Genomic DNA, 144,179 nt, shown 5'->3' with positions numbered 1-144,179 from the left:
CCCACTACCCTCTGCGTAAAAAACTTGCCTCGTACATCTACCCTAAACCTTGCCCCTCTCACCTTAAACCTATGCCCCCTAGTAATTGACCCCTCTACCCTGGGGAAAAGCCTCTGACTATCCACTCTGTCTATGCCCCTCATAATCTTGTACGCCTCTATCAGGTCTCCCCTCAACCTCCTTCGTTCCAGTGAGAACAAACCGAGTTTATTCAGCCGCTCCTCATAGCTTATGCCCTCCATACCAGGCAACATTCTGGTAAATCTCTTCTGCACCCTCTCTAAAGCCTCCACATCCTTCTGGTAGTGTGGCGACCAGAATTGAACACTATACTCCAAGTGTGGCCTAACTAAGGTTCTATACAGCTGCAACATGACTTGCCAATTCTTATACACAATGCCCCGGCCAATGAAGGCCAGCATGCCGTATGCCTTCTTGACTACCTTCTCCACCTGTGTTGCCCCTTTCAATGACCTGTGGACCTGTACTCCTAGATCTCTTTGACTTTCAATACTCTTGAGGGTTCTACCATTCACTGTATATTCCCTACATGCATTAGACCTTCCAAAATGCATTACCTCACATTTGTCCGGATTAAACTCCATCTGCCATCTCTCCGCCCAAGTCTCCAGACAATCTAAATCCTGCTGTATCCTCAGACAGTCCTCATCGCTATCCGCAATTTCACCAACCTTTGTGTCGTCTGCAAACTTACTAATCAGACCAGTTACATTTTCCTCCAAATCATTTATATATACTACGAACAACAAAGGTCCCAGCACTGATCCCTGCGGAACACCACCAGTCACAGCCCTCCAATCAGAAAAGCACCCTTCCATTGCTACTCTCTGCCTTCGATGACCTAGCCAGTTCCATATCCACCTTGCCAGTTCACCCCTGATCCCGTGTGACTTCACCTTTTGTACTAGTCTACCATGAGGGACCTTGTCAAAGGCCTTACTGAAGTCCATATAGACAACATCTACTGCCCTACCTGCATCAATCATCTTAGTGACCTCCTCGAAAAACTCTATCAAGTTAGTGAGACACGACCTCCCCTTCACAAAACCGTGCTGCCTCTCACTAATACGTCCATTTGCTTCCAAATGGGAGTAGATCCTGTCTCTAAGAATTCTCTCCAGTAGAAGATGAGGAGGCAAGAAGAACAAAAGGGAAGATTTTTGATAGGGTGGAAGGAAGGAGAGATGAACTAAAAGTACAGAGTTTAGAAGAATGCGAGGTGTCTTTACTGAAACATATAAGATTCTCAGGGAGCTTGACAGGGTAGATGCTGAGAGGATGTTTCCTCTTGTGGGCAAGTCGAGGACCAGAGGGCATAATCTCAGAGTAAGGAGTCATCCATTTAAAACAGAGATGAGGAGGAATTTCTTCTCTCAGAGTGTAGTCAATCTATGGAATTCCTTATCGCTGAGAGCGGTCGAGACTGGGTCATTAACTAGTTTAAAGCTGAGATAGACAGATTTTTAATCAGCAAGGGAATCACGGGTTATGGGGATGAGGTAGGAAAGTGGAGTTGGGGATTATCGGATCATATGTGATATCATTGAATGGCGGAGCAGACTCGATGGGACAAGTGGCCTATTTCTGCTCCTACGCCTTATGGTCTAATGATCTTATATCTCAGAATGCATTGTGTTGAAAGGCTAGAATGGAGATCGATCCTTCTCTTTAGCTTTCACATAATTGCAACTATTTCCCAGAAACCCTGTTTAATGGATTTGAATCAGGGTTTATTGCCACGTATACTGAGGTACAGTGAAAAGTATTTTTCCGCGTACAGTCCAGACAGATCGTTCTGTACATGAAGAACATAGAACATACGATAGATACACAATAAAAATACATGGACATAGCCATCGGGTGAAGCATACGGAGTGTAGTACTACTCAGTAGAGAAGATGCGTGGAGAGATCAATTCAGTCCATAAGAGGGTCATTCAGGAGTCTGGTAACAGAGGGGAAGAAGCTGTTTTTAAATTTGTTGTCGCGTGTCCTCAGACTTTTGTATCTCCTGCCCAATGGAAGAGGTTGGAAGAGAGAGCATTTAATGCCAGTACACCTGATCAAAATGGGATTGATGAGTGGTGTGACAGAAGGTTAATAGTGAACACAGATGGGATGCAAGAAAGAAAATGAAAGTAAGGAGCAGATACAATTGGCAACAAATGAAGAGGAATCTCAGTAGAATGCAGAGCTCCGAAGTACACAACTCTTCCTTGAGGCTGTTTCCTGCCTGGTTGATGGCCTGAAAAACGAAATCCTTTTATTCAGAACCCCCATCTCACTGAGAGGATTTCAGACCAATCCACACCAACACCGAATACAGTATGCTAAATTGAAGGAAGTACAAGCTGTTTTACTTGGAAGAAATGCACGGGGCTCCCAAACATCTGTTTCGCTCCACAGATGCTGCCTGACCTCCTGGGTGTTTGCAGCATCTTTTATTTTTGTTGCTTTTATTTCAGATCTCCAGAGTCCATGGTATTTTCTTTTTTTAATTAGACATAAAATCTGGCAGGGGCTCTCCCAACCAGCCAAGGTGGGATTGCCCCCGTTTGTTTTGGCCTGTCGTCAGGGTTACCCCTGGCCTCAACAAAACCCCAGGCCATGAATTGGGGAATGCTTATTTTAGTGACTCATTAATTTTGCCTTGTTTCATTATCAATTATTTCATAACGGGGCTGGTTTAGCACAGGGCTAAAGAGCTGGCTTTAAAAGCAGACCAAGGCAGGCCAGCAGCACGGTTCAATTCCCGTACCAGCCTCCCCGAACAGGCGCCGGAATGTGGCGACTAGGGGCTTTTCACAGTAACTTCATTTGAAGCCTACTTGTGACAATAAGCGATTTTCATTTCATAAGATGGTGACTTTTGATTCTAGGAAACGTTACTTTTGGTTTAAAAATGTCAATGGCTGGATTAATATAAATAGTAGAGATCTTCTGCAATCTGCATGGGCTAATTGTCTGCTTATTCTGAATTGATTAAAAGAGTCAACTTTAATAGAATTAATAGGATAGATTCGCTCATTAATTGTACTTGATTAATGGGGAGCAGCTGGCAAAACTAATGAGAGGTTTGGCTACGAGACACACCTCAAATTTCTATCCATTTAATGCCTCATCTACTTTGTGACGGCAAAATTAAACCCCAGATTTGATCGTTTTCAAAAATTTGGTCATTTGGTCAAGCTGGTCCACAATTTCTTACACATCCTTAATTGCCCTTGAGGGGGCACAGTTAAGAGACAACCACATTGCTGTGGATCTGGAATCACATGTAGGCCAGACCAGGTGAGGACGGCAGATTTCCTTCCCTAAAGGAGATTAGTGAACCAGATGGATTTTTACAACAATCAACAATGGTTTCATGGTCATCATTTGACTTTTAATTCCAGATTTTTGTTGAATTCACATTTCACCATCTGCAGGGGTGGGATTTGAACCCGGGTCCCCAGAGCATTACTCTGGGGGCTGTATTCTTCGGCCCCCTCCCACCGCAAGATCATCACGGGCGGGACACAGACCATAGGCATCGGGCGGGAATGTCCTGTCGCCGGGCGGGCGTGGGTGTAGAATCCTGCCCTGGGTCTCTGGTTTACTAGTCCGGTGGCGATACCACAATGCCACCACCTCCCTCCTGCCTCTGTGTTGGACCTGTCAAAATTGCAAGATGTATTTGTGACCCAATATTTTTTGCAAAGGCTGAAGCATTGCAAACATCAGCAGCCTTGACACAGGCTTTTAATCACACCTGTGGGGAGTTACTTTTGCTTTGGACTGCAATGAATTGCTGCACAGGCATATTTACAACACCCAGTTGGTAGATTAAGACTCCACAATCAGAATGACCAAGTCACCCATTTTAGTGGCAATGGGCAAGTAAGAGATTTTGACCAGGGGATTTCCCTAAACTTTGATTAGCGCTGTGGGGCCTTTAACGAATCACCAAGCCAAACAGCCAACATCTCGCCTCAGGAACGGAATTTGCAACAAAATCTAATGGCACCACACTGAAGTATCAGAATATACTGTCCAATCAAGCTCCTTGTATGAGGCTTGAACAGGTAACTTTGGGCCCAACGGCACGAGTGTTACCATGTGAGCGACCCTACAGTAATCAAAGCCTCAATGATCGCATTAGCACTGATGACAACACCATAATAATAAAACAGCAGTTGAGGTAATTCCTCTGAATTTCTATCAATTTCTCAATTCCCTATTCTCATTTCTAAAACAACTGGTGCTGTCGAGACTGGATTCTGTGCTGATGCAAACCAAAGTAATTACAATAATGCGGAGCTGGGCCGAAGCAACGCCTTTCTAAGAGTTGTTGCTGGCACTTCTGACAATAGAACATTTCTTGAAGGTTTGGGAGATAGATCAGAAAGAGGTACGATCATTTTTAAAAAAATGTATTTTTAGTGAAGTTTTCAAGCTTTTACAATTATCACATCAAAACAAAAGAGAAAGCGAGAAAAGCCATAGTTATTAGTGCAAAAACAGGTGCGGCACATAACAGAAGTCTTTGCAAACATAGGAATGAATAAGACCAGATGAGTCAGGGACAATGTCCCCAGAGTGTTCTTCCCACGAACACAACATTTGTTTGCACCAAGCAGGATGCAGTTAAGAACACAGAGTTACATCACACCCATAGCTTCAAAGAAAGAATAATCGAGGGATAAAAACCCTGACAACTCCGGAGCTGAGGCAGAATTACAATGACCCCCCCACAATGCATTCAAACTCTCTGCCAGGCCCAGGACAGAGCAGACAACCATCACACAATGACAAGGCAAGAAGGAGTGGCTGGGGTATCACAAGTCCAAGGATATTTCAGTCCTCAGACCTCAAACCTTAAATTCGGGATCGCCCAGAGAAAATTAAGAAAGGAGCAAAGAGTAAGAAACAAGCATACAAGACCCAAGCTACCTAACTCCACCCACCGGGTCTCAGCTCCAAGGGAGGAACCGGCTGCTGGATCATCAAACAATGACTCGCCCCCTCCAGGGACACCAGAATAGCTATGAGACTCGAGGTCAAGAAAGATATCATCAAGTCCCAGCGGGAAAAGGGGTACTCCGCCTCTGAGAGGAGGGGGCTGTCAGGGCATCCACCTGAAATGGGGATACCCTTGGGAGGAAGGGCAAGCCCCCCCTTCCCCACCCCCCGGACCAGGGTACCCACAACCAGATCTACTTTCGAAAAACGGGTATGGCTACCACAAGACCACTTAGCAAAAAAGCCCGGTCATTTGACCATGGCACCAAGACATCACCATAAGTAGCTCAGGAGAAAAGCAAGAACAAGAATAAAGTGAGGGACTCAGTGGAAGTGTCATCTCCAGACTCTCTCAGAAGGAAGAAAGAGAAAGAGAAAGAGCAAGAGCTATCAGAACTAATCGCTGGGATGATAGAACCGCCCAGGCTACCCTCCAAGACATTCAGAAATGGAGGAAAGCCAGCCAACTGAATCATGGGGGGACCTCACTCATACCCCAGGGGAAAAATAGGGCAGCACTGTGGTTATCACTGCTATCTCACAGCGCCAGGGACCTAGGTTCAATTCTGACCTTGGATGATACTGTGGAGTTTGCACGTTCTCCCCATGTCTGCGTGGTTTCCTCTGGGTGCTCCTGTTTCCTCCCAAAGTCCAAAATCTGCAGGTTAGGTGGATTGGCCATGCTAAATTGCCCTTAATGTCCAAAAGTTTAGATGGAGCTATTGGGTTACAGGGATAGGGCGGGGGAGTTGGCCTAGGTAGGGAGCTCTTTCAGTGGGTCAGTGCAGACTCAATGGGCCAAATGGCCTCTTTCTGCACTGTAGTGATCCTATGATTCTTAGCTCCAACATACGGTCCTTTCCAAAATGGTGCTAGACCCAGATGCACCAGGTTCCCCGTGTGGACGCCCTGAAAAAGGGCACCTCCATCCTTTGGGGATAGCAGGATACCGGCCATGACACTGTGCCTGGCCTAGCCCAGTGTCATCCCAAAAGACTCAGGAGAATCTAACCCCAGGAACTTCCACACAACTCCAACCCTTTCACCCCACCGAGGTTGCAGCAATCCAGTGCTAATCAGGATGAGACATTCATTCCCCCCCCCTCCCCCAACAAGAAAGAACATACAAATTGGCCTAGTCAATGGGGATCCCCAGCACGGAGGAAGAAAACCATCAAGACACCCACATTGCGGACGCCCTGAAATGGAGGGAGAGCCGGTAACCCCCCTCCCACATCTAGGGGCCCACCAGCACCCCACAAGGCCAAGCCTGTACCAGAACCATTGCCACCCCCCACCCCGGACGGGAGAAAAGAGATTAAGCCCCACCCCCCGCCGGAAGGGGTGGGGAAGGGGACACCCAGCCGGAGAGCACAGAACTACCCCGTCAGGGCCAGAGAAGCTCCAACAGCAACAAAGACAGCCAGAGAGGGCGACCAATATCAGCAGAAAAGACTGGCTCAATCGAAGGGTGAAGCCAAATACAGCCAGTCCTCATCAGGATAACAAGCAGTCCCCTGTGGGCCTGAATGGATGAAGGCACGGAAGCTCTAAACCGGAATTAAAAGAAAACAAAATAGAAAAAAAAATCCAAAACTGATTAGCTCTAACTGGGGGATCTTCTTCAATCATAGCGAGGACAAACTAACCCCCACTGAGCTCCACCCTCCACCCCTTACCTCGCTCTGGAACTGCGCATCTTCCTTTTAGGCAAGTCGGGGAGGGGGTGAAGCAACCAATAGCACCCGCCTCCCTCCGTCAAGAGTGTTGTCAGGCTATGTAAGATCCAAATATATTTAGGCTAAAGAATAAAGACTGTTCACAAATCCCGTATTCAACACTCGGCTTAACATGATATGAATTTGTTAAATCAGGATAATCAATGATACTGGCAGTCATATCCACATTATTCACTGCCCTGTACACCAAGCAGACAACAACATGATCAACAGGGAGAAAAGTCCAGGATAACAACCGAGATCCAGAAATGCAGGCAGTCCTCGGGGTAAAGACTTCTCCACAGGCGCACAAAGAAAGCCAAAATTAAGGATGAGGCATGATCCACCCTGCCGTCTCACCAGAACCCATGCCGTCAATAACCTAGGCTCCAGTCGGGGGCAGGGATGGGGGAAGATTCGGCCACCTGAAGCCTCTCATGACCAACACCCGGAAATGGACAACACAGGACCTGTGGCTGGAAGGTCACGCCAACCCCAGGCTTAGGAGACGGTATTAAATGTGCTCCATCGAGTTCAATTTGCCCAGCCTCTGTCATGATATTCAGATAAACATCATGGTGCAAACACACATACACACTGATGGACAGATCAACGGACCACATCAACACACACGCAACATCACAGCCAATCACAAGCAAGAGCACACGCACTATAAAACGGGGAACACCACAGTTCCCGTTCATTCCAGCAGTTGACAGCTCAGGGCACAGAGCTCACAGCGTGCTACTCAGACATACACCATATGCTGAGTGCCTCTCTAAGATAGTGTAAGGGCTGGGTCCACAGGTTAATGGGTAAAGAACGAACCACAGTCATAGGTTTACAGATGTTGTTATTGATAGTAATAAAACAGAGTTGTACCATCTGCAACCGTGTTGGTTCGTCCGTATAGCGGAACACCCAACACGACAGCCTCCAGATCGAGATTCCCGAAGCATGGCACTCAATTCTCGAACTCAGCTGGGAATCCTCTCCGCCATCTGACCTCTTCCCCTTCTCGCTCTCCCAAGTCTATCAGGAAGGATGACAGGCTGTGCGGCAGGAAGTGGGCTCCCAACAGGGACAGTGCTCTCTCTCTAGTGTCAGAACCCTCTTGTGCGCCACCATTGCCTCCATAAAAACACTCCGCAACCCTTGGAATTGGGCCTTGACAATCTGTACCTCAGAGCAGAGGTTTTCAGCCAGAGCAGTTTCTTTGTTTGTCATCCGCCGGTGCACATCGTACCGTCAGGGCAGGAGCACCTTCAAAAGCAATTGCACCGCTAAAGATAGGGCCCCATCCCCACACCTACCAGCCACCACGAAGAAGCGAGGATTTAAACATTCTAACTCTTTTTTTTAATAAATAACTTTATAGTACCCAATTAATTTTTTCCAATTAAGGAGCAATTTAGTGTGGCCAATCCACCTACCCTGCACATCTTTGGGTTGTGGGGGTGAAACCCATGCAAACACAGGGAGAATGTGCAAACTCCACATGGCCAGGGACCCAGAGCCGGGATCGAACCTGGGACCTCGGCGCCGTGAGGCAGCGCGGCTAACCCACTGCGCCACCGTGCTGCCCTTAAACATTCTAACCCGACTCTATTATGCAGAAACACCAACCAACCATTCTTGGTACAAAGTATAGACCAAGAAAAGACAAAAAAGAAATGTGCACGAGGATGAAAAGATGAAAAGATGGGTTAAAAATCCCGCCGAGCCGAAGCACACGGAAACGCAGCCACTCCCGTGCTCACTTCACGTGACTCCTTGATCGTTTTAATTACTGAGCAGGGCGTCCCAAACCTTTCCAGACCTCCCAAGGGGACTGAAGGAACCTCAAAGAAACATTTTTATTATGTTGAAGAGTGAAACCAGAAAAAAATGATTGTTTTTGTGCAATAGGTACAAACAGACAAAAACAAACCGCTAAGTTTTTTCAATTTCTTTTATGCAATACATTTATTATAATTAAAGGATTATCTTACTCAACGAATACTTAAGTCTTACCTGTTCTTAGTAATTTTTAAGGGAGATTGATGCTGCTTTTTTTATTGATGTGATAATCCTCACGCGTTCCTGTTGCGGATAGTGATGAAGATTGTCAGAGAATACAACAGGATATAGATAGGCTGCAAAATTGGGCAGAGAAATGGCAGATGGAATTTAACCCGGACAAATGCGAGGTGATGCATTTTGGTAGATCCAATTCAGGTGGGAGCTATAAAATAAATGGCAGAACCATCAGGAGCAGAGAGACACAGAGGGATCTGGGCGTGCAGGTCCACAGATTCTTAAAAGTGGCAGCACAGATGGAAATGGTAGTAAAGAAAGCATATGGCATGCTTACTTTCATAGGACAGGATATCGAGTATAAAAGCTCGAAAATTACGTTACAATTATATAGAACGTTGGTGAGGCCACATTTGGAATACTGTGTCTAATTCTGGTCGCCACACTACCAGAAGGAAGTGGAGGCTTTGGAGAAAGTACAGAAAAGGTTGACCAGGATATTTCCTTGTATGGAGGATATACACACAGGTATATGATGGTGCACAGACAGGCAGTGATTGACACACAGGATGACCAGTGAACACACAGAACACAGCAGCCAATCACCAGACAGGACACGATCACTATAAAGCCAGTGGGCACTAGTTTTTCTGCTCTCTTGGGATCCAACCTCTGAGACAGTCAGAGCCCATGAGCAGCAACTAGAACATACACCATGTGGTAGTAAGATAGTCTGGTCAGGTTAGCCTCAGGTCTCCAGTCAAGTCAGCATAGTGTCAACCCACAGTTAAAGTATGTATGATAGTTAAGAGTTCAATAAAATCAAGTTGCATTTCTTCAAGTGTTGGAAGCCTATCTCACTCACTGCTGCAACAAACGCAGTCCTCGCAGACCCGGCATACCCAACACATCATGGTACCAGTGAGTTATGCTTGCGTTTGACGGAACTACCTTGAGATAGTCTGCCTTTGACCAGCGATCAGCCATCCGGTAACATGGACAGCGTTCGCCCTCCCCCGCAGCTCCGCATCGCCGGCAACCTTGGTGCTAACTGGAAGACTTTCAAGCAGAAGTTCCAGCTGTATCTTGACGCCACTGACCTCGAAACCGCATCGGATGCCAGGAAGATCGCTCTCTTCGTCTCTACAGCCGGGGACCACGCTATCCACATCTTCAACTCCCTCACCTTTGCTGAAGGCGAGGACAAGACAAAGTTTAAAACAGTCCTGCTGAAGTTCGACAGCCACTGTGACATCGAAGTCAACGAGAGCTTTGAACGCTATGTGTTCCAGCAGAGGCTGCAGGGTAAGGATGAACCTTTCCAGTCATTCTTAACCCACCTCCGTATCCTCGCGCAGTTCTGCAACTACGGCTCCACTTCCGACTCCATGGCCCACGACCAGATCGTTTTCAGGGTCCACTCCGATCCCCTTCGCCAGCAGCTCCTTAAAGTTAAGCAGCTCACCCTTACCATCAGCATCGAAACCTGCGTCCTCCACGAGCATGCTAACAACCGGTGCTCCCATATCAAGGCGGCGGAGATGGTGCGGCAAGGCCCCCACGATGCAGAGCGGGTGCAGGCCGTAAAACAGCTCCAGGGCCTGAGTCTGGATGAGGGCGGCCATTTCGCGCACTTTTCCCGGACTCCTGTGCATGCGCGCCACGACCAAGGGGGCAGCGTGGCCGACAACCGAACTGCGTAGGTGCGCACATTGCTCGACCGCACCGCGCATGCGCAGTGGCGCACGGAACGTCCTGACACCGGAGCCATGACGTGCAATAACTGTGGCTCCGCTCATTTAAAGTGGCAATGTCCCACAAAATCTCGATACTGTTTCCAGTGTGGCAAACTTGGCCACTACGCAGCCCTGTGCAGATCTGCTCAACTGCCCAATACACAGCGATTCCTGTCGCAGCGCACGACTGTCCGGTCAGTACAGCAACCCGTTGCAGACTCCGACTCTGACATGGTTCCAGATTCCGACACCATGGGCCTCACATCCCCATTCCGGGTGGGCATCATCACCAAGCATACGATGCCTTCAGCGAAGAAGGTGAAACAACTCCCAGTACTGAGCATTGATCCGGACGATGAGTGGTGTGCCACCCTCACGGTCAACAAGGCTCGCATACGCTTCAGGCTGGACACCGGCGCTTCAGCCAACCTAATTTCAAATCTGACCTTGACACCATCCACGTCAAGCTAAGCATTCTTCAACCGGCCTGCCAGCTCATCGACTACAATGACAATGCCATTGCTGCCAGTGGCTCTTGCCAGCTTGCGGTATCCCATCGTTTTTCAGAAGCGACCCTGCGTTTTGAAATTGTAGGAACCAACAGAGCTTCCCTGCTCGGTGCTCGGGCCTGCAAAATCCTGAGTCTTGTGCAGGGGGTTCACACCATGTGATCCGCAGAGGCAACGGCCTCGCCAGATGTCAACTTCCAAGCCCAATTAGATGACATCATAGCACAATACCCCAGTGTCTTCGAAGGTATGGGTACACTACCTTACCGATACAAGATACTGCTGAAGCCGAATGCCACACCTGTGGTTCATGCACCGCGTCGGGTACCGGCACCCCTCAAGGACCGCCTCAAGCAGCAGCTGCAAGACGTCCAGGACCAGGGCGTCATTTCTAAGGTCACTGAACCCACGGACTGGGTTAGTTCCATGGTCTGTGTCAAAAAACCGTCAGGGGGACTTCGCATTTGCATCGACCCCAGAGATTTGAACAGTAACATCATGAGGGAACACTAGCCTATGCCTAAACGAGAAGAGCCCACCAGTGAAATGCCTCACGCCAAGCTTTTCACGAAGCTGGATGCCTCCAAGGGGTTTTGGCAAATACAGCTGGACACATCCAATCAAAAGTTGTGCACATTTAACACCCCGTTCGGTCGCTACTGTTACAACCGGATGCCCTTTGGCATCATCTCCGCCTTAGAAGTGGTCCACCGCATAATGGAGCAAATGATGGAGGGCATCGAGGGGGTGCGAGTGTACGTCGATGATATCATTATTTGGTCCACAACTCCTCTGGAGCACATCGATCGTCTCAAGCGGGTGTTCCACAGGATCCACGAGCATGGCCTCCGACTCAATAGAGCCAAATGCTTGTTCGGTCAACCAAAACTCGCCGCCTGCCACAGAGACTGAATTTATAGACTGAATGTTGCATTACCTTGTGATCCGTTTACACATCTGTACATATTGTTTCATTCTAATTTGTTATCTGCCCTCTATCTGCACTAGACACCTTCCCATGTAAATATGTTAACATACTTTGTATATAGTCAGGCTCCTGTACACGCACACACTCACTATTTATTGACCCACACAAATTTTTATTAAGAAAAAAAAAGTGGGGGAGATGTCATAATTTCCACACAGCTATATGATGGTGCACAGACAGGCAGTGATTGACACACAAGATGACCAGTGAACACACAGAACACAGCAGCCAATCACCAGACAGGACACGATCACTATAAAGCCAGTGGGCACTAGTTTTCCTGCTCACTTGGGATCCAGCCTCTGAGACAGTCAGAGCCCGTGAGCAGCAACTAGAACATACACCATGTGGTAGTAAGATAGTCTGGTCAGGTTAGCCTCATGTCTCCAGTCAAGTCTGTCACAGGGTTGTTTAGCACAGGGCTAAATTGCTGGTTTTGAAAGCAGGCCAGCAGCACGGTTCAATTCCCGTAACAGGCGCCGGAATGTGGCGACTAGGGGCTTTTCACAGTAACTTCATTTGAAGCCTACTTGTGACAATAAGCTATTTTCATTTCATTTAATTTTCTTTTCATAATATACACCAGTATATCATGGTGCAGACACACACTGATGGACACACAGCAAGACCAATCAACACACACAACACCGCAGCCAATCACCAGTTAGAGCACACTCACTATATAGACAGAGGGCATCAGAGTTCCCGCTCATTCGGGATGCAGCCTCTCAGAAGGACAGAGCTTACAGCTTACAGCACAGATCTTCACCATGTGCGGAGTGCATAGACTGGTTAGGACAGGCATAGGTATTTAGTTTAATCTAACATCGTGTTAACCCACAGTGAAAGTATGTTCAACAGTTTCTAGCTTAATAAAATAGTGTTGTACTATTACAAGTGTTGGTAGCCTGTCTATGTTACTGCTAAGGTAAACGCAGTCTCCACAGATCCAAAGTACCCAACACATCAAAGTCAGCATAGTGTCAACCCACAGTTAAAGTATGTATGATAGTTAAGAGTTTAATAAAATCAAGTTGCATTTCTTCAAGTGTTGGAAGCCTGTCTCTCTCACTGCTGCAGCAAACGCAGTCCTCGCAGAACCGGCATACCCAACACATCAATGTGCGGGCAAGTTTTTTACACAGAGGGTGATGGTGGCCTGGAATGCACTGCCAAGTGAGGTGGTTGAGGCAGGTACGTTAGCGACCTTTAAGACTTACCTGAATAGGCGGGGTATACAAGGGTAGGCGGTTGGTCTCGACTGGACACATGATCGGCGCAGGCTAGGAGAGCTGAAGGGCCTGTTCCAGTGCTGTACTGTTCTTTATTCTTTGTTTGTTCTTTGAGCGGGCGGCAGGCCCGCCCAGCTGGCACTCGTTAACGGGACCTTTAACTGAAGCTCACAAACCCGGACAGGCAGCTCCCGATATCCTGGGCCGGGACGTGGTTTTGTGAGCCGTGAGAGCGGCTTTATTTTCAGTTTAAAATAAACCAGTTTGACCTTTCATTCCGTGCCTGCTGGAATTATTACAGTTCACATTCCTTTAAAATTAGGTGTGCTGCTGGAGAGCTGGATGTCACAGACACACACACACAGACACACACACACACACACACAGACACACACACACACACACACACACACACACACAGTCACACACTTACACACACGCACACATACACAGACACACACACACAGACACACACAGTCACACTCTCACACACGCACACACACGCACACATACACAGACACACACACACAGACACACACAGTCACACTCTCACACACTTACACACACGCACACATACACAGACACACACACACAGACACACACAGTCACACTCTCACACTCTCACACACACACAGACACACACACACACAGACATACACACACACACACACACAGACAGACTCCGAAACACACATACACACACAGACTCAGACACACACGCACAGACTCAGACACACTCACACACACGCACAGACTCAGACACACTCACACACACGCACAGACTCAGACACGCTCACACAGACTCAGACACACACACACAGACTCAGACACACACACCCACACACACAAACACAGACTCAGACATGTGCACACACACTCAGACACACACACACACACACAGACTCAGACACATACACACCCACACACACAAACACAGACTCAGACATGTGCACACACACTCAGACACACACACACACAGACAGACTCAGACACATACACACCCACACACAGACTCAGACTCAGACACACACACACACAGACAGACAGACTCAGACACACACACCCACAGACTCAGACACACACACACACACACACACACAGACTCAGACACACACACACAGACAGACAGACTCAGACACATGCACACACAGACTCAGACACACACACACCCACACACAGACTCAGATGCACACACGTCATAATATACACCATATATCATGGCGCAGACACACACTGATGGACACACAGTGGGACCAATCAACATACACAAAACCGCAGCCAATCACCAGTGAGAGCACACACACTATAAAGACAGGAGACATCAGAGTTCCCGCTCATTCGAGTAGCAGCTAGCTTGGAGCACAGAGCTCACAGCCTGCAACACAGACATTCACCATGTGCTGAGTGCATCAACTGGTTAGGACAAAGGCAAAGGTGTTTAGTTAAAGCTAGTATCGTGTTAACCCACAGTTCAAGTATGTTTAAATAGTTAACCTTTTAATAAAATAGTGTTGCACTACTTCAAGTGTTGGTGACCAGTGTGTGATCCAGAACACCCAACACATCAACACACACACACACTCAGACACACACACAGACAGACAGACTCAGACTCAAACACAGACAGACTCAGACACACACGCAGACAGACTCAGACACACACACAGACAGACTCAAACACACACACCCACAGACTCCGACACCACCCACACAGACTCAGACACACACACACAGGCACACAGACAGAGACTCCGACACACACACACAGACTCCGACACACACACACACTGACAGACTCCGACACACACACACACACACACACACCCACAGACTCCGACACACACACACACAGACACACACACACACACTCAGACACATACACACACAGACTCCGACACACACACACACTGACAGACTCCGACACACACACACACACACACACCCACAGACTCAGACACACACACACAGACACACACACACACACACACTCAGACACATACACACACAGACTCCAACACACACACACACTGACAGACTCCGACACACACACACACATACACCCACAGACTCCGACACACACACACACAGACACACACACACACACACACTCAGACACATACACACACAGACTCCGACACACACACACACTGACAGACTCCGACACACACACACACCCACAGACTCAGACACACACACACAGACACACAGACACACTCAGACACATACACACACAGACTCCGACACACACACACTGACAGACTCCGACACACACACAGACACACTCAGAAACACAGACACACTCAGACACACACACACACACACGCAGACACACACACACACACTCAGACACACACACACACTCAGGCTCAAACACACACACACACACTCAGACACACACACACTGACAGACTCCGACACACACACACACAGACACACTCAGACACATACACACACACACACTCAGGCACACACACACACACACACACTCAGACTCAAACACACACACACAGACTCAGACACACACAGACAGACTCAGACACACACCCACAGACTCAGACACACAGGGTGGGATTCTCTGACCCCGCGCCGGGTCGGAGAATCACCGGGGGGGCCGCGCGAATCGCGCCACGCCGCCCCGACGCCGGGACGCGATATTGGTGCCATTGGGGCCGGCGTGGTCGGCTCTACACGGTCCCCCGCGATTCTCCTGCCCAGATGGGCCGAGCGGCCTTAAAAGAAAAACCTGAGACCCGCCGGCGCCATTCTAACCGGCTCTGAGCCGGCAGGACCTCGGGGCGGAAGGGTCCGGGGGGCGGCCTGTGGGGGGGGGGGGAGGGGGGCCCGACCCCGGGGGGGGGGGGGGCCTCCGATGTGGCCTGGCCCGCGATCAGGACCCACTGATCGGCGGGCCGTCCTGTCTGCCTGCCGGCCTCCTTTCGTCTGCGCCGGTGCCTGTACTCCTGCGCCATGTTGGGCCGGGGCCGGCGCGGACAAGGGAGACACCGCACATGCGCGGAAATCGCGCCGGGGGTCTGGCCATGCACGGATTCACGCCGGACCCACTGCGCATGCGCGCATCCCCTGGCGCCCATTCCACGGCTGGATCAGCGGTTTGAACCGCTCCAGCGCCATGCTGACCCCCTGTGTCATGATATGCAGACATGCACATAATGAGATACAAACAGCAGCTAATGAGTACAGAGAACAGGATATAACCAATCAGCAGGCAGAATACTTGGGGGTGGTTTCCCACTATAAAAGGCACGAGGCACTCACACTCCGCCTCTTTCCACTGGTGACATCTACAGTATGAGTCAGGGTGTATATATCCGACAGCACATGGCTAAGAGCCAGTCTGGTTCAGTCAGGCAGATTAATCACACTAGGTTAGCAGAGAGTCGAACTCACAGAGGATTGAGCTAACTGTGTAACAGGTTCAATAAATCATATTGAACTGACTTCAAGGTCTGGTGTATCTCTCAGGTAAAGCTGCATCCAGTTGCAGCCTGTGTTATCTTACTGTGCTTAACACGACAACCTGTAGGGCCAGAATTGCATTTCCGATGGCGTCAACACTTAGCCTCAGGATCAGAGAATCCCCCCCACACACTGAAACACACAGACACACACACAGAGACTCAGACACACACACACTTACACAGACTCAAACGCACACACACTTACGTATGCACAGACTCACACACAGGCACATGCACACAGAATCACACACACACACACACGCACACACAGGGTCACACACACAGACTCACAAACACACACACTCATACACACAAACAGACGCACACAGACTCACATAGATATACACATAGATTCACACACACATACAGACATACACACAGACTCATCCACACTCACAAACACAGACTCATACGAACTCACACACACACAAACTCACAGACACACCCACTCTCTCTCCCTCTCACTTATCTACCCACACTCCCACCTCTCTTTTTCTTGTTCCCAGGACCCTGCTACCCCAGACCCCAGTCCTCACATCCCGCTCCCCAGTCCCGGTTCCCTGGCCCCTGCTTCTCTGATCATGGGCGGGATTCTCCGATCCCCCGCCGGGTCGGAGAATCCCCAGGGGACAGCGCAAATCCCGCCCCGCCGCTCCGACGCCGGCTGCCGTATTCCCCGGTGCCGTTTTTTGGGCGGGGGCGGGGCTTACGCCACGCCGGTCGGGGGGCCGTTGGTAGCGGCCCCCCCCGCCAATTCTCCGGGCCCCGATGGGCCAAGCGGCCGGGCGTTCCTGGCCAGTCCCGCTGGCGTGAAATGGACATGGTCCATCATGGCGGGACCTGGCTTGTAGGCCGGCTAGGTGAGTCCTCGGGAGGCGTGGGGGGAACCGGCCCCGGGGGGTGGGGGTGGGGGCACGGTGGCCTGGCCTGCGAAGGGGGGGGGCCCACGGTGGCCTGGCCTGCGATCGGGGCCCACCGATCTGCAGGCGGGCCTGTGCCGTGGGGGCACTCTTTCCTTTCCGCGCCCGCCTCTGTAGGGCTCCGCCATGGCCGACGCAGAGAAGAACAACACTGCGCATGCGCAGGTACTCATCGGCAGGTCTGCGCATGCACGGAACCACGCCGGCTGTTCTGCGCATGCGCCGGTTGGCGCGGCGTCAACCCGTCCGGCGCCGGTCTAGCCCCCTGATGTGCGGAGGATTCCGCACCTTCCGGTTGGCCCGACGCCGGAGTGGTTCGCGCCGCTCTTGGCGCCGACGTCGGGCCATCCGGCCAGTTGTGGGAGAATCCCGCCCCACGCTCCTCGGACCCCGCGCCCCATTCCCCTCCCCTTCCTCTGCGCCCAGACCCCTGCTTCTCTGATCCTGCTCCCAGGATCCTGCTCCCCGGATACACTCCCCGGATCCCGCTCCCCAGCCTCCGCCCTCTGGCCTCTATTCTCTAATCCCTGAATTCCACTGTCCGGCCTCCCGTTTCGATTCCCCCAGCCTCGGCCTCCACTCACTGCACCTGATTTTTCCTCTCTTTTCAGATCGTCCAACCAGAGCCCGGCTTCCCAGTGCATTGGCTGTTGGTAGTCTGACCAACGCATTTAACGATAGCCAGCGCAATGTGAAAACCACCTTCCATTGCACAAGCTGGAAGGACAGTTTGTTTCAAATTTAAAAGAGACAGACCCACTGCAGGAACCTCTGAATGAGTCTCACGAGGCCCCAGTGTTCCGCGGGATCCAATTTATGGTGGTGCAGTGGTCAGCACTGCTGCCTCACAACGCCAGGGTCCCAGGTTCGATTCCCCACTGGGTCACTGTCTGTGCGGAGTCTGCACGTTCTCCCGTGTCTGCGTGGGTTTCCTACGGGTGCCCCGGTTTCCTCCCACAGTCCAAAGGTGTGCAAGTTAGATGAATTGGCCATGATAAATTGCCCCTTAGTGTCCAAAAAATATATATATGTTGGTTAGGTTCAGGGGTTATTGGGATAAGGTGGAGAAGTGAGCTTGGGTGGAATACTCTTTCAGAAGGCCGATGCAGACTCGATGGGCCGAATGGTCTCCTTCTGCAATGTAGGGATTTTATGATTCTATGATATTATGAAGGGAAATGCTTTCACGGAGGGTTATTAGAAGATAAAGTGCTTCAACACCATTGGCTACTGATCATTGACAGCTAAATGTAGGCGACTGAACTAATTGCTCAAAATACATTGCATGCTTTGAAGCTCTGAAAAATGAGCCAATATGGCTATAATTATTAGCCATAATTATAAAGGCTAATTATTAGCCATAATTATAAAGGCTAATTATGAGCCTTTTTAGTTGGCTCATAATTAAACTTAATCATCGACACTATTTTATTCCTTAAAAAATTATTGCGTGATGGGGTGAGCCGGATGGGGGCGGTCGAGGGGTGGGGGGTGGTGCGGGGTGGTAGTTAGTCCCTCCTTTCATGGGACAGCTCCTGGGAATGGATGTTGTTGAAACACCACAGGTACACTGAAATAACCTGTCTGGAAAAATGCAGGGGAGAGTGTTGCTTGATCCAGCACTCATGGTCCAAGTGGCTGAGATTTGCCTGGCAGTTGTACTGTGCCTTATTGCTATAATAGTGCTATTTTTTTTCTGTTTCCGATGTTGTAAAATCGCACAAATAATAACAAATGGGCAGTTCAAACAATGCAGAATTTCTTTTTCACCCTAAATTTAATATAATCTTACGAGTATCTTCGAAAATCCCAAGCAGCCATGCGCTTGCATGTGGTCTGATTGTAAATACGGCAATGAGAAGAGTTCACTGCTGAATCATTGCTCTGTGGTTACCACAACAGAGAGCGGCCCTGAACTTGCAGGACCTTCAGATCGCTGTAACCTCAACACCCATCAAGTTAGATAAACTCAGTTCAAATCCGCTTTGGCATTTGATACACTCCTCGGGTGTTCCACTGCAAAGCTGATGGCCTTTGAATTCCTGGAGGTAAATTCTGGAAGAATGATCAGGCAGCACAGTGTGATTCCTCACAGAAGAGGACAGACTCGGTGGCTTATCTCTTACTGAGCATTGCCAGCGCTTGAAAAGAGAACAAAACAGTGTCCTCAGCGTAGAATTCTAAAGCAAAAGACTTTGGGCGGGTTCTGAGGAGATGTAATTTCATAGCTGGGAGCGAAACCCACCCTTTCACCTATTGAGACACTTAAGTGGCCACTTAATGGTCATTTCAGGGCCTTTTCCCACCCCAGCCTCAATTTTTAGGTAGATCATAGATCATAGAACATACAGTGCAGAAGGAGGCCATTCGGCCCATCGAGTCTGCACTGACCCACTTAAGCCCTCACTTCCACCCTATCCCCGTAACCCAATAATCCCTCCTAACCTTTTTTTTTTTGGTCATTGAGGGCAATTTTGCATGGTCAATCCACCTAACCTGCACGTCTTTGGACTGTGGGAGGAAATCGGAGCACCCGGAGGAAACCCACGCACACACGGGGAGACCATACAGACTCCGCACAGACAGTGCCCCGGCGGGGAATCGAACCTGGGACCCTGGCGCTGTGAAGCCACAGCACTATCCACATGAGCTACCGTGCTGCCCGGGTGGGTGTGACTGGGGTGGGAAACAAAGAAATAAACTTTTCTCCATCCCGGACCGCACAATTGGGGGGGGGGGGGGGGGGCTGAAACTGTAAGTCCTTCAAATTTGGGGCATTCCTCCCTTCCGGAACCTTGCATCTCCAATGTCCCCTCCCCCTGCAACCCGGCCATCTCCCCGATTTCGGCAGCTCCTGACAGACCAGGGCATACCCGACCACCCCCCCCCCCCCCCCCACCCCCCCCCCCCCCCACCCCCTCCCCCCACCCGCCATCCACTTAAGCTAAGATAGTAAACTGAGACCCTGAATTGCCAAACTGGATACGAAAGACTGAATGCTGCCAATTCAAAAAGAACAGTCCTGGCCAACATTCTCTCAGAGGAAAAGCCAGTTGGCTGGTCGTTGGGGGCGATTCAGTGGCCTTGTCATCTCCGACTCGGTGTGGGGACGATGCTATTGAATCTCGCGAGAGGCCTCTCACGACATTTACCACGTTCGAAACACTTCGCAAGTTTTAACGAAATCTCACGAGACGTCTCAATCTGGATCTCACCCTCACTGGCGTGATCCAGATCTGTATATCTAAATGAGGCAATAGAAACCCCCGGGTGGTCGGGGACAGGGCAGGGTGGCACCCAGGCATCTTGGCACTGCCAGGCTGGCAGGGGGCAATGTCAGGGTGCCAGGCTGGCGTTGCCAAGGTGCTCAGGTGCCAGGTTGCCACTGTCGGGTATCAGCTCCGGGGGGGGGGGGGGGGGGGGGGGGCCTTACCAGGTGGAGGGAGGGGTGAGGGAGTGTTCCCGGGGGCCTCCCCAAGGTTGTGGGGGGGAGGGGGGGAGGGGCAGGAGAGTCAAAAATGGGGCTGGCAGAAAGGGGGAGGAAGAAAGATTAGTGCAGCCAGACAAAACGACGCTCCGATCTGTGAAGAGCCTTTTCTGCTGGGCCCACCAGCAGGAAATGATTTTGGTGCGGCCTCAGCAGAGAGAAACTCCCCCTGGGCCAAAACAACCACTCAAAGTGCCGCAGCCACTGGGAAACACCCCGCTAAACGTGTCCAAAGCCCGACATTGATTTCTTTCCCGGTTGAATTGCGCCCACTGTTTGGACGTTGGCTTTGGGACTTTATTTGCCACTACAACGTCAAAGTAATTCATCGTTTGTGATGTGCTTCTGAGGTATTTAATAGGGGGAGTGGTGCTATATAAATACAAGTGTTCATGTTTATCTCTTCATAACCTAGGGCCATTCAGTAACATTCCACCCCAACAAAGACTTCACTTCCATTGTCGGAAATGCTGGGCTGCAGTTCCATGAAGGCTGGGTGTCGCGGTAACTTGATCTCCTGTCGGGCAGCTGACTCAGCTCGAGTCAGAGATCAAACGCGGGGTTATTTTTAGTCTGTATGGTTTAGTAGCGCGACACCAGTCTGTATTTTCACCTCCTGGGCCTACACTAGAGGAAGGAACCAGATAGCAGCCAGACCCTTGGCATATTCTTTCACAGTGTCAGGCTCTGACTGAAACCGGCCTCTAGCTGTCCAGCAGCACAGAACAGTTTTCACGCCCGATCTTGAGCCTCTTTGAGAGAACGAAAATCAGCGGGTGGAGTATACGCCTTCACTCCGGCAGGGAGGGGCCTGATAGAGGCGGCGAGTCCGGCTCCACCGATATCGGAGCGCCATCTTTACAGGACATCCTCATCAGCACAGAAACTGGACGACCCCTAGGAACCGCACCTCCCTTTCCACCCCCCACGCAAGCATTGGGAGCTCCACCCCCACGCCACCACAGCACAGGCCACAGGGCTCTCCCCGCTCCAACCCCTCTTCCCACAAACAACGGAAACATCAAGGCACCCCCACCCCCCCCTCCTTGTACTTCCCAGGCAGAGGGATGACCCTCACTCACCCCTGTCATGATATGAGGGCATGCACATAATGAGATACAGACAGGCAGAACAGGACATAACCAATGAGCAGGCAGGACACTCAGGGGTGGGATCTCACTATAAAAGGCACAAGGCACTCACACTCCGCCTCTTTCCACTGATGAACATCTACAGAGTGAGTCAGGGTGTATTTACAGTATCACACCTCCAGCACGTGGCTAAGAGCTAGTCTCGTTCAGTCAGACAGAGTAACCACACTTAGGTTAGCAGAGAGGCAAACTCACAGAGAACTGAGCTAACTGTGCTACTGGTTCAATAAATCAGATTGAACTAACTTCAAGGTCTGGAGTGCATTTCAGTTATAGCTGCATCCAGTTGCAGCCCGTGTTATCTCAATGTGCTGAACACGACAATCCCCACTTCTCTTGCAGGCAGAGGGGTGACACACCCACCGCCACCTCACCTGCACGCCCTCCACTGGGGTCTCGTGGACAGTCTCCCCCCTCACGGACATCTGATCTCCCCAAACACATAAGGGGAATCTCCTCCCTCCGTGAGGCTGCCTCGAGGACCCGCCCCTGGCACTGCAAAGGTTGGCACTTCCAGGGTGGTGCTGCCAGGGTGCCAACCCCTGTCAGGGGGCAGTGCCAGGGCACTTCACCGGCATTTCTCTCTTCCCCAGGGGCCGCACTGCTGTTCTCTGCCGGCGAACACGGGCTAATAATCGCTCCCGGCAATTTTGCGACCGGCGACAATTCAAAATATAGCAAAAAATATTTTAGACAATTTGGGGCAGTGAAAAATTAGAGTATGATCATACAAGTTACTGGAAATACCTGTAAGTTTATCATTTTATACTTCATGTGAAATTTCACTGAACAATATATCATAGAATCACTGCAATGCAGAAGGAGGCCATTCGGCCCATCAAGCCTGCACTGACCCTCTGGGTTTGCTAACTAGGCCCAATCTCCCCACCCTATCCCCACTAAGGGGAACCTGGACACTAAGGGGCTATTTTGCATGGCCAATCTACTTCACTTGCACATCTCTGGAATGTGGGAGGAAACCGGATCAGACACGGGGAGAAAGTGCAAACTCCACACAGACAGTTATGTATAGTTTTTTTTAGTGATTTACCTCTTTCACTAACTTATTGTTTTAATAACAATGATTGTGTTGAAGCTTTTGCTGATCTGATTTTTCCTTCCCTTATTCCAGGAGTAATGAGATCGCCTGTCATGTCTGATCAATGCCCTTACCGAGATTGAGTAATGCAGCAAAGCCTGAACCGGGGTCCAGTTACAAAGCCCGTCCATGGGTGAATGTGCACTCAGCAGGATTACAATTATAACTTGCAAATGGGCACAATGCACATTAATTCTGAATATTGTGAAACAAAGTAAACATTTCCACCAAGTCTCAGAGTGCACAGTGAGTCACACAGCAGCTGAAGACTTTATGCTTTGGAGAATGAGGTTCAATTGCCTTCATGTCACCGTTGCTTAGAATTATCAGCAATCCTAGATCACAGGAAATGGCAATGATTCATGTCTCAAATTCAAATTTTGTCTATCTGAATGATCAGACTTCTGGAAATTTGTATATCCCTTAATTTGATTCAAGATCTTGGCTTTGATGCCCTTTGACAATTCATGAAGAGACCTGAAGCAACATAAATTTGACAGTCGGGTTTTGAAGTTTGAATATTATTGTCTGACCAAAAGGATTATCAAAGCATCGAGTGGGCGAAATTCTCCGCCTCTCAACGGCGCGAATGCAAACCGCGCTCGGGCGGAGAATCTGGTGCCTGGCCAAAATCGAGGTCTGAGCCCGGCGCCGATTCGAGGGCCATTCTCCGGTCCCTCCCTGGTGGCGATAACGGGGTTTGCGCCCTGCGCCGGCGGTGACATGCAAAATTGTCATTTGCACGTATTTAAATGTGACCAGCGTGTTTGACCCACTATGTACCGGGCCTCCGCGATGCTCCTTCTCCTCCCATTCAGGTGGAAGTCACGCAGGTGCAGTTTACTACAGGTATTTACAGACGGGGACTGAAGGCCATGACTGCTGAGAGGGGAGAGACAAGGTAAGCAAAATGTGAAAGACAGTTAAAAATTGTAGCGTTTGCTGGGGGGTGGCTGCCAGGGTCAGGGGTGTAGCGGGGAACGACTTGCTGAGACCGACATCGCTGCAGGATTTGTTTTAAATGCAAACATTTGGTACAAGTTACAGACCCCTGGTTGCTCACTCTATTGACTGCTCGCTGTGTCCTGTATATGTTCACAGAGCCTCTGGTCATTTGGCAGCCCATCAAGGGCACCCCTCTGTAAACCCTCAGACCCCAGCTGACCCATCAAAGGGATGGGCACACCACATGCTGGCACGCCTCAGTGAACTCATCAGAAGCGCAGCCCCACTGCAGGAAATAGCAGAGCTAACCAATGATACATGCGCCATAGCCTTTGGCACACACCCTGGCACACTGCCTCTTCAGGGCAAAGGCCTCACCAGTGACACTATCATCTAGCCCGCTCCACAGGCCCACCAGTTTTCTCCAAGCACTGCCTGTCCACCACGCTCCAATTTCCATCCATCCTGCCCGAACAGGTTCTCACAACCTGTCCTTGCACCCAGTACCCATAGCACACTACAGCTACACTCCCAGCAGATGCACACTTTCCTGCCTCACCCCCATCTGTCAGAGCTGCCCACACACAAGCCTCTAAGAATGGAGGTGATTGGTGGCACACGGTGACCCTTTCCACCACACCGGAGGTGGCAAGCTGCATTTCTCGCCCTCTGACCTGAGATGTCTTCGGCAGCTGTCTTCTGGAGGGCCTGGACCTGGATGGGCCTGCCCAACCTTTGGGTGCCAGAGGTGACGGGGTTCCATCCTGATCTGCCCGCTGCCCATCAGATGCACCAGTGTCAGGTGGGGTGGGGGGGTATTCAGAAGCGCTGAGGTGTCTCAGCACCTCCCCTGAGGGAGGCATTGTCACGGGCCCCATCGTTTCCTCCTCCCTCAGGTTGCTCAACAGGCCCCCAGGCTACTCCCTGGAACGGCGGTGAGGCCTCAGTGAGCTCCAGAGGCTCCACATTCACCTGACGCTGCCAGTCCTAGAGGCTCACTCTTGTCTCAACCAAGACCTTGATGCCCGTAACTATGAGTACAGAGACTGGGCTTCGTCCCTCAGGAATTGAGTCATGTATCCCTGCGCCTCATGTACCTCTGCGCCTCAGGCATGCCCCTCTGTGACTGGCCCAGTCAGTTAGTGCCCTGCTAATACTCTTAATATTCTCAGCCATGCCAAGCTCTGAAGCACTGCAGTAATATCCATGTGGGCCTGGTACATGGCTGCCTGTGACTGGGCTCCCCTGAGCCACACCCATCGACTGTCCCAAGCCTTGGATGCCTTGACCCATGACTGTGATATTTTGACCCAAGGCTTACACTGCGGACGTCACCCGTTCAGTGTTGGCCTGGGTAGCACGCATTGTCGGCACGATCTCCTTCAACTGAAGGCGTTTGGACTCTGCCCTCCAGGTGCTGGAAAGTTGCTGACACCCTCTCCTGTAGATCCTGGCTCTGCGTCTGCAGCTCCACCAGTGATGGGATCATACTTTCCAGAGACACAATATCTGTCCGGACTCCAGCTGGTTCCTGGGATCGGGCCCTCTGACTGTCCACTCCCTCGGGAGTTCCTACCGTCAACCTGATGTGCTGCAACATGTGTGATATGTGCACCAGATGGTGACCCAGGAGCCTCTTCAAGAAAATGCTCCAAAGAGGTGATAGTCTCTGCGATGGTGGAGGGTGTAGGTGAATGCAGTGCCGCGAAGTCGGTGCTATCCCCGGACTGGTCCTCCAGGGTGTGTTGGGGTTGAAGCTGGGGGCGAGGTGCCCCAGACGGGCAGGCCTGGTCTGATGGTGATAATGCAAGACAAAGACAAGACACATGATGAGATCTTGGGAAGGAGTGTCTGGGGGAGAGGAGTGACTCGCTTGCTATAGGGGCATCAATTTGCATTAGGTGCTCACTTGGTGATAGCCTTGGAGATAGCCCTCTCTTGCACCTCCCCGTATAATGTCATTGCCATCTGCTCGGTGGGGGTGAGAGCCCAGAGGTCCGGGACACCTCCTCCCATCTTCTCCCACTCTCTTCTGTTGTGGGCCGTCTTTCCCTAAGGGACGCATAAAGGACAGGGTGAGATGTATGGAGGCACGTTACATGGAAGCATGTTGCTGGTGGCATGTGTGTGAAAGGCACCTGGTCAAGGAGGACAATGTTGGGGTTTGGCGAAGGGTGGGATGTGAGGGAGATGTGGGCAGGTGGACTTTGATTGGCCTCTATAGGAGTGAAATTAAAAATGAAAATGAAAATCGCATATTGTCACAAGTAGGCTTCAAATGAAGTTACTGTGAAAAACCCCTTGTCGCCACATTCCGGCGCCTGTTCGGGGAGGCTGTTACGGGAATTGAACCGTGCTGCTGGCCTGCCTTGGTCTGCTTTCCAAGCCAGCAATTCAGCCCTGTGCTAAACAGCCCCTAAACAGTGGGGGTGAGATGTGAGGAGTGAGGGACAGGAGTGATGCCAGGAGAGCATAGGTGGTGGCTCACCTGCCTGAGCTGCCCTAAGGAGGTTGTTCATCTTCTTGCAACACTGCATGCCAGTCCGCTGTGCTGAGCGCCTCGGCCACTTTCAGTCAGGCCCGGTTGACGACCATGGGCGGTAGCATCGTGCCCATCCTGGGGAAGAGGGTGTCGCGTCCCTCTTCCACCACGTCCAATATTCTTTCGAGCTCCCTGTCCATGAAGTGTGGTGCTGCTCTTTGTGGAACCATCTTCCTGGCTGGAATGAGAGTGTGTGGGGAGTGGAGAGCTTGTCAAGCTCTCCAATGGAAATTCCAGCCCCAGCGAATCAGACGCTGGCAGGAATGAGAATTGTTCTCGATTCACGTGGACAGAGTGCTGGCCCATCAGCATGTCCTGAATTGCTGCAGAAATAGCGCCCCCAACAGGAACGTGAACTGCACCCAATTCAGTCCCGGCATCAACATTTTTAGGGCTGGATTCTTCGGCTGTGCCTGCTGCAAGATTGCCTCAGGCGGGACGCGGACCACGTAAAGGTCCATTGACCTCGGGCAGGACCGGATCACGTAAAGGTCCATTGACCTCGGGCGGGACGCGGATCACGTAAAGGTCCATTGACCTTGGGCGGGACGTGGACCATGTAAAGGTCCATTGACCTCAGGCAGGATGCGGACCATGTAAAGGTCCATTAACCTCGGGCAGAAATTTCCGGTTGCTGGGCAGACTCAGCTGAAGAATCCCGCCCTCAGTCTCCCAAACAGAGAATTTCACCCAGTATCCATCTATGAAGATGATTAAACCGTCTAGTGTAGGCCTCGGGGAGTGCTGCATTGTATGAATTTCTGTCCTTTTACGTGTTAACTTCCAAAATTTGTAAAAGCTAATAAACAACTTTAAAAAGCTGCCAACTCACAAAGCCCAGCATCCAATTGAAATTAGGGCCAAATAAAAGCCAGAGAGTTACAGCAGGAGGGCATTTGCAGATCCCACGCTGTCAGTGACAGCTTTTGCTTGAGCAATTCAGAACTAGCTATATTATACCACCCTTTCCAGTAGCTTTTACTGTCCTCTGCTTAATATTTATCTGGTTGCAGGCACAATGGTCTCGATCTCAAATCGTCTCCTTTAGCAATGTATCCCATGTTCTAGCAACCTCTGTGTGAATAAATGCTCCAAATCTCTTCCCTGAATCTCTTGGTGACGATTTTAAATGCATGATCACTTATTCCCCAGGTGAAATTGTCTATCCCTGTCGCTTCTTGGCTTTTTGGCTAAAATGACCGTGAGGTCAGGTGTAATGCCTGGATCTGGTATGTCTCTCTTGGGGGACCATGAATTGGATTCAATTTGAATTGGTTTTTGGAGCAGGCAAGGAGCTGGATTAGGGGTTTGACCCTGTCCACACTCTGAGATCTGGCTTTGTAACTCTGATAAAGTAATTTAAAAAAAGAAATAGTTTATCCCTGTTCACTTGCTTTGATCCTTCATTTTGAAAATTCCTTCAAATCTAGTTTATTTGCTCCTGTGAAAACTTTCCGAGTATTTTGATTCTCAGTGGTAGCAATGAATAGCTTCATTACCCTGAAATCCTGGAGAATTATGTTATACACTTTATGTCTTCAGTGTCTTTTCTGTTATGTGGCGTGCAAAACTGCACATAGCGCTCTTATGACCGATCCAATATTTTGTAGGAAGTTATCACTTCTTTATGGTTGTACTATGTACATGCAAAATCCAAAATAGTGTTGTCTGTTCTACTGCAAGCAGCAACACTTTATGATCACAATTTATCTGCGTTGTAACAGTCACTTTGGGGTGCTTCTGAAAGATGTTATAAGACAGTTGATAAAGAAAGAAAATAAAGACTTGTATTTATCAGTGCATTTCATGATCTGGATGTCTCAAAGTGCTTTCCAGCTAATTAAGTCATTCTGAACTGCCGTCACTGTTGTAATGAAGATAAATACACATCTGTGTATTTTAAAATGTAACTATCAAACTTTTAACACGGAAATAATTTATTTTGGCACATCCATTCCTCTGGGGCAACATGGGCATTGACATGCAGAGGGTGCTAAATACAAAGCACATCAGACTTTGATCTCGTCAATATTTTTTACAGGTTGATGGATGTGCTGTCAGCTGCCTCAACCATAATCTCTGGAATTCACTCCCTGAGCCTCTCCATCTCTTTGCTTCTCTCACCTCCCTTAAGCCAAGTTTAAAATCTACCCCTTTGAACTTTTGGTCAACCCTTTCAAAATCTCTTTCTCGGGCTCGGTCTGAGATTTAGTTGTATATCCACTGCTGTGAAGGTTTTAGATGTTGATTTTAGAGGTGTTTAAGTGTTATAGAATGCTAAAGATGCTATATAAATGGGGGGGGGGGGGGGAGAGGGAGAGATGGCACGGTGGTTAGTGCTGCTGCCTCACAGCGCCAGGGTCCTGTATTCGATTTCAGCCTTGGGTCACTGTGTGTGGAATTTGCATGTTCTCCCCGCAGAGGATTCCTCCGGGTGCTCCGGTTTCCTCCCACAGTTCAAAGATGTGCAGGTTAAGTGGAATGGCAATGCTAAATTGCCCCTTAACCCCACCTACCCTGCACACATTTGGACACTAAGTGGATAGGGCGGGGGAGTGGGCCTAGGTAGGGTGCTCTTTCAGAGGGTCGGTGCAGATATCGACGGGCCAAATAGCCTCCATCTGAACTGCAAGGATTCGGTGATTCTATAAATTGCATTTTTAGGTATCTGACGCACCAGGTCGGAGAATCGTCGGGGGTCGGCGTGAATCCCGCCCCCGCCGTGTCCCGTATTCTCTGCCACCGGAGATTCGGCAGGGGCGGGAATCGCGCCGGTTGGCGGAAATCGCGCCGGTCGGCGGGCCCACCCCCCGGCGATTCTCCGGTCCTCGATGGGCCGAAGTCCCGCCGCTGTCAACCCACGCCATCCGGCGTGGATTGAACCACCTTTCGAACGGCAGGACAAGGCGGCGCGGGCAGCCTCCGGGGTCCTGGGGGGGGCACGGGGCGATCTGGCCCCGGGGGGTGCCCCCACGGTGGCCTGGCCCACGATCGGGGCCCACCAATCCGCGGGCGGGCCTGTGCCGTGGGGGCACTCTTTTCCTTCCGCCTTCGCCATGGTCTTTACTATGGCGGAGGCAGAAGAGACCCCCTCCACTACGCATGCGCGGGGATGCCGTGAGTGGCCGCTGATGCTCCTGCGCATGCGTCGCACGGCAAAGTCATTTCCGCGCCAGCTGGCGGGACTCCAAAGGCCTTTCCCGCCAGCCGGTGGGGCGGAAATCAGTCCGGCGCGGGCCTAGCCCCTCAAGGTGAGGGCTCGGCCCCTCAAGATGCGGAGACTTCTGCACCTTTGGGGCGGCGCGATGCCGGACTGATTCGCGCCGCTTTTGGCGCCGGTCGGCGGACATCGCACCGATTGCGGAGAATCCCGCCCCAGGTCTGGGCATTCATTTGTGTTTTCCTGCCACACAGTCTCAAATACAGGGAGCACTGTGGGAAATCTCAATGCACAGAGCTTTAACTTTTGTCTCTTTACAATTAATTTATGTCATTTCATCTATCTTCATCATTGGTTTAAAGATTCTTCATGTTTGCTTTTAAAATATTTACCTTTGTTTCCAAATCCCTCTAAATGGCCTCTCTGTAATCTCTTCTCCCTCAACCCTCCAAGATATATCTCCTCTTGTATTTCTGGCCTCATGAGGAACACAGATTTTAATCACTGCTACCTTCAGTTGCCAAGACCCTAAGTTCTGAAATTATCTTCCCCCACCCCTCTACCTCTCCTTCCACCTTTAACATGCTCCTTAAAACCTACTTCTTTGACCAAGCTTTTAGTAAACATATCTATGATCTCATTTTGTGACTTGATGTCATATTTTCTTTTATAATGCTTCTGCGATGTGCCTTGGGACATTTCATTCTATAAAAGCACTCGCACAAGTAGTGGTTGGGGTCTGGAATGCACCTCCCAGGGCAACATGCTGGTGCAATGATTAGCACTGCTGCCTCACGGCGCCAAGGACGCGGGTTCAATCCCGGCCCCGAGTCACTGTCCATGTGGAGTTTGCACATTCTTCTCGTGTCTGTGTGGGTCTCGCCCCCACAACCCAAAAAGATGTGCAGGGTAGGTGGATTGGCCACATTAAATTGCCCCTTGATTGAAAAAAAAGAATTGGGTACTCTAAATTTATTTTAAAAATGGAATGCACTGCCTGGATGTGTGCCAGAAGCAGGTTCAATCAAGCCATTCAAGAGGGTATTAAAAGATTACTTGGGCAAGGGGTGCAGAGAAAGGGCAGGAGAATGGCATTAAGTAATAATGCACCTCGGAAAGCTGGTGCAGGCATGTTGGGACGAATGGCCTCCTTCTGCGTCACAACAACGATTTGATTCTCTGAATGTAAGTAGTTGATCACCTATCCTGGGATCCACTCAGAACCTTGGCCTTGCTCTCACGTCTCATGTGTTTATAGAGAAAGTCTCATCACCCTTTATTTGCTTCTTCAACGGAAATTAAATTAAACAAATAATAAAAGAGGCAAATATGCTGCTATCTCCTGTGGAAGAGTCACAGATGAAAACTTTGGCTGTTTAAATTATTCTCCAGCTCCGTTTAATGTTACATCAATATCAAATAGTGGCGAGCCTGCCAGAATAACGCAAACATCAGTCATTCTTACCATGAATAAATTTAAATAGTATTATTAAAATCCACCATGAACCCATGCCAAAATGATGCTGCAGCATTCAGACATCTGGTCACTGAGGAGCCAGAGACTGATCGGATGTCGATTGCGAATGGGGCAAATTAACCTGAGTACCCATTGTTCTAATACTGCTGTTGAATTAAGCTGTGTGCAACTGAACACCAGTTGCAATTTGACCTCAAAGACTTTGAGAAGGCTGCTGGCTCTCCGTGAGCATTCAAATTTGAGTGGACTGGTCCAGAAAGCTTTTGAAACTTTAATCTGCACTTGTTGAAATTGGACTGCAGCTGTGTGAAGCTGTATGGATTATATTGCATCCTGTCCAAATTTGATGTGATGATTTCAAAACCGAGTTACAGACGTACGTGGAGTTGATTCGAAAAGACTAAATTTTACTGAAGAACATAGGAATAGGAGATCATTCAGCACCTGAACCTGTTCCGCTATTCATATAGATCATGGCTAATCTTTAACTTAACTGCACCTATGTGGTAGTACCAGGTATTGCGGTACCTAAGAGGCTGATGACCATTGGTTAAACCCAGGAATTTACCATTGGCTGTTGATACGTAGCTCCGCCCTGACAGGCGGAGTATAAGAAACTGTGCCGTCCCAGCAGCCTTCACTTTCTGTACCGAAGCTGCTGGGGAACACGTTCTAGTAGATTAAAGCCTTCAGTTATGAAATCACTTTGTCTTGAGTGTAATTGATCGTGCATCAATTTAATCTATGATCGTGCATCAACCTATACACACTTTGGTGCAGTAATATGGAGTAACCTTGCTTAACAAAAATTTTTCCATAGCTTTTACAATCATTCAGTTTTGAAAGATTAGCTCTCTTTTCTCTCCACAGATGATGTCAGACCTGCTGAGATTGTTCAGTATTTTCTGTTTTCGTTTCAGATTCCAGCATCCGCAGTAATTTGTTTTAAAAATCTTTCCATCCCAGTTCTAAACTGACCCACACTTTTTAAATTGACCCCCACTTTTTTGGCAGCGAGCTCCACATTTCACGAGCTTTTGTGTGAAGTGCTTTCTCATATCACCTCTGAATGATGGTTTCACCTCTTAGGACCACATAATTCCTGCAGTGCAGAAGGAGGCCATTTGACCCATTGGGTCTGCACTGACCCTCTGAAAGAGCACCCTACCCAGGCCCACTTCCACCATCCCCATAACCTAATCTGCACATCCCTATTTCACGCTGCCCCTTGATTTTACCAACCCCCCCCCCCCCCCCCCCAAGCCCTGCCTCAGTTTCACCCCTCCTGTGTCCAGCCTTGGCGAAGCTTGTGCTACAGGCAGATGATAGCTCTCAGTGTTGGTGTGAAAGGATAGCAAATACAGCCTCGCAAAACTTCAAAGTCCAAGAAGATGTCTACCTTGCTAGGTGCATGCCATTTATATACAGTCGTGACAGTGAACATTCTAAATTCCCACAGGCGAGTTACTAAAACTGGAGGGCGAATAAGGGGCGGGATTCACCGACCCCCCGCCGGGTCGGAGAATCGCCGGATGCAGCGGTGTGAATCCCGCCCCCACTGGCTGCCGAATACTCCGGCGCTGGGGTTTTGGCGGGGGCGGCAATCATGGTCTGCCGGTCGGCGGCTGCAGACAGCAGCCCCCCTGGCGATTCTCCGGCCCGCGATGGGCCGAGTGACCGCCCGTTTTCGGCGGATCCCGCTGGCGGAAATCACAACAGGTCCTTACCGGCGGGACCTGGCTCCACGGGCAGCCTGCAGAATCTTCGGGGTGGGGCGTGGGGGGATCTGGCCCTGGGGGGTGCCCCCACGGTGGCCTGGCCCGCGATCGGGACCCGCTGATCCGCGGGTGGGCTTGTGCCGTGGTGGCACTTTTTCCCTCCACACCGGCCGCTGTCAACTTCCGCCATGGCCGGTGTGGAGAAGAACCCCCCTGCACATGCGCTGGGATGACACCAGCACAAGCTGTCGCTCCCGCGCATGCGCCAGCTCGCGCCGGCCCTTTGGCGCCGGTTGGCGTGGCGCCAAGCCCTTCCGCGTCAGTTGGCACGGCGCCAAACACTCCGGCGCCGGCCTAGCCAATGAAGGTGCAGAGGAATCTGCACCTTCGGGGCGGCCCAATGCCGGAGTGGCCCACCCCGCCAGTTCGCGGAGAATCCCGCACAAGATTCCAGTGTGCTGAATTTTTACCGCTTTTTATCCATACGACAGACTCAACCAGGTTCTTGGGTTCATGTCACATTACATGTATACCCCAGCATACTGTCCGGGTTTGCAGAATCCTACTAATTGTCCTGGATTGAGACACCTCAATTACCTGTGATTATCACTCACTCCACTCAGTTTGTTCCCGTAGATTTATTTACCTGTAAAGACTCACATTGCAAACTTTCTTCACATTCCAATTTGTAATTATCTTGTAATTGTCTCTCCTACATACACTGTGATTGTGAACCTGCCTCCACTTCACCTAATGAAGGAGCAGCGTTCCAGAAGTTTGTGAATTTAAATAAACCTGTTGGGACTTTAATCTGGTGTTGTAGGACCTATAACTGTGCCTAGCCCAGTTCAATGCTGGTATCTTCACATAATGGTTTTTTACTGAGCCTTCATGAGATGCAAATAAGGCACTCGACCTTCCTTTAATATGCCAGGAAAATCAGGAGAACGTCTCCCACTAGTTTGCTCCCTGGCCCGCCACGATTTCTACTGTTGCCAGGAACAGAGGATTCTGTCCGTTAATTCTAGTAAGAATTCTCCCCCAAAACAACTAATTTGAGAAAATCAACATGGTTCCCATGGTTCCCGCACTTAGACATTTTTTTGGAGGGTGGGGGGGGAGCGTGATTTGCACCAATACTGAGAGGTGCGAGGTCTAAACACACCGGCAGCCCGGCGTAACAGAGAGGATGCCCCAATCACAAAGTGACAGTGAAGGCACCCCTCCTCTCCCCAACCAACATTGCCAGCATAGGGACATCAATACCCCCACCCCCCATTAACTGGTACCAGCGACCTCCCCTAGCCGAGTGATACCCCTCTTTGGGGTGGCCAAATGCCCCTCCTATGTGCCCCTTGGCAGTGGCAACCTGCACTGCCTCTGGAACCCTGGTCATATAAACCTGGCAGTGTCAGGTTGGCCGGGAGGGGGTGGGGGGTGAGGAAGTGCCAAGGCATTGCCCCCACATGTCCCGGACCACCTGGAACTCCAATATCGTTGGAACGCCCTGGTCACCGCATCTCTGGCTGGATTCTCTGCTCCGCCACACCACATTTCTGCCCCGACACGCTGGCGGGATTCTCCGTTACGCTGGCTGGTCAATGGGGTTTCCCATTGTGGGGCAGCCCCATGCTGTCCGGAAATCCCCGGGCGTCGGCAAAATGGAGAATCCCGCGTAAAGTCTCTGGTAGGGGAGACCAGTAGTGATTCCTGCTGGCTTCACGCTGTGCTGGCAAGGTGAGAATACCGGGAGCCAGAAGAATCCGTCTTAAACTGTCCCAGCATATTTAAATGATGATTTAAATGTACTCTGGGGTGACATTCGCCGACACCCCGCCGGGTCGGAGAATCGCCGGGGGCTGGCGTGAATCCCGCCCCCGCCGGTTGCCGAAGTCTCTGGCACCTGATATTCGGCGGGGGCGGGAAACGCGCCGCGCCGGTTGGCGGGCCCCCCCCCCCCCCCCCCCCCGCTCAATTCTCCGGCCCAGATGGGCCGAAGTCCCGCCGATAAATTGCCTGTCCCGCCGGCGTAAATTACACCTACCTTACCGGCGGGACAAGGCGGCGTGGGCGTCGCCGGGGTCCTGGGGGGGCGATCTGACCCTGGGGGGTGCCCCCACGGTGGCCTGGCCCGCGATCGGGGCCCACCGATCCGCGGGCGGGCCTGTGCCGTGGGGGCACGCTCTCCCTTCCGCCTCCGCCACGGTCTCCACCATGGCGGAGGTGGAAGAGACTCCCTCCACTGCGCATGCGTGGGAAACTGTCAGCGGCCGCTGACGCTTCCACGCATGCGCCGCCCGGAGATGTCATTTCCGTGCCAGCTGGCGGGGCAACAAAGGCCGTTTCCACCAGCTGGCGGGGCAGAAATTCCTCCGGCGTCAGCCTAGCCCCTCAATGTTGGGGCTCGGCCCCCAAAGATGCGGAGCATTCCGCACCTTTGGGGCGGCGCGATGCCCGTCTGATTGGCGCCGTTTTGGTCGCCAGTCGGCGGACATCGCGCCGTTTCCGGAGAATTTCGCCCCTGGTTCACAACCAGGGAGAAGATGAACCAGATTACATCACCTGAAACGGGCAGGGAGCATTGCACAGTGCTCGATGCCCGGCGCAAATCCCATTTCGGGGCTCCGCCGCTGTTCTCCTAACAATGGGATTTGCGCTGTGCGCAATGTGGCTGGAGAATTGTCCTCTCTATATAGATGCTCCCAGACTTGCTGAATATTTCCAGTGTTGTGTTTTATGAGCTGCGTGCATTAGAGGTAATTAAGTTTTCTTCATGTCATCCGGGCAGTACCGCGACACTGAGCTGTGTCTCTCTCTTTGAGCTTTATCCAGCCGAACACCAGAACCAAGTGTCTCCTTGGATTGCATGTCAGATGGACATGCATTTAAAATGAAGCTGAAAGTTGACACTGGATTGGCGCTGCACCCAACTTAATCACTATTAAGTTATTTTGCTGGTAGGGATAGCTGGTTTTCAAACAGTATTTCAACGTCAGAATGTGGGCAGAGCAGTTTCTGAATGCAAGTGTTGAATTTCCACGGAATTTCTAGGCGGCTGGCTTAGACACTGTCGGCGCAGTGGCCCTTTCCCCTTTATCAGCCTTTTTCAATTAAAAAATACAGCCTGGGAGCTGAACTTCCAGGAGAGTTACTGATTTCCAATAACATCAGTGGAGATTGTGGAGCAGGCTTGAGGTGTGGAACTGCACACTCCTGTTCCTATTTCTTATGGACTTTGATGCAATCTAAAAATAACGGTTCTATATACTCAAAATTGGAACAGAAATAATGAGGAAAGGTGCACGTTCAACTTACCTGCCAGATACCAGGGCCACTGTGTCAAGAGGCAGTTTTGCTTTATGTCTCCACAATTTCACAAATAATCACCATTTCGATTTGGATTTATTGTCACGTGTGCCAAGGTACAGTGAAAAGTATTGTTCTGCTTACAGTCCAGGCAGATTGGTCCATAAATGAAAAACATAGGACATACAATAGACACACAATGTAATTGGGCATAGACATCAGGTGATGCATACAGAGTGTGGTACTACTCAGTGGAGAAGATCCGTGGAGAGATCAGTTCGGTCCACAAGGGGGTCATTCAGGAAGTTGGTAACAGCGGGGAAGAAGCTGTTTTTGAACATGCTAGTGCGTGTTCTCAGGCTTTTGTATCTCCTGCCCAATGGAAGAGGTTGGAAGAGAGAATGACCCAGGTGGGAGGGGTCTTTGATTATGCTGCCCGCTTTCCCAAGGCAGCGGGAGGTGTAGACAGAGTCAATGGAGGCAGGTTTGTGTGATGGACTGGGCGGTGTTCATGACTCTCTGTAGTTTCTTGCAGTCTTGGGTGGAGCAGTTGCCATGCCAGGCTGCGATGCAGCCAGATAGAATGCTTTCTATGGTGCATCTGTAAAAATTGGTAAGAGACAATATGGACATGCCAAATTTCATTGGTTTCCTGAAGAAGTTTAGGCACTGTTGTCTTAGCGTCGACATGGGTGGACCAGGTCAGATTGTTGGTGATGTGCACACCTGGAAATTTGAAACTATGAATCATCTCCACCTCGGCACCATTGGTGCAGACAAGGGTGTGTATGACACTTCATTTCCTGAAGTAAATGTCTAGCTCCTTAGTTTTGCTGACATTGAGGAAGAGATTGTTGTTGTTACACCATGCCGCTAGGTTCTCTATCTCTCTCCTGTACGCTGCTTCATTGTTGTTCGAGATCCGACCCACTGCGGTCGTGTCATCAGCAAACTTGTAGATGGAGTTGGAGGCAAATCTTGTGTGTATATAGGGAGTATAGTAGGGGTGAAGTATGCAGCCTTGCGGGGCCCCAGTATTGAGGACTATCGTGGAGGAGGTGTTGTTGTTTATCCTTACTGATTGTGGTCTATTGGTCCAGAAGTCTACGATCCAGATGCAGAGGGAGGAGCCAAGTCCAAAGTTTTCGAGTTTCATTCAATATTAATTATTTTAACATCACAGTTCAGTGTGTCCACCTTTTTCAGAGTGTATCTATTAACAGAGTGGTTAGTTTAGACATTTCTAAAGGAGAGGCCTGGGAAGGGTGGATTGCAAGGACTGGATCATTGAAGTTTATTTTCTCGGCAAGCCTGGGAGCTTGTTGCCATTGAAAATGTATTTTCTGATACTTTGGGGTAGATGTTTCAGTGGGGAGGAGTTCAGAGACAGAAGTGCTCAGTGACAAAATCCCTCAGTGAGTTCTTTAATGTTAACCCAGTTTTCAGAAGCAATCTTTATACATCAGAGAATTTTTTATGATGTTTAAATTACTTCATACGAGGTGGACAGAATCCAATGCTCAACACATGGGGCTGGTTTAGTACAGGGCTAAATCACTGGCTTTGAAAGCAGACTAATGCAGGCCAGCAGCACGGTTCAATTCCCGTACCAGCCTCCCCGAACAGGTGCCGGAATGTGGCGACTAGGGGCTTTTCACAGTAACTTCATTTGAAGCCTACTTGTGACAATAAGCGATTTTCATTTCATTTCATTTTTCATTTCATTTCATTTCCACTGAAGTGCATTGCAGTCACCTATTGTTAGTTACAGAAAAACAATTTAACTTAGATGAGGCCATTAAAAAAAAACCAGCAGAAATGAGGAAACAAGTAAATATGAGAATTAGAGAAGAAAGATATTGGAATACTCTCCACTTGCTTTGATGAGTGCAGCATCAACAACATTGAAAAAGCTAGACACCACCCAAAGACACAACAGCCTGCCTGATTGACAGTCCATCCAGTACCCAAGCAATGACTCCCTCCACCATCACTGAGCATTCATTGACAAGATGCACTGCAGCAGCTGGCCAAGGCCCATTCCAAATGTGTAGCCACTCCCATCTAGAGTAACAAAGGCATCAGACGAATGGGAGGACCACCAATTGCAATTTCCTCTCCAAGTCCCCCAACATCCAGACTTGGAAATAAATTGTCATTCCTTCACTCTCACTGGATAAGGATCTTGGAGCTCTTCCCCTAACAGCTCTGTGGCTGTACCTACACCAGCAGCAGTTTAAGAAGGCACATCACCACCACTTTCTCAAGATAAATTAAAGATGGACATAAATGCTGGCCTTGCCAGAGGTGCCCCCATCCCATAAACAAATAAAGAGAAAAAAAAGATACAAAAAGGAAAAGGAAAAAAGCAGTTTAAAATTTTGCACTTCTAAAATATCCAACAATTGTATCTTGATGTAATGAAAATCCATCTTGTAGTAGTTCATTTTCAATGCTAGAGAGGTTGACCGGCAGTAATTTATACTCATCCTGTCATTATAAGGATGCTTAGAATGAAGTAAACAAAACTTAACTTTCTGTGATGAGTTTGATGTTAGAATGAAGTAAACAGAACTTAACTTTCTGTGGTGAGTTTGATTCGCACAAATGAATTTGAGCTTCATGTTGTTCTATTCATTTCAAAGATAAGCCTGTTGGTGAGATGGTATTTTCACTAATAGCGGAGCAATGCATCTCGGATAGCAACGTTTAGATTCCCTCGTTTACCTGTGCACTTTCCCTTACTTTGTAGTATTTGTGTATAAATAACAGCGAACACCTTACGCCTCACTTTGAGAGCAAATAATGGCCCAATACTTTTAGGATGGAGTATCTTGCTCCCTTATGGCAACTGGAAGAGCAGCGTTAAAACGGAACTGTTTATTGATCCATGCATGTTTTCCTCTTCCTGTGGAGAAGTGCTGAGTCTCTAACCTAACTATCTCTAATCGTTGTCCTCAATTGAAATCAGGGGTTTACCGCATGAGAAATTACAGGGACAAATCTTTGGGAAGGACATTTGTTTTGGATCATGCACGCAACCAAATAAATTAAACAATGGTTACTGAGCCAGTGAAATGGCGGAAATCTGTCTGAAACAACACTCCTTCTGAACCAGATGCATCTTCACTCATCGCCGGTGAGTCTTCAATAAGGTTATATTGCATTTAAAGAAACGGGTGAAAACCTAATACGAACAGTTAGCAATTTTTTAAACAGCAGTTGGTAAAAATGAAGAAACTGCTATTAAAATATCTGAATAAAAAGGATATTGAGCAAAGGTTATCTAAACTTTTTAATTCCCAAAGCATCTCAGCCTTTTTTCTAATCCTAATCCAATTTAGTAAAATTAGGACAATGGTATTTAGTTTGACATTTCCAATAAGTGCTAATTGGTTGTGATAACTAAACTTCAATACAGGATGTGCACAATCTAGAGTTCAGTGCTTCACAGAGAATCTGATACCAAATGCGTTAATCTAATATTCTGGCTTTATGTTCAGCCTCTGTCGTCATATGCTCCCATTAACTCTGTCACATAAGATTTGGAATCTGAACAGATCTGAGGAAAAAAAACAGAAAATGCTGGAAATATTCAGCAGGTCAGGCAGCATCTGTGAAAAGAAAAGCAGAGTTAATGGGCAGAATTCTAATGCTCTTCCCCAGTGCAAGTTAGGAGGTGGGGCATTTAATCGGGTGGGATGTTGGCAGGTGGGACCGTGCCACTTTTCTGTCCCTTCCCTGACTAAGTCAAGGGCAGGGAGGCTCGTGGATGACTTTCTCACCCTGCTGACAATTGCCGCTCTTAATTGAGACTCATCCCTTGCTGCCGGCCTCCCTACCCCGCTCTCCAGCGACCTCCATCCCATCCTCATTCACTTGTGGCCTGGAGTCCTTTGCTGATCCTGGGCCGTGAGTAGTTGCATTGGCACCAGCTATTACTGCTGCTGCTGCCTGCAATGGACAGCTCCTGGCCTTGGCTTGACAGCTCTCATGAGGCAGGATTCCAGCCCTCAGGGGTCAGTCATCCCGAGAAAGGCCGCTGGCTGCTTAAATGCTCAAACAGTAGTTCAGAGAGCAGGCCTTCCCCAAAGGAGGTGGTTCAGGCCTCTCATCAGCTGTCTAGCCGATGGGCGAGTCCCTCCCTTGCAAGGATTAAATACTAACCAACCTTTCAGTTCTGTGACCCTTTATCAGAACTGAGAACAGTTAGAAATGGAACAGGCTTTGAGAAAGGGGAGGAGAGAAAGAAGAACGGAAAAGGGAGGATCTATGGTAGAGTGGAAAGCAGGAGAGATTAAATGAAAAAATGTTTCATGGTACAAAAGCCAAAGGTAATGGGACAAGTATGGCAACAAAAGATGACCAGTCGATGGCAAGGTAGCAACTGTGCAAATGCAAAATTAAGGGATTAAGAAAGAAACAGGAGGGGAAAAAAAGGAGGGGGTAGACTGAAAAAAAGCACAAAATAGGGGAAGATTTTGTTGTGTCGGAAACATTAGGGCCCTTCAAACAGCTATTGGATAGGTACATGGATTACGGTAAAATGATATAGTGTAGATTTATTTGTTCTTAAGGGCAGCACGGTAACATTGTGGATAGCACAATTGCTTCACAGCTCCAGGGTCCCAGGTTCGATTCCGGCGTGGGTCACTGTCTGTGCGGAGTCTGCACATCCTCCCCGTGTGTGCGTGGGTTTCCTCCGGGTGCTCCGGTTTCCTCCCACAGTCCAAGGATGTGCAGGTTAGGTGGATTGGCCATGATAAATTGCCCTTAGTGTTCAAAATTGCCCTTAGTGTTGGGTGGAGGTGTTGACCTTGGGTAGGGTGCTCTTTCCAAGAGCCGGTGCAGACTCAGTGGGCCGAATGGCCTCCTTCTGCACTGTAAATTCAATGATAATCTATGATTAATCTAGGACAAAGGTTCGGCACAACATCGTGGGCCGAAGGGCCTGTTCTGTCCTGTATTTTTCTATGTTCTATGTTCTATATTATCATCTAAAATTGTTGAACTCAATGTTGAGTCCAGAGGGCTGTAATGTTCTCAGTCAAAAGTTGAGCTGCTGCTCCTCGAGCTTGTGTTGCGCTTCATTGGAACACTGTAGCAGACCAAGGGCAGAAAGGTCAGAGTGAGGAGAGGAAGCTCAGCTTGTGGACTGAACAGAGGTGTTCCACAAAGCAATCACCCTGTCTGTATTTGGTCTCCCCAGTGTTGAGGAGACAACACGGTGAGCACCAAATACAGTATACTAAATTAAAAGAAATATAAGCAAATCATCGTTTCACTTGGAAAGTGTGTTTGGATCCATGGACGTTGTTGGGGGTGACTGAGGAGTGGGTCAGGGTATTGTGAAGGGACGTCCCTTTGAAATTTTGAAAGGGGAGGCAAATCTTTGGTAAATGTAGCAGCATTCAGACCGTTGCATTGGAAACTTCACTAATAGATCCACTCAAAGTAACATTTATGAAATTTAGCATCAATTCATGTCACAAGAGAGATTTTATTTAACTGTATTTTTATTCAGTTTTAAAGAACTCCCCTGACAGATTACAAGGTAGAATAATTAATTGCTAGAGCACTGTAATAATGGTGGTTTTTACTCAAGGCAGGAGTCATTGGCAGGGAGAAAAACCCTGCTGCCACCTCAGAACATCACTAGATGAGTGCATATTTACAGAAAGGCAGCGGAATTCTCCGTTGGCAGGACCCCCTGGTCTGCCGGCAGCGCACCGGGTCCGGGATTCTCCGAGCCTCCGCGCTGCAATCGCACTCGGCGCGGGGGCAGAGAATGGGGCATCAGACCCGCGATCGGGTCCGACGCCTTCGCGTGATTCATTGGGGAGCAGAGAATCGCCACTGTGGCCAACCCACGCCGCTGGCGGGGTGGGCACCGCACCAGAAAATACAGCTGGCGGACCGGAGAACCCCGCTGAGGATCCATGTAAGGCTCAGTGTCAGTAGTAAAGCCTGAGTAAAGCCTAAATTCCCACTGTTTTAAAACTGGCGCAATAAGGAATTTCTCTTGCAGTGTAGGGGTGCAGCATTTTGGATAAGGTTAAGTACTCCCTTCACATCCTCTGCAGTCTGTGTAATCTCCAGCTTCAGTTGTCCTGAGTTGACTTCTCATCCAAGGAGGAAGAATGTGAAAGCTTCAATTTTCAGGTTGTGCAGTAAACAGAAAAGAATCAGAAATCCTTCATTGTTAAATTCCAATCTCTTTGAGGCGCTTTCTTCAATCTTATTGAACACGACTTTTTTTTTGTCTCTTTCCTTTCATTGACTAACATGGCATGGTCCTGAAGCTGATTCCAACACTTTGTCATTTCTTCATTCCGGCTCATCACAGAGTTCAATCTTAAACACAAATATGAAAAGCAAAGACAAGACTATTAGGTGGATTCTGCGGTCCCTCAGCCTTGTGTTTCTCGGAGGTGGGAGAGGCGGGGGGGGGGCCTTCGCTGGTGGTGGGATTCTTTACTGCCACCGTTTGTCAATGGGATTTCTCATTTAAGCCACCCCTCGCCGCCGGGAAAGCAGCAGGCGGGGTTACGCTGGCAGCAGGAAAAGGAATCCCAACGGTCGGAGAATTCTGATCTCAATCATAAACTCAGTAAGTAAATGAACTGACCAGTGCAGCACAATAAGCATAATCGACAGGGCAGTTCCAGATTCTATCCCTGGACAGTGCCTAGTTAGCTAATCTCCATTGGGCCAGAAAGAGCACACAGACTGATCTCAAGTACCCATATTCTAGGAAAAGGGGAAAAAATATAAGCCAGTGCTTTTTTTTGTTTTTTTTTACACACAATTATCATTACAGTCAGCCTTACTTGAAGCTGTAAACAAGCAGGATCGTATAGAGTGCGGCTGTGAGACCTTCTCCCTTTCATTACTTCCACACTACATAGCTAAATAACCTGCTAATACAAGGTTCATCCTTGAACAAGTGGGCAAAGAAGAATAAAAAAGAAGCCTATTATCTAAATTAGAAATTGCAGAGATGCAGAGGGATCTGGGTGTCTTAGTGCATGAATCACAAAAGGCTAGTACACAGGTACAGCAAATAATTAGGAAATCTAAAAGAATGTCATCATGTATTATGATGGGAATTGATTACAAAACTAGGGGGTTGATTCTCCGTTCCTGCAGCTAAGTGTCGGCTTGAACGGAGAATCCACAGGAGGTTCACATGAAAAAAATTGGGGCGGGGGGGGGGGGAGCCCCTCACCGATTCCGGTACCAGTGAGGGGGTAGCACCGGCGCTGACTAAAGCTACCGCCTCCCGTGCTGAAAATGACCAGAGAATGGGAGGGTCCCTGGCCGCGCATGCGCAGGCCTGATGACCTGCAGTGATCGCGTGGTACAACATAGCGCCGGCCATGCGCGGACAAAACCCGCCATCCGTGACCCCACAGCCCAACCCCTGGTCACCCCCCACCAGTCCCCCCTGTCCTCGGAGAAGCCCCCCCCCCCCCCCGCCCCCCCGGGCCAGCGGCACGGATCCCGGCCGAGTATGGCGGCGCTGGACTCAGTCCGCAGCCGCCACGCCGGGTTCACGATTTGTGTGACCACAAGTGCCTCGTGCAGTCGGGAACTCGGCCCACCAGGGGCGGAGCATCGTGGGAGGGCCGGCCGATGAGGCGCCAACGGCACTGTGACTGCGAGACACGATGATGCCATTTCGGAGGGGGTGGAGCATGGCTGACCGACTTCAAACTGGTATCAGTCCCGATTTCGGTGTCGGAGTCCATTCTCCGTCCAATCGGCGAACACGATTTTGGCGTTGGGCAACGGAGAATCCCGCCCAGGGTCTTTGAATAATTTCAAAGCGGAGCTAGATTGATTTTTGATTAACAAGGGGGTGAAAGGCTATCGGGGATAGGCAGGAATGGGGGATTGAGGATACAGTCAGATCAGACATGATTTTACTGACCGGCAGAACAGGCTTGAGGAGCCGAGTGGCCTAATTTGTATTTAAAAAATGGCCACTTGGATAATCATAGAATGCTCAGTGCCTGTGGAGCCATCATAGAATCCATACAGAGCAGAAGGAGGCCAATCGGCCCATCGAGTCTGCAACAAACGTCTGAAAGAGCACCCTACCTAGCCCCACACCCCCACCCTATCCCCATCTAACCTTTTGGACATTAAGGGGCAATTTAGCACGGCCAATCTACCTAACCTGCACACCTTTGAACTGTGTGAAGAAACTGGAGCACACGGAGAAAACACATGCAGACACCGGGACAACGTACAAACTACACAGTCACCCAAGGCTGGAATTGTACCTGGGCCACAATGGTGGTGAGGCAGCAGTGCTAACTGCTGTGCCCACCTTGCCATGTACTATCATAACCTACAAATGAGCAAAAAAATAATTTAAAATATACATATATGTACTGCTGGTATATTTCCTAAATGAGCTTATGAAAAAAGTACAACAAAATGTATTCGTCAAGAAACGGAATTATCATATTTCTTCAGGAGTCATCTTTTCCTAAAAATAATGAGCTCACCGTTCCTGCAGACAATGTTCACATCTCTTTTCCCAAGTATTCGGTGTAGGAGGCTTTTGGAGCACTTTCCCCTTTCTACAATTGTCCAGTGGAAAAAGGAAGAGCAAGGAGAAGGCAAATAACGAGCTGCTGCTTTCCTTTCTGTCGAGGGAGTCATCATTCAACTTTTCATCTCCTTGTAGCAACAACAAAGACCAGGATAAAGATAGATTGAAGAATTTTAAACACTCAGGGAAGAATATCACATTTTGGCTTGGGGTCAAATGTGTATCTGTAGTCCCTGCACACTGTTGGGACTAGTCACCTGATGGTGATTTTGCCTTGATTGGCTAATTATTGATCAGAGGGCCTGCTCGCTAACCAATTGAGGTTGTCGGGCTCTCAAAGCTGGAGAAGAAACCTGCCATTGCAGGTAAGGAAGAGAGAGGCCACCTTCACTTTGAGGTGCTGAAATGCTTGCCCATTATTGTAAAGGTAAACTCTTCTACTGTGGCCAGGATGGATGGAGTGGTGGAGGGGCTCAAAAGCACAGGATCCCACCTTTAGTCTGTAGACTTAAAGGGCAGCAAGTGAGACTCAGAAGCTTTGTCAGCAAATATTATCAAGGTTTGGGCCTGGATTTTCACCGAGTGGAGACTTACAAAAATGGTGGGCAGGACCTGGAATAGGAAGTCTTACACTCTTTTCTGGTAGATCTTATTTTTGCCAGCAGGGTAAAGTGGATATGGTATGAATCACGAGTGGGAAACACAAATCTGCTGAACCATTTGGAATTAGTGCTGAGTATAAACAGACCGTGGGCACGATTCAAAAGCCTCGTTCCGACCGACTTGGAGTCGGAACGTGGCTATTGAAACTCATGAGAGGCCTCTCGCTAGATTTGCAGCGCTCAAAATATCTCGCGAGATTTAAAGGAATCTCGCAAGACACTGTGATCTGGATCGTGCCCTCAGTGGGTGTGACCTGGATCAGCATATTTAAATGAGCCATACGGCTCCGGGTGACACTGCCAGGTTGACAGGGGCACTGCCAGGGTGCATGGGTGGCATGCTAGGGTGCCAGGTCGACAATGCCAAGGATCAGGCCCAGGGGGTCTTACCAAGTAGAGGGGGTGAGGGGGATCCCATGGGTCTCACCAAGGTTGGGGGGGGGCGGTGGGGTGATCGGGGCAGCCAGACAAAATGGAGCCTTTCCTTTTTGCAAGCATGCTCCACAGCAGGAAATCCCTCTGAGTGCGGCCTCGCCAAAGAGAAACTCCCCGAGACCATAAAAAGGCAAAGTGCTATTGAATAGCTAGATGTTTCTCGGCGCTGGAGGAGGAGTAAACATTTGTGAAGGACAGATCTGAGATCTAAGTCTTATGACCTGTAGTAACTTAAATTCCCAGCCCTTTAAAATTAACAAAATGTTTCCTGCGTCACTCAGAGTAAACAAAAAACACACCTGCTGCTGGAATTTCATAGAATTTACAGTGCAGGAGGCCATTCGGCCCATCGAGTCTGCACTGGCTCTTGGAAAGAGCACCCTACCCAAGGACCGCACCTCCACCCTATCCCCATAACCCAGTAACCCCACCCAACACTAAGGGCAATTTTGGACACTGCGGGCAATTTATCATGGCCAATCCACCTAACCTGCACATCTTTGGACTGTGGGAGGAAACCGGAGCACCCGGGGGAAACCCACGCACACACGGAGAGGATGTGCAGACTCCGCACAGACAGTGACCCAAGCCGGAATCGAACTTGGGACCCTGGAGCTGTGAAGCAATTGCGCTATCCACAATGCTACCATGCATCCCAATGCATTGGTTGACAGGCCATCGGATGTAACTTTTTAAAAAAACATTAACTTTGTTTTTGTAATTTCAATAGACTCCATTGTTTTGGTTTGCCAAGGTTTGGATAGATGCTTGGCTGAGTTTCAAATGGTCCAGAACCAAGGGCTTAAAAGGCATTTTGATTTATGGCCTTGGGGTTGGTTTAGCACAGTGGGCTAAACAGCTGGCTTGTAATGCAGAACAAGGCCAGCAACACAGGTTCAATTCCCGTACCGGCCTCCCTAAATAGGCGCCGGAATGTGGTGACTAGGGGCTTTTCACAGTATTTCATTGAAGCCTACTTGTGACAATAAGCGATTATTATTATTAATACAACTGTGCCTGAATCCCAGAGAACTGAGATGGGCCTTCTAACCAACCCACCTCGGCACTTGTACTGCTCTTAACTGTTTCCAGAGACAACGGGCCTGATTCCATCCTACCTCCGCTTCACCAGAATGAAATTATGACAGGTGGGGGCCCTTTTAAAGGAGATGGATCTGCTGGGTTTGTAAATTTCCTGACTCAACCTCCACAAAGGTCTGCCCCTTGGAGTTTCATTCTTCGCCACTGTCCAACTTGTGTACTTCCGTTGCAATGTAAATTAAAGATTCCCAGTTTTGTCAATTTTTCCTATACATAGAACATAGAACAATACAGCGCAGTACAGGCCCTTCGGCCTACGATGTTGCACCGAAACAAAAGCCATCTAACCTACACTATGCCATTATCATCCATATGTTTATCCAATAAACTTTTAAATGCCCTCAATGTTGGCGCGTTCACTACTGTAGCAGGTAGGGCATTCCACGGCCTCACTACTCTTTGCGTAAAGAACCTACCTCTGACCTCTGTCCTATATCTATTACCCCTCAGTTTAAAGTTATGTCCCCTCGTGCCAGCCATATCCATCCGCGGGAGAAGGCTCTCACTGTCCACCCTATCCAACCCCCTGATCATTTTGTATGCCTCTATTAAGTCTCCTCTTAACCTTCTTCTCTCCAACGAAAACAACCTCAAGTCCATCAGCCTTTCCTCATAAGATTTTCCCTCCATACCAGGCAACATCCTGGTAAATCTCCTCTGCACCCGCTCCAAAGCCTCCACGTCCTTCCTATAATGCGGTGACCAGAACTGTACGCAATACTCCAAATGCGGCCGTACCAGAGTTCTGTACAGCTGCAACATGACCTCCCGACTCCGGAACTCAATCCCTCTACCAATAAAGGCCAACACTCCATAGGCCTTCTTCACAACCCTATCAACCTGGGTGGCAACTTTCAGGGATCTATGTACATGGACACCTAGATCCCTCTGCTCATCCACACTTTCAAGAACTTTACCATTAGCCAAATATTCCGCATTCCTGTTATTCCTTCCAAAGTGAATCACCTCACACTTCTCTACATTAAACTCCATTTGCCACCTCTCAGCCCAGCTCTGCAGCTTATCTATATCCCTCTGTAACCTGCTACATCCTTCCACACTATCGACAACACCACCGACTTTAGTATCGTCTGCAAATTTACTCACCCACCCTTCTGCGCCTTCCTCTAGGTCATTGATAAAAATGACAAACAGCAACGGCCCCAGAACAGATCCTTGTGGTACTCCACTTGTGACTGTACTCCATTCTGAACATTTCCCATCAACCACCACCCTCTGTCTTCTTTCAGCTAGCCAATTTCTGATCCACATCTCTAAATCACCCTCAATCCCCAGCCTCCGTATTTTCTGCAATAGCCTACCGTGGGGAACCTTATCAAACGCTTTGTTGAAATCCATATACACCACATCAACTGCTCTACCCTCATCTACCTGTTCAGTCACCTATACAAGTCAGTCCTCTGCCTCAATGTAACTTTTCATCACTTTATCATTTGGGCAATATATATTAAACTTGCACTGCCCAAATTATAAGCCCTGAACCAAAAAGGCAAGGCTCAGATGAGCGGTGCAATACAAAGCATTCAATTCCAAAAAGCTCAATATTTACATGAGATTAACCTAAAGCATATTATGAATTGTGAATCTTTTTCTACCTTTGATAAAAAGAAAGCTACCACCTTTGTCAAAACCAAATACCGGCTCCCAAGGTGATGCTATTACATGTGATGGAGGCAGAATACAGTGGCATAAAACATCCCCTTGGATCAAGTCCAATAAAGCGATTGTGCCATTTGTAAAGATGAGTAGTAACTAGAAAAAAGAAAACAAAAGGTGTTCTTGAAGTTTACTCAGTTCAAAATATAATATTTATTTTGTGTTTTTCTCTAGGTTATATGTGAGTGGTAGCTCTACGCTCATATAAACACACAAAATTGAAGCAGAAATAGGCCATTTGGCTCCTCAAGCCTGCTCCGCCATTGGATAAAATCATGGCTGATCTGTTTGCGTTTCAATTTCTACATTCCCATCTGCCCCTTTGATTCTCTTGTCTAACTAGAATCCATCTAAGTCTGCCTTAAAATATATTCAGTGACCCCCCTCCTCCACCACCTTTAGAGGCAAAGACTTCTAAAGTCACACAACCCTCAGAGAAATAAATTCTCCTCATCCAAATTTGGAAACATCATTTCCACCTCCAACTTGTTAATACCGTTCAGGATCTTATCTAGAGTCTTATTATGTACTTAGCAAGTCACCCCTCACTCTTCTAACCTCTAATTTGATTTGATTTTTGATTTGATTTATTGCCACATGTACTGAAGTACAGTGAAAAGTATTTTTCTGCGGCTGAGCCGTAATGGGAACAAGCACAGTCTGTCTAATCTTTCCTCATAAGGGCAGCACGGTAGCACAGTGGTTAGCTCAGTTGCTTCACAGCTCCAGGGTCCCAGGTTCGATTCCCGGCTTGGGTAACTGTCTGTACGGAGTCTGCACGTTCTTCCCGTGTCTGCGTGGGGTTCCTCCGGGTGCTCCGGTTTCTTCCCATAGTCCAAAGATGTGCAGGTTAGGTAGATTGGCCACACTAAATTGCCCTTAGTGTCCAAAAAAAAAGGTTAGGTTGGGTTATGGGGATAGGATGGAGGTTTGGGGTGTTCTTTCCAAGGGTCGGTGCAGACTCGATGGGCCGAATGGCCTCCTCCTGCACCATAAACTCTATGTCTATGTCTAATCGATCCATTTCAGATATCAATCTGGTAAACCTCTGAACCACCACTGACACGTGACATCTTTTCTCAAATAAGACTAAAACTAGAACTTGATTGTTCCCCCTTCCACAATCATTCAAACCCTCCAATTCCGATGAACAGTGTCAGCCTTGTGTACCATCTACAAGATGCACTGCAGAACGCACAAAGATTCCCTAGCAGCACCTTCCAAACCCACAGCCACTACCATCTAGAAGGAGAAGAGCAGCAGATAACTAGGAACGCCACCACTTAGAGGTTCACCTCCAAGTCACTCACCACCCTGACTCGGAAATATATCGCCATTCATTCACTGTTGCTGGAACAAAGTCCTGGAACGTACTCCCTAACGGCACAGTGGTTGTACCTACATCTGAAAGACTGCAGCGGTCCCAGAAGGCAACTCACCCCACCTTCTGAAGGGCAACTCGGGATGGGCAATAAATGCTGGCCTAACCAGTGACACCCACATCCCGTAAATGAATAAAAAAAACAATATTCAAGATGTTATCTCACTAATACATGTACAACTGAAGCACAATATCCTTACTTTTGTTTTCATGCCTCTCGTAGTAAAGAATAGCATTCCATTAGCTTTGTTAATTACTTGCTGTACCTGCACACTAACCTTTTGTGACTCCTGCACTAGAACATTGAGATCCCTCTGCATCTTGGAATTCTGCAGCTGTTCTCTGTTTGAGTAACACTGCTTTTTTATTCTTCCTGTCAAAGTGAACAACTTCACATTTTCCCACATTATGCTCCATTTGCCAAATTTTTTGCCCACTCAACCTATCGATATCCATCTGCAACCTCCTTATGTCCTCTTCACAGCATATTTTTCTACCTATCTTGTATCATCTGCAAAGTTAGCAAACGTGCCTCCATTCCCCTCACCTAAGTAATTGATATAAATTGTAAAACGTTGAGGCCCCAGCATGGGGCCCTATGGGGCTTCACTCGTCACATCCATCCAGAATTGTGGGAAGAGTGGGGGGCCTGCCGCGGGACCTCATCATCAGGCTACCCACTCAAAATGGCGGGCTGATACCGGGATTCCGTCAGAATCCGGCGAGCGCTCCACCATGCATATATTTGCATGGTTACGGAAAGAGATTCCATCTGGGCCCCACTCCTAGTGCCAGCAGAGACCAGTCCCGATTCTCCGCTGGCCTGAGCCCCTAGACAAAACTTTCCACTTCTGTGCTCACCAATGTGTGATTATCTAGCCACTACAATTAGTGGACAGAAAAGCACAGCATGGGAAGCCTAGAATTCAAACCCAAAGTCTAGTTGTCTGTAATTGGAGTTAATGGTTTATGCTGATTTAGTCAAATTGTGCTTTTGTTATGTGTTTTTAATATGAGACTCCAGACTTTTATTAGTGTCTTTTGAGAGCCATTTTCCATGATTCTATCCATTTTCTCATGTAAACTGATGGCAGAGCCAATACAGATTGTTAAACTGTTGAGACATCAAAAAAAACATCCACCTGCCTTTGATAGTTGTGGTACAAGCGCTATTGCACTAACAGTAATTCCTGGTTCTTCATTTCTGTAGGGAAGAAAATGTGTCTAGTTAGGCGTTACTTCCAAGATCTCAGTGGTAAAACATTTCATTCAGCAACTCATGTTCTCACCACAGCATTGATTTGCCGGCCAAGCTGCTTTTGGGAAGAGATAACAAAGGGGCCAATTTCCTCCTCACGTGTTGGCCCACTGCCTATGAGCTGTTCTGTGTCTCTGGATCATGTTTTATTTTAATATTTGGTGCAAATGGGAGATGGCTATAACGATGGAACTGAAGCATGCTGTGCAGCAGAACAGTGAAAAGCAGGATGGGGAATTTTGACAAGGTCAGTTTTTGAACTCGGGTAATCTATTCTGGAGAAGTCCGAAGGCAACTCCTGTAGTTTCCATTCTGAAGAAGCACGTCAAACAGATAGATGCCAGTGAATGGGGCTGAGAGTTTTCCTTCTCTCCTAGTAACTGGCTTGGCTCATCATTTGATCTTTTGGCAAAAAGTAAACTTAAATGTAACAAAGAGAAAGTTGTCTCCCATGTATGCTAGGGATAAATGTTGTGAAATATTTAAGCATGCTCTTTGTTCAGCACAGATATAATTAAGCCTCGAATAAAAACAGAAAATGCTGGAAATGTGCAAGGTATCAGCAGTTCAAGCAGCATCTGTACTGTTATGGGCCAGGGTTTAGAGAACCCCAAAGTGTATCATGGAGTTCACCTGACCCACAACTTTTAATAGATTGTGGTATGGGGAGCACACGGCCCACTCTACAGGTGTGGGAGAGCAGAAATGGAAAAGTATTTTTTAAAGCAAAACAATGTTTATTCTGTGAACTCAAGTTAACCTTTTTAAAACATACAGTGAACATCTTAGCAACCATTAATTCAAATACAACCCCCAAAGAATACAACATTAAGTAATCCTTTAAGCTTTCCTTTTAACATCTATAAGACTGAAAACACCTTTTACCAGAAGCACATAAGGTTAAAGTCACTACTGTTATTAGTTTTAAATCACCAGGATCGATTTACATTCTTTAGATTACAGAGAGAGACTCTAATACACCTTCTGGCTGTGACTGCAGCTATCCAGCTCTGAAAACGAAACTAAAACACACCCTGCAGCAAACAGCCTAAAACAAAAGTAAAAAGCTGACAGACAGCCCAGCTCCACCCACTCTCTGACATCACTGCAGTAATAAACACCCATTTCTTAAAGGTACACTCACTCCACATACTTATATACATGCCCATTTATAAACACCCATTTCTTAAAGGTACTCTCACATGAAGGTACTCTTCCCAAGAAAAAAAAACCCATCAACTTCAAGATGGTTTCACTTTTCACCTTTTCACTATCTTTTAAGAAATGCACATAGTAAATATACTTTTCCGTTTCAAAAAACAATACATGCAAACAGGTATAATAATATAGTCCATTTCTTTTTTTTTTCTTCCTCCAACTGAAATTGCTTTCGTTCATTTCATTCGTGACAAAGCATCGGCTATCACGTTTTCTCGTCCTGCCACATGTACTACTTTTAAATGAAATGGCTGTAACAATAAACTCCAGTGGAACAGCCTTGCTTTGTTATTCCGGAATCGCTCCAAAAACATCAACGGATTATGATCAGTATATATAATGGTGTCAGACGGATTGCTGGTCACATAAATGTGGAAATGTTGCAAAGCTAGCACCAAATTCAACATCTCCTTCTCAATCGTTGAATACTTTTTCTGGTGAGAATTCAATTTCTTTGAAAAATAACCAATAGGCCGCTCTAGCCCTTCGTCGTCATCTTATACAAGCACCGCACCTACACCCACATCACTCGCATCAACTGCCACTTTGAATGGTTTGGTATAATTTGGGATGACTAACACAGGAGCAGTGGTTAGCACAGCCTTCAGGCCATCAAATGCCTGTTGACACTCCTCTATCCACTGGAATTTGTTACGCTTCTTGAGCAAGTCCGTCAGTGGAGTGACCACACTGCTGAAATTCGGGACAAATTTCCAGTAAAATCCACTCATACCAAGAAATCGCATTATTTCCCGTTGTGTAGAGGGTATCGGAAACTCCCCAATAACATTTGTTTTCATATCCCGTGGGACCATTCGACCCTGTCCAATTGTATGGCCAAGGAAAGTGACTTGGGCTTTTCCAAATTCACTTTTGGCTAGGTTTATCACCAAACCTGCCTCCTGAAGTCGATCGAATAACTCCATCAGATGTTTTAAATGTTCTTTCCATGTCTGGCTGAAAATGACCAAATCGTCGATGTATACCGCTCAATTGGGTAATCCTGAAACAACTTTGTTAGTTAACCGTTGAAATGTGGCTGGGGCGTTTTTCATGCCAAATGGCATAACTTTGAATTGGTATATACCATCTGGAGTCACAAAGGCTGAAATCTCCTTCGCCCCTTCGGATAAAGGTACCTGCCAGTAGCCTTTAAGTAAATCCAGTTTGGAAATAAAAGCTGATTGTCCCACTTTCTCAATGCAATCCTCCAAACGTGGGATAGGATAAGAGTCCGTTCTTGTAACTGCATTAACCTTTCTGTAGTCCACACAACCGTTGGGTACCGTCTGTTTTGGTACCATCACTATGGGTGAGCTCCATTGGCTGCAACCCACATCAATTATGCCATTTTTATGCATACTCTCAATCTCTTTGTTAACCTGTGCCAATTTTAAAGGGTTAGGTCTGTATGGATGTTGTTTGATTGGAACAGCATTTCCCACATCTATATCATGTATAGCCATTTTAGTACTTCCCAATTTATCTCCACAAATATGCCCATGTGACATCAATAACTCTTTCAGGTCAGTCCGTTTTTCCTCTGGAAGGTAACTCAACAATGTATCCCAATTTTTAAGAGCATCCTCGTTTTCCAATTTAACTTGAGGTATGTCAAATTCAGTCATCTGGATTTGGTTCGTCACTTTGAGTTAGAATTATTAAAACCTCCTCCTTTTGCTCTCCTTCCCTGTCAAAGTACCTTTTAAGCATATTCACATGACACACTCGGTGAGTCTTCCTTCTATCTGGTGTTTTTACCACATAATTCACCTCACTTAATTTCCTTTCAATCTGATGTCTACAAAACTTTTCTTTTAATGGTTCACCAACCACTGGTAACAACATTAAAACTTTATCTCCACTGGCAAAACTACGAACTTTGGATTTCTTGTCCGCTACCCGTTTCATCACATTTTGTGCAACTTTTAAATGTTGTGTAGCCATTTCACCTGCTCTATTTAATCGTTCCCTGAAATTTGACACGTAATCCAATAATGTAATTTCCGATTTCTCACTCACCAACTTTTCCTTGATCAATTTAAGTGGTCCTCTTACCTCATGACCAAAAATTAGTTCAAAAGGACTAAATTTGGTTGACTCATTAGGTGCATCCCTAATTGCAAACAGTACGAATGGAATTCCTTTATTCCAATCCTCTGGGTAATCGTGACAATAAGCCCTCAACATTGTCTTTAATGTCTGATGCCACCTTTCTAATGTTCCCTGTGATTCTGGATGGTACGCAGTTGATTTAAATTGTTTTCTTCCTGAGCTATCCATAACTTCTTTAAATAACCTTGAGGTAAAATTTGATCCTTGATCCGATTGTATTTCTGTGGGTAATCCATATCTAGTAAAGAATTCAAGTAACTCCTCCACAATCTTTTTAGCTGTAATATTACGTACTGGAATGGCCTCTGGAAACCTAGTAGACACATCCATTATAGTTAAAAGATATTGATTCCCACTTTTCGTTTTAGGAAGCGGTCCTACGCAATCAATTAGGACCCCTGTAAAAGGTTCCTCAAATGCTGGAATGGGTATTAAGGGTGCTGGTTTTATCACTGCTTGAGGTTTCCCTATCACTTGACATGTGTGACATGATTGACAAAATTTAACTCCATCTTTATGTGGTCCAGGCCAATAAATGTTTCTGGATTTTAGCTTGAGTTTTCCTTATTCCCAAATAACCTGCCACTGGTACCTCATGTGCAACTCGCAACACCTCCTTTCTATACCTTACCGGCAATACTACTTGATGAACTTCTGCCCACTTTTCATCCACCTGCATATGTATAGGTCTCCATTTTCTCATCAAGACATCACTTTTACGGTAATAACACTGGTATACACTCAGATTACTCTTCCGTGTATGCTTTCTGATACATCCGTTTTATTTCTATATCTTTTTGTTGTAACTCCACCAATTTTCCTGAACTAAAAATATCCGCCTCATCCTCCACCTGTTCCTGTTCTTGTTCAACCATCTGATCAAAAATCGTTTCTGATAATTGCACGTCAAGGTCATCTTCACTCTTTGATTTCTCCTCTTGTCTTAACCTGTGACTTTGCGACCTTGTTACTGCACAATCCGGAAAAATCCCAGGATATTCGTCCTTCAACACTTCAGTTGTCTGATTTTGCACTGGCTTATCAACCACAGTAGGCATCACTCCCACCTGCGATCCAGCTATATCATTACCCAAGATAAACTGTATTCCTGGACAAGATAGTTTCTCTATTACTCCTACTACCACTTCACCACTCTTCACTGGACTTTCCAACCTTACCTTATATAATTGAACACTACTCCTCTCACCCTGAATTCCACATATTACCACCTTTTCTGGCAGCATTCTTCCCAAACTACATAACTCCTCATCTCTTACCATTAAAGATTGACTAGCTCCCGTATCTCTTCAAATTGTGACTTCTTTACCTGCTACTCCTGATACACATGAGTAAACTTTACCCACACAAGTAAATTCTTTAAAGAGGTCTGGCACCTTCTTATCAATCACCTCTTGATCAGGCTGTACAATCTTTTGTACCTCCTTGCTTCACTTGGGCTTTCCTTTACCACTTTAATAAACCCTACTGTCTTATCCTGTTTTACCACATCAGCCTTCCCACTGCTTTTCTTCAACCACCAACAGTGAAAACATTTGAAACTTTTCATTTCTTTTCCACCCTCCTGGATTTCCTTTTTAGTCTGAGGTACACTCTCCTTATTATCTCCCATCAGATCACCTTTACCTTTACCACTTGAGTATTTCTCCTGTCCCCAGTTTCTATCCCTCACAGGCTGAAACTGACGTCGGAAACCAAGCTTTGATTTATGAACTAATTCATACTCATCTGCCATTTCTGCTGCTAATCTCACAGTTTTAACCCTCTGCTCTTCCACATGAATTCTCATTACATCAGGAATTGAATTTTTAAACTCCTCCAAAAGTATAATTTCTCTGAGAGCTTCATGCGTTTGGTCGATTTACAAAGCCCTTATTCACCTATCAAAATTACTCTGTTTGAGCCTTTCAAACGCCATGTATGTTTGACCAAATTATTTCCCTAAATTTCTAAACCTTTGTCTGTAGGCTTCAGGCACTAGTTCATATGCACCCAAGATGGATTTTTTCAGCTCCTGATACGTCCCAGATACCTCCTCCGGGACGCAAACACTTCACTAGGCCTACCTACCAGCTTTGTTTGAATCAGTAATACCCACATGTCCTGTGGCCATTTCATTTGTTTAGCCACCTTCTCAAATGAAATGAAAGAGGCTTCTACCTCCTTCTCGTCAAACATTGGCAATGCTTGGACATATTTAGATAGATCCCCACCAAGCCTTAGACTCTGACGCTCTTTCTCACTATCCTCATCACTATCCACCAACTGCACGTTTCCCTTTAAGTCTGCCAATTTTAACTGACTGTCATGTTTCATGGCCATTTTCTGAAGTTCAAACTCTCTCTCTTTATAATTTTCCCTGATATGTATCTCCCTTTCTCTTTCTTTTTGTTCTGCTAGGTCTATTCGTTCTGTTTTCCTTTCTTCTCACTCTTTTTCCTCTCTCTCTCTTTCTCTTTCTTTTTCCTCTCTCTCTCTTTCGTATTCAAGCTGCTTTAATTCTTTCTCATGTTCTATTTGTTTAATATGTAACTGAATTTTTGCCATTTCCAATAAGTCAAACTGTATCTCAGGCAACTTTAAATGCTTAGCCACCACCATAATTACCTCACCTTTTCGCATTTTGTCAGGTAATGTTAACTGCAATGTTTTTGCCAAATCTTACAGTCTGTTTTTACTCGCTGTCCATAAGGTACTGCGTGTGACCGTCTCCACCCCCAAAAACCTCAGAGCTTCTGAAAGAGCCATTGTCCACAACACACTCACTACTTAAATTGAAATATCACACCTGAAAACCACCCACAATATGCTCATCCTTCACTGTCTTTAAGTTCACAAAGCCAATCCAATAGATAAGACTTTTATCCCCCTCAAGCCCCCAATTTGTTCTGGGCCAGGGTTTAGAGAACCCCAAAGTGTATCATGGAGTTCATCTGACCCACAACTTTTAACAGATTGTGATATGGGGAGCACACGGCCCACTCTACCGGTGTGGTAGAGCAGAAATGGAAAGGTATTGTTTAAAGCAAAACAATGTTTATTCTATGAACTCAAGTTAACCTTTTTAAAACATAGTGAACATCTTAGCAACCATTAATTCAAATACAACCCCCAAAGAATACAACACTAAGTAATCCTTTAAGCTTTCCTTTTAACATCTATAAGACTGAAAACACCTTTTACCAGAAGCACATAAGGTTAAAGCCACTACTGTTATTAGTTTTAAATCACCAGGATCGATTTACATTCTTTAGATTACAGCGAGAGACTCTAATACACCTTCTGGCTGTGACTGCAGCTATCCAGCTCTGAAAGCGAAACTAAAACACACCCTGCAGCAAACAGCCTAAAACAAAAGTAAAAAAGCTGACAGACAGCCCAGCTCCACCCACTCTCTGACATCACTGCAGTAATAAACACCCATTTCTTAAAGGTACTCTCACTCCAGATACTTATATAACCACCCATTTATAAACACCCATTTCTTAAAGGTACTCTCACTACAGATACTTATGTACACACCCATTTATAAACACCCATTTCTTAAAGGTACTCTCACTACAGATATTTATATACACACCCATTTATAAACATCCATTTCTTAAAGGTACTCTCACATGACAGTACAGAGAGGAACAGAGTTGATGGGTCGCCCTCCTGTAAATAAACATATAAATAAATAATTAAGGGTTATTTGAGCCAAACAATAATACGCTGTCCACCCCATAATAGTTAGCATGGGCAGGAAGCCAGGAACGGACGGGCCCTTTTCAAAAATGTTTTTAAAAGAGCGGGAAGGAATGGGTTACTATCTTTGGGAGGGCGTGCTCACTGTACTTCAGGGACAGCCCCCCCACAAAGATAGTACCCAACCCCACTTCCCACTTCCTTCCTACCTGCCTGCTGTCCAAAACCAAAACCCCACCCCACCCTAAGCTGGACAATGACTCCCTGCCTAATAGACCGGATTGAGCTCACTTACCACCTTCTCAAGGGCAATTATGGGTTGGGAAACAAATGCTGGCCTGTCAATGACGTCCACATCCCATGAATGAAATTTTAAAAGCTCCAGGACCCACTGGCTCTTCATCTTGGGCCTGCTTGTAATGCCAGCAGCTCTCAAGGTGAGGATTTCCCCATTAATGGGAAGTCCTGCTGTGAGGGAATTTAGCCAACCCGCATCAGGGCGGACGTGTGCGGACCGTGTTTGCTTCCAGCCAACCTTCCTTCTGCGGGGGTAGATGGCAGCCCATATTTCAGCTTGATGATCCTTCATTAGATCCTGGTACTGAAAGATCGTCGACCTGAAACATAACGCAGGATTTCTTTCTGTGGTGTTCAGGACCCCGCTGTCATGCTCAAATGGGAGTCAGAAGACAGCACAGTCTGTGCAACAGTCACGTAATGTGATTCAACCTAGTGGCCTATTAATGGCAAGAGGGGTAGGGCAGGCTCACTATCCGAGTAAAGAGCTGTAGGACAAAGCAGCAGCAGGGAGCATAGGATTAAATGAGGGAGATGGCACTTCAAATTTGAGACACCCTCTCTCCAACATTTTTAAAGTTTAAATTAAAAATGTCTTTTGCCAGATAATTGAAAGGAAGGTGGAAAACCACTCTACATGTCAGTCTGCAGCTGCTGCCACACCCAGGCAGTCAGATAAGGTCACTAATTCTGTCTGGAGTACTGCCCTCCTGAACTGCTGCTTGGAAGCCGCCTCCTGGCAGTTAAGCTGGACCTCAACACCAGTGGAGACCTGGAAGCATACTGGAGATTCTCGGGATTGGGTGCTCTGAAGAAATCATGTGGACTCAAATCATTACTCCGTTTCTCTCTCTATAGACGCTGCCAAACTTGCTGAGTTTTTCCAGTACTTTTGGTTTATATTTCTGGAAAATCTAGCCATGTTCCCACCACCCTCACATCCTGCCTCCAAGAAAATGACCTAGGAACATCTAACTTGGGAGCATGAATAGGTTATTTGGCCCTTCAAGCATGTTTTACCATTCAATAAGTTCATGGTTGATCTGGTTCTGGCCCCAACTTCACTTTCCTGCCTGCCTCCCAAAACCCTCGACTCCCGGGCGGAATTCTCCTCCCCCACGCCGGGTGGGAGAATCGCCGGGGCACCGCGTGTGTCACGCCGCCCCGACACCCGCACGCGATTCTCCCACCACCCCCAGACCAGCGCGGCGAGAATCACGGCTGGCCGCTGGGAGAATCGGCGCTCACCGTTTGCAAAAGGCGAGCGCCGATTCTCCGGCCCGGAAGGGCCGAGCGGCAGCCCCAACAGGCTCCCGTCCACACCTGGTCGCTGCCGGCGGGAACTGCGCAGGAACGCTGGGGGGGGGTGTTCCTGCACCGGGGGAGGGGGGGCCTCCAATGGGGTCTGGCCCGCGATCGGTGCCCACCGATCGGCGGGCCGGCCTCTCTGAAGGAGGACCTCCTTTCCTCCGCCGCCCCACAAGATCCATCCGCCATCTTCTTGCGGGGCGGCCTCGGGGAGGACGGCAACTGCGCATGTGCGGGTGATGTCATTTACGTGGCGCCGGCGGCGTCATTTACGTGCTGCCGCTTTTTACGCGGTGCCAAGGCCCAGCGCGCGTAAATGACGCGACGCCACTCCTAGCCCCTCGGGGGCGGGAGAATAGGGGGTTGGGAGCTGGCTCCGCCGCCAGAGTGAAACACTCCGGTTTTCACACTTAGACTCCCAATGAGAGAATCTATCAAAAATCTATCTGACCCAGCCTTGAATAAATTCCCTGACCCAGTCTCCACTGCTTTCTGGGAAAGATGATTCCACAGACGAACAACCCTCAGAGAAAAAGTTTCACACTTCTGTCTTAAAAGGGAAATGCGTTATTCCTAAATTGTGTCCCCTAGTTCTAGTCTCCCTGACAAGGGAAAACATCCTCCCGTTATCCACCCTATCAAGTCCTCTCAGGATCTTACATGTTCCAATAAAGTCACCTCTCATTCTTCTAAACTGCAATGGATATAAGCCACACTTCTTCAACCTTTCTTCAAGCTCTTCACCCCAGGAATGAGTCGACTGAGCCTTCTCTATATCGCTTCCAATGCAATTATGTTTTTTCAAATAAGGAGACAAAACTGTATCGAGTATTAAAGATATGGGGCTTAATTCTCCGCAGCCACGCGCCGAAATCACATTTGGCGCGGGGGCAGAGAATCAAAGTTCCCAACCAAATCGGGCCCGGTGCCGCTCCCGCGATTGTCCAGGCCCCAGAGGATCGCTCGTCCGTGAATTACGCCACGCAGCTGGGGGGCCATTGCCAGAGGCCCTCCCAGCGATACTCCGCTCCCGACCAGCCGAGGTCCCAACGGCGTGGAACAAATGTGGTATGGCTGGTCGGGACTCTCATGCGAGTCCGCGGCTGCCCTGGTTGGGGGGGGGGGGGGGGGGGGGGGGGGAGAAAATCGAGCACCGGGGAAGGGGAGGGCCTTATGGGCAACCGGGGCAGCGATCGGGCCGGCCCAATGCAGCACCCAGCCATCGGGCCGGTCCAATGCAATCCATGGCACCCAGACACCTTGGAACTGCCAGCCTGGCAGTGCCCATGCCAGCCTGGCAGTGCCACCAGGCATCCTGGCCGTGCCAAGGTGGCATTGCCAGGGTAGAAGTGACCATGTGCCAGTGAGAGTGCCTCACATTTGTGTGGACCAGTGCTAACTGGCGCCATGGCGAGGTCTCCCAGGCGCAGGCAAGAGTTTCCGGGCTTTGGGAGAATCAGACGCAGACATATTTAAATGAGTCGAATGGTTAATTTAAATATGTTAATCTGGATCTAGCCCAGTGATGGCGAATTCCAGATCGCGACATCTTGTGAGATCGCATTCCAAGTGTCACAAATATCGCAAGAGGCCTCTCGCGAGATTTAACAGCCACATTGCATCACCGAGTCGGGCGTGACGAGGTCATTTGATCGCGCCTATAGAATCAGTTTGGGTAGAGAAATAGAAACGATAAGAGTCATTTGTCGGAGTAGTTTATCAAGTCACTAACAATAGTTATACTATAGGATAAAGTAAACTGGAAGTAATAACTGCAGTGTCTAAGAAAGGTACTGCAATAATCACGAGAGACTTTAATTTACATGTAGATTAAGTGAATCAGATTGGCAGAGGTAGCCTGGAAAATGTGTTGGAACGTATTCGGGACAATTTCCTTGAGCAGTACGTTCTAGCGCCAACCAGGGTGCAGGCTATTCTAGAGTTGGTAATGAGTAATGAGATAGGATTCATTAACAACCTCATAGTAAAGGAGCCTCTATGTGACGATGATCATAGCATGATAGAACCCAGGGACCAGCACACTTGTCAGCGGCAGTGTTTTTAGCACTCACATGCCTACGATTTGGGGCTTGTGGAGGCTAAATATCAAGTCCATTAAGCGCTTTCTCACTCCACTGAAGTTGTTCGGCCTGCTGAATATTTCCAGCATTTTCTGTTTTTTTATTTCAGATTTCCAACATCTGCAGTATTTTGCTTTTTATTAAAGCCTCTTTCTGATCATAGACATTGAATAGATGTCTGGAAAATGAAATTATCTTAATCATATCTAAACAGGATTTTCTACACCTGTTTCTATGCAAGTTTCACACTCCAACTCACCTCTTTCTCAATGTGGAAATGCTGCCTTCAGTGTGTTTCGTGGCTGTCACAAGGTATACTGCACCATGTTTGCAGGTTACTAATACTTGAACTTTCTTATACTCATTAGATGATCCAAAAGGAACACAAAAACTGGACTCCAGAAAATGCAGGTTCCGAATGGTACTGTCTCTTGAAACTGACAAGACTGATATTGGGATGCCTGAAAGAACATGGTTTTGTATCTAATGAGTTAATGAATTTACAGCCAATAATTAGATTCATTTGAAAACTAAAATTAGTAACAAGCAGGTGGCAATTGAAAATTCATACATATTAACCACTCAAATGCCCAAATAAAACAAACACTTACCCAAGTATAAATCCCAGATTGTGATTGTCCCATCTGCAAGCGCAATCACCAGGAGAGATGCACATACGTCTGAAACAGAACAAGTGATTGGAGAAGCGTTTGGCCAGACAATATCAGCCTTTGGATCCAGTTCTGCAGATCAAAAGAACAGTAGAAATATTCTTTTAATCCCACATTTAAACCAAGATCTTGAAAAACCTCAGAAGTCACACATACAGCAGAGACATATATTTCATTTGAGATGCTAGAAGGGAAAGCTAAGGCTCATGTTAAAGGAAACTTGCAAGTTTGAAAGTGGCAGGACAGAAAATGAATAAAATGTAGTTAAAGGAAGCTGCGGGTAGGGTTTTAATGACTTGTATTTTCTATTGGGAAAAAATCAAGGGTCGCAAATTGTTTTCAAAAAAATGAAGCAGATTGGAAGATAGTAATGAGAGCCTTGATTATAATAGCCTATGGTAGAGGCTATATAAACACACCCTCTTCTTTTATTCTGAACATGCAGAATTTCTGACAGACAGAGCCATAAAATAAGGTCAGATTTCCTTTTCAAAATATCGGGGGTGATTCTCTGGCTCAGTTGTACTTGGCGCAAATCCCGTCATGTCTTGAGAATAGCAGGAGAGGCTTGAAACGAGATCTGTGCCAAACAGTGCGCGATGCTCTCCACCCAATCCAGCTGATGTAATCTGATTCACGTCATTGCTGGGCATGAACCAGATAAGCATGTTGAAATGCTAATTTAAATGTGCTGGGAGTGTTTGAAGCCGGATTCTCCCGGTTGCCTATATTTTCCTACCTGCTGGCACAATGTGAAGCTGGTGGGAATCACTACTGGTCTCCACCATCGGAGACCAGATGTGATGACTACACCAGGGGCTCTGAGGACATTGTAGCGTCCAGTTAGTCGGGGACATGGCAGACAGGTTGGGACAGCCAAGGGGCCGGGCCTGAAGGGAGAGCATGAAGGGGTAGCATGAAGTGTGTGTGGGGGGTTGGGGGGGGGAGGGGGGGGGGGGGGCTGAAGGTGTGGGGAAGCATGAAGTGAGGGGCATTTGGCGACCACACAGTGAGGTCGCTCACCTGGGGCGGTGATGGCGGGGGTGGTGAACAGAGGCCCATTGGGAGGGCCCTGATCCTTGGGGGATGCAGGGAAGGGAGCGTTAATGCCAGTGAGAATGGTGGTGGTGGGGTCCTAAATCCCCGTTGCTGGCGATGGTGATGGCAGGGGTGGGGCCTTTACTTCCACTTTGAGATCAGGGCTCCCTTTAAAAACGGCAGCCTGATCTCTGTGAAATCAGGCTTGCTTGTATGTTTAGGCCCTGCCCCTCTCTGTGCCAGTGCCCCCTCCAAAAAAATTCAAAGTGTGGGTGGATTGCATTCTGGATCGTGCCGACCCACCCACCGGGAATCGCACCAGGTTTCCTGCCGGAGGCCACACTTAGAAATATTTTGGGAGAATTGCGCCTATAGATTTTGGTTCTGTGTGGAACTTTGAAGAAAGGATTTACATTTATTGGCATTTGATTCAATTGCAGACAGAGAAATAGCATAGGTATTTATGGCAAGAGTGACTACATTGTTCTGAGTTCCACTGATAGAATCTGTCCATAACACATTTCAAATGAAGCTTTTTTATGTACATGGGAATCCCAATTTTATCTGGGCAGTTCGTGTAAAGGGTTAATTCATTTCTTCAGAGCCCACTGTCATTGTACAGAATAGGACTTATACCTATCTTTTCTTTCCCCACTGGTATTTTCAGTGCGTAATGGAGTAGAACATGACTGCCATGCCACCACACACATAAAGTATTGGGAATACCTAGAAGGAAAATCAGATCAGTTCAACAAGTCCACAATAATAGTTTTTTAAAATCATTCCTGTATTGCATCGCTGGCAAGGCCAGCATTTGTTGCCCATCCCTAATTGCTCTTGTGCCGAGTGTCATGCTCGACCGTTTCAGGGGTCACTTTTAATGACAATGATAGCTTCATGGTCATTACTGAACCTAGCTTTATATCCCAGATTATATTAATTGAACTTAAATTCCACCAGCTGCTATGGTGGGATTTGAACTCATATCTCCCAAGCATTAGCTCTGGACTGCTAGTTCTGTGACATTACCACTATACTACCACTATGTCACAATTTCCACGTTGTTCAACTTGCATTTTTGTGACGTAACTATCCATTTCCTTACATTATCAAATTTATTATATAAACTTAAAATAGCTTTGTTTACTTACCTGAATAAATATCCCAAAACTCTTCTGTTGCTCTTTCCGTTTTTTCCGTTCTATCTGTCTGCTTTAAAACCATAGCTTGTTGTCACCTTGCCACTACTTTCTACTTTACTTCCTTTTGCCTTTCACTATAAAACTTGCCCATTCACCTCAAAAACTAGCCATGCACTCCTTAAAGGGACAGGTGCTTCATGGAAAATGTCAGCAAAGTTTTTTGGGAGAATAACCTGATGAACAGTGCACTTTTTTTGCTGAGATGACGGGTGGGATTCTCCGGCTCGCTACATCCGTTTTCTGGTGCGGCGTGCCCCCGCCGGCATCGGGATTCTCGGTCCCTGCAGCCGGCCAATCGGGTTTCCCATTGTGGGCATCCCCGTGTCGTCGGGAAATCCGCAGGTGTCTGTGCGCTGCCGGCAAAATGAAGGATCCCACCAACAGAGAATCCAGCCCGGCATGTTTTGATGCAATCTTCTTCATTGATATTGATCAGGATATCCTTGGGTTACATTTTGGTGTTTCATCTCGGCGAGTGATATTGATGCTGGGAATGAAGCACCTAGCACCAGGGGAATTCCTTGCCCTGGAAAACAGTCTGGATGGTCCAATTTTCATTTAGATGCGGCAGGATGGGATGAAAGTTGTGCCCGTCGACTCTGGAAACAGTTCAGAAGCAGCAAAAATTGCAGGAAGAGGTTCGGAGGCAGCACTATCGCATTCAGTCTTCCGGTGCCATTTTGGCTAAGCCAGGGCCCCTCTCCATCTGTGTGACAGTTCAGACTGTAGTGTCAGCATCACGTACTCTCAGGGATCAGGAATGGATAATAAAGCTCCTTCTACACTATCCCAATAACGCATCAAGCCCCAACTTTGAAAGGACTCTCCAGGGTTCAAAAATACAGCCAGATCAATCAACCATCTCCAACTGCAAGGGTTCCATGTGAAATAAGTTTGGGAAACTTAATCCGGTTCCAAGTGTGCACGAACCCATTATCACAAAGCTGCCCATAACTGTCAAAAAGCATAGGTTTGCAAAGATGGAAACGTTTTGGTGTAGTAAGGGAGGTGGTTTCAACGTTGGGGTTGGATGCATTATTAGAATAGCGTGGAGGGAGCTTTACTTTGCATTTCACAACACCTGTATTTGGTCTGACAGATGGTTGAAATGGAAGTTGTTGTATTCCCAGCACCAATATCTCTCACCCGATGAGCATTCATACAGAAATAATTCTAAAAAATTCTTCTTCTCCTCAGCATTTTACTTAAAATGTCAGAAAGATGGATTTTAAACTAAAAGACCAGTGGCAGTAGAATACAGGTTGAATCTCCAGCCCATGGCAATCCCAATTTCAGGAGAGCTGTCAATGGGAGGTTTTAGGTAAACACTAGGCTGGCGTAATCTTAAAAATCCAAGGTGAAGAATGGGGCACTCAGTTTCCAACTTCAGGTGGATTGCTATGAGAAGGGACTGGGTCGATGTCAAGCAGCTTTTATTACTGTTGAATTGAAAAACAATTACTCCAGCCTTGTTATTAGCTATAGGTTGGATGGCTCTGGATGTCAAGGGTAACTTAAGAAATGGGAGACACATAAAAGGGAGACTTGGTAAAAAATAAATAGATAAACAGAAATAAAACATATGCCTTTTTTGTGTCAAGACCATCTTACCAAATTGGGTTCTCTGTTCCAGGCCCACTGGAAAAATTCGTCCAAGGTAAAGAAAATGAAATGTTGCTTGGCTGAAACAATTGAAAATGTTTATTTTGCTAAAGCTGCTTCTATAATAAAATGATTAATGCAAAACCATATTTTGGTTAAAAATGCTAAATGAGCAAAACTTATAGAATCTATCCACCAATCTATAAAATATATTCAAAGTTTGGTTTAGTATACATTTCTTCTTCTAGTCATTGTCCATAGTATCTGATTATTGTTTTGGGCTGATGTGCATGATGCAGGGTTTACACATAAAATTGCATTGTCAGAGATTCTACAAGCCCCAGCTTATTAGCTGACTGGTGAAACAGACGGCGTAATTCAATGGAAAATTTCAAAGTGTGGTTTCGGGTGCGTTTGTCGGGGTTTTCCGCAACAGCTGCAATGTTGAGATGGAGACCGCTATTCAACAGCACTTAGCCATTCTTTTGGGACATTCGGAGTTTCACCCCGGTCAAAGCCACACTTTGAAATTGCCCGAGTAGCACTGCCAGATGCCTGGGTGCCAGTGGGAGTTCCAGGGTACAAGTCTGTCCTGACCCCAATCACCCAGGGAGCTAAAATATCCTCCAAGACCCCTTCCCCATCCCCCCCCCCCAACCCCGGTATGGTAGCATGCCTGTTCCATGCTTGTCGAAACCTGTACTAATCGACACCTGGTTGAGGGCTGGCAGGCGTTGCCATTGACTCCTTGGCGCTGTGTGAATGCAGCATCGGGATATTTAATGAGCCTAGCAAGTCAGGTGACGCACGACTGGCCCGGCGTGAAGTCCAATTTGGAGCACTCCCGGGATTCACCGGCCGCCCCTGGCTCCATGCCGGGCACAACTCAGTGGCTGAATTGTGCCCAGAGATTCACATTTCATTTTACAATGTACAAGGTGCAAAGTTATACATGAAATGGAAATCCTTATTCTTCAGATAGCTGGGCTGTATATCAAGAAACAAACTCTATTAAATATTCAGAAGCTACAAATGGGGGGAATCCTATTTCGCATCATCTGGACTGGCTGCGATCAGCTTTGCAGTAACCAATTTAAAGCAACATAAATTTCCATCATAAAGAAATATAAAAATAGAGGCCCTTTAAATCACTGCCTTTTTGGGGTGGATTTTAGTGTGAAATTAGTTCTTGGCGACTACTGCTTCAAAAAAACCTGAAATCCATTCTCAAAAGCACAGCCCAATTTCAGACCTGGTGGGAATTTGACCTACCTCATATCAGGATTCTCCGATATCGGCACGATGTCCGCCGACCGGCACCAAAAACGGTGCGAATCAGTCCGGCATCGCACCGCCCCAAAGGTGCGGAAGTCTCCGCATCTTGAGGGGCCGAGCCCTCACCTTGAGGGGCTAGGCCCATGCCGGACTGATTTCCGCCCTGCCAGCTGGCGGGAATGGCCTTTGGTGCCCCGCCAGCTGGTGCGGAAATTACATTGCAGTGTGGTGCATGCGCGGGAGCGTCAGTGGCCGCTCACGGCATCCACGCGCATGCGCAGTGGAGGGGGTCTCTTCCGCCTCTGCCATGGTGGAGACCATGATGAAGGCGGAAGGAAAAGAGTGCCCCCACGGCACAGGCCCGCCCGCGGATCGGTGGGCCCCAATCGCGGGCCAGGCCATCGTGGGGGCACCCCCCGGGGCCAGATCGCCCCGCGCCCCCCCCAGAACCCCGGAGCCCGCCCGCGCCGCCGTGTCCCGCCGTCCCAAAGGTGGTTCAATCCTCACCGGCTGGCGTGGGTTGACAGCGGCGGGACTTCGGCCCATCGCGGACCGGAGAATCGCTGGGGGATTCCCGCCAACCGGCGCAGCGCAATTCCCGCCCCCCCCCCCGAATCTCCGGTGGCGGAGAATTCGCGACACGGCGGGGGCGGGATTCACGCCGGCCCCCGGCGAATCTCCGACCCGGTGGGGGGGTCGGAGACTCGCGCCCCTGGTGTCAATTAGATTTATCCCCGCCAACTTAGCTCAAAACAAATTTATAGCGGGGCAGCACGGTGGCGCAGTGGATAGCACTGCTGCCTCACAGCGCTGAGGACCCGGGTTCGATCCCACCTCTGGGTCACTGTCCGTGTGGAGTTTGCACATTCTCCACGTGTTTGCGTGGGTTTCGCCCCCACAACCCAAAGATGTGCAGGGTGTGTGGATTGACCACACTAAATTGCCCCTTAATTGGATAAAATGAATTGGGTACTCTAAATGTTTTTTAAACTTTATAGAGAAAAAAGTTAAATTGGACCACTTTTTCATCGGGTGGTACAGACAGGATAAGGCGATTGACCCTCTTCTGTGCTGTACGAGTCTATCATTTCACCCACATACGGCCAATTCCGCTTCATGTACTTTCAAGGCTTTCAGCACTGCCGGTTCTTCCCCTCCCTGTTGTATTTCTGAGCCACTGTTAGATAGAAAGTCAATGTTAAGGGTATAAGAGTTTTTACTCATATGAGTGCATTGTGGGTGGATCACTTTTTGGCAAATCTACATATTAGAAATATGCACCCTCACGACCTACCCAAAGGGATGGGATCTAACCCCCTCTTGCCTTTGAGATCTCGGGCGAGTGTCGTTCAATGCTGGTCTCCACAATCGGGGACCAGATGGAACAGCGCTCTTGGGGTTCTCCCAGGGTTCTGGAGGCCCTCAGGTGCTTGCCCTCTGGGCGGGGTGGTACCTTGGAACTGCTGGTGCCACCCAGACACTTTGGCACTGCCAGCCTGACACCCTGTCAGTGCAAGCATGGCACCACTTGGGTCAGGCAGGTACTGCCAAGGTACCTAGGTGGCACTGACAGGGGCACTGTCAAGCTGGCACTGCCAAGGTGCTAAGCTGAAATTTTTCCCCACTCTGCGGATCGGACCTGGGGAGGGGTTGTGGGAGGGTCGACAGATCAGGATGCCATTTAATAAATGCGTCTCGATCTCCTTCTGCACTGAGGAGTGCTGGTGCGTGAAGCTCCTCAGTGCAGAAAATGGAACTAAGTGTGGCCTCGTCGGGGTGTTCCCTGTTGAGGCCCATATCTACCCGAATGGAAGTTCAATAGCTTGGTGTCTCTCGATGCTCCGAGCAACCGGGACACACCTGGCTAAATGTGCTTGCTACAGTACTCTGTTCCCATTTGGGTAGATCGCTGCCCAAATGTCTTTTTTATGCAGTGAGCAATAATGAGCGAACTAGATTATGTTTTCTAGAGTTATAGAAAGAGCAAATTTATTAGTGTGGTAGTCACCACTGTTTGTATAATACGTGTATTATAGGTAATATGGTAAGGCTCCTGTACTACAGGTACGGGGATCGATCCCTGCCTGCTGGCTCCGCCCAGTAGGCAGAGTATAAATGTGTGTGTTCACCGAGCTGCTGCCATTTTGGTAGCAGCTGCAGGAGGGAACACATCTCTGCTTAATAAAGCCTCTATTACTCTCTACTCTCGTCTCATCATAACTGATAGTGCATCAATTAGCCACTAAACCTTACAGAAGGAAATAATAAAAACACAATGGCACACACAGTTATTGGCAATGAGATGTTCGAGTCCAATAAATAAAAGTAAAGGGGCATACAGTTAAGTTAATTATCCTTGAGGCATAGATTGTTAAACTGTGTGGCTGTTTTCTTAGATTCAGTCAGATGTCGCTGATGTTGCAATTCTTATGAGATCGCCTTTTGGTGTATTGACTCTTCGATCTGGTTAATTCATTTGCTCCAAAAGCGAGAGAGAGCTCTTCATACTTTCTCTTCTGCTGAAGTCTCTTGAAAGGTTCTCTGCTCTAATGACCTGCAGCCTGCCCTGTTAAACCTCACCGACTATGTATTTCCAAGGGGTTTGGGTGGGTCTGATTGCGGCATATTGTTTCAATATCCAGCACTTGCATTTTAACATCTCTTTCTTAGATAGTGTTGAATTCCAATAGGTGTCTGAACTAGGAATTGTCTCTCTTGTCACACATGCTTTAGGGCTCATCTTGGAATGTAGCCTTGCATTTTAAAGTAGTTAATCTGTCTCAATTCAAATTGTATATTTTGAATTTTATGTGGCTTAATTGGCAGTCTTCTTTAGTCCGTGTCTTTCAAAAAGTTCCTTTTAAACAGTTCAGTATCGGTTTGGACAGCTGATGATATTTCAATTTGACATCACTCAGGCACAAATCCTGTCATTGTGACAATGTGTACCAATTATTTGTATAAAGTATCCTTGATGTCTAGCTGCCATCTTAGGCAAGGCAATCTGAAATGCCAGAATGGTACCCTAAACACTCAGGTGATGAGCCAGATAGAATTCAATGATAAGGTAATGATTGTAGGCTTCTGAGGTGTAAAGGATGTGCATTATCCAGAGAATCTAGATTCACTTTAAATACCCTTGTGATACAGTTTTAATCATGGTTCTGGCTACACTGACCGTCCCTGCACAGCTTTCCAATGGGGTTTCCTGCCCTCATGACCCAATATTATTGCTCCTTTCGCTAATGGGATGTGACAAGAATTTGAGACCCCTTCCAGCTGTTAAAGATGTTAAGGCTGCAGATGCTGCATTTCTATCGCAGCTACTGCATTGGTAAATTATCAGTGGTGAATCTTGAACAATTGCCAAGATGTGTCAAGGTTTTGTTAATTATTTTCTCTGGGAGCAAACCTGATTGTTGGATAAAAACAAATTTGCTCAGGGAGAATGCACGAGAGATATTCAAACCAATTCACAGGACTATGTGAGGTGTCCAGGTTGATCGCAGAGCATGGCAGCACAGTGGTTAGCATTGTTGCTTCACAGCTCCAGGGTCCCAGGTTCGACTCCCGGCTTGGGTCACTGGCTGTGCGGAGTCTGCACGTTCTTCCCATGTCTGCGTGGGTTTCCTCCGAGTCTTCCGTTTTCGTCCAAATATGTGCAGGTTGGTGGATTGGCCATGCTAAATTGCCCTTAGTGTCCAAAAAGGTTAGGTCGGGTTACTGGGTTACGGAGGAGTGGGCTTAAGTAGAGATCTCTTTCCAAGGGCTGGTCCGGACTCGATGGGCCGAATGGCCTCCTTCTGCACTGTAAATTCTATGATCTATGATGCATAGAGTCAATTCTTGTAGCAATGTCAGTTGCTCAGTCCCTTTAATCCAAATCTGGCCTCAGGGTGCTCAATTCTGCAACTTTGGTGCAAACTTGTTAAAGTCAAAATATTAATAATAAAACAAACCTTTGCTTTTCTTCACTCTCTTCGCTGGTGTCTTTAGAAAGATAGGTATAATACATTTCTTCAAATATTTTCTTTTCCTCCGTCCATTGCTGAGCAGAAATAACATGATTTTGGCCTGTACCAATAATGTTGGCATCATCAAGCTTCTGAAGGGCGTCAAATGGATTCTTCCAAAGATAATCTGTATTAAAAGTAAAACTCATTATGTCAAACCAATGTAGATTTAGTGGCATTTTAATTAAGTGAAATACAGGGAATAGAGGTATGTTTAATTGGTCACACCCACATGGAGAATCCATATAAATACATCACTAATTGTCCAACTGTAATTGACTAATTGCATCTCTGCAATTTTCTCAAGCTCTATATCCCAGCTTGTACACTCAACTCTTCTGCTGTTGGTCTATTACAAGTCCTCCCATTCCTTTACTCTACCATCTGCAGCACCACTGCCTTGAGCCAAAATGCTGTTGCTCTGGGATTCCCCTTTCCAAAAAATCTCTGCCTTGCTAATTCTTTCCCCAAACTTCAAACATAACCTCAAAATCTGCCTCTTCAGCTACGTCTTGTGTCATCTCCCCCAATTTTTCAGATTCATAGTTATTAAATAACTCAGATTCTGGGGCCAATCGTGAACAAGTGAAGCATCAGAGGCTCTGCCTGTATCTTTAGAACCATACCTGGGCAAGATTGAGCCTCTTCAGAAGAGGAACCAAAATAATTTCTTGCTCTTGAAAGCTTAATACCAGTACACTGCATATTCATAATGAAACATCAGTGCTTAAGAAGGTAAGGATAGCTCTCTGGCTGCAAAGTTGTGGGGGAAAGCACAACGCAGGTGTTAAATTTATCAGATTTTTTAAAAGGCAGAGCTCATGGCTGGCACAGTCGTGTCTTTCTTTTTATTTAAATATATTTTAATACAAACATGTAAAAAAACAGGTTACAGCAAATAAACACCCTGGGAACCATACTTCCAATCAGCTATTACAGTCTGTACAGACTTTTTCCCTTTTTCCCCCACCCGTCACCCACCCCCCCCCCCCCCACCCCCACCCCCCGCCCAGCGACAAACAGCCCCTCAAACACGGTCACAAACATCCCCCACATTTTCTCAAACCCCCCTGCAGAGCTCCTTAACTCATACTTTATCCTCGCCAACTGCAAGAGGTCGTATAGGAAACCCAACCGAGCTGCTACCCCCAGTGGCGATGCCGACCGCCACTCCAGTAAAATTCACCGCCATGCAATCAGAGAGGCGAAGGCCACGAAACCGGCCTTCCTCCTCTCTATGAGCTCCGGCTTCTCTGAAACCCCAAATATCGCCACCAACGGGTCCGGGTCCACCTCCTCCTCCACTATCCTGGCTAAGACCGTGAACACTCCCGCCCAGAATCTTCCCAATTTTTCATAACCTCAAAACATGTGCGTGTGATTCGCTGGCCCCTGCGCACACCTCACACACTCATCTGCTACCCCCTGAAAGAACCCACCCATTCTCGCTCGAGTCATATGCACCCTGTGAACCACTTAAATTGTATCAGGCTCATCCTTGCACAAGAGGAGGTCCCGCCAGTCATGTCTTTCTGTATCCATTAATATCATGCATTCCCATGTCAGGTGTAATGTGGAACATGGAAAATATTGATGGGAAGATGTCGGCGTTGGACTGGGGTGAGCACAGTAAGAAATCTTACAACGCCAGGTTAAAGTCCAACAGGTTTGTTTTGATGTCACTAGCTTTCGGAGCACTGCTCCTTCGTCAGGTGAATGAAGAGATATGTTCCAGAAACATATATATAGACAAAGTCAAAGATGCAAGACAATGCTTTGAATGCGAGCATTTGCAGGTAGACCTTTCGGGATCTTGTCTGCTTTGTAGAAACTTAATGTCAGTGTCTATATGCGCGATCTTCTTGGAGATCCTCTCCAAGGATCCTTACTGTGCTCACCCCAGTCCAACGCTGGCATCTCCACATCATGGCTACCATCGACACCGCAAACTGCCGGTTCAAAGTGGATAAGATTGGTGGATAAGATGCTTAGCATCCCAGGCCCAAAACACTCATTCCAGGTTAAGCAGCGTTTCACTTGCATCTCTTCCTATTTGGTCTACTGCATTCGCTGCTCCCAATGTTGTCTCTTCTATATCGGAGAGACCAAACGCAGACTGGGTGTTCGCTTTGCTGAGCATCTTCGGTCTGTGCGCATTCAGGACCCTGTCCTTCCTGTTGCTTGCCATTTTAACAAAAGACCCTGCTCCCATGCCCACATGTCTGTTCTTGGCCTGCTGCAATATTCCAGTGAAGTGCAACGCAAACTGGAGAAACAACATCCCATCTTCTGGTTAGGCACGGTACAGCCTTCCGGCCTGAATATCAAATTCAACAACTTTAGATGATCAGCTCTACCCCACTGTGGTAGTCGGTATTAGGGGTATTATGGTACCTAGGTTGAGGTTGTATGATCATTGGTGTGGTAGGTACCTGAGACAGGAAGATCATTGGTGAAGCCTGCCTGCTGGTTCCGCCCAGTAAGGTGGAGTATAAGAGTCTGTGTCTCCCTAGCAGCTGCAATCTGTACCTGCGCTGCTGGGGGAAACATCTAGTCCAATAAAGCCTTCAATTGTCATCCAATCTCGCTTCTGGAGTCATTGATCGAGCATCACCCACCTCGACCCATTTGTTTTCATTTTAACTGTCTTTTACCATTTCTTTCTTTCTTAATATACATTTAAATTCCGCCCCCTCACAATCTTATTTACCTTTCCTTCACCTCTCTCCTCTTTGCTCCCCTTCCCCTCCCCCCACATCTACAGTTCATCCTCTGATGTTAGTTTCCCTGCTGTTTGATCTTTCACATCTTTTGTCCTCACTGGGGACTGCCATTAGCACTCTTTCGCCTTGGTTTCTGTGGCCATTAGCACCCGGTTTCGCTGGGTTTCTGTGGCTATGACTCATCTTCATTCTCACTCCACAGTATAAATATTTCCCACTTTCTCTGTATGTTAGCTTTGATAAAGAGTCTCTTCTCTCCCTACAGATGCTGCCAGACTTGCTGAGATTTTCCAGCATTTTCGCTATGAAACTCGTGGGGGTCTCCCAGGGAATTTGTGCCCCGATGTGCATGCCCTCTGGGCAGGGTGGTACCCTAGCACTGCTAATTCCACCTGGGCACTCTGGCAGCGCCACCTGGGTGCCAGCCTGGCATTACCAAGGTGCAAGACTGGCATTCTTTGCAGGACGGTGATCGGGCAGGGAAGGCTGCCCTGCGTGAGTGAGGGGGGGACCATTTGGTTAAATCATGCCCTAATTGTGGGTGAATTGCGATCTGGATTGCACCCATACACCCGATGGAAATCACCCCGCCGGTTCCACCCAGAATGACACTTAATCATTTTTTTCATAGAATTGAGCCTATTGTCTGAGAGGCACTTAATTCAGCAGGCCTTCCCAAAAGGAGGCGATGCGGGACAATGCTGGCTCTCCAGCCAGTGGGCAACATCCTCATCGGCTACATTAAATACGTTCCATGGTTTTACATGCACTCCCAGCCTATGCTGCCTCAGCCAATTGACCTTATTCATAAGCTAATCTATTTTCTAATGGAGAATGGTACAACCTTGCCTTACCCACAGTGCAATACTTGTTGAGACTAATTCAACACAGATTGAAAACCAAACCTTGGTCCTTTGGCTAAATTGCATCTGGTTTTTAACAACAAACCAGACATATTGGATAGACATATGGACGATAAGGGAATAGTGTAGATGGGCTTTCGAGTGGTTTCACAGGTCGGCGCAACAACGAGGGCTGAAGGGCCTGTAATATTCTATGTTCTATGCATTTTCTGACTACAGAGCACCAACAGTGAGCAGTAACTCAATATAAATCCCCACGACCAGTAAGTGTTCCTAAAAATAGAGACATTTTGAAGATGCTCCAAGTACAAGCTCATGGAAGTAATTCTGATACATACCTGTGATCTGTTTGGGTCTTTGTTTCGTTACCAGAACAGTAGGTGTCAGTTTAGCATCTTGTACATTTAGCAGATTAGCTTGCTGAAATAGAAATATACACAACATAATTTAATGTAAAAATCATTCCCTGCTTCAATAGTAAGTAAGAAGTAATTTTTGATAGTTTATTGTATAGACATTGAAAGCTGCACTTTAGAGGTGAGGTGAGCATGACTGTCCTTGACATCAAGGCACAATTTGACTGAGTGTGACATCAAGGAATCCTAGCAAAATTGAATCAATGGGTCAAAGTTCTCCACTGGTTAGAGTCATGCCGAGCACAAAGGAGAAAAGTCATGGATGTTGAAGGACAATCATCTCAGCCACGTGGACTGCAGAGGTTAAAGAAGGCAGCTCACCTCCACCTACTAAAAGGCAATTAGAGATGGCAAATAAACATTAGCCTCATCCAAAGAATGAATTCAAAAAATGAAAAAGACCCTATTTTGAGAGCGCCCATTATAGTCTAAAAATAAATAAATAACGGGATGATATTAAAAGCAATGTACAAAAACTAAAAAAAAACTCTTTCTGGCCAGGAGACAACCTGAAGACGCTTACTTAGACTTACTGCATCTAGAAATGCAGGAGGCAGACAAAGCATGTGCTTATGTCTATTTTCTGTAGCTTGCTTTTTCTGGAACAGAATACTAGCCTGAAGCTTGAATGGGAGCATTGCCTGAAGTTAGCTTGAAGGGCACCACTCTGCTGTTTGGCTGCTGTATGAACACATTTTTGTGGCCAACAAGTCCTGCGGTGGGACTTGAACTTGGAGCTTCTGACTCAGAGACAGGGACGCGACCCAGTGCCACAAGGCCTCCTCCAACCTGAAGTGGTTTTTGAACTAATGAGGAAAGGAACCAGCAATTGACTATCTCGAGAGACTTGAAAACTGGCATCTAAACGACTTAGGAATATTTCCTCGAAGACTGGCCTGTGGAACGGCTTTATGCCAGGCTATTAATACTGCAGCCTACGATCCAGACTCAAAACATGTGAACATGCCGAGAGAAATCCTTTTTTATGTATAAAGTAATGAACAATGGGATCTTGCAACAGGCATAAGCAAAGTAGCACATTTTTGAATGAATCTAATAAATCCAAATGGTCCACATTGTGTCAATTTGACTCAGTTGCTAGCCACTTTGATTCACTCCCTGAAGACTGTGGGTTCAAGATGTGTAACCAGCTGTTTGTGTTCAGCAATGAAGTTCTCGTGTAGTATTGAGGAAGTGCTGTGCCGTTGGATGTGCGACCCTTGGGATATGATGCAAAACCAACCTGTTTGGATGGATGTTAAAGATACCAGATCCCATGGCAATAAGAGAAAGGGAAAAACAATGGGGAGTTCTCCAAGTAACGTGGCCAACATTGCTCCCTCAATCAACACAACCAAAGTGATTTATTAATCATTCACCTTATTACTAGTTGGGGAATCTTGCTGGGTCTGCGTAGCAGGCAGAGGGGATGGTTGAACGGAACGTTTCTGAAAGACATGACCAAGTGTTACAGGAATTAAATTAAGCTAGGATCTTTTGAAACTTATCAAATATTCGATTAAAGCAAGATTCATGGTAGAATAAACCTAGAAGCATAAGACATGGGGCGGGATTCTCCCCTACCCAGCGGGGCGGGGGGTCCCGGCGTGATGGAGTGGCGGGAACTACTCCGGCGTCGGGCCGCCCCAAAGGTGTGGAAGTCTCCGCACCTTTAGGGGCCAAGCCCTCACCTTGAGGGGCAAGGCCCGCGCCGGAGTGGTTTCCGCTCCACCGGCTGGCGTGGAAGGCCTTTGGCGCCATGCCAGACAGAGCCGAAAAGACTTCGCCGGCCTGCGTAAGTCCACGCATGCGCGGGAGCATCAGCGGCTGCTGACGTCATCCCGGCGCATGCGCAGGGGAGGGGGTCTCTTCCACCTCCGCCATGGTGAAGACCATGGCGAAGGCGGAAGAAAAAGAGTGCCCCCACGGCACAGGCCCACCTGCGGATAGGTGGGCCCCGATCACAGGCCAGGCCACCGTGGGGGCACCCCCTGGGGCCAGATCGCCCCGTGCCCCCCCACCGGAGCCCGCCCACACCGCCTGCTCCCGCCGATAAGGTAGGTGGTTTAATCCACGCCGGCGGGAGAGGGTTGACAGCGGCAGGACTTCGGCCCATCGTGGGCCGGAGAATCGCCGGGGGTGGGCCTGCCGACTGGCGCGGCGCGATTCCCGCCCCCGCCGAATCTCTGGTGGCGGAGAATTCGGGACACGGCGGGGGCAGGATTCACGCCAGCCCCCGCCGATTCTCCGACCCGCCGGGGAGTCGGAGAATCCTGGCCATGCTTTCTACCAAGCAGTGTGCTGAAACAAAGCAGTTCAGTGAGTCAAATGGGAATACAGATTTCCTAAGAAGCAGCTGATGAAAGAGTTTGTTCACTGACGGGTTTTGCACGCTACTTCAATGCTATTCAACATCATGATGTCTTGGCCAAAGCAGAGTGTGCAGAAGAACAGATTATTATTTAAATGGAGAACAACTGCAGAAAGCTGCAACACAAAGGGACTTGGGACTACTTATACACGAAACACAGAAAGCTAGCACACAGGGTCAGCAGGTAATCAGAAAGGCTAATGGAATGTTCGCCACTATTTCAAGGGGGTTGGAGTATAAGAGTCGGGAAGTTTTGCTGCAACTGTGCAAGGTACTGGTGAAACCACAACTGGAGTATTGTGACTTTTTTTGTCCCCTTATTTAAGGAAAGACACTCAACGGGATTCTCCGATATTGAGGCAGATTGTCCGCGCCGTCGTGAATGCCGTCGCGTTTCACGACGGCGCGAAACGGCCACGGGCACGATCGATTCAGGCCCCAAAAAGGGGCCAGCAGCGGGGCCGCGAGAAACACGGTGGGCGTGGCGCCAGAGCAGCGGCGCACCGTGTAATTTAAAGTGCGCGATTCGCGCACAGGACCCAAAGGATAGAGATGGCTGAGCCCCGCCGTGCCACTCCCAGGTTCCAGGATAGTGATCGAGAGACTCTATTAGACGCAGTAGAAGAGCGCAGGGTCATCCTGTGCCCAAGACGTGGGCACCGGCACCCGTCCAGCACTGTGAAGCGCGGCTGGCGTGAAGTGGGCACCGCGGTTAGCGCTGTGAGGCACACCCCCCGCTCTGGAGACCAGTGCCGGAAGAAGCTCCACGACCTCACGAGGGCTGCCAGGGTAAGTATCCCGAGAGTTCCCCCGGGCCACACCCTACCCCTCCCCCCCTCCACCACGTTTTGCGGGAACGTTGCACCCGACCCACATGGGCAACACCCCCCCTTGAGAGCTGCCACCCCCCACCTCTCCCCCGCCACCCCCCCCCCCCACAGACAGGCATGGTGGCATCCTGCCAACCCCCCCCCCCCGAACATGGCAGCACCCTTTCCCAAAATCCCTCCCCCCACCAGCACCAGCACGGCTGGTTGACTAATTTATGTAGCAGGGGTGAATGGCGCCGGGGTGACCCAGGTCACGCTGTCGGGACTTCAGCCCATCCAGGCCGCTGAATAGCGGGGGGCCCGGAGAATCGCCGTACTTAGTGCCTCTTGCGATTCTCCGGCAGGCGCAGCGCCGACCCCGATGACGCCGTTCTCGCCGGTTGGGAGAATGGCGGAGCAGCTTTGGACCGGTGTCACGCAAAAAATCGGCGCGAACGGCAATTCTCCCAGCTGGCGCGGCATGGCAGAATCCTGCCCACTATTTCATTGGAGGCAGTTCAAAGAAGGTTTACTGCGATGATCCCCGGGAAGGAGGGTGTCATATCCCATACAGGACTTACAGGGTGGGCATGTGCCAGAGTTCTAAATTCCCCCACGAGATTAAACGTCCTCTTAGTATCTGCCCTATTAAGCCACTCAGAATCATGGACGGGATTGTCCGTTTGCTGACGCCGATATCGCGAAATGCGATTGGGCGGAGAATAGTTTCCGACACCAAATCGGGGCAGGCTCTAATTTGACGCCACATCGTGATTCTCCATCACCGCGTAATCGCCATCTATGTGTCCCAGAACGCATGTACAGTGGACACCGTTTGCATATAATTAGCGGGCCTGACCTGGAATTCTCCGGTACTTCCGCGATTCTCTTACTCAAATGGGCCGAGTTTCCGACGTCACGGCTCACTTGTGCTTTTAAAAATCGTGAAACCGGCGTCGTGGTTGCTGAGGGAGAGAGAGGGGGTACGAAAAGTGTCCAACATCACCATAGTTTGCTGACAGTTGTGCTGCTGGCCGGGATGGGGGGGGGGGCTTCTGCCAAGGTAGGGGGGAGTAGCTGGGAGTGGCCAGGAGGTGGGCTGTGGGGTCGGGCATGGAACAAGGCGGACATGCAGCTGCACACGCCGTTGACAACCCACTGTGAACTTAGGACCACAGGTCATTTAGGTGACACACAGCCCCCCCCCCCACCCCCCACCACCACTCCAAGGTTCCCTCTGGCCCCAGCCGGCCCGCCAGTTGTTTGGGCGCGCTCCAGCACAACCAGCGCCACCTTGTTCGCTGGGGTGAGTGTGTGTGGAGATTGTAATGTATATATGCGGCTGCAGCTTGTCAACCTCCCGAGTGTCAGTCATGGACCCAGCGAATCCCACACCATTTTCCATTGGAATCGATTGTGTTCCACATGGCGCCAGTGCTAGTCCCTTAACAGTAGTGGAATCAGTGGCACCAGCTTTGCTGTTGTGAAAGTCCACAAATTCTGTGTTGGCTTCAACACGTAGTCTCAGAAACGGAGAATCCCACCGCATATACGTTTCAATAAGATCACCTCATTCTGCTAAACTCCAATGAGTAATAGTCCAACCTGCTCAATATTTTCTACTGGAACAAGCCCTTCATCCCAAGAATTAGCCAGTGAACTGTTTCCAATGCAAGTCTATCCTCTTTAAGTAAGGAAACCAAAACAGTACACTGTACATTAGGTGTGGTCTCACCAATATCCGGTCGTTGTAACAAAACTAACCAATTTTTCATAATAAGCAGGTTGTGAAGAGTTAGTGTCAAATACAAAGCCATATCCTTCCACTCTGTGGCACAGTACAGTACATAGCTGGAAAACCTCTGAAACTTTCCAGGAAGATTACCGATCATGTGCCAGGTTTCAACTTCCAAGTTTGCAAGCAAATTCCTGACTGCAATGCTTTCTAAAAAGCAATGGAAAATTAGCTTACAAGATGCAGAACTGGGAGCTGAATAAGTCTGGATCTTTGAAGACTTGCTCTATTGCATTCCTTCAAAGCACTGCTCGCTAAATAGCCAATGGTTTGAAAGCAATATATGAAAAATCAATCAGGAAGTGTAAATAACATGTCCTACCACATCAGATGTAAACTAAGGTACAACAGGGAACAACACATAAAAGGGGATTTTGTTTAGGATCAACCATGTTCATTTATGTTGCAAAATTTTGTGTTTCCCACACTTTAAACTAGAAGGTGCAAAATAAACGAATATAGAGTGTTAATGGTAACGTAGAGTAGTTAGTAATTTGGTACAAACCTAAGTTATACAGACCCAAAAGCAAATTAATAGCTGAACTGTGCATGGAGCCGATGAAATAACCTCGCTGTTTAATGAATGAAGTGAAATGAAATGAAAATTGCTTATTGTCACAAGTGGCTTCAAATGAAGCTACTGTGAAAAGCCCCTAGTCGCCACATTCCGGCGCCTGTTCGGGGAGGCTGGTGTGGTAACAGCAACATTTGCATGTTTTGCACCACCTTACCTCCCCCCACACCTCTTCATCCTACCTCCGATAAGGTTAAACACCTGACAGCCCAATCTAGTTCTGGAATGGCTTTTGTGTTAATGATTTGTAATTTCACACACCAAAATATTGCTTCAAGGGAGTGTTGTAAACAGTCCATTTCACATTCAACAGTGAAGCATGCTTGAAGGGCCAAATGACCTCTTCCTATTTATTGTGTATCTACACTCATTTGTTACCTACATGCTGATTATACTGATATTTAATTTAAAGTCCCACTCTTCAAGGGATAGGAGTAACCAAGAATACTTGGCAAATCCTCCTAGTTCCTCACCCATCATGTTGAACTCCTATAATAAAAGCAAAATACTGCAGGTGCTGGTGATCTGTAATAAAAACAGAAAGTTACGGAAAAACTCTGCAGGTCTGGCAGCATCTGTGGAGAGGGAAACAGAGTTAATGTTTCGAGTACAATATGACCCTCCATTGGAACTGAAGAGAGGCAGGAATGTGATGAGTTTTATGCTGTTGAAAAGTGAGGAGGGGCAGGTGGAGCAAAAGAGGTCATGGAGAGGTTAGAGGACAGAGGAGATTAAATGACAAAGATGTCATGGAGCCAAAGGCAAAGGGAGTGGTAATGATAGTAGTAGAAAAACAAAGAGCGGGCTTCTCCTAAAAATGACAAAGTGCCATTTTGGGCAGGAAAACCAGTGTGTCTCCTTTTGCAATTCACCCACATTGAGTCATTTATTTGGAGCCAGGATGAAACGCACCATAGAAGTGATGTGTGGGAACTGAAGACAGCTTCACAAAGATCAAAGGTCATCCCCAATCTCAAAGCGACAGTGCAGCATCTCTCCTACCCCCAAACATCTCAGGTAACTGAGCTTCAGTGCCTCTCCCAACACCATCATCCTCACCAGCATCAACGCCCCCCTCAAAGGGTCTCCTTTCAGGCCGCACCCCCATCTCACCAGCAAAGAGTTGCTCCTTCGAGCCAGCATCAGCCCCCCTCAGGTGAGCGACACCCCACTATGGGGTCACCAAATGGCCTCACAGCCCCCCCTGTTAATGGCCCCGCCCTTTTATGGTCTGCATCCTTTATGGCCTCACCCTTTGACTGGCATCCTGGCACATGCCCTATCATGCCCCCGACCAGCCAGGGGCTCCATTGTCTTCCGAGCCCCTGGTATGGTAATCACACTTGGTCTCCAGTGGTGGATTGAAATGGCGACTGGAAATGGGGATTTTGCTTGCGATTGAGCGGTCGCCCAGTCGGCATTTTGGTCTTGACAGCAAAGTCTTTGTAGAGGAGGTGGCATTGTGAGCACCAAGTACAGCAGACTAAATTGAAAGAAGCACAAGTAAATCACTGTTTCTCCTGGAAGGATTATTTTGGGTTTTGGACAGTGAGGAAGGAGGAGATAAATAGGGCAAGTGGTACACCTCCTGTGTTTGCAAAGGAAGGTGCCGTGGGAAGGGGCATAGGTTTAAAGGTGATACAGGAGTTGGTCAGGGTGTCATGGAGGGAACAATCCCTTTGAAAAGGTGATAGGAGTGGAAGGAAAGATGTGTTTCATGGTGGCAGAAATTACGGAGGATAATCTTTGAATATGGAGGCTGGTGGGGTGGAAAGTGAGGACAAGGGGAACCCTATCATGCTTCTGGGAGGGAAGGGGCAAGGGCAGAGGTGTAGAAAATGGGTTGGACGTGGCAGAGGTGCCCTGTGGTAGTGGTGGTGGGAGTGAATCCTTGGCTGAGGAAAAAGGAAGACATGTCAGAAATGCTGTTGTGAAGGTAGAACCTCAGAACAAATGCGATAGAGACAGAGAAGCTGGGAGAATGGAATGGAATCCTTACAGGAAGCAGGGTATGAGGAGTAGTGGAGCTAGCTGTGACAGTCATTGGGCTTGTAATGAATATTAGTATACAATCTATCTCAGAAATGGAAACAGCGGTCAAGGAAGGGGAGGGAAGTGTCAAACATGGACCATGTGAAGATGAGAAAGGGGTAGAAATTGGAAGCCAACTTGATGAATATTATATAGTTTTGGAGGAGAACAGTTAGCAGCACCGATACTGTCTTTGATGTATCGTAAAAAAGAGTTGTGGGCAGGGACCCGAGTAGGACTGGAAAAAAATGCTCCACATACCCCACAAAGAGACAAGCATAAGTATGGCCCATATGGATACTCATAGCTACACCTTTTATTTGAAGCACTGAGACTAGTTAAAGAAGAAACTGTTCAATAAGAGAACAAGTTCAGAGGGTGGAGATAGTTCAGACATCCAGTCAAGGAAAAAGCAGAGATATTGTCCTGGTGGTGGATGGAAGTTTAGGGAAATTGGACATCCGTAATGAAAAGGCGGCGGTTCGGGCCATGAATCTGAAAATTGTTGAAATTACATATTGAATCAGAAGAATCAGGAGTGTATGTGTGAAGAGACTGGACAAGGGGAGTAAAATAGAGTCAAGACAAGAAGAAATAAGGTCAATGGGGCAAAAACAGGCTAACTCAATGATTTACAGCTTTAAGTAGCAACGTGCTTTCAGATAACACGTTAAGCTTATGTACGTTAGTATCCCGTGGTGCAATTTCAAGGTTTTTGACAGCGAACTCTGCTTGAAATTCCGATATATGATTGGCTATTATCAAATCTAATTGTCCTTCCCTCATTCTGAAATTCTCAGAATTGTTGCATTAATGCCTGTGTATAATTACTTGGCTAGTTACTATTATTCTTGTGTCACAGTGATTTCAGCTGATAGGCAGCCACCATTGTTCTACATTAATCGGCAGAGTGGGAGTCAAAAATTAGAAAAATATATCGCTGTCTTAGATATGTCTGTTAGTAAAACCCTTACATCAGGGGCACATAATCTTAACATTCGCATCACCTTGTATGGCAATTAATTGTGCTTTACAAACTCATTGGCCGTAATTCTCCAGCCGTTCGCGCCAGCGGGCTGTTCTGGTTTCTCCGGCAGCGGACCCCTCCCACTGGTTTTCCGGAGGCATGGAATGGCTACCATGCAAACTCCTATTGACAGTGGCAGAACCAGAGAATCCTGCCGGCAGCGAACGGCGCGCCACTGAGAAACATGCGGCAGGGAGGCTGGAGAATCCCGTCCATTAAAATCGCACAGATAACTCTCTCACTATCAGAATTCAATTCCAATGAAAGGTCTCAGTTGAAAGGTGGCACAGTGGTTGGCAGTGTTGCCTCACAGAGTCAGGGACCCGGGTTCAATTCCAGTCTTACTGTTTGTGTGGAGTTTGCACGTTCCCCCCGTATATGCGTGGGTTTCCCCGGGAGCTCCGGTTTCCTCCTGCAACTCAAAGGTGTGCAGGTTAGGTGGATTGGCCATGCTAAACATGCCTCTTAGTGTTCAGAGATGTGCAGGTTAGGTGGGGTTATGGGGTTACGAGGATAGGGCAGGGTAGTGGGTCTAGGTAGGGTCCCCTTTCATAGGGTCGGCGCTGGCTTGATGGGCCGAATAGCCTCCTTCTGCACTGTAGGGATTCGATGGAAAAATTAACCTGTCCTTTTTCAGAAATGTTGAATGGCGTGAATCCCGCCCCCGCCGGTTGCTGAATTCTCCGGCACCGGATATTCGGCAGGGGCGGGAATCGCGCCGCGCCGGTTGCCGGGCCCACCCCCCCCGGCGATTCTCCAGCCCGGATGGGCCGAAGTCCCGCTGCTAGAATGCCTGTCCCGCCGGCGTGGATTAAACCACCTCTCTTACCGGCGGGACAAGGCGGCGCGGGCGGGTTCCGGGGTCCTGGGGGGGGGGGGGCGCGGGGCGATCTGGCCCCGGGGGGTGCCCGCACGGTGGCCTGGCCCGCAATCGTGGCCCACCGTTCCGCAGGCGGGCCTGTGCCGTGGGGGCACTTTTTTCCTTCCGCCTTCGCCACGGTCTCCACCATGGCGGAGGCGGAAGAGACCCCCTCCACTGCGCATGTGCGGGGATGACGTGAGTGGCCGCTGACGCTCCCGCGCATGCGCCGCCCGGGAATGTCATTTCCGCGCCAGCTGGCGGGGCACCAAAGGCCTTTCCTGCCAGCTGGCGGGGCGGAAATCAGTCCGGCGCGGGCCTAGCCCCTCAAGGTTAGGGCTCGGCCCCTCAAGATGCGGAGGATTCCGCATCTTTGGGGCGGTGCGATGCCGGACTGATTTGCGCCGTTTTTGGCGCCGGTCGGCGGACATCCCGCTGATATCGGAGAATCTCGCCCCAGATCTCCAATATTTGTACTTTTTATTTTGAGAAAGTTTTTCCTGCACTTAATTCAGATTATGCAGAATTATTAGTTGTAAGGCAAAATATTAGTTTTTTAGCCAATCTTTTCTACCCGCTTATTCTTCCCTGAAGCCAAAAGAATAGATAACACCAGCCTGTGCCTAATTCCACTGTGCTTTGTAATCTTGGTACCATGGTCAACCCTGATTGGCTTTGCACCCTACATCCAGTGAACCATCAAGACTGCATTTTGTACCTTCCCACAATACTTATTCGAATCCTCAATGTTTACCAACTCGCCAAATAATTCCTTGCCTATCTCATTTTTCTAAACCTAAGTTTACTAGCTCCCACGGAACTATAAGCCAGCAAGAGTCAGTGCCTTCAAGAGAGGAGGGAAAAATAACTCAAATTCTGGAATTGCTCAGCCAGTCTGAAGAGGGAAAAAAAGGTTAAGTTTGAGTTCTTCAGATGAAGGGCTTGTAGCTGAAATGTTAAGCGTTCCTATTCTTTTCAAATGCTGATGAACATGTCATATATTTCCAGAACTTGTTTTGCATCTACATGCGGCTTTCATTGGTGAGCAACCTAAAAGGTAAAACAATGACATGTCTGTCATCTTCTCACATACTCCAGATTGCTCCAGTTGTGTCATTTGCTTTTCAAACTGTTCCAGCTCTTGTACCCAATTGTCTTTCGGCAATCGATGCACCTCCAGCCAGCACTCGCCTTTACCTAAAAGAGAAATCACAAATTCCAACTGAGACATAAATCAGCAAAGCAGTAAAAACTTGACAATCTGTTGGAAATACGGGTCGCTTTAAGAATAAACCATGTCTTGCATCAGAATGAATTGAGAACAAGTGATGCTCATTGAAGCTTGTGTTTAAGAAGCTGGGTTTTCGCCCAGGGGAGGGTTTGCTTCTGGACAGGGAAAGGAGAGAAGAGTGGAAACGAGCACTTTGTACTGAACTCTAGTATCACAATACAACAGTTCTGAATCATCAGAATGTCTTCTGCTGTCTTGTAAGTGGACATTCACATAAAACACAGCCAACCATGATGGGACAAAGAAGAATAACATGTACTGAGGTGTAAAAGCAAGGTGCTGTTTGCCTGCTTATGTGGATATAAATGATTCCATGGCACTACTCAAAGGGAATTTTCCTGCATCGGGTAACAGTAAATGATATCCCTGTAACCTTGCAGGAAAAATTAAAGGGTAGTACATTTTATGGAATTGTTGCACACTTTACCACATAATAAAAATTGTATTGTGATGCCTCAGAGTGGAAAATGATTTTTGGAGAAAAGTTGGATTTTCTTGCACTTTCTGTAACCTTCAGTTTGAAATATTTTGTAATGTACTTTTACACATTTCATGAATGAAGTACTTTTTGGGGGGAACAAATTGTGTGATATTCATAACACTTGCAGGTGCAACAGGTGATTAAGAAGGCAAATGTAGTTTTGTCCTTCATTGCTAGAGGGATGGAGTTTAAGACTAGGGAGGTTATGCTGCAACTGTATAAGATGTTAGTGAGGCCACACCTGGAGTATTGTGTTCAGTTTTGGTCTCCTTACCTGTGAAAGGACATACTGTGCTGGAGGGTAAGTAAATGAGATTCATTAGGTTAATCCCAGAGTTTAGGGAGTTGGATTACGAGGAGAGGTTGAATAGACTGGGACTGTACTTGTTGGAATTTAGAAGGATGCGGGGGGGGGGATCTTATAGAAACATATAAAATTATGAAAGGAATAGATAGGATAGATGCAGGGAAGTTGTTTCCACTGGCGGGTAAAAGCAGAACTAGGGGGCATAGCCTCAAAATAAGGGGAAGTAGATTTAGGACTGAGTTTAGGAGGAATTTCTTCACCCAAAGGGTTGTGAATCCATGGAATTCCCTGCCCAGCGAAGCAGTTGAGGCTCCTCTATTAAATGTTTTCAAGATAAAGATAGATAGTTTTTTGAAGAATAAAGGAATAAAGGGTTATGGTGTTTGGGCGGGAAAGTGGAGCTGAGTCCACAAAAGATCAGCCATGGGGGGGGGGGGAGAGAGAGAATGGCTTGGATAGGGTGCTCTATTAAGAAGGTTGGTGCAGACTCAATGGGTCGATTGGCCTCCTTTGCACTGCAGAAATTCTACGGTTCTATTCTGAGGCATACAGCCTGAGGTGGGAGCACATGATGCTGGCATGCCAAAACTGGGAAGTTATTTTATTCCTTTGGTTCTCACCCTTTGTATTAATCAAAATACTGAAATTAAATGTATAAATAGAAAAAAATTAAATACTTTAAATTCAGTGGCATTTTGCAAAATCACATTTATAATACAGAACACATTTTCCCCACTTAGTTGTTTGGTGTCTATAATTTGAGGTTTATACATTGCAATTTATGTCAGCCCACATTATCCTTAGAACAAATAATACAAATGACTGCTGATCCTCTCCGTCCCCTGACTGCTTTCACATATTGATGCATTTCACCTATGCAATACCTGATCTCGGAGAGCTTACTGCAGAGAGTGGGTGTTAAAGATACATAAGTATTTCTTATTTTATTTCCATTCTTTGCTTTCAGTTGGGGATTAAATCAAATTTGGTACAAGTGGTAATAGATCCACCTCGCATTATACACCATGCTTGATGTTTCTTTTTTTTTATTTAGAGGGCGGAATTCCGCCCCCACCACGCCGGGTGGGGGAATCACCGGGACGCCGCGTGTGTCCCGCCACGCTGCCCCGACACCCGCACGCGATTCTCCCAACCCCCCCCCCCAAACCAGCACGGTGAGAATCACGGCTGGCCGCTCGGAGAATCGCCGCTCGCCATTTGCAACAGGCGAGCGGCGAATCTCCGGCCCGGATGGGCCGAGCGGCCGGCACAACATGACAGGTTCCCGCAGGCGCCGTCTACACCTGGTCGCTACCGACGGGAACTGCGCGGGAACGCTGGGGAGGCGACTTATGGGGGAGGGAGGCGGGTTCCTGCACCGGGGGGGCCCTCAAACGGGGTCTGGCCCGCGATCGGTGCCCACCTCGGGACGGCCTCGGGAGGACGGTAACCTCGCATGCACGGGTGACATCATTTACGCGGCGCCGCTTTTACGCAGCACCAAGGCCCGGCACGCGTAAATGATGCGACGCCGCTCCTAGCCCCCCGGGGGCGGGAGAATCGGGGGCTGGGATCAGGCTCCGACGCCGGAGTGAAACACTCTGGTTTTCACTCCGGCGTCGGGACTTGGTCTCCCATTGGGAGAATTGCGCCCAGAGTACCCAATTCATTCTTTTCCAATTAAGAGGCAATTTAGCGTGGCCAATCCACCTACCCTTCAGATCTTTGGGTTGTGGAGATGAAACCCACGCAAACACGGGGAGAATGTGCAAACTTCACACAGACAATGACCCAGAGCCAGGATCGAACCTGGGACCTCGGCGCTGTGAGGCAGCAGTGCTAACCACTGCGACACTGTGCTGCCCGTTATGCTTGATATTCCTTTCCATTGAGATCAATAAGTTGAAAATTGATCTGCTATTAGCCCCACTAAAGTTGAATTTTACACTAACTACTCAACTCTCTATGAAGCCCGAGTCAAGGAAACTGTCAATGCATCTTTTACATTCCTGGATGACACATTTAAGGTGGAATTTAATGCTGTCCTCAGTGGCGGGTTTGGTGGCTGGTGGCCATCTAACCACCTTCCTGCTTCTGGCCCGACAGATTATAAGGCGGGAATGATCCTGTACAACCATCCTGCCCTTCTGTCAATTGAGACCCTTAAGTCAGCAATTAATATCCACTTAAGGATCTCATCCTACTGCCTAGGGCAGCATAGTAGCATTGTGGTTAGCACAATTGCTTCACAGCTCCAGGGTCCCAGGTTCGATTCCCGGCTTGGGTCACTGTCTGTGCGGAGGCTGCACGTTCTCCCCGTGTGTGTGTGGGTTTCCTCCAAGTGCTCCGGTTTCCTCCCATAATCCAAAGATGTGCAGGTTAGGTGGATTGGCCAAGCTAAATTGCTCTTAGTGTCCAAAATTGCCCTTAGTGTTGAGTGGGGTTACTGGGTTATGGGGATAGGGTGAAAGTGTGGACCTTGGGTAGGATGCTCTTTCCAAGAGCCGGTGCAGACTCGATGGGCCGAATGGCCTCCTTCTGAACTGTAAATTCTATGATTCTATGCTGCTGGGGAATAGGGACTCACCATAGAGGAAGTCTGAGAAGCAAGCCTTGTTGGGTTTGCTTACAGGCTCCCAATTGTTAGGAAAACAAAGGTAATTTAAAGGGATCTATATTTTTATTGGTAAACATTAGAAATCAGGTATAGTTTTACATGTGTTTAGTTTAATGTTTCTGAGCCTGGAAGGGTAAAACCTATAGTTAGATTTATGCTGGACATAGGTGTCTGTATGTGTGGGAGTTGGTCAAGTTCCAACTGTGTTTCTGTTGTGCTTGGAAAAGGCTACGGCGTGAAGAATAAATAAATAGGCCAGTAGAGGTATGTGGGCATTGCTTAGCAACTGGGGCCTTGTAGGGTAGAAAAGCTTTTAAGATTTAGTTTAGCTAATTTGATTGCAGTTGGAGGCAGGATCTCGGGAGTTGACATCTCTCAACTCTGCCAGGAAAAAGACTGGATAGGATGGGAGCTGCAGTGGCAGGTTTCCTGAAGTACAAGTTACAGTCCAGATAACCAGGGAAAAGGGACAGAAAGAGTGTTTAAGATGATTGGGGTTAAGTGAACAGAAACCAAGGTATTGTTCGGAAGAATTCAAGGAAGAGAAAATTAAGTGCTCTGAGTTAAAGAGACAATCGTAGTAACTAGATTTAAAGTATGAGACTTCAGAGGTAGATGAAACGTCTGATGCTAATTTAATACAGTCTGGAAATCGAGAGTTAAAGTGATTGTGAGCAGTTTGCACAACAGTCAAGACCAAGAACTCCTAATAGGATTAGTGTGAAATCTTGGACTGGATTCGCTGTTAAAAGTAGAGTGGAAACTTTGTTTGAAAGTGTAATTTGAAAAACCTAATGTGGATTTTAGAATGCAAACTGCTAAGGGAAAGCATTATTATGTGAGAAGATTTTAAAGCGTGTTCTTGGGAGTAGAGTTTGGAATCTCTCACGTAATCATCATCTGGGGGATTGATTCTGAGGATAAATCCACAGGTATTAATTAACTTGGGGTCAGAGCAGAGTGTGTGTTTTTGACCACTGTCATCCTGTGTGCTTTAAAGGGGCTTTGAGTGTCAATGAGACCATTTATCTTAAGATGTACTTTGTAATCCATGTTAATCCTAAAATCAGTGTGTAATTGTTACAATGAGCGCGGAGTAAAGGAGTATTGCATTATAATCCATTTTTTCATGTTTAATAAATGTTTTTTTCTTCTTGTTAAAACCAATCAGGTTTTTGACTCTGTTCCGCCAGGTTTTTTTAAAGTAAAAGTTACGGTTGGACTTCCATCGCCAATATTAAATTATGTTTAGGTAAAAGCTCATCATATGAGGCATGACCCTAATACAACTCCATCCCTATTGCAACTGCATCCACCTTATTTCTACTTTATCACACATGGTGTGACATGCATCATTCTATCCATCCCCTCTCCCAATCAGCTACATATGCATTCATCTACTGATTAGTAGCCTCTATCGATCCGGTAAGTCAAAAATGTGAACTGTAAACCAAGACGTAGTGGCTAAGCAAAATGGTAAGGGAAAGGGGAAGAGGGTGGAATCATGATTAAAGTTGGGGTTGCTGAGCTCCTCCCGCAAAGATCACTCATTTTGCCTCCATTCTTTGGAGGTTGATTCCTCTCCTTTGCCTTTCTTCCTATCCCTCTCCCTTCCTTCAAACCTTTCTCGAAATCTATCTCATTGCCTGTGTCCTCGATTCGTGCTCACCTGAATCCTACCGAACGCTTCCTCAACTTTCCCTCTTAGAATTCACTCAGAAATGGAAGAGATGCTAGATAAATGCAACTTTTACTTCAGGAAAAGAACTTCAGCATTTTTTAAATTGGCCAGTTTTGAAAGCAGGGACTGCTGTTCACCAGTGAACAACCCTACAACCATATGCTTGCAGTGAATCTAATCACCTGTTCACCAGTGAACAACCCTACAACCATATGCTTGCAGTGAATCTAATCACATGTTGTAAGCGTACAATTGATGGGTTAATGGTGACAATCGAATCCTAGAATCAGTAATACAATCACTCACTGGAAATCAAGATGTAAAAGCTGTTCAATGGTTCAGGCTGAATGATTGGAGCCTGTCTCAATCTAGTTATTTTTATAATTATCCATCCCCAGTGCTCTGAGAAGCATATGCTGTACTGGTCAGAATTACCATCTCATTTCATGGCACAATTGATGAGAAAGTATGGAAAAGAAAATACATTTTGCAGAATAATAATGTCTTCAAGATTTTCAATATGTTCTATGACAGCAATAATGTTGAGAACAATGGTTTCAATGTTGCCGATGACAGGCTGACTGACCTGGATTTATTGGGGATTTGCATCATTCGTCACATCAAAATTCAATAAGCAAGCCTTAAGTTCAGAGTTTATTTAAAAAATAAAATTTTCTGAATTGTTGACATGCAGGTAAAATTTCATCTGAAATGCAGTGTGCTCATGGGTGAAATGCTAATGATTTTGAGAAGACATAGAATACAGTAAAGAATTTACGTTATAAAGAGCAGTTAATGACATTTTCCTTGCTTCATTTGGAAAAGTGATTTTATGATGAGCTAAGTGATGATTTCAAAGATTATGATAGAAATTAGCAAAATGGAATTTCAGTAAATTGTTGATGACAGGGTAGGAGGATTAGATGCAAAAAAGAGCAACAAGATTGGTCCTTTGTGTAAGGCAGGGCGGAATGAATAATGATGATAATCGATATGATGATTTATTAAAAAGGAGGCAGGTTCAATCAACAATCTCAAGAGTAAAAAAATCCTCAACAGGATTCTCAGTTCCTGAGACTGTGTTGGCGCCGCAGCAGAATTTGCGGAGTTCTACGACAGCAAAGGTAGTACCACATCTGGACTGATTCAACCACCGTTAAGGGACTAACACCGGCGCCATGTGGAACACAATCGATTCTAATGAGAAAGGGTGTGGGATTCACCTGGTCCTTATTGGCACTTGGGAGGCTGACAAGCTACGGCCGCATATACACACTTCACTCTCCACACACACCATCTCGGCCAAGAAGATGGGAACCCCGAGGTTCACTGACGTGGAACTGGAGACCCTGCTAGACGCCGTGGAGGAGAGGTGGGTGACCCTGTAGCCTTGGGTGGGAAGGAGGCTGCCAGCTGCCGCTGTTCGCCGGGCCTGGATACAGGTGGCGGGGGTGGTCAGCGCCGTGGGCAACACCATCCGGACTAGCCAGCATTGCCGGGATATTCTGCACGACCTCTTCAGAGTGGCCAGGATGAGTTGGCATCACTGTGCCCCTGGCACGAACCCCCGTCCCACACACCCGGAAACCTGTCATCACACCACCCCCCCCCCCCCCAACCGAAGAGCCGCCGAGCCCCCACCCTGCACCACATGCCGGCACCCTTCTAGCCGCCATGGCCGCGTGCCCTGGCCACTGAAACCAACAGCCACCCACCCCCTGGGCTGCATGCGTCGGACTGTCTAACACTATGCGTTTTCTGTTTCTCCCCCCTGCACAGGAGAAGGCCGCTCATAACTGCCGGGAGTGCAAGAAGACGAGAGGGAGATGGCTGGACCTGCGGCATCCCCCTTCACCGCAGCAGAGCAGAGGGTACTGGATGTGGTCGACGGGCCTGATGAAATGGCAGTCGCCGGGATGGAGATCGTCATTGGGCGAGAAAGTAGGACCGCACTAAGTTGCGATTCCCCATGGCGCGTGTATCACCCCTCACACGACCACCCACACACCCACCCTCACACCACCCCACCCCAAAATCCACACGACCACCAACACCAATCCTACACCCCCTTCCAAACACATACCCTTCCCTCACAATGCAATCATATGTCTTGCAGGAGTTGCTGGCATTGTGGCAGGTCCTCATGGTGTCCCCCGCCCCCTGCCGACAGCCACAACCTCAGGTGCCGGCAGCGAAGACATGTTTCCGGCTTCCGGAACAGATGGTTCCATCGATAGTTCAGTCTCAGACCCAGGGACTACATGAGGGGTTTTAGGCGAGTATCCAACACCAGCAGATACAGTTGGAGAAGTCCAACCGGGTGCAGGAGCAGGAGGTGATGCCACCATGTGTGCCACCCAGGCCAACACATACAGGTGACGTCTGCGGTGGAGCCTTCGAGGCCAAGGTTTCGGCCATGGATCAACATGCCCAAGGCCTGGGACACATTGTGTAGGTGGTGGCCAAGGCCCAGGACAGGGCTGCCCTACCACAGGCAGCCATGTGCCAGGGCCATCTGTACATTGCAGCAGCGATCCTAAGCATGGCCCAGTCACAGCAGGCAATGGCTCAGAGCATTGGCGACATTGCCCAGGCACTAGCCAACATGGAACAGACGCAGAGGGAGGTAGCTCAGTCCCAGAGGGAGATGGCATAGTCACTGGCTGATGTGGCACTGAGCCAGAAGGTGGTGGCACAGTTGCAGCGTGATGTGGCCTAGATGGAAGTGATCCACGCCCTGTGCCCGATGACTGCGAGCATGCAGACCCTGGTTGAGACGGCAGCAGGCTGTCAGGACTGGCAAAGCCAGGTGGCGTGGGGAGCTTCGGGTTAGCGCCGCTCGCACCTCCGTCCCGTGGAATAGCCTGGGGGCCATCTGGTACCATGAGGGAGAAGGAGGCGATGGGGCCCGTGCCGGTGACCCCCCCCCCTCCTGGTTGCCCAGCCACAGTGAAGAAACGGCAATATATTTCCAAGTCAGGGTGGTGAGTGACTTGGAGGCGTCATGTGAGTGTCCCTTTAAGAATGGTTTGGTCTTACCACATGACTTGTAGCACGGCTTCAGTGATGTCATTTGTGGGTGGAGCTGAGCTGTGACTGTCAGGTGAGAGGGGGTTTAGGATTTTGGGTTTCAGTTTTGGTTTGTTGCTTTGGACTGCAGAAGAAGAAAGCAGTGTTTCCCTGTTTTCATTTTAAAGCTGTTCCTGGGAACTGAAAGCACATTGGGTGTGGCAAACTGCCTTGGTAACTTTCTGGAAGGAGTTTTGAATCTGCTGGTTGGAACTGGATCTGAATCTCAGGGAAAGGAGCAGAGCCATTCAAGTGAGATTATAGTGTGCTGGGCCAAGCCCTTGAAAGGGGTTTTGGTTTGTTAGATTTTGTATTGAATTGGAACAGCTACTAAGGGAGATTCATTAAGAGTTATGTACATAAATTACTGTAGTTGTTGTGTTTTTTTTTATGTTTGCAATTCATAACAAATTATTGCTGTGTTTTATACATGTTAACTACATTCTTATAATAAACTTTGTTTTGATGAAAGCGCATAGGAAGTCTGATGAATCATACCTGAAGTGAAGTCTCCTGTGCTCAACCTAGCTAAATTCAACATAAAAGTTATAGGTCAGGTGAACTTCATAATACACTTTGGAGTTTCTAAGCCCTGGCCCATAACAGAGGGGAACCTCCAGGTGGTGGGGTTCCAGGTATCTGCTGCTCTTGTCCTTCTAGATGATAGTGGTTGTGGGTTTGGAAGGTGTTGTCTAAGGAACCTTGATGAGTTACTGCAGTGCATCTTGTAGATGGTACACATGGCTGCCACTGTTCGTCGGTGGTGGAGGGTTTGATTGTGTGTGGAAGGGGGAGCAATCAAGCTGTCTGTTCTGTCCGGGTGGTGTCAAGCTTTTTGAGTGTTGTTGGAGTTGCACTCATCCAGGCAAGTGGAGAGTATTCCATTATAGTCCTGACTTGTGCCTTGTGGACAGGCTTCGAGGGTCAGGAGGTGAGTTATTCACCGTAGGACTCCTAGCCTTTGACCTGCCCTGGTAGCCACATTATTAATGTGGCTAGCCCAGTTCAGTTTCTGATCAACGGTAACTCCTAGGATGTTGATCGTGGGGTATTCAGCGATGGTAATGACATTGAATGTCAAGGGGCGGTGGTTAGATCCTCTCTTGTGGGAGGTGGTCATTGCTTGGCACTTGTGTGGCGCAAATGTAACTTGCCACTTGTCAGCCCAAGTCTGGATATTGTCCAGGTCTTGTAGCATTTGGACATGGACTGCTTCATTATCTGAGGAGTCATGAATGTTACTGAACATTGTGCAGTCATCCGTAAACATCCCCACTTCTGACCTTATGATGGAAGAGAGGTCATTGATGAAGCAGCTGAAGATGGTTGGGCAGGACACCTCCTGAGGAACCCCTGCAGTGATGTCCTGGGAATTGAGATGATCGACTTCCAACCACCACCACCATCTTCCTTTGTGCCAGTTATGACTCCAACCAGTGGAGAGGTGTCTTCCTAATTCCCATTGACTCCAGTTTTGCTGGGGCTCCTTGATGCCATACTCTGTCAAATGCTGCCTTGATGTCAAGGGCAGTCATTCTCATCTCACCTCTGGCATTCAACTCTTTTTCCATGTTTGAACGAAGGCTTTAATGAGATTAGGAGCTGAGTGACCCTGGCGGAACCCAAACTGAGCATCCGCGAGCAGGTTATTGCTGAGTAAGTGTCCCTTGATAGCATTGTTGATGACTCCTTCCATCACTTTGCTGATGATGGAGAGTAGACTGATAGGGTGGTAATTTGCTGGATTGGATTTGCCCTGTTTTTGTGCACAGGCACCTGGGCAATTTTCCACATTGCTGGGTAGATGCCAGTGTTGTAGCTGTACTGGAATAGCTTGGCGAGGAGTGCGGCAAGTTCTGGAGCACAAGTCTTCAGTAATATTGCCGGGACATTATCAGAGCCCATTGCTTTGAAGTATCCAGTGCCTCCAGCCGTTTCTTGATATCACGGGGAGTGAATCATATTGGCTAAAGACTAACACCTGATGCTGGAGACCTCCGGAGGAGACCAAAATGGATCATCCACTTGGCACTTCTGGCTGAAGATTGTTGCGAATGCCTGAGCCTCGTCTTTTGCATATGTGTTGGGCTCCTCCATCATTGAGGATGGGGATATTTGTGGAGCTTCCTCCTCCAGTGAGTTGTTTAATTGTCCACCACCATTCACGGCTGGATGTGGCAGGACTACAGAGCTTAAACCTGATGCGTTTGTTGTGGAATCACTTAGCTCTGTCTATTACTGAGGAAGGAGAATCCAGCCCAAAATGTGGTAAGGCAGAGGATTGGGAAAGTTAGGAGAGCGGAATGTGCAACAAGACCTGGGTGTCCTCGTACATCAGTCAATGAAGGTAAGCATTCAGGTGCAGCAGGCAGCAAAGAAGGTATATTGGCCTTCATAGCAAGAGGATTTGAGAACAGGAGTGTCTTACTGCAATTTTACAGGGCCTTGGTGACCATAGATCATAAGACATAGGAGCAGAATTAGGCCACTCGGCCCATCGAGTCTGCTCCGCCATTCAATCATGGCTGATATTTTCTCATCCCCATTCTCCTGCCTTCTCCCCATCACCCCAGATCCCCTTATTAATCAAGAACCTATCTATCTCTGTCTGAAAGACACTCAATGATTTGGTCTCCACAGTCTTCTACGGCAAAGAGTTCCACAGATTCATCGCCCTCTGGCTGAAGAAATTCCTCCTCATCTCTGTTTTAAAGGATCGTCCCTTTAGTCTGAGATGTTGTCCTCTGGTTCTGGTTTCTCCTACAAGTGGAATCATCCTCTCTATCCAGTCTATCTCAGTCCACTCTATCCAGGCCTTGCAGTATCCTGTATAAGTTTCAATCAGATCCCTCCCATTCTTCTAAACTCCAATGAGTACAGACCCAGGGTCCTCACACCTGGAATAGTATGTGGAGTTTTGGTCTCATTATCTGAGGAAGGGTGTTTTTGCTCTCGAGGCAGTGCAGAGAAGGTTTACCAGACTGATTCCTGGCTTGATAGGACTGACATATGAGGAGAGATCGAATCAGTTAGGATTGTATTTGCTGAATATCAGAAGAATTGGGGGAGCGGGGCCGGGGAGGTGGGGGCAAATCTCAAAGAAACCTATAAAATTCTAACAGGACTAGGCAGGGTAGATGTAAGACGGATGTTTCAGATGGTGGGGCTGCCCAGACCAAGGGTCACAGTCTGAGGATACAGGGTAGACCGTTTAGGACAGAGTTGAGGAGAGATCTCTTCACCCAGAGAGTGGTCTCTGGAATTTGCTATCACAGCACAGTAGCTGAGGCCAAAGCGTTGTATGCTCTCAAGAATCAGTTGGATATAGCATTTGGGGCAAAGGGTATCAAAGGATATGAGGGGTGGCTGGGGAGGCGGGATTAGGCTCTTGAGTATGATCAGTCATGATCATAATGAATGGCGGAGCAGCTCGAAGGACTGAATGACCTCCTCTTGCTCCTATTTTCTATGTTATATGTTACTCTTAAATCCCCAAGATACTAGGTTTAGAATTATTCCCTTGTTTCTCCTAAGGTACAAACTACAAAAAGAATAAACTTGCAGCATGTTATGTTTCTGAAGATAACTAAAATGCAGCAAATTAGCAAATTATTTTGAAGTGTCGTCATCATTGTTAAGCATGAAACCCAAAGAGTAATGTACTGAATAATTTGACAAAGTAATATATGAGCACTTAGGAACATTCAAGAATTTAGAGAATGCTTTACCTTCAAGAGTTAGACCAGCAAAATCTCCACCTTCTGATAATTCAAATTTATTACAAGTGATTTTTTCACTTACATTATCCTAAAAAAAAGATAAAACTCTATTTTGTTTCATATGAAAACAGCAGAAAGATTTACCATTTTGAGGTTCGTTTGATATAGGTTTCGGTGCATTAAAACATTTAAACAATAACAACCAACCAGAAAGCAAGTGATGCAGTTAATTACAAAAAGACTGTTTAATGAACTGTTAGCCTCAAATTTTCAATCAAATGCTTATTATGGTTTTCATTTGCTGAACTTTTTATGCCTTTCAAGGATTGGTCACTCAACACTGGGGAATAAGAAGCTATTATTAAACCAGGGGAGCGTATCCTTTCTTTTTGGGGCATGGAGGAGTCCAGAAGCTTCGGAGGTAAGTTTGTCAACTCTGGTTGGACAATATTCTGGAAACTTCCATCCCAGACGTTCCTGCCTCGAAGCACCTTGACACAATGCTCCCACCACTTGTTGCCTGACACATCAATTTGTGTGGTCATTGGTCAGTAATGGCGACTGCATTATCAATAATCGCCTGCAAAGCATGGGTTTGCTAGTTTGAGCATCCAGGTACAAGGACCAGATTGCATCATGGCCACTTGAAGCCTTGGTGCTTGTTATCCGTTTGGTTGGAGTAAAACAAGAGGAGAAAATGCCCCATGGCTTTTCTCTCGGTTGCTCGGAGTAATTGCCCTCAAAATTAATCTTCAGTTCTGGGACAATCTGGGGTACTTGGCAACATGACTTGGAAGGTCTCTTTTTTTCAGCAGACCAGAAGCTACCCAGCAAGAGAGCCATTGTCACTCTCCTGTCCAGACCCAAATTAGAATGCAGTTTAGGTTTTCTTGACATGACAGGATCCCAATTTGCAAAAATTCATAAGGCTTCTGCCTGCTTTTGATCTCATACTCTTGAAAAAATGTTAAAGGTTAAAAAGGTTAAAGGGGCAAAGGAACCTGCCTGATTTTAACTACCCATCTGCCTGGCTTCCACCAGGTAGATAAAGTTGAAATAGATCCCAGAGTAAAGCATTCTCTATTCCACCACACCAATGTGACTTAGCTACCCTGTCACCAACACAGTCTCCTCAGGGCATCACAAAACTGTGGTTTGTTTTTCCTCGTAGTTTTCCACACGTGGTAATCCAAACTAACACACTATACGACATATGGTTTGAGGAATGTTTACAGTCGTGAACCATGTCCATTTGAGCAAAAGCATCACTCAAAATCAACTCTTGGCCGCAGAACACCAGCTATTGGAATGAAATTATTTTCCTCCTTTATTCCACCAATCTTCATTCTCCCTGCACTCTTCTCCTGAACGTTTTGATACCTTCCCATGGTACAGTTCTAAAGGTGCACTGTGATTTCTTGCCGTTTTTCATCACAGTAGGGAAAGACATTACAATTGGTCACAGGCACATGAACTACAAGGTTGTTGAGGCCAAACATGTACTGCCTCAGGGAAATCTATTGTCAACTTGTCAGACTACACCCTTCAACCAGATGAAATCGAAGTCCTCAGCAGAGGGCTTAATTTCTGCACCACCACCAAAATGGACCCCATCAGTCTCGCGGCAGACACGGAGGAATTCATCAGGCGAATGAGGCTCCGGGAATTCTTCCACAGACCCCAAGAGGCCAACAGCGAACCCAAGCAGACTACCAATGAACCGGAACAGCAGACCGAGAGATCTGCGGTGCGGCAACCGAAGAGGAAAGAGTCGAATTGGACCCCTCCGGAAGGCCGCTGCCTTAGACTCGACATGTATGCTCAAGCCGTCAGGAGTCGCGTCAATGCCAGATTCATAAGTCGCATTCACAAGACAACCCCGAACGTCACCCAAGCACAACGCAATGCCATCCGCGCTCTCAAGACCAACCGCAGCATCGTCATCAAACCAGCAGACAAAGGGGGGGCCACTGTCGTACTGAACAGAACGGACTACTGCAAAGAAGTATACCGACAACTGAACAACCAAGAACACTACAGACAGTTACCCGCAGATCCGACCAGGAACACATCCGCCAACTTAACAGACTGATCAAGACCTTGGATCCAGATCTTCAGAGCACCCTACGTGCTCTCATCCCACGTACTCCCCGCATTGGAGATCTCTACTGCCTCCCGAAAATACATAAGGCCAACACACCAGGCCGCCCTATCGTTTCAGGCAATGGGACCCTGTGTGAGAACCTCTCTGGCTACATCGAGGGCATCTTGAAACCCATCGTACAAGGTACACCCAGCTTCTGTCGCGACACGACGGACTTCCTACAGAAACTCAGCACCCATGGACCAGTTGAACCAGGTACATTCCTTGTCACAATGGACGTCTCGGCACTCTACACCAGCATCCCCCATGGCGACGGCATTGCTGCAACAGCCTCAGTACTCAACACCGACAACTGCCAATCTCCAGACGCAATTCTGCAACTCATCCGCTTCATTCTGGATCACAACGTCTTCACCTTTTACAATAAGTTCTTCATCCAGACGCACGGAACAGCCATGGGGACCAAATTCGCACCCCAATACGCCAACATCTTCATGCACAAGTTTGAACAGGACCTACTCACCGCACAGGACCTTCAACCGATGTTATACACCAGATACATCGGTGACATTTTTTTCCTTTGGACCCACGGCGAAGAATCACTGAAACGACTACACGATGACATTAATAAGTTCCATCCAACCATCAGACTCACCATGGACTACTCTCCAAAATCAGTTGCATTCTTGGACACACTCGTCTCCATCAAGGACGGTCACCTCAGCACTTCGCTTTACCGCAAACCCACGGATAACCTCATGATGCTCCACTTCTCCAGCTTCCACCCTAAACACATTAAAGAAGCCATCCCCTATGGACAAGCGCTCCGTATACACAGGATCTGCTCAGACGAGGAGGAGCGTAACAGACATCTACAGACGTTGAAAGATGCCCTCGTACGAACGGGATATGGCACTCGACTCATCGATCGACAGTTCCAACGCGCCACAGCGAAAAACCGGACCGACCTCCTCAGAAGACAAACATGGGACACATCCGACAGAATACCCTTCGTCGTCCAGTACTTCCCCGGAGCGGAGAAACTACGTCATCTTCTTCACAGCCTTCAACACGTCATTGATGACGATGAACATCTTGCCAAGGTCATCCCCACACCCCCACTACTTGCCTTCAAACAACCGCGCAACCTCAAACGAACCATTGTTTGCAGCAAACTACCCAGTCTTCAGAACAGTGACCTCGACACCACACAACCCTGTCATGGCAATCTCTGCAAGACGTGCCAGATCATCGACATGGATACCACTATTACACGTGAGAACACCACCCACCAGGTACGCGGTACATACTCGTGCGACTCGGCCAACGTTGTCTACCTCATACGCTGCAGGAAAGGATGTCCCGAAGCATGGTACATTGGCGAGACCATGCAGACGCTGCGACAACGAATGAACGGACACCACGCAACAATCACCAGGCAGGAATGTTCCCTTCCAGTCGGGGAACACTTCAGCAGTCAAGGGCATTCAGCCTCTGATCTCCGGGTAGGCGTTCTCCAAGGCGGCCTTCATGACCCGCGGCAACGCAGAATCGCCGAGCAGAAACTTATAGCCAAGTTCCGCACACGAGTGCAGCCTCAACCGGGACCTGGGATTCACGTCGCATTACATTCATCCCCCACCATCTGGCCTGCGAAATCCTACCAACTGTCCTGGCTTGGTACAATTCACACCTCTTTAACCTGGGGTTACCCCATCTCTGGATCTGTAAAGATTTAATCACCTGCTAATGCTCGCATTCCAAGCATTGTTTGGCATCTTTGAATTTGTCTATATATGTGTTTCTGGAACAGACCTCTTCATTCACCTGAGGAAGGAGCAGCGCTCCGAAAGCTAGTGACATCGAAATAAACCTGTTGGACTTTAACCTGGTGTTGTAAGACTTCGTACTGTGCCTCAGTTGGATTACATAACAGTACCAAATGTGGGGCTTTCCTGACCTCTGTGATTCATTAAAAATGTATTGTCCATTACAAATCCATAATTCACATTGATAGAGGATGACTTACAAATGCATTGAAAACTTTTATCAAAGCAAAGGCGCCCCCATAAGAAAAAATAAGACGTGCAACACCTAAAAGACAAAAGGAGAGAAAATACATATGAACCCATGCTTGAAGAGAAAAGGATTTGTATAGTGGGTGTGAAGCACTATAGTAATACATTACAAGTACATGTGTGCAAAGAAAAACTGAATGCTGTAATTCTGCAATGAAAACAAAAATCGCTGGTAATATACAGCAGGTCAGCTGTATCTGGCAGGAGAAAAAAGTTATGTTATAAAAATAGATTTCATTCAAAATATTCCATCCTGATCACTATCACTGGGACTCCCTCCCTAACAGCACTGTGGATGCCACGTTCACTTCAAGTGAGCAGCCCAACACCTTCCTAAACGTATTGGCAATACATGCTGGGTTTGCTCATATCGCATGAACAAATTTAAAAAATAATTCTTCCTGGATGGTTCCATGTTTCTCTTTGTAATTGCTATTTTAGAAGTGAACTGGGGACCTTTAAATGAGGCCCTTCCATCTACTCAAATGACTTTATGGAGATGGAGGGGGGGGGGGGGGGGGGGGGGGCTAGCAAACAGCAATTTGGAATATACGAGTTTGGACTGGCCTGGTGAGGCCTCTGGAGCCACCAGACTTCAACAGACTTTGTTACTTGGTTTGGAGTGCAACACTGGGGTTACTCCATAATGCAAAAGGATGCAATGTAATCCACTATTGTGAATGACATGATAATTCAAGAGGGGTAATCAGATGTGACTAGTAATGTAATTTTCCATTCCAAGAGTGCCGGACTGATGCTCTCCTCCTCATGAAGGAGGAGCCTGCATTAGTAACAAGATGCAGAGGTTACCACTTAGACATGCTTTTACCTCAAACTGGACTCTCACCTTATGAACAGCCTCTGGAGCTTTGAAAAAGCCACAAGTAGATAGCCTGCTGATATAAACTTTAGAGTAAACTTGTACATTAAGAACGACAAAGGAAACAAAGCACTCAAAGAAATTGGAAATTTGCCACGAGGATGGGAGAAATTTAGGAGAATAAACTTTTAAACAATAAATATCTTTAAGTAAATACCCATGTCATCCAGAGCAGCGAGCAGATAAAGCTGGCCTCCAACGTGTCTGACTTGAAGGCCAGCAATCTCAATACCTTCCATGTTCCAAACAGATTTAACAGTATGATCCTCCATGTTCAGAACTCCTACACCTTCAGACAGGCCAGCAAATATATAATTTCCATCCACAGAATTTGCAAAACAGTTTAAATTGCGAGGAAGCTGTTCAAAATGTAAAGGAGATAGAAATCAGATAATCAAAGCCAGCAATGAATACCTTTCTGGCCAAAGACATCTTCATTACTGGCAAGTTTAATTGGCATAAATCAGCAGCAAGATTCAAAGTTACAGTGTAAACTACAATCTTCCCTACTTTCCAGCAATGACATTTCTTCACATTGATGAATTGAAACAAAATAAATTAAGGATAGTATTTGATCTAAAGAGGGGTCATGTAAAGTTGACAGAAAACGTAGCAAGCTTGAGGATTGGAAACAGTTAAGAATTCAGCAAAGGAGGACCAAGAAATTGACCTAAAAAGTAAAAAGGTTAGTGAAGACAAATGTGGATCCCTCCAATCGAAACAGGAGAATTTATAATCGAGAACAAAGAAATGGAGGAGCAATTAAACAACATTAGTTCTGTATTTTTTAATAAAAATTTAGAGTATCCAATTCTTTTTTTTCCAATTAAGCGGCAATTTAGCATGGCCAATTCACCTACCCTGCACATCTTTTTGGGTTGTTGGTGGGGGTGGGGGGGTGGGGGGGTAGACCCATGCAGACCCATGCAGACCCACGCAGACATGGGGAGAATGTGCAAATGGACAGTGACCCGGGGCTGGGATCAAACCTAGGTCCACGGCGTGTGAGCTAGTTCTGTATTCAGAGGAAGACACAAATTACTTCCCAGAAAGAACCAAAGGGCTGTGAGAAGCGGAAATGAAGGAAATTAGTATTATTTTTAAAAAGGTGCTGGAGGAAAGCTAATAAATCCCCAGGGCCTCATCCCACATCCCAAGCTACTAAAGGAGGTGGCCATGGAAATAGTAATAATAATCTTTATTAGTATCAAAAGTAGGCTTATATTAACACTGCAATGAAGTTACTGTGAAAAGCCCCTAGTCGCCACACTACAGCACCTGTTCAGGTACACCGAGGGAAGATTCAGAATGTCCAATTCACCAAACAAGCACGTCTTTCGGGACTTGAGGGAGGAAACGTGGATGCGTTGGTTGTCATCTTTCAAAATTCTGCAGATTCTGGAATAGTCTGGGTATTTGGAGGGTGGAAAATGTAGCCCCGCTATTAAAAAAAGGAGGGAGGGGAAAAATAGGGAATTACAGACCAGTTAACCTAACATCACTGGTAGAGAAAATGCTAGAGGCTATTATGAAGGATGTGATAACAGAACACTTAGAAAATATCAATGGGATTAGATAACGTTAACATGGATTTAAGAAATAGAAATAACGTTTAACAAACTTATTGGAGCTTTTTGAGGATGTAACAAGCAGAATACATAAGAGAGATCCAGTGGATTTGATGTAATTGGATATTCAGAAAGCTTTTGAAAAGTCCCACATAAGAGGTTAGTGTGTAAAATGAAAACAAATGGAATTGGGGATAATATAGATTGGAAATTGATTAGCAGGTGGGAAACAGAGTGTAGGAATAAATGGGTCTTTTTTGAAGTGTAAGGGGGTGATTAGTGGGCTCCCCCAGGAATCAGTGCTTGGGCCCCAGATATTCACAATATAAAACAATAATTTGGAAGAGGGAACCAAATGTAATATTTCCAAGTTTTCTGAGGACACAAAACTTGGTGGAATGTGACTGGTGAGGAGAATGTTGAGAGGCTTTAAGGTGATTTGGACAAATTAAATCCACATGCGTTTCCTTGTTCACAAGTCACTGAAAGCAAGCATGCAGGTGCAGCAAGCAGTCAAATGATATGTTGGCCTTACTTGCAAGAGGAATTGAGTACAAGAGTAAGGATGTCTAACTGCAGCTGTACAGGGCATTGATGAGACCACACCTGGTGGACTGTGTGAAGTTTTGGTCTCCCTATCTAAGAAAGGATTTACTTGCCATGGTGGAAATGCAGCATTTGCCAGACTGATTCCTGGAATGGCAGGAGTGTCGAATAAGGACAGCTTGAGTCGACTAGGCCTTTATTCACTGCAGTTTAGGAGAGGGAGAGGGAATCTCATTGAAACATATAAAATTCTGACAGGGTTGGACAGATTGGATGCAGGAGTGTTGTTTCCTCTGGCTGGGGAGTCTAGATCAAGAGGTCACAGTCTCAGGATACGAGGTAGGCGATTTCAGACTGAGATGAGGTGAAACGTCTTCATTTAGAGGGTGGCGAACCTGTAGAATTCCCTACCACAGAAGGCTGTGGAGGCCAAGTCACTGAATATATTTAAGAAGGAAATAGATAGACCTCTACACTCTAAAGGTGTCAAGAGGTACAGGAAGAACCTCACACATGATAAAGAGACATTCAGGTGAGGTACCGTAAGATTGCTTGTGCTCATGGCACCACACTCAAGCAAGAGCCAGTATATTTAAGAAAACGTTAAAAAGTCAAATATTAAGAGTCAAATAGGGGGGGGGAGCAAATAGGAGCAGGGTTAGGTGACACATGTAGAAAAAAATGAGAGTAAACTTGAGAAAATAATGTTTTTTATGTGCTGTAACATTCACCGATTCTATGAGTCAATTAAAGAATGTGTGATCTTCGCACGTTTGCACGAGTTACTTGATATATCCAGAGACATCACCTAGCCAATTGGCGACAACAAATATGTCCAAAAGATGCAGAATTGAATAACATTTGCTGGATTATAGTAAACTCGCTCACCTGAATTTCCTCTGATGATTCACGGGTGGGTGGTTTTATCTTTAATTTTTCGGCTTCTCTTTCTGCTTCCCTTCTTTCAATGCTTTCCCAAGCACCGTCAATAATACATCCAATTAATTTATCAATCATCCTGAATGGTTGGGGCAAATTGTCGAGCCTCAGATCTGGATCCTTCAGATAATAGTGGTCTTCATCACCTTCAATCCAATTATGTTCCGTAGGAGTTGGAACTTCCAAATATTTATGACTGTAGCTCAGCATTCTCCTTAATATCCACGGCCTCAGTTTTTCAACACTCTAGAAATATGACCAAAACCATCTTTAGTTGGCTTCCCAGAGAATTTGGCGATCCTTCTTCTCTTGTTCTATCCAAGAGTAAAAATCCTACATTTTTATTCACTCTCTGTTGAATTCACCCCATCTCAAAATTGCAGAAATCCCTAACTCTTAAAATAATCCCACTACTCTGCAATATTCGGCTTCTCGCAGGGAGTCAAGTGATAGGTAGAAAAGTGGATCATCCATGTTTGTATTGAATGGCAGATCAGGTTCAAGGGGTTCTTGTGGTCTATTCCACTTCCTATTTCTTATATTTTCAAAAATGAGCTAAAGAATTAATTACATTAATGATCTGGAACAAGGAACTGAAGACACTGTTGCTAAGTTTGCAGATGATACAAAGATCTGTAGAGGGACAGGTAGTATTGAGGAAGCAGGGAAGCTGCAGAAGGATTTGGATAGGCTGGGAGAGTGAGCAATGAAGTGGCAGATGGAATACAATGTGGAAAACTGTGAGGTTATGCACTTTGGAAGGAGGAATGGAGGCATAGACTATCTTCTAAATGGGGAAATGCTTAGGAAATCAGAAGCACAAAGGGACTTGGGAGTCCTTGTTCACGATTCTCGTAAGGTTAACGTGCAGGTTCAGTCGGCAGTTAGGTAGGCAAATGCAATGTTAGTATTCATGTCGAGAGGGCTAGAATACAAGACCAGGGATGTACTTCTGAGGCTGTATCAGGCTCTGGTCAGACCCCATTTGGAGTATTGTGAGCAGTTTTGGGCCCCATATCTAAGGAAGGATGTGCTGGCCTTGGGAAAGGGTCCAGAGGAGGTTCACAAGAATGATCCCTGGAATGAAGAGCTTGTCGTATGAGGAATGGTTGAGGACTCGGAGTCTGTATTCGTTGGAGTTTAGATGGATGAGGGGGGATCTTATTGAAACTTACAGGATGCTGCGAGGCCTGGATAGAGTGGACGTGGAGAGGATGTTTCCACTTGTAGGAAAAACTAGAACCAGAGGACACAATCTCAGACTAAAGGGAAGATCCTTTAAAACAAAGATGAGGAGGAATTTCTTCAGCCAGAGGGTGGTAAATCTGTGGAACTCTTTGCCACAGAAGGCTGCGGTGGCCAAATCACTGAGTGTCTTTAAGGCAGAGATAGGTTCTTAATTAAGAAGGGGATCAAGGATTATGGGGAAAAGGCAGGAGAATGGGGATGAGAAAAATATCAGCCATGATTGAATGGCGGAGCAGAATCGATGGTCTGAGTGGCCTAATTCTGCTCCCATGTCTTATGGTCTAAGACTTTCTTCCCTGGCATTAAGATTCAATCCAGCATAAACAGATAGAATGAAAGTTTCTTGTCTACTGGCCATGTGAACCTTACATGAAATGACTTTGGAAGTTTTCAATTCAGTTCTTTGTGGTTATGTGTATATAATTTATGTTAAATTAGCCATCTCATTCAGACAGTCCACAAAATGGCTAGTGTGGAAAGGTTTCACACAGACAGTATTAGGAATGTTCTTTTGAGGCTAGAATTTACTTATTTTGTTTGACCAAGTTAAATTAAGCTTTACTCAGCATTTAATTATATTGTACCTGGAATGGCATTGCATGGTATTGACACCTGTTTGTACAATAGGAAGTGCACTATTCCTGTGAACAGGTGTCTCATGCGTGATGAGTTTGAAACCACAAGAAAAATATTTTCCTACTTGATGATTCTTCCGATACTCTTCAACTGTGATGTTGATCGGCACTATGTGGTTAGATCCTTCATTTAGGCTTCCAACACAAAAAGGATATCTTAACAGCTATTTGAGTTTGAAGCAGTTAATCTGTGTTTCTCAAGAAGCAAATATTAGACGTGGTCGAATAGCCTTGTTGCTCCCGACTCGGTGACGCGACAAGGCCATTAAATCTCACAAGAGGTCCCTCGCAAGGATTGCAACACTCAGAATGCCTCGCGAGATCTATTAAATGTTCCACGATGCGGACCAACCACCAATCCCATGCCCACCCTCCCAGACGTGCCCTCTCCCGTCGACACCCGGCCGCGGACATGTTCCCGGGGCTGGGGCCCATCACCTGAGTGTTCGGAGGGTGGCCGTTGCATCTACGGTACTTCCTTATGCAGTGTTCAAGCACAGTGTCCATGCATCAAGGCGTGATTGGGATGCGCGGCAATGAGCCCCACATCTATATGGCTCGCCCACCCACAGGAATCACCTTGGGATGTGAAAAGTACTCACTCAACCACGACTATTAGCAATAGCCTTCAGCCACATGGACAGAGGCCTCCGCGATCAGTGGGAGTTATGACTGGTCGATGGGGCAGACAGGCAGCGGCTAGGGTTGCCCCCGGTATGGGAACATACGGTACAGGAGTTGGCATGGCGGACCTGCGCACATCTGCACCCCCACCCCACTGGGCTCCCCCAAGTCCCAATACCCTAGCCCCCCATGGCTGCCCAACCCCAATTGGGGCTGCACCCCCCCCCCCAATATCCCCGCCCCCGCAACCAAGCACAAGGGCAGCATGCCCAGTGCCCCAGGCTCATTGCCTGAGTTAAGGTGTCCGCTCACCTTCTCATCTCCCCACAGCAGCCCATCCGCCAGGTTCACGTTTTTCAAAAGGAGTATTAATCGGCGCCAGCGTGACCACTTGCTGGAAAGGCCGTTGGATAGGGGGGGAGGGGGGGGTTCCTGTGCATTGTCTGGAAATAGGGTTAAGTGGTGATAATTGGCTTCTCGCCATGCTACGGCGAGATCCTGATTTCAGCTCCGGGAGCGGGTTGGTTTCATTGCAAACAGTTTGGCACCCGGCGCGATTCTGGGTTACCACCTCTCCCGCTATTGACCGGAATCGTCTCACCAGGTGGCATTACGAGCTGGCATGGGTAGTGCCAAGGTGGCAAGCAGGCATTTTCTGCGCGTGTGCGATCGAGTTGGGGGTGCCCTGTGTGGGTGTTGGGGAGGAATGGAGGTCCGGGGGGGAGGGGGGGGGGGTGAGAAGGAAGCGAAACAGGCACGGTATTTAAAACGAAAAGACAAAAACAACAGTCAGAACGTGAGTATACGAGCTGGTGGAGACCTTTCGCTCTCGCCCCCGCTCCGCCAGTGGATGGAAACCGTTGGGATTCGGCTGCAGCGCGTCGGGGCCGCGGGTTGCTAGGATACCCGGACCGGAAGCGCGGTCCGACCTCCTAAAGCGTCCGCAGGTTGCTAGGATACCGGGAACGGAAGCGCGGTCCGACCTCCTAAAGCGTCCGCCGGTTGCTGGGATACCCGGACCGGAAGCGCGGTCCTTCCTCCTACAACGTCCGCCGGTCCCTCATCTCTAATTCGCACCGGAGGACGGAGCGGGAGAGGCCTCGTCTCTCAATTTAAAACAAAACACGAATTATTCGTGGTACGCCTTTCACCCGATGAACCGCATCCGTCGAGATTAGTTTTAAATCGGTGAAGGAGACCCTCGCGCGAATTTTGTTAAAGTTTATGGGGGAGGCCAGCCCCAAATCCCCCTTTCCTGCAGAGTCTTCGAGGGGGATTTGGGGCTTGAGGAGAGTGAGTGGATTTCTAGGCCTCAGCGTTTAAAATAATTTTTTTGAATGATTTATATTTTTTTAACCGTCTCATCCAGGCCTCTCCAAATAATTTAATTCTTCCCCCCGCAACCCAGCCGGATTCTAAACTTCCAAACTCACAAGTGGTTCGGTAGCACAGACCCACTAAAATGTCCTGCCAACTACTACAGCAAACCACAAATGAGAGCAGAAAGTTCTTGATAAATGGGCCTGGCAGTGTCTGTGCAGAGGGAGAGAACGAGAGGGAGTTAACGTTTTGAGTCCAATATTGACTCTGCTGCAGTAAAGGGCTGGTTTAGCACAGTGGGCTAAACAGCTGGCTTGTAATGCAAAACAATGCCAGCAGCGTGGGTTCAATTTCCGTACCGGCCTCCTGAACAGGAATGTGGTGACTAGGGGCTTTTCACAGTAAATTTATTGAAGCCTACTTGTGACAATAAGCGATTATTATTATAGTTTCACCCCCACATTTAAACCGTGATAAGGCTGTGACTACAGCCTGAGGCAGCAATGCAGAAGCAGGAATTGTCACTATTTTGTACCGGTGTAGATTGGATTTGGGTTTATTATCACGTGTACCGAGGTACAGTGAAAATAATTGTTCTGCATACAGTCCAGGCACATTGTTCCATACTGAAAAAACACAGGACATACAATAGATACATAAGGATCTGTGGGCGAGAGCCACCACGCTCCGTGTGCCATCTTGAGATTGATGGATTTGTCTTTTAATTCCTTTTTTTTTAAACAAAAAAATTGGGGTTTTCCTCTTGTTTGTTTTACCTGCTATTTTTGCAGCGCGAGGCTCCTCTTTCTGGTGGTCGTGAGCAAGTTATTGAGTTCTGAGTCGTTCATTCCCTCAGGGGTTCAAGGGTTTCCTTTGCTCTTCAGTTCCCAAGAAGCCCGGCTCGTTGCTGCATTCCATTTCTCTCCATGGATTCTTTTGTGAAACTCACTTCCCTCAGCCAAGGCAGGGACAGAATCTTCAGGTATAATTTTCAGTAATGAAACTTGCATGCTAACTTTCAGCATCAGTCTGACAGCTAGAATCTATTTTATAATTTCAGTAGTGCAAATGTTGCATTTTCATTTATGATTTTATTTTGTTTAACCTTGTTGCACATCTATTATTTTTGGCATGTGTTCAATGTTTTAACCTAGCTTGCTTGTAATCGAAAGATTTCTTCATGTTGTTAAAAAAAAACATTTTCCCACGTCATTACAAACTGACTGACAGTGGGAAAGTTGAGGTATTTCAATTCTCTGATTTCATTATCGCAAAGGCTCCCTCCAACCTCTTTGTATTTTAATAGCCAAGTGTATTGATTTAAATCATTCTTTCTGTGTGTTTGCTTTGTCGATCATTGTTGTCGTTCAAAGACATTTTAGTCTCATTTAATCACATTTATGCTAGTGCAGGCCAGTTTCTGGATATCAATACTCCTTGTAAGCTTAGAATAATGTTAAATATGAAGGTAAATTAAACTATTTGAGTGTCAGGGTGAGATGCTAGATACTATTTCTGGATAGTTTGTGAATTTATTAGTGTTTGTTTCACACTGCGAGTTCACCCGCGATGCTAAATCATTTGTAGTGTTTACAATGAGGGCTCAAAACAGCAGAATCCATAGAGACGTGTAGAATAAGGATACTGGCAGGTAAAATTAAGGAAAGTCCTTCAGTTGTTTTACAAGTATTTGAAGGTGTGGTAAACCACTGTTGCACCTGTATTAGGTGATGTAAGGTAGGACCTGTACTACAGGTTCGCCAGTAGTCCCTGCCTGCTGGCTCTGCCCAGTAGGCGGAGTATAAATATGCTTGTCCTCCATTCAGCAGCCATTTCGCCAGCTGCTGTGGGAGGCCACACATCTTAGAGCAATAAAGCCTCTGTTGTATCCAACTCTAGTCTTTGTTCAATTGATCGTGCCTCAATTTATTGCTCTAAGATTGTCTAAAAGATGGACCTCTGAATCAAACCAGATCGCCTGCAGCTGGATCCGCAATCAAGCGACGCCAAAAAGGACTTTAGTCACTGGCTAGCTTGCTTCGAGGCGTATATCAACTCAGCGACCACCCCTGTTCCGGAGGCTCAGAAGATACAGATCCTGTACTCAAGGTTGAGCTCCAACGTGTTTCCACTGATCCAGGAAGCCCCGAACTACGCCGACGCTATTGCGCTTCTCAAAGAAAACTACGTGCAGAAAACACACTCTCTTCGCCAGGCACGTACTCACCACTCGCTCTCAACTCCCTGGTGAGTCCATAGAAGACTTCTGGCAGGCCCTAATCCCACTCATCCGGGACTGTGACTGTCAGGCCATTACGGCCACCGAACATTCCAACCTCCTTATGCGGGACGCGTTCGTAATGGGGATTGGGTCGGACCTCGTATGCCAAAGATTTTTAGAAGGGGCCACGCTCGACCTAGCTGAAACAAAGAAGCTAGCGCTCTCCATGACGGTTGCCTCACGTAACATTCAGGCCTACCCCACCAGCCACGCGGCCTACCCCTCGTGGACCCCACAGATGGCCGCCCCAGCGGGGACCTTACCCAAAGAACAAAGAAATTTACAGCACAGAACAGGCCCTTCGGCCCTCCCAGCCTGCGCCGATCCAGATCCTTTATCTAAACCTGTTACCTATTTTCCAAGGATCTACTTTCCTCTGTTCCCCGCCCATTCATATATTTGTCTAGATGTTCGTCTGCGCCACACGCCACCCCGGGGGTCCCCGATGTTACTTCTGCAGCCAGCAGAAGCACCCTCGCCAACGCTGCCCGGCCCACGCTGCCCTTTGCAAGGCTTGCGGCAAAAAGGGGCACTTCGCCGCAGTGTGCCAGGCCCGCGCAGTCGCCGCTATCGCCCCCACCCTCCTAGCCTACCCACATTGGGCACCGCCATCCTCATCTACCCGGACCACGCGCGGCCAGTGGGCGCCGCCATCTTCACCTCCCCGGACCACGTGTGGCCAGTGGGCGCCGCCATCTTCACCTCCCCGGACCACGTGTGTCCAGTGGGCGCCGCAATCTTCACCTCCCGGGGCGCCACACGGCCAGTGGGCACCGCCATCTTCACCTCCCGGGGCCACGTACGGCCAGTGGGCGACGCCATCTTCTCCCCCTCAGTCCACGTGCGGCCCATGGCGCCGCCATCTTGTCCAACCCCCGCAATGTGCGGCCCATGGGCGCCGCCATTTTGTCCCCCGCAGGATCTTCAGGCGCTGCCATCTTGTCTCCCCCACGGGACATGGACACCGACAGCATTCCAGGAACTGGGCCCCCCAGGCTCCCCATCATCCGACGTCAGTGACGATTGACCAGTCTCGTCGGCACAACCTGGCTACCGCATCGACCAGTGTGAAAATCAACGGCCACGTGACCTCTATTACTGCTGGTCTCCGGAAGCACCGAAACTTCATATACCCGGATACGGTAAGGCGCTGCTCCCTCGCGGTACACCCCGCCAACCAAAGAATTTCCCTGGCCTCCGGATACCATTCCGGCGCGATACGGTGGTTCTGCACAGTCACACTCACGGTCCAGGGCGTAGAATTCAGCAGCTTCTGCCTCTTCGTCCTCCCTAACCTCTGCGCTGCCTGACTACTCGGCCTGGACTTCCAGTGTAACCTTCAGAGCCTAACCCTCAAATTTGGTGGGCCCCTACCACCTTCCCTTTTCGCCAATCTAACCCCGGATTGCAAACCCGTCGCCACCAGGAGCAGACGGTACAGCACCCAGGACAGGACCTTCATCAGGTCCGAGGTCCAGCGGCTGCTTCGGGAGGGCATTATCGAGGCCAGCAACAGCCCTTGGAGAGCCCAAGTGGGAGTCGTTAAAACTGGGGAGAAACACAGAATGGTCGTGGACTACAGCCAGACCATCAATCAGTACACGCAGCTCGACGCGTACCCCCTCCCACACATATCTGATATGGTCAATCAGATTGCACAGTACCGGGTCTTCTCAACGGTAGACCTCAAATCCACCTACCACCAGCTCCCCATTCGTAAATCAGAACGTCCAACACCGCTTTCGAGGCGGACGGTCGTCTCTATCACTTCCTCAGGTTTCCCTTCGGCGTCACTAACGGGGTCTCGGTCTTCCAAAAGGAGATGGACCGAATGGTCGACCGGTACGGTTTGCGGGCCGCCTTCCCGTACCTGGACAACGTCACCATCTGCGGCCATGACCACGATGCCAACCTTGCCAAATTTCTCCACACCGCCACTCTCCTCAACCTCACCTACAACAAGGAGAAGTGCGTGTTTAGCACGACCCGCCGAGCCATACTCGGCTATGTGGTCCAGAACGGAGTTCTGGGGCCTGATCCCGACTGCATGCGCCCCCTCATGGAGCTTCCCCTCCCCCACTGCCCCAAGGCCCTCAAACGCTGCCTGGGGTTCTCGTACTACGCCCAGTCTGTCCCAAACGATGCGGACAAGGCCCGCCCACTCATTCAGTCCACCCACTTTCCCCTGACGGCCGAGGCACAGCAGGCCTTCGCCCGTGTTGGAGCCGATATCACCAAGGCCGGGATGCACGCAGTAGACGAGACACTGCCCTTTCAAGTAGAGAGCGACGCATCGGACGTCGCCCTAGCCGCCACCCTCAATCAGGCAGGCAGACCCGTGGCATTCTTTTCCCGCACCCTTCATGCCTCAGAAATTCAGCACTCACCTGTCGAACAGGAGGCCCAAGCTATCGTTGAAGCTGTGCGGCATTGGAGGCATTACCTGGCCGGCAGGAGATTCATTCTCCTCACTGACCAACGGTCGGTAGCCTTCATGTTCAATAGCACACAGCGGGGCAAGATCAAAAACGATAAAATCTTGCGGTAGAGGATCAAGCTCTCCAGCTACAATTATGAGATTTTGTATCACCCCGGAAAACTCAACGAGCCCCCAGACGCCCTGTCCCGAGGCACATGTGCCAGCACACAAGTAGACCGACTCCGGACCCTGCACGACATCCTTTGTCACCCGGGCGTCACACGGCTGTACCATTTCATAAAGGCCCACAACCTGCCCTACTCCGTCGAGGAAGTACGGACAATCACCAGGGACTGCCAGGTCTGTGCGGAGTGCAAGCCGCACTTTTACCTGCCGGACCGTGCGCGCCTGGTGAAGGCCTCCTGCCCCTTTGAATGCCTCAGCGTGGATTTCAAAGGGCACCTCCCCTCCACCGACCGAAACACGTATATTCTCAGTGTGGTCGATGAGTACTCCAGGTTCCCCATCGCCATCCCATGCCCTGACATGACATTTGACACTGTCATCAAAGTCCTAAACACTATCTTCGCTCTGTTCGATTTTCCCGCCTATATCCACAGTGACAGGGGATCCTCATTCATGAGCGATGACCTACGTCAGTTCCTGCTCAGCAGGGGTATCGCCACCAGCAGGACGACCAGCTATAACCCCCGGGGAAACGGGCAGGTAGAGAGGGAGAACGGGACGGTATGGAGGGCCATCCAACTGGCCCTCCGGTCCAGGAACCCCTCAGCCTCTCGCTGGCAGGAGGTCCTCCCTGATGCACTCCACTCCATTCGGTCACTGCTGTGCACCGCAAACAACACGCCCCATGAACGTCTTTTTGCCTTCCCCAGGAAGTCCACATCTGGGGTGGCGCCCCCGACTTGGCTCGCAGTTCCAGGACCAGTCCTGCTCTGTAGGCACGTCCGCCTCCACAAGGCGAACCCGTTGGTGGAAAGGGAGCAACTGCTCCATGCCAACCCCCAGTATACCTACTGACGGCCGCCAAGATACTGTCTCCCTCAGGGACCTGGCACCAGCAGGTTCCCCACACACCTCTCCGGCATGACGCCAGTCTCCCGGCCCCCGGCGCTCCCAGCATTAACCCCACCAGGACCATCCGTCCTTCCCCTGCCCACGCCTGAGGATTTGGGCACGCTCCCGGAGCCACCAAACATCAGGCCAGCATCGACATCGCCGCCACCGCTACGTTGCTCCCAGCGGAACATCAAGGCACCAGACCGGTTAAATCTCTAACTGGCACCGGACTGCAAAAGACATTTTTTTTTCTGATCAAATACTGTAAATATAAATTCATTGCTGTATATAGTTCACCACCACCCCCGCTGGACTCAATTTTAACAGGGGGTGAATGTGGTAAACCACTGTTGCACCTGTATTAGGTGATGTAAGGTAGGACCTGTACTACAGGTTCGCCGGTAGTCTCTGCCTGCTGGCTGTGCCCAGTAGGCGGAGTATAAATATGCATGTCCTCCATTCAGCAACCATGCTGCTGTGGGAGGCCACACATCTTGGAGTAATAAAGTCTCAGTTGTATCCAACTCTAGTCTTTGTTCAATTGATCGTGCCTCAGAAGGGTAAAAGGATAACTAGGGAAAGAGTAGAGCCCATTAAGGACCATGGTAATTTGTGTGGAGCTGGAGGACACAATACTTTGTGTCAGTGTTCATTAGACATCAGGGGGAAGGACTGTGATAAAAGTAAAGAAATTAACAGAGAGAGGAGATTGTGAGTGGTCTGTCATGCTTAAAAGTAGACAAATCTCCAGGACCAGGCGAAAATCTCAGGCTGTTGAATGAGGCAATGGAGAAAATAGCAAGGGCGCTGGCAATAATTTTCAATTTCTCTCTAGCCACAGGAGAGGTGCCGGAGGACTGAGCATAGCGAATGTGGCCATGTTATTCAAGAAGGGAGGAAAGGATAAACAAAGAAACTACAGGCCAGTCAGTCTAACCTTGGTGGTGGGGAAACTATCGGAAGCAATTCTGAGAGACCAAGGGCGCGATTTAATGGAAATCGACCAGTGTCCCGTTATGGGCACATTTAGCGGGATGTTTCCCAGTGCATACAGTGCCGAGATGGACCCTGCTATTAAATGAAACTCTTTCATTTTTGGTCCTTGGCGGGAAATGCCCCTTTGAGGCGGCAACTTCTCTTTCCTGCACTAACGATCTCCGCTCGCCTGTGCAGGAAGAGATTGGGGCACCATTTTTAAATGTCTCCCCGATCTCTGCCACCCCCCCCCCCCTCACTGTGGCCTCCGTTCCCCACCCCCCAAATGCTGCAACTTGGCAATGAGGGGGTCCTCGAGCCCCCGGCACACCACCACATAAAGGCAGGGCACCACCGGTCCCGATCCCTGGCATGGGCAATATGCCAGCTTGGCAGTGCACCTGCAAACACCCTGGCACTGCCAGGGTGGCACCAAGGTAGCACTGCCAGGGTGCTGGATGGTGCTGGTGGCATCGTGGGTGGCGGGAAACCACCATGCCCAGAGCCCATCCAGCTGATGCCCTGGTCGCCTGGAAAATCCCACCCCTACCCCAAGTGCCGGTTTGTCTGGTCCACATTTGTGAAAACCAGAGCTAAACGATGCCCATTCGGGATCTCTGAGGCAAGGCGGTTGGGTCCCGTGCCTTGGGTAACTCCAGCGTGAATGTACTAAAGTGAGCTTAACTGCACACTTGAATATACAAATCTGGATCCCACCCATTGAGGGCGGGATCCAGATAGTGACAACTCATGAGATGTAATCAGTGTCCCTCTCGCGATTTACCGGCTTCATCGCGTCCCCAGTTGAACGCGGCAAGGCCGTTAGATCACACCTCTAATTAATCTGTATTTGGAGAGGCAGGAATTAATCAAGAACAGTCGGCATGGATTTGTTTAGGGGAGGTCATGTCTGACGAACTTGGTTGAATTTTTTGAAGCGATCACCAGGGTGTGTAGACGAGTGCAATGTATTTGATGTCACGGGTGGCACGGTAGCACAGTGAGTAGCACTTTTGCTTCACAGGGTCCCAGGTTTGATTCCCGGCTTGGGTCACTGTCTGTGCAGAGTCTGCACGTTCTCCCTGTGTCTGCGTGGGTTTCCCCCCGGGTGCTCCAGTTTACTTCCACAAGTCCTGAAAGACGTGCTATTAGGTACTCTGGACATTCTGAATTCTCCCTCCGTGTCCCTGAACAGGTGCCGGAATGTGGCGACTAGGGGCTTTTCACAATAACTTCATTGCAGTGTTAATGTAAGGTGGTTGAGGGTGGTGTTGGGATGGTTTGACACACGTGGCACAGGAACTGCAACTCAGCAGGGTCTCATTCCTGAGGCCGATCTGCACTCTGACGACTGCCCTTTCCTCAGGCCCGCTGACCACGTCCAGGGCCTGCTGCTCTGCTGCAGTGAGGGGCAGTTATGAGCGACCTTTTCCTCTGGGGGGAGGGGGGGGTGCAAAAAAATGCAGTGTTACACAGTCTGCTGCATGCAGCCCAGGAGGTGGGTAGCTGGTGGCTTCAGTAGCCAGGGCATCCAGCCATGGCGGCAGGTATGGGTGCCAGCACCATGGTGCAAGGTGAGGGTTCTACCACCCTCCTGGGGGGTGGGGTTTACGGATGTGTGGGATGGGGTTGGTGCCAGGGGCACAGTGCTGCCTACTTACCCTGGCTGCCCTGAGGACGTGTGCAGATTTGTACGGCACTGCAGGCCGGTCGAGATGGTGTTGCTGGTGGTGCTGACTGCCTCTGCCACCTGTGCCCAGGCACAACAAATGGCGGCTGGCAGCCTCCTTCCCAGGCTGGGTGCATGGTTGCCCGCCTCTCAACCGCATACAAGGGGGTCTCGAGCTTGGCATCGATGAATTGTAGGGCCGCACGCCTTGCTACCATCTTGTTGGATGAGATGATGTGTGTGGGGAGTGAAGTGTGTATCTGCGGCTGCAGCTTGTCAGCCTCAATATGTGTCAATCCTGAATCCGGTGAATCCCGCACCATTTCTCATTGGAATCACTCGTGTTCCATGTGGCGCCGGCGGTAGCCCCTTAACAGTTGCTGAATCAGTCCAGGTGCGGTGCCAGTTACGCTGTCGAAGTCCAGGATTCTTGCCCCGGCGTCAACATTTAGTTTCAGGAAATGAGAATCCCACCGAGGATGTTTCCCCTTCGAGAAACTAGTTGTAAATGCAGCCGAAATCTGATCTGCCTCATCGCATTCATTTAGATTGAGATGCGCTCGACTCCCATTTTGATTTCGGTCTCCAGCACACTAATCGCCTACTTCCTCCCAGACTACTTTCCATACTGCTTCACCCACTCGTTTGGACCAGCTTCAGAGCAAGGTATTACTGGCCAAATCTACGTTTTCTGATTCCAAAGCTACAGGAAGATCATTGTGTGTAAAGTAGCATTGTATCACAGTTTACACCTGTTTTGGTTCACACCTTCGTTTTGGAAGGTCTAATGCAGGTAGGGAATATCTACAGTGAATGGAAGAACCCACATTGAAAATCAGAGAGATCTAGGTGTACAGGTCCACAGGTCACTGAAAGGGGCAACACAGGTGGAGAAGGTAGTCAAGAAGGCATACGGCATGCTTGCCTTCATTGGCCGGGGCATTGAGTATAAGAATTGGCAAGTCATGTTGCAGCTGTATAGAACCTTAGTTAGGCCACACTTGGAGTATAGTGTTCAATTCTGGTCGTCACACTACCAGAAGGATGTGGAGGCTTTAGAGAGGGTGCAGAAGAGATTTACCAGGATGTTGCCTGGTATGGAGTGCATTAGCTATGAGGAGCGGTTGAATAAACTTGGTTTGTTCTCACTGGAACGATGGAGGTTGAGGCGCGACCTGATAGAGGTCTACAAAATTCTGAGAGGCATAGACAGAGTGGATAGTCAGAGGCTTTTCCCCAGGGTAGAGGGGTCAATTACTAGGGGGAATAGGTTTAAGGTGCGAGGGGCAAGGTTTAGAGTAGATGTACGAGGCAAGTTTTTTTACACAGGGTAGTGGGTGCCTGGAACTCGCTACCAGAGGAGGTGGTGGAAGCAGGCACGATAGTGACATTTAAGGGGCATCTTGACAAATACATGAATAGGATGGGAATAGAGCGATATGGACCCAGAAAGTGTAGAAGATTGTAGTTTGGTCGGGCAGCATGGTCGGCACGGGCTTGGAGGGCCGAAGGGCCTGTTCCTGTGCTGTACTTTCCTTTGTTCTGTAACTGCCCACTCCCCAATCACAGAATTGTAACGCTGGGAAGGAGCCCATTTGGCCCATTGTTTCTTCACTGGCCCCTTAATCTTGGGATTGGGAAAATCACAATGGCAGAGGTAACCATGAGGAAGAATTCATAGAGTATATTTGGGACAGTTTCCTGGAATAATATGTTGTGATCCAACCAGGCATCAGGCTAACTTGGTAATGTGTAATGAGGTAGGCTTAGTGAACAATCTCAGAGTAAAAGATGCCCGTGGGCGCAGTGACCATTACATGGTATAATTTAGTATTCAACTTGAGAGTGAGAAACTTGGGTCAGAAACAACTGTGCTACTTAAATAAGGGTAATTATCAAGGAATGAGGGCAGAGTTGGCTGGGGTTGACTGGGAAAGGAGTTTAGCAGGAAAGGTGGTTGACCAGGCGTTTCTGAAAATAGTTCACATCCCAGTGAGGAAGAAGGATACTCGGAAGGGGATAAATCAACCATGGTTAACCAAGGAAGTGAAGGGTAGTATTGAACTGAAAAAAAAAACATATAATGTGGCAATGGTTAGTGGTAAGCCAGAGGATTGGGAAAGTTTTAAAAACCAACAGAAAGTGACCAAAAAATAATAAAAAGGGAGATGATGAACTATGAACGTAAATCAGCAAGTAATATAAAAATGCATAGCGAGAGTTTCCTTAAATAAATACAAAGGAAGAGAGAGGCCAAAGTGAACAAAGGCCTGTTAGAGAATGAGACTGGGGAAATAATAACGGGGAAGTAGCAAATGGCAGAGGAATTAACAAATACTTTGCCTCAGTCTTCACGGTGGAAGATACTAATAACATTCCAAAAATAAATAATCAAGGGGCAGAACGTGGGGAGGAAATAAAAACAACAATCACTAGGGAAAAAAATACTAGGGAAACTAATGGGGCTCAAGGCCGATACGTCCCCTGGACCTGATGGGTTGCATCCCAGGATATTAAAGGGAATAGGTACAGAGACAGTGGATGCACTGATAATCTTCCAAAATCCTTAAATTCTAGAAAAGTCCCAGAGGATTGGAAAACTGCCAATGTAACGCCATTATTCAAAAAAGCAAGTTTTTTTTCTCTCAATACATTTGCTTCTTTTGCAAATCACTTTAAATCTATCCTCTCTCATTCTTGATTTTTTTATGAGCGGGAACAGTTTCTCCCGATCTACTCTGTCCTGCTCCCTGATGTTTTTGAACATCTCCACCAAATCTCCTCTCAGTCTTCTCTCCAAGGAAAACAGTCCCAACCTCTCCAACCTATCCTCATATCTGAAGTTTCTCATCCCTGGAACTATTCTTGTAAACTTCTTCTGTGCTCTCTCCAATGTGTTCGCATCCTTCCATTGTGTGGCACCCAGAACTGTACAAATACGACAGCTGAGCTCTAACTAACGTATTATATAAGTTCAGCATAACCTCCTTGCTCTTGTACTCGGATGCCCCTATTAATAAAGCCCAGAATATTGTGTACTTAATTAACTGCTCTCTCCATCTACCCTGCCGCTTTCAATGATCTATACACATATATCCCCAAGTCCTTCTTTAGAATTTTACCCTTTATTTTATACTGTCTATCCATGTTCTTCCTACAAAATGCATCACCTCGCATTTCTCCGCATCCAACTTCATCTGCCAGCTATCAGCCAAGACATAGACAAGTTGATGGATATCAGCCCAGTCCACCAACTTGTCTATGTCATTTTGAAGTTCTACACTGTCCTCATCGCAGTTTACAATGCTTCCACGTTTTGTATCATCCGCAAACTTTTAAATTATCCCCAGCGCACCAAAATATAGATTATTAATATTTATCAGGAAAAGCGTGGGTCCCAATACTGACCTTTGGGGAGCAACCCTACAAACCTTCCTTAGTCTGAAAAATACCCATTGACCTTTGCTCTCTATTGTTCAGCCAATTTTGTGTCCACATTCCTACTGTCCCTTTTATTCCATGAACTACTTATCTCACAAGTCTGTTTTGTGGCACTGTATCAAAAGCCTTTTGAAAGTCCAAGTGCACCACATCAACAGCATCACCCTCATCAACCTTTTCTGTTGGCTCCTCAAAAAAAGTCCAGCAAGTTAGTAAAACATTATTTTCCCCTTTAGAAATCCATGCTGGCTCTTCCTCATCAACCCACATTTTTTCATGCTATGCCAAATAATTGTTTCTAGAAGCTTTCTCAACACGGACGTTAAACTGACTGGTCTGTAATTCTGGGTCTATCCTTGCAACCTTTTTTTGAACAAGTGCATGTGTATTTAATCTTTTATTATTATTGTCACAATTTCATCAGGCTGAGTGAGGGTGTAACTCGAGAATCAGTATATTTTCAATCTCCAGTGATCAATGAAGACCAAACATAAATCACAGATGAAGTGTGATGAGAGGACAGTGGATAATTGAATCTACAACAGTCCCTGTTAAATAATATACATGATGGACTAATTTTTCCTTACTTTGTCATGGACTAAAATATAAATTCAAGATTTTTATCATAGAATCATAGAATTTACAGTGCCGAAGGAGGCCATTCGGCCCATCGAGTCTGTACCGGCTCTTGGAAAGAGCACCCTACTTAAGCCCACACCTCCACCCTATCCCCATAACCCAGTAACCCCAGCTAACCTTTTTTTGGACACTAAAGGCAATTTAGCATGGCCAATCCATCTAACCTGCACATCTTTCGACTGGGAGGAAACCGGAGCACCCGGAGGAAACCCACGCAGACACGGAGAGATTGTGCAGACTCCGCACAGACAGTGACCCCTCCAGAAATCGAACCTGGGACCCTGGAGCTGTGAAGCAACTGTGCTAACCACCGTGCTACCGTGCTGCCCATCTAGGCATTTATAATGGGAAAAAGGTGTGTGTATACATTTAAATACATAAGCATCTTTCTCAGGGCTAGCTGGGAGCGCTATTTTCATATGTAGCATACCGAATCAGGTGACCTGGATGGGGAAGGAAATTACATGCCACAACGTGACCTTCTTTAACTTGGTCTTTGATCTATGATGCTCCCATTCATAAACTGCCTTGCTTTGGCATTATATTGTGCGCAAGAAGCTGAGTTGATCTGTTTGCATATATTTACACTCTCCGATCACCATTGCTATGATAGAGTCTACATATCCTCAAGAGGAGCAAATTAAATCTCCTAGTTCATTGGTTTGTTTTGGGGATTATTATTTCTTGTGATTTCAAGCGCAGCTCCATTGAATTCTACAATTATATTCCAATTAATTCGATAACCGAAGAACCAGGAACGTTTACAGGAGGAACCATTTTGGCCTATCATGTCTGTGCTCTGTTTTTGTGAGCATAATCTTAAAACTGATTCTGTGGTCCTGCTGTCTCTAAATAGGTTTATATCTTCCTCCGCTTTAATATCTAGTCACTCTTTCCCCTCCCTTATAAGTTTCAACTGTCTGCATCAACTTATCCTGTGACAAAGTGTCTGATCTGACAAACCTACGTAAAAATCTTTCTTTGAATCTCTTTTCTCGCTTTCTTTGAAGACTACGTTTTAAATTGGTGTCTTTGTAAAAGGATGGAAATGACACACATCTCACTTATGATCACTTATGGGGTGGCACGGCGACATAGTGGTTAGCACTGCAGCCTTAGAGCCATGGATTCCAGCCTTGTGTGGCGTTTACACATTCTCCCTGTGTCTGCGTGGGTTTCCACCAGATGCTCTGTTTTACTCCCACATTCCAAAGATGTGCAGGTTAGGTTGGGTTATGGGGATAGGGCAGGAGAGTGGGCCTAGGTAGAGTGCTCCTGCAGACTCAATGGGCGGAATGACCTCCACTATAGGAGTTAGATGATTCTATGGATTTCTGCGGAATCTTAATTGATCTGTTTAAACAATTCATGCAAAGATCTCTCCCTGGTTTGTGCAACACTTGTGGAAATCACCCAATTGCTTGCTGTCCTTTCACCCCGGAATTTGGTTTCGAATCCAAACCAGGTGAAAATTGTTTTTTATACTCTTGCAGGGGTCCTATGCAAAATCAATAGTATAACATCTGATGCAACTTGTATTAGTTTAGTGGAGCTTTCATGTTGTAATTTTGATACAACACATTTTGAGAAGAGTGCATTTGCCAAAACATTAACCACTAATTGCCACGTGTAGCAGGAAATAAGCTCTGTGCTTGCATTTTGTTTTCTTTCAGAACCACTCAGTATGCATGCACGTTACTTAATTATCTAATTCACAAGAATGATAGCAACAAGGAGCTGGTTTCAAAGCTCAAACAGTTGGAATCTAACATGAGTGCAGGACGTAAGTGTAAGTATACAACAAATTCTGGAAGGGTGGATAAAGCAGCAATTCCATATTCCTGCTTTTTGCTCGGTGGAGTGAAGTTACTCCTCGCGATGTGTAACAGTGCAATAACAAGTTCATGTAAAATTGTTTTTATGTGCTCCGTCATAGCATTAATTAACCTCTCCAACCGAGGTTATGGGGAGAAGGCAGGAGAATGGGGATGAGAAAATATCAGCCATGATTGAATGGCGGAGCACACTCGATGGGCCGAGTCGCCTAATTCTGGTCCTGTGTCTTATGGTCTTATGGGCTCCAAAGCGAAGAGAGAATTTATTATAAACAGTACTGAGAGGGATAGATTTCCCATTTCTCATTTCCCATTTCTCTCTCAAAATTAGGAGATTTTCTGCACTGTTATTACAACCTTAAGGCCGGAGTATATTAGTGACATTTACCTGCTAATGTGGGCTGTGACATTAAGGATGAGCTAGTATTTATCTAACACTTCCCACATCTTCAAATTCTGCCGAAGAGCTGTGCATCTAACGGGATTGCTTTTGAAGAATAGTCCCTATTGTATCGGCAAATGTGATGGCCAAGTGGGGACAAGAAGATTCCACAAGTATTGAAAAAATTAGATGACTTCTTTGTTGCTTGGGGTATGAATATTGTTCAGATAGTGCCATGGAATATTTTTGCATTCATCTGAAAAGAAGATTAATGTCCTGTGAAAGATAAACAGGTTCCCCTAAAATTAATATACAGAATTATAAATGCTAAATCTTCTTGAGCAGTGCAACTGAGCAAAGTAAGAGAATATTTTATTTCTTTTTTGCTTTGTCAAAATGTGATTCTAGATGTATTTTAGTGGTAATTTGATGCAGTGTTGATAGTGCAGCTGAAAATGGGTTGATCACCAAAAATGAGCATTTTTTAATAAGATTGTCCAGTCTTCTGTCTGTGCCCTGATATAAAATTGCTGAAAGTGTCCTAAAACAACACTGGACCCATTTTAATAGTTTAATTGATTTTAACAGTTTAATTGATGTATACGAGTGAGTTTCTCTGTAAATTAAATACATTTTGATAAAGTGAAGATGAGTGTAGTTTGAAAAGTCTTCCTGAGTCAGTGCAATGGGTGGAATCATGCAATTTGGACAGTGAGCTGGGCATGATTGGGATGTCGATGGCTTGCCAGACCATTTCAGAGGGCAATTAAGTCAAGCAAATTGCTGTGGATCTGGAGTCTCATGGAGATTAGACCGAGTAAATTTCCTTCCCTAAAGGAACGACATTAGTGAATCAATTTTTACAATAATTGTTGATAGTAATCACCTTTATAATTCCAGATTTATTAGTCGCCTTTGGGATTTGGATCTATATGCGCATAGCGTTGTCATGGGCCTTTGGATTGAAAGTTGCCAAAACCCCAGAGGGAAGACCATAGGCTCCTCTCCCCTTTATGTGTGTGAGAGAGATAGAGAGAATTGAGATTAAATATCCTCAGTTGGTGCGGGAATTGAACCCGTGCTGTCGGCATCGCTCATCATCGCAAACCAGCTGTCTAGCCAACTGAGCTAACCAATCCTCCATATGGGATTATTAGTCCAGTGACATTACCTATGCCACCATTGTCCCCCTTAAGATGTACCTTTGAAGTGTAGTTGTTGTAATATAGGGAACATGACAATTTATATGTACACATGGAGCTCCCACAAGCTGCAATGCGATAATGGTCTGTAACTTCCTGGCTCCCCAGCAGCTGATTTGGGGGGTGCCCCAAAGGTAAGCTGGGAAATCCCCCTCGAAAATTCCCAGGTAACGGTTTACCCAGCAATTGTCTAGAAGGGCTAACTTCCCCTGGACAATTTCACTGCACTGGAAACTATCTGAAAAAGTGATTAAAATTGTTAATTTTGGATGGTTCTACCCCCCCTGCCCCGCCCACTTTCAATGCAACCTTTAAACCCATCTGCTTTACGGCAGCTTGTGCTTTGAAAAGGGGGCGTGTCCTTCACTCCATTCCTTTTAGACTTCGCAGCTTGAGTCTCACCCAGCCTGAGTCAGGCACTTTAGAATTTAAGTGCAACTAAGTTGGCAATCCACTGCTCATTGCCACTCTGAGGCAGCTGTAGACCAATCTGTTTAAAGGACACATATTGATTAGGATGCCAGAGGTACTTACCGTGGGATCTTTTTATTTCCACCTGAGGCAGCAGTTGGGATGTTATTTCTGTAAATCAATAAGTGGAGGACAGTGGTTGGCGGATTACTTGAGCATACCTAAGGAGACACAGTGATACAAGTGGATAACCGGAATACAGTGATACAGGTGTGGGAGAAGAGCTAGGAGTTGTACACTTGAATTCTTAAAACTGAGTAAAGATTGGCTTCTGGTTTCCTACTTCACTAACCGGCTGTTGGGGCCGCAATGTAATGTGGCATCACTGCCAGTACTGCACTGGGAGTGTCAGCCTAGATTTCTGTGCTCCATTCTCTGGAGGGGGAGTTGAACTCATAACCCTTAACCCTAAGGTTAGAGTGCGGAACCTCTGCTGATGTGCAGCTTCACTCATTCTGCAGGAGGAAAAGAGGGTAGATATCTGGGGAAGAAAGTCAAGATGGGGGAAGAGTTGGGGTGGGGCAGAGAGTGAGAAATGAATAGTTCAAAGGAGATGCAAGAGGGGTGACGCAGAGTGAGATCTCAAAGGAATAGAGCGAGTGACCAAGGTGTGACGTGGTTACAAGAGCTACATTGGGTCAGACTAGATGACGGAAAGCTCCCATGATCCAAATTTGAGTTTAAAAACGGAATGAGGCAGCAGTTGTTGGGTGGTAACCAAAGGTCCCTCTAAGTTCTGTGGCCATGCAGCAACCCAAAAGTTCCCTAACAGGCCACGCACTCATCTACCCCTTTAACATCGGCAGTCGCATTTTTTTAAATTCCGAGGACCGTGCATTTAAACATCGCCTGTGGACTCCCGAAAAGTAATGGTGGAGGGTAATTTGGTGGTATGTATCAGATGCCTTGAAGGGCTATTTGCAGAATTGCAAGGAAAAGTTGCCACAGGTCTATTGAAGAGAGATTGGATCAAGAGCAAGAGTTGGTGGACAGAGGTGGGGGTAGGGGTGGAGATTGTGGGAGTGACTATCCCTGAGGGAAGAAACAAAAGGTAGAATGGCTTAGAAATAGAATGGAGAGGATGGGCCAAGAGAAAAATATACCATTGGTTCCCTTCATGTATGGTGACTGGCTCGCTGAGTGTTTTTTGTTGCTATTCCATGTTCATTCATCCAACATCACTGTGCATTACAATCATCAGTGTCTAATTTTATCTACCTTCCTGAGAAATAAAAAATTGTGATGGCACTCTTATGTAATCATGGAGTTTTACAGCGCAGGTCTGAGAAATAAATTGTCATGGAGCAGACCTCCAACACAGCCTGAGATCCATCTAAACAGAGCTAGAATTCAGACTGACCTATAAGCCAGCGGCAGTTTGCACTGTAGCAGTGCCAGGGAGCTACATCTATCTGCTGACGTTTAGTTTGCTTTTGCCCTCCCAACATGTGCATTTTTTAATCTATTGATTGAAAAGAGAAAGAACTTGCATTTAAAAGCACTTAATCACTTGCGCCCATCGGACATTACAACCAGTGGATAACTTTGTAAAGTGCAGTCACTGTGATTACGTGGGCAGTAGTTGTGCACACCAAGATCCCACACATAGCAATCGAGTAAGTGACCATTCTATTCACCTGAACAGGCGGAAAGGATTTCAATTTAAATCTCATCCTGCAGATAGCAACTTTGAGAATGTAGCACTTTCTCATTACTTCACTTGGATATTAGCACAGATTATGTGGTCAAATCTGTAAAGATGCTTGAACTATTACGATCCCAGACGAAACCTCAACAGTGACTAAGATACTAGGCCGAAACCCCAATATTTTAGTTTATTTTAAGACTGCGGAAAGAAGATTCGCTCCAGGAATGATTGCATGAAAAAAATAGGGTTTTGGTATTTCTAAAACAAAACCTTTATTAGAAATACAACATTAAACATTTTACCTTCACACCTGAAAAGAACAGCTTACAATTACCCCTTAACACGATACAATTTTTAATTAAACAGCAAGAAAAGAAACATACAGCTCTTAATCCATTTTAAAATTAGCATAGAGTAATACTTGCAGTACAGAACAGATTTTGGCTCTTGTTAGAAACCCTTCAGACTCTGACTGAATGTCTTCAAGCAGCTGTTTCCCTAGGTGGTTTCAGCCTTTTCCTCGTTTTTTGACGAGACTGCTCTGCTTTAAAATAGTACTTTTTTTTCTGTACTGGGAAAGAAAACTGCCTTTGTCTGAAGTAAAAAAAAACAAGAGTTGTCAGATCAGACTTCCCTTCCAAAGGCCTGTCTCCTAAACTATATCCCTATCCACAATTTTCTCCAAAACTGCCTCTCTCCACAGCTTCCGAAAATGTCTCTCTGCCTTCCTTGGCTCCACCCAGCAATGGCCTCATCTCCCCTAGCTGAAAAACAACCCGTCTCTGCAGGCTGCGAAGCACATTAACTCCCCAGGGACTTCCCCAGGCAAACTACTAGGCATTAGCCCAGACTGAAAAACACATTCCTTGGTCAATTTCACCTGATTGTCCTAGAAGCAAAACAAAATCCTTTTTAAAACCCTGACCACTGCAAACAAACACATTCGAACCCCAGGCTGTTCCAATATTTAAAGCCAATATTCCTAAAATGTTCCAATCGTCACAGAACTTCTAACTTTTATGTTTGAAAATGACAGTGCTACCCAGCTGATCCATTTTATCTGTGTACTGAAATTAAACCATAGCTTTTTCACTGGTGAGAAAATAATTCTTTTGATTATAAAAAATGTAGCTTGGAAGATTTGCAGCGTGATAGAAATTATAATTATACAGCAAGGTTACGATTATGGTTTTCTGTCCGCATAGAACAGTATTCATAAAGCATTATTTTGTTCCATGGATTCTGGTCTTGATGTGAGCTGTATAAACTCTGTTTCAACCTGACCAACTTTTATGGCTAGTACATTTCAGCTAATATATAAATAGCCTCTATAAGTGCTGTAATAATGTATGTTTCCACCAAGATGGAAGCGATTTAGCTCCTGAAAGCTCAACTAGAAAGAAAAATATTGCTAATGTCGAACCCAGAATAATTTAATTCTGCTTCAAATAGTAAAAGCGAGTGCTGTATTAAATCTTTTCTGCTCTATTTCAGTGTTCCGGTTAGGTAACACGGTGGAAGCAGTTCAGGCAGCCAGGAGGAATGTTCAGCTTTCGGACCCCATACTTCGGTTTTGCCTCACCATCATTCCTCTCAGTCGGGCTGTGTACTTCGTCTGCGATAATATTCTGTGGATGGGAGCAGTGGGCCTTGTTGATGTTGACAAGGAGAAATGGAACAAGCGGTGCAATCGCTACTACTATTTCTCATTGATTATCAGCCTGAGCAGAGATGTCTATGAGATTGTCCAGATGCTGAAAGAAGAAGCACAGGCCCAAAAGGGGCAGTGGTGTAAATCCGTCAACCACCTGGAAAACAATCACGTGCGGAGGGATTTTGTCTGGACACTGAGGGTCAGGGCTGAAGCTTTCCTCATGCTGCTTTTTCAAAGCCTGAAAAGCAATCCTCCTGTATTACTCGACATTGTTAAAAACCTCTGTGATCTCGCCCTTCCTTTAGACAAACTAGGCATATACAAAACCAATCCAGGAGTGGTGGGTCTCAGTGGCCTTGTTTCTTCAATTCTCTCAATTCTAACTTTGACGCACCCAGCACTGAAATTGAGACCATGAACAAACCCTGTGCCCTCTGAACAAAAGTATTATTCCTTCTCTAAGATTTCTGTCAGAGTATGTTTAGGAATGGGAATCATTTGCTTTCAAAATGTAGGTTGTTGTTTCTGAAAGCAGGATTTGCTCTCAACTCAATTGTTCCTTCAAATATTTTCTTGCTGTATCTTGGAGTGCAAACGTTTCAGGCAGCTTCCAACGTGTGCTGTCACTTAGAACTTAAAACCTTTTTTATTTGCAATTGGCATCCTATGAACAGATCAATTATGATTGCTGTGCTGGGGTCAGGTTGACAGTGTGCCATTTAGATAGTAAAACAGACCAAAAGTACACAAACTGGGATTTGAGTCCAGACCAGGACACTAAGATTAAAACATCATATGATAAATATCTGTCTCGCTTCACTTGAGCTGTGTGTCACCAACAGCTTTATCCATGATGAACATGATTCCCCAGTTTCTAATATCCACCTTGAGGTTAAATAATGAAAGATTATTTCCACTGACTGGATATTGGGGAACAAGCGGCTGCATTATAACTTGAAGAGAAACCTTTGAATCTCAAGAATATGAAATGCTTTAATACAAGTACTAAAAACTCTTTCCCCCCCCCCCCCCCCCACACACACACACATGCAGCAATGTGGAAAATTGCCCAGGTATGTCCTTTACACAGAGCAGGACACAACCAAACCAACCCGGCCAATCCAATTCCCACCCTATCAGTCTACTCTTGATCATCAGTAAAGTGATGGAAGGGGTCATCAACTGGCACTTTCTGTGCAATAATCTGTTCAGTGACGCTCAGTTTGGGTTCTGCCAGGGAGACTCAGCTCTTGCCCTCATTGCAGCCTTGGTTCAAACATGAACAAAAGAGCTAAACTCCAGACGTGAGAATGACTGCCCTTGACATCAAGACAGCATTTGATTGAGTATGGCATCAAGGAGCCAGAGCAGTGGGAATCGGGGGAAAACTCTCTTCTGGTTGGAGTCATACCTACCACGTAGGAAGATGGTTGAGGTTGTTTGAGGTCAGTCATCTCAGTCCCAAGACATCACTGCAGGAGATCCTCAGGGTAGTGTCCAAGGCCCAGCCATCTTCAGCTGCTTTGTCAATGACGTTCCTTCCATCATAAGGCCAGAAGTGAGGATGTTCACTGATGATTGTGCAATGTTCAGAACCGTTTTTTGTTCTTTAATGTTTTGGCCAAGGGTGGTATCATGACCGGTACAGGCTTGGAGGGCCGAAGGGACTGTTCCTGTGCTGTCTTGTTCTTTGTTCATTCACAACTCCTCCGAGTAGTCCATATCCAAATGCAGCAAGACAGGGATAATATTCAGCATTGGGATGACAAGTGGCAAGGAACATTCACGCCACACAAGTGCCAGGCAATGACCATCTCCAACAAGAGAGAATCTAACCATCGCCCCATGACATTCAAAGGCATTACAAAATTGCTGAATCTCACACTGTCTACATTCCTGGGGGTTACCATTATTATTATTATTGACCAGAAACTCAACCAGACTCGCCATATAAATACTATGGCTACAAGAGCAAGTCAGAAACCTGGGACCTGCGGTGAGTAACTCATCGCCTGACTCCCCAAAGCCTATTCACCATCCACAGCGCACAAGTCAGGACTGTGAAGGAATGATCTCCACTTGCCTGGATGAGTGAAACTCCAACAAGAAGGAAAAAGGGAAGTGCAAAGATACCTAGGTGTCATGGTGGAACAGTCGCTGAAGGTTGGCATGCTGGTACAGCAGGCTGTGAGGAAAGCTAATGGCAGGCTGGCCTTCATAGCGAGAGGATCAGAGTATAGGAGTAGGATGTCTTGCTGCAGCTATACAGGGCCTTGGTGAGGTCACACCTTGACTGTTGTGTGTAGTTTTGGTCTCGCAGTTTGAGGAAGGACATTCTTGCTATTGAGGGTGTCCAGCAAAGGTTCACCAGACTAATTCCCGGGATGGCAGAACTGACCTATGAAGAAAGACTGGATCAACTGAGTTTATTCGATGGAATTTAGAAGAATGAGAGGGCATCTCATAGAAACATATAAAATCCTGATGGGACTGGACAGGCTAGATGTGGGAAGAATGTTCCCGATGTTGGGAAAGTCCAGAACTGGGGGTTACAGCCTAAGAATAAGGGGAGGCCATTCTGGACTGAGATGAGGAAGAACGTCTTCTCTTAGAGAGTTGTGATCTTGTGGAATTCTCCACCACAGAAAGCTGTTGGGGCCGGTTTGGTGGATAGTTTCAAGAGGAAGCTGGACGTGGCCCGTGCGGCTAAAGGGATCAAGGGGTATGGAGAGAAAGCGGGAGTAGGATACTGAATTTGCATGATCAGCCATGTTATTGAATGGTGGTGTAGGCACGACGAGCCGAATGGCCTACTGCACCGATTTTCTATGTTTCTAACAACATTCAAGAAGCTCAACACTAGTAGCCAGGATGAAAGAGCCCACTTGATTGGCATCCCATCGACAAACAACCACTCCCTCCAGCACAACTGCAAAGTGGCAGCAGTGTGTACCATCAACAAGATGCACTCACCAAGGCTTCTTGGACAGCACCATCCAAACCCATGGCCCGTACCATCCAGAAGGACAAAGGCTGCGAACACGTGGGGACACCACCAGCCGGATGTTTCCCTCAAAGCCAGAAACCATCCTGACTTGGAGATATATTGCTGTTCCTTCACTGTCACTGGCGCAAAATCCTGGAACTCCCTTCCTAACAGCACTGTGGGTGTACCTACACCACAGTGACTGCAGGGGTTCAAGAGAAGGCTGCTCACCGCCACTTTCTCAAGGGCAGTTAGGGATGGACAATAAATTTTGGCCGAGCCAGCGACACCCAATTCACATGAATGAATTTTTTTTTTTTTAAGGTTGTTGAAGCTGAGACTGTGACATATAGATTTAATGAGGATCTAAAACGGAAAAGAACATGAGCTCCAGTTAAATCCCAGCACTAGCACAGATATAATGAGACAAGTGGATGCCTTTTGTGCGTAGTTTCCTTGATTCAGAGCGCCTGAGAAAACAATTACCTCACCAAGCTGTCAATGATTTCAAACTAAAATCTGCCTGCATCTTAAATTTATCCTTGCTGGGAAGAGTAGTTATTTTAAACTCCTCCGAATGTTTTGGAGCCGAAATGCACAGTTTGATGTGGTGCTGAGATTTATAGACCGTAAGATCCCATGTTCAGTCGCACGGTTTCTGCATACGAGTCAGTCGATTCCTGTTGAATCATTTTTGCACAAAAATTGAAGAATTTACTTTTCTATGATTGTTTAATTTGTATTATGCTACTTTGAAGCAATAAGGTTATACTGCACCTTGAGTTCCGCTAGAAAATGGTGCTTTCACATATATTAGGTGAAGATAGCTTTAGGCTCTCTTTGGTCCCTCCATGCTTAAATAGTCAGCTACAACTTCTGCTGAGTTCATAAGCAAAGGATGGTCACTTGGTTGGTTGAGGTTGGTCAAGGGCAGAGAAATGTGCTGGAGGTATGAGCCGCATCACGTGGTCATATATTTAATACATGCTCGTGTTAATTTTTTTAAATATTTGTTTTTGAAAATGAGTTAAATGTGATGTCCAAAATAAGTCAAGGGCATGGTGCTTTGTAAATTATTTTAATTTATTATGGAATATTTCAGACAAACTAAATAGTTTGGAGTAATTACATTTTCACCACGTTTCATATCTGACTGAAACCTGATGATAATTACTTTCCAGCATGCGGGCTCTCTTGGCCTTCTCTGTAAAAGTGTGCAGACAACAAAGTTGAAAACCAAGATGAGTAACTCTACACTACTGTCTAACACATGCTGCCTGGATCCCAGAAGAAAGATACTTGGACTCGGGCAGTTATATCAGGGGGTTGTCAGGCTTGTTGCATTAAAATTGAAGTCCAGAATGTAAAGCTTTGAAAACTACCTGCAGAATTTTATTGTATTCCTAATCCTCCTGGATGATTTCCCAGTCTCCTCATCAGAATGCTGCAGCTCACAGATAAAAGGTGTGTTGGGTATTGAATCTCGACTTCACAGTGTTGGCTGCAAATAAATGCTACTCTGTACAATATCCTCTCCGGTAATCATTACATTTGCACTTTTTACTCTTTTTTACTTACTTGGAGGTGATGTACACAATATTGTTCTCTGGTTCTTCCTGTACCTTTCTCATTGTGATATTCCAATTTTTTAAAATTTATGAGTGGGTGCATTGCAGCCTCTTTACCTAACATCCACATAAACGTTTTTCAGCAACGGTCAGATGATAGCAATCAGGAGCATGAACCTTGGCTAATGGAATTTTGTCCTCTTTTCACACTTAAACAGGAGGACACCAAATCCTGTTGTGATGTACTCTATCATGGTGCTGGTTGAGATCTGTTTACTCAGCGGTCATTTTTGAGTGACTTTGTACTGTACTGTATAGTGCACATCCCCACTCGGGTATGAGGAACCATATGATGCTTTTCCAGCACTCAGCTCTGCTTTTGAGTCAGCATTCGTTGACTAGAACTCGCCATTGTTTCAGAGTCTCAGTACTACACAAATAGTGTCATGCTGCAATCTGCCTACAATGTTTTTGGAGAAGTATCAATTTCTCAGTTAATTTATTTTAATCGACCTCTTGGATCATGTGTTGTACACATTTTCTCGGCCTTCCTCACCACTTTCAATTAAGAATAATTGAAACCTTTATGAAAATAAAAATATCTTGAACCTTTTATTCAAGGGGCTCTTTAATGTTGCATCTTGATTTAGAATTTTAAAAAGACATGTTTACTTAACAATTGTTTATGGAAAAAAAAGCTATGCAAACAAATGTCAAATGTTTCAAACATTCGATTTAAAGATGAGATTTTTGATGGGGAAAGCTCTTGGCATGGAACCTCGCTGGAAAGGAACACGGCGAGAGATGACCTTAAAACACTAGGACTAACTGCAACCCATGCCCCCCATCCAGCGAGATCAAGATTTTTCCCTCCCACGTTTTTCTTGCGAATCAATATTTGATAAATGAACTATTTCTGTATCCTTAATTAGGAAACTACTAGTTTTCAGAGACTGTTGCAAACCAATGCTGCTCGACTAATGAGAACTTGAATAATTCCACTGTTGGTGGTTTTCTGTGTTCTAATAAACTAATATATTAAATACAACATTGTTGTTTTATTTTACATTACTATTTGGAATGCGTTCAGTCATATTGCAGCACGGATTTTGAAAGCCTACGAGGAGGCAAAAGGATAAAAAGAGGTCTGCAGTTTTAAAGTTTGTTGGGAAGAAATGAAGCTGAATAGTTGATGGTGTGAGAAATCTAAGCACAGTAGGATGTACAAAGGACTTGGAGGATAGTGTATTTGGAGTTTGGCTAGGCCATGAATATATGTGGCAAAGTTGGTATCAACCATTGGAAAAATATTGGGTGCAGTAAACACTTAAATCATAAATTTTAATTGCACTCAGTTTTGTGAAGTGAAATTCCACCCATACTTGCGCACCTGACCTCCAAATGTAATAGGTTCTGTGGTGTCACAGTACGATACTCCAGGAAATACTGGGGGCTGGATTCTCCGGTTGCCGACGCCGAAATCATGTTCGGCGAATGGCTGGAGAATCCAAGTTTACGACCGAATTGGGGGCAGCGCCACTTATTCGATGCTCCACCCCCTCCTAAGCGGAGTACTCCGTGCCACGTATTGATGGCCTCAGCTACCTCTCGATGCTCCCCCCCCCCCCCTCCGGCTGGCCAGCCGAGTTGCCGACGGCGTGGGTCTCTCATGGTCTCGCCTGTCGGGAACTCAGTGTGGCGGCTGCGGACTCAGTCCAGTGCCGCCACAGTCGGGGAAGGGCCGATCCACCGCGTGAGCCAGCCGGGGGAGGGGGGGGGCCTGGGGCACGTGAGCCAGCCAAAGGGGGGGACTATTTCATGGCCGGGTCCGTGAGCGGACTCCGCCATGAAATACAGCACGGCACCCTGCAATTCTCCAGGGTGTATCGGCAGCTAGAGCCGGGTGCTCTACACTGCCATCCTGCTAGCCACCACCAAAACAGGGAATTGGTGGCCGTTTTGCACCAATTTTACACCACCGTTCCTATGCCGGTGTGGGGGCATAGCCCCAGAATTGGAGAATCCAGCGCCACATCTATTCTTTTTTCCATTGAGCTCATTTTCCTTCAGGAATGTGAGCAGCAGTCTTTAGTAATGCGATCAACTCCTTACTGGATACCATAGAACCCCTTCACCACTGAAGTAGGCACCTAAAATAGTGCACGTAAAATTGTGTGGGAAATCGCACATTAACAGATCACTTGAAAGCTGACTCAAGTTAATCAGAAATAGAACAAGACAGAATGTGTAAAATAGAAAAATCACTGAACTCGCAGTCGAAGTTCCAAAATTGTAAAATCTCTAAATTCTCTCTTTGTGAAATCATATGCGAAATTAATGATCTCATGCAGTTGTTCCTTGCTCTGGTGGCTTGACTGAGCTGAAGCAATTGAAAATGTGGCAGTTTTTGACGATCAACTTGCCCAGCCCCAGAGCTCAAAACTGCTCCTCAAAAAGGTAATGGCATGGGTGGTTTAAAGTCTGTCTTAATTGGCAGTCAGATCCAGTTTCTGGTTTGAAAGGATTTGGTAATTCTGACACAATATGCACCTTGCAAGGTTTTGAAAGATATAAAGAGTATTTTGATGGCTCAACTATTAGAAACATCAATTGCATCTCCCCATTAATCAATTTTCTATAAGGCTGTAAATCCTCATTCAATAGGAAGGTAAATAAGCTCCAAGGCAATTTTTGCTGCAAATTGCCTCAATGTGCTGTGATCTGAGTATTCACTGTCAGATTCTGAATCTAGGCTATGTCATGTAATACAATAAATGCTTTACAGATTATAATTCTGCTGATCCTAATGAAACTGACAGTCAGAGATCAGTCAACTGACTTATCAGCCCTTGATCATGGCAAACATACGACAAAATCATTGGCAGGTGAACCCGTTCATAACAAGGACTTTGGCATTCAGTAAAGGACAGCTGCATATTTCGAAAGAATATAGTGACAAAGGGTGAGTTGCTTTGCCCTAAGAGAATAAACATTCAAAAATACATAGTTTGTATAATGTTGGTGAGGATGTATTTCATATCCCTCACTATACAGTACTGGTGTTCTGCTTGGAATACCAAGAATTCAAGTCAAGCTGGGAAATTATGGAATTTTCACTGGTGAAAAGATGCCAACACCTACCCACACATATGAACGTGCTGTGTGCAGCACGTCTGCCTGTATCTCTTGATTTTTATATCATTCACCCTGTTTCAATGCATTAATTGTATAAATTGTATGGTGCAAATGAATCCTTTATAAAAGTCAATGCTTCAGCATTTTGTTGTGTGATTTCTATGTGGATGCAGTTATGACCACAGCAGATGTTAGTTGCTGAACAAACCCAGAGGGAAACCTAGGAATTCACCCATTTTGAGACCGAAGTTCCAGAGCGGGGGCAAGAATGTGGAGTGTTTCCTGGTGCGGCAGCCGGCAGGAAAACACAACAATCTTCCAGCCCCAACCTCACTAATTATGCACCTCAGGGTTCCATGCCTTATTCAGTGGTAGGGCAAGCCTGGATGGTGTGGAGTCCGCCGTTGCGTCCAGTTACCATCTTGACAAGGGGCCCAACATCACTGACCCACTATTGAAGAAAGTAAATGGATCTCCTGAAAATGAAGATGGATCTCCAGGAACATTCTGACTCTGGATTATGGATCTTCTCCAGGACATCTAATCTGGAAGGTCCACCTGTAGATGTTCCCCCCACCCATTGCTGTGGTGTTCCAGGGCCCAGGGTTGTAGGCAGCCTCCATCTTAAACTACGGAGGAAACCCCAGGCATTGTTCTGGTGAGTCCTGGCATCGGCATGCCATGTTGTTCTGAACGTGCTTCACATCAATGTGTTTCCCTGCCGGCATTGCGGAGAACTGCGTGGGGATAGGGTTGAGCTTCCATCTGCATTCCATTGACAGGATGCAAATGAGGTTCACGCTGGCCTCTGGCAGGTTTTCTGACCCACCGTGGCGGGCACCAGTGGAGAATCCTGCTGTAAATCCACACCCGTGTGAAACCAACATCTGGGCCTCCCACCATAGTCTCCACTGTGTCTGCTATCGAACACGTGGTGGGGGCCTGGGAGAATCCCACCCTTGGCTTCCGGGCCACACACGTTTGTCACGACACCCCAGTGCGCAGTCATTTCCATCTTCACTTGCCCCGGAGTCGCAACACAGGTAAAATTAAATTTAATTGAAAATACTCAAGGTCCTGGTTGAGCCCTATAAAATACAGTCATCAGGTTTGTAACTTGAACACAAGTAACCTTTTATAATGCAGTTTTATAATTAAACGGACAGAAAATGTAACTGATTATCTAATACCCATCTCCCGACCCCCCTCTTTCTAACTAACCCCACTCTCTTCACACAGACAAACAGAGGGGAAAGGGTGGTGTAAAGAAAATATGAATAAAAAATAAAAAGATAAAGATCTTTCTTTGATGCTCTGCGATGTCTTCTAGTTAGTGTCTTTCAGAAGTTCAGTGTTTGTTTTGATACTTCTTCCTTATAGGCCTGGAATACTTTTCTCTGGCAAGGTTGTCTATCGTCTCTGCAGACACAGCATCATTCCAGGTTCACAGCAAAGGGTGTGCTGGACACTCACTGCTTCCAGAACAATACAGCAGTTCTTTCACTTCAGCAAGCAGGAGAGAGAGTTCCTTTCACTTCCAAGGTCTAAACGCTTCTGCCTCGTTCTCTCAGAAAGCATCATGCAGGAACCAGTCGCTGCTGTCAAGCAGAGTACTGACCCTGGTCAACCTATCGGTTGCTGGTTAATCAATCGAACCGAGTTCCCCCAAAGCTGGTTCCTAAGATCCACTCGGTGCCGAGTAGTCTGGCTTCTCCTCTCAAAAAACAAAACCTGGGAAGACAGTGTCCTGACAAGTAGGCTGCTTCAACCCTGAATCTTCTACTTAAAGGCACATTTCAATTATTGGTCCATGAACCAAAAGAACAAAATGACATGGAAGAAATGGGAACAAAGGAAATGAACAAGGGTGGCACAGTGGTTAGCACTGCTGCCTCAAAGCTCAAGGGACCCTGGTTCAATTCCAGCTTCGGATGACTGTGTGGAGTTTGCGTGTTCTCCCCGTGTCTGCATGGGTTTCCTCCGGGTGCTCCGCTTTCCTCCCACAGTCCAAAGATGTGCAGGTTAGGTGGTTTGACCATGCTAAATTGCTCCTTAGTGTCCAAAAGGGTAGGTAGGGTTACTGGGTTAGGGGGATAGGGTGGAGGCATGGGTTTAAGTAGGGTGCTCTTTCCAGGGGCCAGTGCTGACCCAATGGGCTGAATGGTCCCCTTCTGCATGGTAGGGATTCTATGATTCTCTGATTTCATGACTCTTACATACTACCCCCTAAGAGGAATGAAACATCATTGCAAGAACCTTTCATCACAAGATATGTGACACAAACCACAAAGCACAAATCCATTTCTTTCACCCTATATAAGTTCCCCCAGTTTATATCTGCCAGTTATCAACACTTAAACTCATGGCAATGCATCTGCAATAGTATTGTCCTTTCCAGAATATGCACAATTTTTGCAATGTAAGGTTGCAACAATAAACTGTAACAGAACAATCTTTTGTTCAGAGTTTTAAATTTGTCCACAAATGCAAACGGATTATGGGCAGTGTAGACTAGACTTTTCTTATCATCATGCCGGAAATAAACTTCAAAATGCAGAAGAGCCTGTAGCAATGCTAAGGCTTCCTTTTCAGTGGTGGAATACTTCCTTTGACACAGACTTAGTTTCTCCAAATAGTATCGCGCCGGCCTCTATATACCTGATTTGTCATCCGGTAGTTACTCTGCCCCCATCCGAAGGTCATTGGCATCTGTGGCGATTTTAAAGAGTTTGGTAAAATCAGGGGGAGGGCAACATTGGTTCACTTACCATTATGGCCCTCAATTCTCAAATGCTGTTTGGCATTCTGTGGACTACACCATTTTTGCTTGTTTCTATAATACATTTGTCAAAAGTACTGTGGCACTAAAGCTAGGTACAAATTTGCTATAAAAGTAACACCTGCCTAGGAACCTCATAATCTCCGTTTCCTTTTGCAAACAGGGAAGTCTGGTAACTTGGCTATTCTGTGTGCCACTCGTCCCTGCCCTAGGTAGGAATTTTTGGTTTGGCAAATTTGCTTTTGGCAAAATTGATGGATAAATCGACCAACGGCAGTTGATTAAATAATTCCACCAATGTTTCAAGTTATCCTTCAGGTTATAATAATAATAATCTTTATTTGTCACAAGTAGGCTTACATTAACACTGCAATGAAGTTACTGTGAAAATCCCCTAGTCGCCGCACTCCGGCACCTGTTCGGGTACACGGAGGGAGAATTCAGAATGTTCAATTCACCGAACAGCAAGTCTTTCGGGACTTGTGGGAGGAAACCAGCCGAAACCCCGACGGCGTAGATCTAATGTGGCCCAGCCGGTTGGGATACTCACGAGGCGGCTGTGGACTCAGTCCGCGGCCGTCCTGGCCAGGGGCAGGCCACTGGAGACCGCCACCATGCGCATGCGCGGCCTCCGACCCAGAAGTGCACGGGCCCGTATCTGCAGCCCACGGTTCTTCAAAAGTGGGAATAGGGACCAAAGGTGTTGGGCTTGAGTCATTATTGGGACTGTGTCCCCATGCCAGCATCAAAATGGTAGAGTTTTACGACAGAAAAACTGACGTCAAAGAGACGTGAATTCCTAGCCCTGCAGGGGGCTAGCAGGGACCTGGAGTAGATCTCGCAGCTTTTGCTGCAGATACGGGCCCCGTATCCCGACCGGCTGGGCCGCATTAGATCTACGCCATCGGGACTTCGGCCGGTCGGGGGTGCAGAATGGCGGAGCGGGCCTCAGACAATGGCCCCCGGTAGGTCTCAGGTGGCGCTGTGTACTCCCCGAGTATGCTGCTTTCCAGGCCCGCAGAATCGGGGAACCGGCGCCAGTCCCGGGTTTCTTGCAGGAAAATAAATTCTCCGCCCCGCGACAGCCGCGATTTCAGCATAGGGGTGCGGAGAATCCAGCCCGTTGGTTTTATTATAGGTTGTAGTTTCCCTTGACTTGACAAGTTCAACAGACATTACCAACGTTTATATCTCGTCCGGGCCAGTAAAAATGCTTTTGAACCTTTGCTTGGGCTTTCCTCATTCCGAGATGTCCCACTAATGGAATTTCCTGAGTTATGCTTAGAATCTCTTTCCTATTCTCAGGAAGTATTGCTTTATTTCTGCCTAGTTGTCCTCTGCATTAACTTGTGGTGGGGATGCCATTTTCTCATTCGGATTTTGTCCTGGACATAATAACATTTAGAAAAACACTGAGCTTCCAATCCTGAGTAAGAGGTCTAAGAGATTTGTTTTAATTTGAAATCACCCTGTTGTGTTAGAGCCCTTTTGATTTCCTTTTGTTTCCATTTGCTTTTAATTAATTATTTTTGGTCCATGAACCCATAATTGGAATGTGCCTTTAAGCAGAGGGCTCAACCTTAAGCAGCCTGCTTGTCGGGACATTGTGTTCCTCGGTTTTTGTATTTTGGAGAGGAGAAACAGACTCGTCTTAAGAACCAGCTTTGTAGTAAATCGATTTGATTGGCAACCTGTGGGTTGTCCAGGGACAGTATTCTGCCGGACAACAGTCAGTGATTGGTTCCTGCGTGACATTTTTTGAGAAAGCTGGGCAGAAGTGATTAGACCTTGAAAGGAGAGGAAATAGACTCTCACTGGACGCTGCTAAGGCTTTTCTTCAAGTGGAAGACCCGTCTTTGGTTTTTTAACAAGGGCTTTGAAAAGACAAGTTAATTGAATTGGCAAGTGAATTGAAAATAGAGGTGCCAGCTAAAGCTACAAAGGCAGAGATGTATGTGCCAGAAATCTCCATTTGGGAGATTAAGTGATGCTGCCAGGACTGAATAGCTTGCGATTCGCTTTCCTGTTGGGGACGCTATTTGAAAAGTGAGTCAGGACATACAGATGGGCCAGCACACTGCCGGCGCAAATTCAGAGCTGTTCCCGGCCCAGTGGGCGTTCTAACCCCTGGGGCTGGCATTAGCGCTAAAGAGCCCGCAGATGGAGCTCCACTTAACACATACTCACTGTAGCCACGAAGATGGCTGACAGAGGACCTGCCCCCTGAGGTTGGATGTTCGTAGAGGACCCACCGCTACATGCCAGTGAGGAATGGAGTGACACTTTCTTTCCCAGGGAGAGCCATAGACTCAAGCCTGCCTTCCTGAACACTCCCTGAGAGGTGGTGGCAGATATAGCCAGCGCTGCCAATCTCGCCAGCATGATACAGCTGGTGATCCAGAGGGGTGGGGGATCACTAGTGTGGCCTCCACCCCTCAAGAGAGGGCTCCAAATGTAATGGTGTAGGTGTCCTCTGGTTGGGGTGAGCTCCGCTGATCCCCTGCTTCCTTTGCCGTGGGCCAGCGCTTCTGAAGAGTGCCAACACATGGTGGGCACCTGATGGAGTTTGGCCATACCCATCCCTTTGATGAAACAGTTGGGTTATGAGTGTCCAGAGGGGCAGCATGGCTGGTCTTCAGATGAACAGAGACCTTCTGAGCATTCAAAGGACACAGGCAGCACTCAGCTGAGAGAACAGTCAGGGGCCCGTAAGTAGCACCAGAGTTTTGCATGGATTCGCCGGAGTGGGGTGCAAACATTGATATTACCACCATGATATGTTGGTTGTGTGCTTGGGTCTGTTAGAAACAAAGGAGAGCCCACGTGCAAGTAATCCAGATAGCGTAGCATCGGAAGAACTTTCTGGTGGGGGATTTTTTAAAATTGAGATCCTGTGAAAAGATGAAGAAAGAGCTTTTCGAAAGGAAATTGAAATGAGGAAACTTCAAGAGGGCGGAGTAACCCTTTCCAGTCCATATCCTAGTGTGGATATGGTTAAATATGTACAGTCCCTACCAGAATTTAAGGAAAAGGATGTAAATGCATTCTTCATGGCATTTGAGAAAATAGCAACCCAAATAGAGCGGCATAAGGAAAAGTAGACATTCCCAAACGTATGGGATGGGGACAGGAAGTTTCTGCTTTCTTGTCAGAGTGGGTGTTTAAGGATTACAACGAGGTAAAAAAGGACTAGTTTGGCTGCATACAAATTAATTCCGGAAGCATCTTGGCAAATGCTTCGGAATTTAAGGAAATGGCCGGGACAGATTTATGTTGAATTTGAAAGGGTTAAGCAGAAGAATTTTAATAGGTGGGTACGAGCATTGGGAATTAC

The 144,179-nt window shown here is 47.2% G+C and overlaps 2 protein-coding genes across 7 annotated transcripts; one reads left to right on the top strand and one right to left on the bottom strand.

The window, feature by feature from the left end:
• Positions 1-42,002: 42,002 nt before the first annotated feature.
• Positions 42,003-110,285, bottom strand: wdr93 (WD repeat domain 93). Of its 2 annotated transcripts, none has more exons than XM_072470528.1 (17): positions 110,182-110,285; positions 106,804-107,100; positions 103,959-104,160; positions 102,873-102,937; positions 98,749-98,827; positions 86,668-86,771; positions 77,488-77,556; positions 76,031-76,112; positions 72,053-72,233; positions 66,828-66,898; positions 64,651-64,740; positions 62,917-63,048; positions 62,565-62,766; positions 51,470-51,527; positions 48,882-49,038; positions 45,021-45,195; positions 42,003-42,858 (listed from the first exon to the last, which is right to left on the bottom strand). In XM_072470528.1, exons 2-17 carry the CDS (start codon positions 107,062-107,064, stop codon positions 42,690-42,692), a joined length of 2,097 nt encoding a protein of 698 aa, XP_072326629.1. In that variant the 5' UTR covers positions 107,065-107,100; positions 110,182-110,285; the 3' UTR covers positions 42,003-42,689. The 2 variants fall into 2 exon arrangements, with proteins under 2 accessions (XP_072326629.1, XP_072326630.1); XM_072470529.1 differs by lacking the exon at positions 110,182-110,285 and adding an exon at positions 109,674-109,757.
• A 128-nt stretch (positions 110,286-110,413) lies between these two features.
• On the top strand, positions 110,414-135,979 carry pex11a (peroxisomal biogenesis factor 11 alpha). 5 transcript variants are annotated; one of them, XM_072470524.1, is made up of 4 exons: positions 110,414-110,654; positions 111,566-111,663; positions 124,859-124,974; positions 130,218-135,979. In XM_072470524.1, the coding sequence occupies exons 1-4, from the start codon at positions 110,586-110,588 to the stop codon at positions 130,793-130,795; spliced, it is 861 nt and encodes a 286-aa protein (XP_072326625.1). In that variant the 5' UTR covers positions 110,414-110,585; the 3' UTR covers positions 130,796-135,979. The 5 variants fall into 5 exon arrangements, with proteins under 5 accessions (XP_072326625.1, XP_072326626.1, XP_072326624.1 ...); XM_072470525.1 differs by having other exon boundaries at positions 111,538-111,663; XM_072470526.1 differs by having other exon boundaries at positions 110,421-110,499; positions 111,538-111,663.
• Positions 135,980-144,179: the final 8,200 nt, after the last annotated feature.

Source organism: Scyliorhinus torazame, chromosome 12, assembly GCF_047496885.1.
Source record: "Scyliorhinus torazame isolate Kashiwa2021f chromosome 12, sScyTor2.1, whole genome shotgun sequence".
NCBI lineage: Eukaryota > Metazoa > Chordata > Chondrichthyes > Carcharhiniformes > Scyliorhinidae > Scyliorhinus > Scyliorhinus torazame.
This window is presented reverse-complemented; position numbering and strand designations above follow the sequence as displayed.

Bases quoted from the DNA above. Each gene is read 5' to 3' on its own strand.
- wdr93 (XM_072470528.1), bottom strand. From the start codon at position 107,064: ATGCTGAGCTACAGTCATAAATATTTGGAAGTTCCAACTCCTACGGAA. The intron at 72,234-76,030 runs GTATGTATCAGA...CTTTTAATACAG, and splicing joins AAGACCCAAACAGATCACAG to ATTATCTTTGGAAGAATCCA. The intron at 66,899-72,052 runs GTTTGTTTTATT...CAATTGTTTCAG, and splicing joins GAGAGTGAAGAAAAGCAAAG to CCAAGCAACATTTCATTTTC.
- pex11a (XM_072470523.1), top strand. From the start codon at position 113,370: ATGTTCGTCTGCGCCACACGCCACCCCGGGGGTCCCCGATGTTACTTC.